This window comes from Microcebus murinus, chromosome 3 (assembly GCF_040939455.1).
Source record: "Microcebus murinus isolate Inina chromosome 3, M.murinus_Inina_mat1.0, whole genome shotgun sequence".
Taxonomy (NCBI): Eukaryota; Metazoa; Chordata; class Mammalia; order Primates; family Cheirogaleidae; genus Microcebus; species Microcebus murinus.
In genome coordinates, this window is record NC_134106.1 from 38813058 (window position 1) to 38950790 (window position 137733).

The 137733-nt window shown below is 41.0% G+C and overlaps 2 protein-coding genes and 3 non-coding genes across 5 annotated transcripts; 2 read left to right on the top strand and 3 right to left on the bottom strand.

Annotated features, from left to right (window-relative positions):
• The first annotated feature begins 25475 nt into the window (after positions 1-25475).
• EPCAM (epithelial cell adhesion molecule) lies at positions 25476-40525 on the top strand. The gene is made up of 9 exons (XM_012755675.2): positions 25476-25834; positions 29473-29580; positions 30171-30414; positions 31068-31133; positions 33932-33995; positions 34654-34755; positions 35885-36088; positions 38113-38157; positions 40089-40525. Exons 1-9 carry the CDS (start codon positions 25759-25761, stop codon positions 40128-40130), a joined length of 951 nt encoding a protein of 316 aa, XP_012611129.1. The 5' UTR covers positions 25476-25758; the 3' UTR covers positions 40131-40525.
• Positions 26412-26516, bottom strand: LOC142870272 (U6 spliceosomal RNA). Its single transcript, XR_012918704.1, has one exon. It is a non-coding gene; the product is annotated as a U6 spliceosomal RNA (small nuclear RNA).
• Positions 40526-45216: 4691 nt separating the features above from the next.
• On the bottom strand, positions 45217-45278 carry LOC142870341 (U7 small nuclear RNA). The gene has a single exon (XR_012918753.1). It is a non-coding gene; the product is annotated as a U7 small nuclear RNA (small nuclear RNA).
• Positions 45279-51954: 6676 nt separating this feature from the next.
• Positions 51955-112770, top strand: MSH2 (mutS homolog 2). Its single transcript, XM_012755599.2, has 16 exons — positions 51955-52251; positions 60696-60850; positions 65544-65822; positions 67050-67196; positions 69710-69859; positions 70611-70744; positions 81083-81282; positions 90306-90415; positions 96820-96943; positions 99851-100001; positions 101831-101928; positions 105206-105451; positions 106856-107060; positions 108560-108807; positions 110083-110258; positions 112324-112770. The coding sequence occupies exons 1-16, from the start codon at positions 52041-52043 to the stop codon at positions 112492-112494; spliced, it is 2805 nt and encodes a 934-aa protein (XP_012611053.2). The 5' UTR covers positions 51955-52040; the 3' UTR covers positions 112495-112770.
• On the bottom strand, positions 54948-55075 carry LOC142870381 (small nucleolar RNA SNORA11). The gene has a single exon (XR_012918787.1). It is a non-coding gene; the product is annotated as a small nucleolar RNA SNORA11 (small nucleolar RNA).
• Positions 112771-137733: the final 24963 nt, after the last annotated feature.

Here is a 137733-nt window from a genome sequence, read left to right on the forward strand (position 1 = left end):
ACTGAAGCCTTAAGTTCTTGGGTTTAAGTGATCTTCCTGCCTTAGACTCCTAAATGGCTAGAACTACAGATGCACAGCACCATGCCCAGCTAATTTTTTTTATTTTTTGTAGAGATGGGGTCTTGCTGTGTTTTCAAGGCTTGTCTTGAACTCCTGGCCCCCAGCATCTTCCTACCTCGGCCTCCTGAAGTGCTGGAATTACAAGCCTGAGCCACTGCACCCAGCCTAAGTTTTTTTTTTTTTTTTTAATAAGTAGAAGCAATACACTCTAAAATAACCATATAGGCCGGGCGCTGTGGCTCACGCCTGTAATCCTAGCTCTTGGGAGGCCGAGGCGGGCGGATTGCTCGAGGTCAGGAGTTCAAAACCAGCCTGAGCAAGAGCGAGACCCCGTCTCTACTGTAAATAGAAAGAAATTAATTGGCCAACTGATATATATATAAAAAATTAGCCGGGCATGGTGGCGCATGCCTGTAGTCCCAGCTACTCGGGGGGCTGAGGCAGAAGGATCACTCAAGCCCAGGAGTTTGAGGTTGCTGTGAGCTAGGCTGACGCCACGGCACTCACTCTAGCCTGGACAACAAAAGTGAGACTCTGTCTCAAAAAAAAAAAAAAAAAAAAAAAATAACCATATAGTGCCGGGCACAGTGGCTCACGCCTGTAATCCTAGCACTCTGTGAGGCCGAGGCTGGAGGATCGCTCAAGGTCAGGAGTTCAAAATCAGCCTGAGCAAGAGCGAGACCCTGTCTCTACTAAAAACAGAAAGAAATTAATTGGCCAACCAAATATATATACAAAAAATTAGCCGGGCATGGTGGTGCATGCCTGTAGTCCCAGCTACTCGGGAGGCTGAGGCATAAGGATTGCTTGAGCCCGGGAATGTGAGGTTGCTGTGAGCTAGACTGATGCCACGGCACTCTAGCCCAGGCAACAGAGTGAGACTGTGTCTCAAAAAAAAATAAAATAAATAAATAAATAAAATAAAATAAAGTAACCATATAAAGTATAGTATAGTAAATACCCAAACAAGTAACAGTCATTATTATCATTATCGAGTATTCTGTACTGTACATGCTATGCTTTTATACAATTGGCAGCACAGTAGATTTGTTTACAACAGCATCACCACAAACAGGTGACCAATGCCCTGAGCTACATCATTACAATGGCTATGAGGATATCAGGTGATAGAAATTTTTCAGCTCCTTCACAGTTTTATGGGAACACTGACATATGCGTGGTTGAGTGAAACGTCCTTATGCAGCACTTGATTGCATTACCCATAAGAACCTTCATTCATTCATTTATTCATGTATCAGATATTTATTCGGTGTATATGTAAATGATGCATGTGTTAATGCTGTAGATATAATGGGTGACAAAGACCTAGTCCTTCCTTCACAGAGTTCATAGTCTGCTGTGAGAAATGGATATTAATCAGGCCGGGCGCGTTGGCTCACGCCTGTAATCCTAGCACTCTGGGAGGCCGAGATGGGCGGATTGCTCAAGGTCAGGAGTTTGAGACCAGCCTGAGCAAGAGCGAGACCCCGTCTCTACTATAAATAGAAATTAATTGGCCAACTAATATATATAGAAAAAATTAGCCAGGCATGGTGGCACATGCCTATAGTCCCAGCTACTTGGGAGGCTGAGGCAGCAGGATTGCTTGAGCCCAGGAGTTTGAGGTTGCTGTGAGCTAGGCTGACGCCATGGCACTCTTGTCCAGGCAACAGAGTGAGACTTTGTCTCAAAAAAATAAAAAATAAAGGTTGAGTCAGTATTAATTAGACAAACCAAGGGGCAGAACATATCAGGCAGGGGCTGGAGCAAGAACAAAGAGCCTGCAGGAGTTGGGAGGGGTGAGGGAGAGCCCAGCATGCTGGCCCCCAGAGGGACTGGGGTGTTGGGGGCCTCATGAGGCTGGAGTGGGGGGAGGAGCCACACCACACAGGGCCCTGGAGGGTTAGGAATCGGGGCTTTCATCCTGAGAGCAATGGGAAGCCACTAGAGTGGGAACAGGGTAAGCAGACTTGTGTTTTGAGAAGCTCCTTTGGTTGTTGGGTAAAGAATGTGTTGGAGAGGGGTCCGTGACAGATGGAGAAAGGGGCCTCGCTGAGACCGGGATCAGTTGTTGGATGCCCTGACTAAATGTATCTTTATCTCATACCATTCATTCCCATACACCTTCATCCTTTTCTCTGCCTTTCCTTGGTGGTCTTAAAATACTGTTTCTATCCCCAACATAGCATTTATTTTAGTGTTTCATTAGCATGAGCACTTCTTAATGAGATCATATAGGAGGCAGAATTTGGCTATCTGCTTAAGCCTTGAGCCAGAGCTTAAGACTGCTTACAATACTGAACAAAAGCTTTGAAAATGATTAACACGCAGCTTCAGTAGAAGGTAGCTCTGCTTTCTTTAACAGGAGGTGGCACCCATGGGAGCAGGGGGCAGCTGGCCCCAGTCAAAACCAACATCTTACTGCTGAGATGAAGCCAAAAGTGGACCACTCATAGACCTTTTGCCTCATTGTAATGCTAAAAATCATTCCCAAGGATGGAGACTTAACATGCTAACGAGAAATTGATGTATGAAGAAGCATGATCGCCGGATTGACAGCTGCCAGCAAAACTGCCTCTACGTGCTATGATTTCAATGCTAGAGTCAAACTGTCTCCCTCTACCTTTTAGAAATCCCCAGCCCTTTATTTGGAGAGCCAGTAGGGTTGCTCCTAACCAGCGCTGTCTTCCTTTTATTTGGGCAAAATCACATACCCGCATCCCCACCCCTGCCCCCTATAAAGCTTTTTTGTTTAATATATATAATTTTTTTTGAGACAGAGTCTCGCTTTGCTGCCCAGGCTAGAGTGAGTACGGTGGCGTCAGCCTAGCTCACAGCAACCTCAAACTCCTGGGCTCAAGCAATCCTTCTGCCTCAGCCTCCTGAGTAGCTGGGACTACAGGCATGTGCCACCATGCCTGGCTAATATTTTTTCTCTATATATTAGTTGGCCAATTAATTTCTTTCTATTTATAGTAGAGATGGGGTCTCGCTCTTGGCTGGTTTTGAACTCCTGACCTTGAGCAATCCTCCCGCCTCGGCCTCCCAGAGTGCTAGGATTACAGGCGTGAGCCACCGCGCCCAGTCCCCCCCATAAAGGTTTGCCTGCATAAATTCCTTTTTCAGCCAATTTCTATTGACTTGTGTAATGAGAACCATGAGGTCGGTAATAGCGATGACTGTGTCTCCTTCACTTCTCTCCATTCCTCACCGCCCCGAAGTTTTTAGCCTAATATTTCATACATAGTAGGTTCTCAAAGTATTTGTAGAACTGAAGTGTGTCTTTCTCCAGTTTCACTCCAAGGTCAGGGAAAGGCTGTACTCAGTGTCTTCGCCTCTTTATCTCCTGTTCATCCCCACGGAGTCTCCCTGCCCCAACACTCCTCTGAAACTGCTCTCAGTGAGATCACCACAGCCTCCCGGTGCCCGAACACAATGGACAATCTCACTTCTTGCCTCAGCTTAAACTCTGTCTCATTAGTTTCTTTTAACTGTTCCTTCCTTTTCAAAAACTTCCCTGTCCTAGTTTCTGCAATCTCACTCTCTTCAGGTACTTGAACTCTCTATTTCTTCTCAATATTTTTTAAGAGTTCTAATTCCTCTACCTGTCCCTCAATTATTGGTGTCCCAAGAAATCCAGTCGCAGCTTCCTTTTCTTCTCTTCCTGGGTAATTATTAATAATTCATATACACCATCAACTATGAGCTTAGATACTGATGACTCTGATATCTATCCATTTATCCATCCTAAAACTTCCTTCTTGGCTCCAGATACGTGTTTTCAACAGTGTATTAAAAGTCTGTACCTAGATGTACCACAAGCAGCTCAGACTCAAATATGAACCGACTGTCACCCTCATATCCACCGCCAATACTGCTCCCTCCCCAGCTCTGTAATGGTGCAACCATTTACCCTGTCACCAAATCCAGAACACTGGAGTCACCCTTAATTGCTTTCCTGTTCCAGCCTCCTACACCTGTTGACTCTCTCTCAAACGCCCCTTGGGTTTGCACTCTCTTCTCCAACACCACCTTCCCACCAACGTCCGGGCTCAGGCCCTTGCTGTCTCTTTCCTTTGGCACAGTCCCCTGACCTCAGTCTTCTGCCTCCTCTGAGCAGTCATCTTTATCACCGCCAAACGGGTATTTCCACACACCTGACCACATCCCTCCTGGGATTTGTCATCACTTAGATAACATCCCCACTCCCTTATCACCCATCATCCCCAGATGTACTCTATAATCTAGCCATCTTCAGCTATTTTTAGCTTCCCAAACTCATTACACAGTTTACCCATCTTTCGACCTCTGCATAAGCTGCTCCCTCTGTCCAAACGCCCTTTCCCTGCTTATTGGCTTGACAAATTCGTGTGCATCCTCAGGACACTTTGAGCGTCCCCTCCTTGTACAGTCTTCTCTCGCCTTCTCTGTGCCCTTGTAGCACCTTGACATTTCCGTACCACTTATCTTCTACTTCCTTAGTCCTGCACTGTGAAGTCCTCCAGCAGAGTGACCTGTCTTATCCATCTCATCCATTATCCATCTCTTAGCACTGTAGCTAATCCAATGAACATTGATTGGAAAGGCAGATAATTAAATGAAAAGAAAGCCTCTTTAGTCAAGAAATTTACTATTGGATAAATACAATTAATCTATAAATAAAAATGGAAAGGGAATGTAGAGTATGGTATGTATGAGTGAATGCAAGGTAATAGAATGCCAATAGGCTGAGACCAGAACTTACTGATAAGACAAGATTTCTATTGAAATCTCATTGATTTTTAAAATCAATTTTTATAAGCTTTTACATGAAAATCTTTGTCATATTTATAGACAAGTGTTTTTTCCCAGTTTTTTGTTTGTCTTGTAATTATGGTTGGTGTCCGTTTGTTTGTTTGAGACAGGATCTCACTCTATCACCTAGGCTGGATGTGCAGTGGCCCAATATGGCCCACTGCAGCCTCAAACTCTTGAGCTTAAGCAATTCTCCTGCCTTAGCCTCCCGAGTAGCTAGGACTACAGGCATGCAGCACCATTCCTGGCTAATTTTTTTATTTTTTGTAGAGATGGGGATCTGGCTATGTTGCCCAGGCTGGTCTCGAATGTCTGGCCTCAAGCAATCCTCTTGCCTTGGCCTCCCAAAGTGCTGGGATTACACGTATCATGTTATTTTTGATTCATAGAAGGTTTACATTTTCATATAGCCACATCTATCAGCCTTTTTTTCTTCCATTACTTTCATGCTTAGAAAGAGATTTCCCATCCAGAAAGTAAATAACTATTTGCTGAATTTTTCTTCTAGAATTTTTTTTTTTTTTTTTAGTTTTTTGCCAACAGAAAAGCTGATCTTCTAGATTTTTGAATGATTTTATTGTTTGCAGTCATTATTCAATCCATATGGATTTAATCTCAGGGTATAGCATGAGATCAGCATTTTAAATTAATGTACTTAAAAATAATCCATTTCTTGGCTGGGCGGCGGTGGCTCATGCCTGTAATCCTAGCACTCTGGGAGGTCGAGGCAGATGGATCATTTGAGCTCAGGAGTTTGAGACCAGCCTGAGCAAGAGCGAGACCCCCCGTCTCTACTAAAAAAATAGAAAGAAATTAGGTGGACAACTAAAAATATATAGAAAAAAATAGCTGGGCATGGTGGCACATGCCTGTAGTCCCAGCTACTCGGGAGGCTGAGGCAGGAGGATTGCTTGAGCCCAGGAGTTTGAGGTTGCTGTGAGCTAGGCTGACACCATGGCACTCTAGCCTGGGCAATAGAATGAGACTCTGTCTCAAAAAAAAAAAAAAAAATCCATTTCTCCAATGCCATAGAATGAATAAATGATCTATTTCCAATAGAATGAAGGTACCTATAAAGGTGAGCACCCAATTACAAACTCCTTTTAGAATCAATCAGAAATTATTAAGTGGCAGAGTTTATCTGATATAGAAGTAGACATTTCTTCAGCTTTTGACTACCAAGACACAAACTTTCATAAAAGCATTAAATGAGTTAATACACATTAGCTATTATTTCACAAATTACTGAAATGTTGCAGTTTAATGCCTAAATTATTTATAAGTTGCTACAAATGAACTTGCATGGGAAATTAAAATATACTAATAGTGGTGCTTAATTGTTAGACAAAGTGGTCTCTCAGCTGAGATGCTTACTCATTGCTCTGCCATACATGCTTTCAAGTAATAATCATTCTCTTTGGTGTTTGGGAAAAGATCAGTATCCAGCCTGAACTTTGGAGCCCTGAAAAAAAGGCGATTAATTTTACCTGAAAGGCACTCTGGAGATTAGTTTATGGACTCCCCTGACCCCAGGGGCTCCCACGGTGCCCTCATGACAGGTTTGGACACCATGCTGCCTCTCTCTTTTGCAAAGCTCAGGGCTGTACCTGGCACTGTTGCCTGGTATTAATATGTAGCTATATCTTTTGTAAATTCACGGTTTGTGCCTGATTCCTCCTAGCTGTGCTAGAGGCTTCTCAACAACAGGACCTATATCTTTTAGTTCCTGGATGCCATCAGCACTTAGTACAAAGTTGCACACATAAATTTAAGTAATTTAAGTGCTTAGTAAATAAGTTACAAATTGATCCCATGCCAGCTCTGTGCTTCAGTGAGTGATTAGAAAGGTCCTACAAGGCCCTGCTGCTTCAAACACACTCCTCAAAGACATGTTTCTGCACCTAGATTCCCACCATCGCCTGTTTTTTAAGATAAAACATCATCTCCAGAAGGCCTGTATTAAAACCTAAAATAGGCTGGGCGTGGTTGCTCACACCTGTAATGCTAGCACTCTGGGAGGCTGAGGCGGGAGGATCACTCAAGGTGAGAAGTTCGAAAGCAGCCTGAGCAAGAATGAGACCCCGTCTCTACTATAAATAGAAAGAAATTAATTGGACAACTAAAAATACATACAAAAAATTAGCCAGGCATGGTGGCACATGCCTGTAGTCCCAGCTACTCGGGACGCTGAGGCAGGAGGATCAATTTAGCCCAGGAGTCTGAGGTTGCTGTGAGCTAGCCTAACGCCACAGCGCTCTAGCCCGGGCAACAGAGTAAGACTCCGTCTCAAAACAAAAAAACAAACAAAAAAAAACCTAAAATAACCTGAGAGGTATAACTCACTAGCACATTATCTGTCTGACAGTTTCCTACAGACAGTTTGGGCCTAGGATTGTGTCCAGGGAAAGAGCTAGAGAACCCGAGACCCCACTTTGGGAATGCCAATGATGGGGAGCCCTCCATGAATGCTGTGAGCAGATGAGTCCACTGGATTGGGCACCCTGAGTCAGGGCAGGGGAACCCTAACTTGGCTGAAGGGCATCTTAACACAACCAGAGTCCAGGTAGCACAGAGCCCTCACCAACCAGCCCAGCACTGTTGAGTATAAACTAAGCATTAGAGTGAATTCTCATCTGAACTTGGCAGACAGGCTGAGCACCGTGGCTCATGCCTGTAATCCTAGCACTATGGAAGGCCAAGGAGGGAGGATCAATTGAGCTTAGGAGTTGGAAACCAATCATCTCTACTAAAAATAGAACAATTAGCCAGGTGCAGTGGCGCACACCTATAGTCCCAGGTACTTGGGAGGCTGAGGCAGGAGGATGGCTTGAGCCCAGGAGTTTGAGGTTGCAGTAAGCTATGATTATGCCATTGCACTCTAGCCGGGGCAACAGAGTAAGACTCTGTCTCCAAAAAATAAAAAAATAAATGAGCAAATCGCCGGGAGTGGTGGCTCATGCTTGTAATCCTAGCACTCTGGGAGGCCGAGGCAGGCGGATTGCTCAAGGTCAGGAGTTCAAAACCAGTCTGAGCAAGAGCGAGACCCCGTCTCTACTATAAATAGAAAGAAATTAATTGGCCAACTAAAAATATATAGAACAAATGAGCTGGGCATGGTGGCGCATGCCTGTAGTCCCAGCTACTCGGGAGGCTGAGGCAGTAGGATTGCTTGAGCCCAGGAGTTTGAGGTTGCTGTGAGCTAGGCTGACGCCATGGCACTCACTCTAGCCTGGCCAACAAAGTGAGACTCTGTCTCAAAAAAACAAAATAAAACAAAAAAACAAACAAATAAATAAAGTAAACTTGGCAGACAAATGACTGATCCGAGGCTACACTCAAAAAGCTGAATGGCGACTAAGCTACTGCTCTCCACTGACTGCTCTATTTTGAGAAACACCTGCTGATCTCAATTGATCTTGCTCCAATTGCAATGAGAACCAAAGCAGAGGAGCAGAGAACGCAAGTTGTCCTCTGGAATTGCAGTGGTGCATCCCTTGACCCACAGCCAGTAGAGCTTCTGAATTCTCAGTGACCTTCTGTACACAAACGCACCTGTGCATGTGCATTACATGGTGAGGGCTTCTGTGTACATAATCTCAGCATGTTTTGTTGGGGTATTTTTTGAGACAGAGTTTCACTCTCTTGCTAGGGCTAGGGTGCTGTTGCATCAGCCTAGCTCACAGCAGCCTCAAACTCCTGAGCTCACGGGATCCTCCTGCCTCGGCCTCCCAGAGTGCTAGGATTACAGGCGTGAGCCACAGTGACTGGCCACTCAGCATGTTTTTTATAAACTGCTTGGTAGGGCGGTGGGCGGTATTCAGAAGTCAGCAGTATCCTCTGTCCCCCAGCAATCCCCAGCAGGAAGCAGACAGGGAAGGTTCCTGTGGTTACAAGGGCTTGGCTGGTTTATTACTTTCATTCTAATGGGCGTTTTTATGGCATGGAAGCAAAGTACGTAATACTTTATAGCCATTGAGATAGTAAGTCTGACACCCATTTCAAAGAGCAAAAGCCTTCTGCAAAGACGAGCACCTAACTACAAGGTCCTTTTGGAATCAATTGTAAGTTATTAAGTGCCAGAGCATATCTGATACACACATAAACATTTCTCTAAGTTTTCCCTACCGAGACATAAACTTTAGGGTTGATAGCACCGAGGCTATGTGGTGTGGTGAAAGGGTGTAGGTTTTAGAGTCCCACAGACCTAGGATCAAGCCTAATGGCCACTATTCATCAACAATCTGATCTTGGACATTATTTAACTTTGGTTAACCAGTTTTCTCTTTTCCAAAATGGAAATAAGTGATACCTAGTTCACAGTCTTTGGGAAGATTAAATGAGGTAATACTAAAGAAAGCATATAGAAGCAAAGTGCCATGTCCTCCACATCAAGATGGCTTGCTGACCCTTCACCACTCTGAGATATTCTTTTATCTGTAGCATTTAGACCCACATACTAATTTTCCTGGACTGTCTTTTTTTTTTTTTTTTTTTTGAGATAGAGTCTTGCTTTATTGCCCAGGCTAGAGTGAGTGCTGTGGCATCAGCCTAGCTCACAGCAACCTCAATCTCCTGAGCTCAAGCAATCCTCCTGCCTCAGCCTCCCGAGTAGCTGGGACTACAGGCATGTGCCACCGTTCCCGGCTAATTTTTTCTATATGTATTGGTTGGCCAATTAATTTCTTTCTCTTTATAGTAGAGACGGGGTCTTGCTCTAGCTCAGGCTGGTTTCGAACTCCTGACCTCAAGCAATTCTCCCGCCTCAGCATACCAGAGTGCCAGGATTACAGGCGTGAGCCACCGCGCCTGGCCTTTGGACTGTCTTTTTGACCAAAGAGGAGATGGAAATTCGGTTCTTTTTTTTTTTTTTTTGAGCCAGTCTCACTTTGTTGCCCAGGCTAGAGTGCTGTGGCTTCAGCCTAGCTCACAGCAACCTCAAACTCCTGGGCTCAAGCAATCCTACTGCCTCAGCCTCTGGAGTAGCTGGGACTACAGGCATGTGCCACCATGCCCAGCTAATTTTTTCTATATATTTTTAGTTAGCCAATTCATTTCTTTCTATTTTTAGTAGGGATGGGGTTTTGCTCTTGTTCAGGCTGGTTTTGAACTTCTGACCTTGAGCGATCCTCCTGCCTCGGCCTCCCAAAGTGCTAGGATTACAGGTGTGAGCCACTGCGCACAGACGGAAATTTGGTTCTTAACAGTGCTCTAACTCTGAAAGAGATTCAACTTAGCACCCATTAGCTGCTGTATTCCAGCAAGTTCTGTGAGTTGCTGACCATGGAGGGGAAGGGAGGAGGGTGTCGGGGGAGGGCAGGGGGATGCTAACTGTAGATTTGATTTCTACAGGACTTTATATCATCATCATCACTGCCACTATTTTAGCCAGCTGCTAGCTCACCTAGTAAATCCTGCATGGGAATGGGAATGTGGTCACTACGTTATCTGTCCACAAGACTTCCCTACAGACTCCTGAAGTTCCCCTTCTTTTCTGCAAACAGGAAACCAACAAAGAGACATGACAAATCCTCCCTCCCCCAACAATCTATCCACATTCTTGGTTTCCTTCTTCTTTCACTTCCTTCTACTAAGTCCCTGCCATCCTTCTCTCTCTTACTCACCCTGTCCTCAATGACTTCTGATCCTTGGTGCTGTAGGACGGGGACAACCAGGACTCCCAGCAACGTTATCAAGCTGAGTACACACTGAGTCAGTTTTGTGTACAGTGATGATGTGTGTTGTGTGTGCCTCAGCCGGACTATGATACTCGATAACTCCCTCATCCTGAGTAGGAGTACAAATGAAATTAAGTTTGTCACATTTAGTTCATTCTTTTTTTTTTTTTTCTTTGAGACAGAGTCTCACTCTGTCACCCTGGCCAGAGTGCAGTGGTGTCATCATAGCTCACTGCAACCTCCAACTCCTGGGCTGAAGCAATCCTCTGGCCTCAGCCTCCCAAGTAGCTGTGGTGCACAGAAAGACAACAGGTAATTTTTCTTTTTCCTTTTTGAGACAGAGTCTCACTCTGTTGTCCAGGCTAGAGTGCCATGGCATCAGCCTAGCTCACAGCAACCTCAAACTCTTGGGCTCAAGCAATCCTTCTGCTTCAGCCTCCCAAGTAGCTGGGACTACAGGCATGCACCACCATGCCCAGCTCATTTTTTCTATATATTTTTAGTTGTCCAGCATATTTTTTTCTATTTTTAGTAGACACAGGGTCTTGCTCTTGCTCAGGCTGCTCTTGAACTCCTGACCTTGAGCGATCCTCCCACCTCAGCCTCCAAGAGTGCTAGGATTATAGACGTGAGCCACCACGCCCAGCCTAATTTTTCTATTTTCAGTAGAGATGGGATCTCACTCTTGCTCAGACTAGTTTCTCATTTAGTTCATTCTCATCACAAACCTTGATTTTCTAGGGACATCTCAGGAGTTGGGACATATAGATCATTCTAGAAAGGAGAGTAATCCAAGTGTATATCTTTCCCTTTTTGTTTCCTTATCATGCCTTGCAAACTGCCAGTGCATTGGTTCTCAACCAGCTCCATGAAAACTCAGAGAGACAGCCTTTTTTGACCCAGTCTGGGAGGAAAGTTCCTCATAATTGTTTCTATGTATTTGGTTGCTTCAGAGGGGACATTAAACATGAGCACCACCATGTCTAATAAAAAGCCCTCAGGTTTCATTCGGGCTGTAGCAGGCATCTAAATGACCCATCATAAAGACCCAACCCCTCTCTGATCCTGATAAGGCAAAGGTTAATGACCATCTCTGTTTGCCACTCTGTATTTCCTTCTATATAAGCCAGAATAGGATATCTGGAACCAATTGTTTCCTCTATGAGCTGGCCATAAGGACACTGTATTCTTTTTTCAGTGTTGAATGGTTAAGTCTTACACAAAGTAGATACCTACTAAATACTTATTAATGATCACGACTCAACCAATCAGGTTGTCATGAAGCTAAGACCAGTCACCTCGGCCGGGTGTGGTGGCTCACGCCTGTAATCCTAGCACTTTGGGAGGCCAAGGCAGGCGGATCACTCAAAGTCAGGAGTTTGAAACCAGCCTGAGCAACAGCGAGACCCCGTCTCTACAAAAAATAGAAAGAAAATTAATTGGCAAACTAAAAATATATAGAAAAAATTTGCCGGGGCATAGTGGCGCATGCCTGTAGTCCCAGCTACTCGGGAGGCTGAGACAGGAGGATCACTTGAGTCCAGGAGTTCAAGACCAGCCTGAGCAACAGAGCAAGACCCTGTCTCTACAAAAAATAGAAAAATTAGCTGAATGTGGTGGCACATACCTATAGTCCCAGGTACTCAGGAGGCTAAGGCTGGGGGATTGATTGCTTGAGTCCAGGAGTTTGAGGTTGCTGTGAGCTACGATGATGCCACTGCACTCTAGCCCAGGTGACAGAGCAAGACCTTGTCAAAGAAAAGAAAAGGGAAGGGAAAGGGAAAGGGAAAAGAAAAGAAAGGGAAAGGGAAAAGAAAAGAAAGGGAAAGGGAAAGGGAAAGGGAAAAGAAAAGAAAAAGAAAATTGTTGGCCGGGCGAGGTGGCTCATGCCTGTAATCCTAGCTCTCTGGGAGGCCAAGGAGGGCGGATTGCTCAAGGTCAGGAGTTTGAGACCAGCCTTAGCAAGAGTAAGACCCCGTCTCTACTATAAATAGAAAGAAATTAATTGGCCAACTTATATATATAGAAAAAATTAGCCGGGCATGGTGGTGCATGCCTGTAGTCCCAGTTACTCAGGAAACTGAGGCAGTAGGATTGCTTGAGCCCAGGAGATTGAAGTTGCTGTGAGCTAGGCTGATGCCACAGCACTCACTCTAGCCTGAGCAACAAAGTGAGACTCTATCTCAAAAAAAAGAAAAGAAAATTGTCTTCATAGCCCCATCCTCTTCTTTGAACATTCCTTTTACCTCCTGGCAGTAAATGAACCCTGATTTCCCTGAGGACCCCATCTCCTCAGAAGCCCTCGCAGGTAGAGTTGTTTTTACCTGACATCTCAGTCACCTCAGGGCCAGGAGGTGTAGTTGTTTCCTACCTACCATTTCCTAACTTTCTTTTCTTTCTTCCTTCAGACACCCAGCTTCTCTGAAGCCCCTGCCACCATCTCTTATCCTTCCAGCTTACTTACTCACGAACTCCCATTGTCATTGACAACCATTTCTCTTTCCTCTCTGTTTTTTTTCTTTTTCTTTTTTTTGAAACAGAGTCTTGCTTTGTTGCCCAGGCTAGAGTGAGTGCTGTGGCCTCAGCCTAGCTCACAGCAACCTCAATCTCCTGGGCTCAAGCAATCCTACTGCCTCAGCCTGGGTAGCTACTGCCCGAGTAGCTGGGACTACAGGCATGAGCTACCATGCCCGGCTAATTTTTTCTATATATATTAGTTGGCCACTTAATCTCTTTCTATTTGTAGTAGTGACGGGGTCTTGCTCTTGCTCAGGCTAGTTTTGAACTCCTGACCTTGAGTAATCCACCTGCCTCTGCCTCCCAGAGTGCTAGGATTACAGGCGTGAGCCACCATGCCCAGCCTCTCTCTCCTCTCTGGTCTTCACTTCTAAACCCTGGTTAGGTTCCGGGGCCCAGCATTCTCATCCCACTTTTGCAAATGCCATCTACAGCCATCTTATCCTTCTCTCTTCTACCATACTGACATGAAATATCCCATTCTGATTGAACTCAATGACCTACTCTATCCAAGCCTGCACCCAAGCAGCTGGGCACTGCTGGAGAAAATCACACAAGGCAGATGACTGATTACAGTCCAGCCTCAAATGGCCACTCTACACCGCCTGGCATCACATCACGTTTCCCAGGAAAGTTCACTTTCCTCCTCTAAAATGACTCTTTCTCACTTTTCCCTTTTTTTTTCTAAAAAACTCCCATAGCACAAAGCTTTAAAGGGAAATAAAATGTCTATATAGCCTAAAATTATCTCCCCAGAACATTTATTACAACTCCAATGGTTTTAACATATATCAATAAATTCTTTAATATGCTTCCCTTCATGGTGTGGCTCTTAATTTCTCTCCCATTGGGCTAAATGACTCACTTCTACTTCTAGAGTAAGAAAAGGCAAAAGTAGAAACTTAATAGAGGAAGTATCTGGCAGACACCACCTTATCCAAGTGATCAAGGTTGACATAACCCGTAATAAACCATACTGATACCATGTACTCCCCAACAGGATTTGGTGAAAAGGGCTTACTGCCTCTGTGGCATTCTTCTCCAAATCCCATAACCTCAGTCTACTCGTGAGAAAACATTAGACAAACTCTGGTTGAGGGACATTTTACAAAACACCTGACCAGTACTCTTCAAAAGTGTCAAGGTCAGAATAGAGGAAAAGACTGAGAAACTCTCCTAGATTAGAGGAGACTAAGGAATATAATGACTAAATTCGATGTGGGATCCTGGATTGGATCCTGCAATAGTGACAGGACAGTAATGGGAAAAACTGGGAAATTCCAGACAAAGTCTATGGCTTAGTAATACCATACCAATGTTAATTTCTTACTCTTGATAAAGGTATCACAGTTACGTAAAATATCATTAATAACATTAGGGGTAACTGGGTAAAGGCCATATGGAAACTTTCTGTCCTATATTTGCAACTCCTCTATAGATAGAAAATTATTTCATGCCAGGTGCGGTGGCTCAGCCTGTAATCCTAGCACTCTGGGAGGCCAAGGTGGGCAGATTGCTCAAGGTCAGGAGTTTGAAACCAGCTGGAGCAAGAGTGAGACTCCATATCTACTAAAAATAGAAAGAAATTAATTGGCCAACTAAAAATATACAGAAAAAAATTTAGCTGGGCATGGTGGCGCATGCCTGTAGTCCCAGCTACTCAGGAGGCTGAGGCAGAAGGATTGCTTGAGCCCAGGAGTTTGAGGTTGCTATGAGCGAGGCTGACGCCACAGCACTCTAGTCGGGGCAACAAAAGTGAGACTCTGTCTCCAAAAGAAAAAAAAAAAGAAAATTATTTCAGAATAAAAATTAAAAATAATAACTTCTGTGTCTCCTTGTCCCCATACCCTGCTCTCAGCTGGTGACCTCACTTCCTGTGTTGTTTATGAAAGTGTCGGAGCAGAACTCTTCCATTCTCCCACGCCAGGTTAGCTCATGCAGCTGCCACTGCCTCTACCCTGCCCTCACAATAGCAGATCGCCTGCTCCTCTCAAGGCCCGGCCCCTCCAGTAGTGCTCTGGGTCTCCTCCCTCACCTCTCTCCCTTCCTCGAGGATGCCCCTCCTTCAGTTAGTCCTGTTTTTCCCATGTCGCCCATCTTCTTTCTTGCCAGGCTCATTTTCATCATCAACATGCTATATTATCTTCAAATGAGCAAGACCCGCCCTTGAGCCCTCTTGTTTCTCACTTTACTACCCCTTTTCCCCTTCCCCCCTTGCAAAGAATTTTGGAAGAGTTTTCTGCATTTGTTCTCCCTATTCCTTGATTGCCATTTTCTCTCAGTTTCTCTCCATGCTGGCCACCATTCCACTGAAATAACAAATCCAGTGGACTGTTCTGTGCCACCATCCTTGACTTCACAGCAGCATTCAGCACTGTTGACCCTTAACTGTATTTTGAAACCCCTATTTCTCTTGGCTTCAGGGGTATTTTGAAAACCCCTTTCCCGTGTCACTGGCCCCTGCTCCTGCAGCTCCTTTCCTGCCGCCTCCTCTTCTACCAAACCCTTGAATCAGGGAGCCAGGGCACCCTCCTAAACTGTTCTTTTCTCTGTCCACACCCTCTCCCTCATTACTTCATACCTTCCCTTAGCTCTAAAATGCCACCTATGTGCAGATGACTCCCATAGGGACTGGGACTTGCATATGCCACACTCTACTTGACATCTCTGTGTGGATGATCAAACTTTCCCCTGAGTCCCTTCCACCTGCAGTCCTCCCCATCTCAGCGAATGGCACTATTGTCCCTCCAAAGCTGCTCAAGCTGAAAACCTAGAAGTCATCTTTGATTCTTCCCTTCCCCTCATATCCCTACAGTAGAATTAGCAAATCGTATCTGCTCTCACTCCAAAAATATAACTTTTAGATATTTTTTTTTTTTTTTATATTTTTTTGGACGAGGTTCTGGGGCCCCAAGAGCAGGGGCCCTGGAAGTCGCCCTACTTTTAGTTATTGATACTTCTTTCCATTTTCACAGACACTATCCTTGCCCAAATTGACATAATACTTCACCTGGATGACTACAATTGTTTCTTTTTCTTTTTTTTTTTTTTTGAGACAGAGTCTCACTCTGTTGCCCTGGCTAGAGTGCTGTGGCATCAGCCTAGCTCACAGCAACCTCACACTTCTGGACTTAAGCAATCCTCCTGCCTTAGCCTCCCAAATAGCTGGGACTATAGGCATGTGCCACCATGCTCGGCTAATTTTTTCTATTTTTGGTAGAGATGGGGGTCTCACTCTTGCTCAGGCTGGTCTTGAACTCCTGAACTCAAATGATTCACCTGCCTCGGCCTCCCAGAGTGCTAGGATTATAGGCGTGAGCCACTGTGTTCGGCCTACAGTAGTTTCTTAATTCATCTCCATTCTCACATTCACAATCCATTCTCTACAAAGTACTCAGAAGTGCTCTTTTTACAACATAAAACATGCCTGTCCTCTACTCTCTCTCTGTATCAGAATAACCTTCAAACTCCTTACCATTCCTTATGGCTTAGCAGGAGATCACTCCTGCCCTCAAACTTCTCTCTTAATTACCCACTTCCAGCCCCATTGACCTCCTTCCCATTCTCCCAGCACACCTTACCTATCTTATCAATAGCAATATGAGGCATTAGGTCAAATGCATTCCAGAAATCAAGGTATGCTATTATTTAAGGCAGCTCTCAATCAAAAGTGGTACTGCCTTCCCAGAGGGCTGGAAATGAGTGGAGGCTTTTTTGGGTTGTCAAAATGACTGAGGGGATTGAGTGGCTGAAGACTAATCTCCTTGAAATGTTAGGAAGAACATCCTATCTAAAATTCAATAGTCCTCCATGTAGAGACATCTTGTCTAAGGCATTCTTGTGTCCACAAAAAAGAATTGTGCAAGAATGTTCATGGTAACTTTATTCATAATAGCTCCAAACAGGAAACTTCTCAGTATCCACCAATAGGAGAATGAATAAGTGAACTATGATATTATTCATAGAAAACACTGACTGCTCAGTAATAAAAGAGAACAAATTATCAATAAATATTAACATGATGAATCTCAAAAACATTATGCTGAGCAAAAGAAGCTTTAAATGAAAAATTATTAATACATAGGTATAATTCCATTTATATGAAAGTGGTAGCAGGACCAGCTATATAATTTCTGGCGCTCAGTACAAAATGAAAATGTGAGCTCCCTTGTTAAAATATCCTTAAGAACTTCAAAATGGTGACAAAAGAGCATTAAACCAAGTGTGGTCTCCTTTTAAGCATGGGATCCTATGTTACTACATTGGCTGCATGCCCATGAAGCTGGCTTTGAGTTCTAGCATAGGCAAACCAATTTATAGTAAAAAAAAAAATATATATATATACATATATATGTATATATGTATATATATACATATACACATATACATATATGTGTATATGTATATATGTATATATATATGTGTATATATATATATATAGTTGCATCTGGAAGGGGCAAGAATAATTGGGAAGGAGGCCGGGTGCGGTGGCTCATGCCTGTAATCCTAGCACTCTGGGAGGCTGAGGCGGGCAGATTGCTCAAGGTCAGGAGTTCAAAACCAGCCTGAGCAAGAGCAAGACCCCATCTCTACTATAAACAGAAAGAAATTAATTGGCCAACTAATATATATAGAAAAAATTAGCCAGGCATGGTGGCGCATGCCTGCAGTCCCAGCTACTCAAGAGGCTGAGGCAGTAGGATTGCTTGAGCCCAGGAGTTTGAGGTTGCTGTGAGCTAGGCTGATGCCACGGCACTCACTCTAACCTGGGCAACAAAGTGAGACTCTGTCTCTAAATAAATAAATAAAAATAAAATAAAATAGAAGCCGGGTGCAGTGGCTCACTCCTGTAATCCTAGCACTCTGGGAGGCTGAGGCGGGCGGATTGCTCAAGGTCAGGAGTTCAAAACCAGCCTGAGCAAGAGTAAGACCCCATCTCTACTATAAACAGAAAGAAATTAATTGGCCAACTAATATATATAGAAAAAATTAGCCAGGCATTGTGGCACATGCCTGCAGTCCCAGCTACTCAAGAGGCTGAGGCAGTAGGATTGCTTGAGCCCAGGAGTTTGAGGTTGCTGTGAGCTAGGCTGACGCCACAGCACTCACTCTAGCCTGGGCAACAAAGCGAGACTCTGTCTCAAAAAAAAAAAAGAATGACTGGGAAGGGAAAAATGGAACCTTCTAGAAATGATGGTTATGCTTACCTTGATAAGAGTCTGGATCACAGGAGAATACCTTTGTCAAACTCATTTAATGTTACACTTAAAAGTTTTTCTGGCCGGGCGCGGTGGCTCACGCCTGTAATCCTAGCTCTTGGGAGGCCGAGGCCGGTGGATTGCTCAAGGTCAGGAGTTCAAAACCAGCTCTGAGCAAGAGCGAGACCCCGTCTCTACTATAAATAGAAAGAAATTAATTGGCCAACTGATATATATATAAAAAATTAGCCGGGCATGGTGGCGCATACCTGTAGTCCCAGCTACTCGGGAGGCTGAGGCAGAAGGATGATCGCTCAAGCCCAGGAGTTTGAGGTTGCTGTGAGCTAGGCTGACGCCATGGCACTCACTCTAGCCTGGACAACAAAGCGAGACTCTGTCTAAAAAAAAAAAAAAAGTTTTTCTTTTTTGTATTTGTTAATGGTTTATCTTTTTTTTCTTTTCTTTTCTTTTTTTTTTTGAGACAGAGTCTCGCTTTGTTGCCCAGGCTAGAGTGAGTGCCTTGACGTCAGCCTAGCTCACAGCAACCTCAAACTCCTGGGCTCAAGCAATCCTTCTGCCTCAGCCTCCCAAGTAGCTGGGACTACAAGCATGTGCCACCATGCCTGGCTAATTTTTTCTATACATATTAGTTGACCAATTAATTGTTTTCTATTTATAATAGAGACAAGGTCTCACTCTTACTCAGGCTGGTTTCAAACTCCTGACCTTGAGCAATCCACCTGCCTGGGCCTCCCAGAGTGCTACAATTACAGGTGTGAGCCACTGCGCCCGGCCGTTAATGGTTTATTTATCAAGAGAAACTTATTCCTCAGTCCACATATCCATAGCTCAGGAACACAGGTCAGTGACAAACTTCCATGTAAATCAACCCAAAGAAATTATTTTATTTTCCAAAATCACTTTGCATTCTGAAAGATACCAGCCTTCCTCATCTCCTCAAAATCTTTCATAAAATCATAATTTCTGTAGAAATCTGCATATGCCTTCTTTCTTGGTTCAGCCACAGCAAACTTATACAAAGCTGCAACTCCCAGGGATATGAAGAATGCTCCAACAATATGAATCCGCAGACGCCTGGTCAGGAGGCCACGCATCTGAGGTTTCGCCAAAGTGCTGGAAGCCATGATAGTTACTGTCCTTGATGAGTATGCTCACCTCAACACGTCCTTCCTGGCTGATGGAGAAAGGAACTGCCAAGCTTTTCTTTATGTTGTATAAGTTTTACCTCAAAAGAAAAGAAAAAGACTCCAAGCAAACATTGATTTCTAATTAAGGATAGACATGCTCAAGTATTTGGGGAGAAGTGTACTGAAGTCTGCAACTGAGTTTTTTTTGTTTTTATTGAGACAGAGTCTCACACTGTTGCCTGGGCTAGAGTGCTATGGTGTTAGCCTAGCTCACAGCAACCTCAAACTTGTGGGCTCAAGTGATCCTCCTGCCTCAGCCTCCTGAGTAGCTGGGAATACAGGCATGGGCCACCATGTCTGGCTAATTTTTGTCTCTATATATTTTTAGTTGGCCAACTAATTTCTTTCTATTTTTTTAGTAGAGACGGGGTCTTGCTCTTGCTCAGGCTGGTTTCCAACTCCTGACCTTGAGCGATCCACCCACCTTGGCCTCCCAGAGTGCTAGGATTACAGGCGTGAGCCACTGCGCCTGGCCTGCAACTGACTTTTAAATCCATCAAAATAATAAGACAGATGAAAAGACACGTGACAAAGCAAGTAGAGCAAAACATTAATGGCGTAATCAAGGAATGGACACACAGTTTTTACTGTAAAACTTTTTCAACTTTTCTTTTTCTTTTCTTTTAGAGACAGGGTCTTGCTGTTACCCAGGCTGGAGTGCAATGGCCTAATCCTAGCTCACTACAGCCTTGAACTCCCAAGCTCAAGCAAGCCTTCTGCCTCAGCCTCCCGAGTAGCTGAGATTACAGATGCAAGCAAGCCACTCTGCTGGTTTTATTCCTCCTATCTGTTACTTTGTACCCATTGACCAATCTTTCCCCTTCCTACCTCCCCTACCCCTCTCTAGCCTCTGCTAACCACTATTCTACTCTCAACTTATATGAGACCAACTTGTTTAGATCCCACATGAGTGAGATCATGTGATATTAGTCCTTCTCTGCTTAGCTTATTTCACTTAACATAATGCCCTCTAGGTTTATCCATGTTGTCACAAACAATAGGATTTCATTCTTTTTATGGCTGAATAGTATTCCATGTATATATATGCCAAATCTTTTTTAATCCACTCATGTGTTGATAGACACTAAAATTGATTCCATATCTTGGATATAGTGAATAGTGCCACAATAAACACAGGAGGGCAGATGTCTGTTTGACATATTGATTCCATTTCCTTTGGATATACACCCAGTAGTGGGATTGTGGTATCATATGGTAGTTTCATTTTTACTTTTTTTTTGAGACAGAGTCTCACTCTCTGCCCGGGGTAGACTGCTGGGGCGTCAGCCTAGCTCACAGCAACCTCAAACTCCTGGGCTTGGGCAATCCTTCTGCCTCAGTCTCCTGAGTAGCTGGGACTACAGGCATGCACCACCATGCTCATTTTTTCTATATATTTTTAGTTGGCCAATTAATTTCTTTCTATTTATAGTAGAGACAGGGCCTTGCTCTTGCTCAGGCTGGTTTCAAACTCCTGACCTTGAGCGATCCTCATGCCTCGGCCTCCCAGAGTGCTAGGATTACATGCGTGAGCCACCACACCAGGCCCATTTTTACTTTTTTGAGGAGCCTCCATACTGTTGTCCATAATGGCTCTACTAATTTACATTCCCACCAATAGTGTATTAGAAGGAGTTCCCCTTTCACTGGACAAGGCGGTACCAGCCTATAGTCCTAGCTAGTCAGGAGGTTGAGGCAGTAGGATTTCTTAAAAAAAAAAAATCAATGTAATCTGCCTTATAAATAGACTAAAGAAAAACCATATTATCTCAGTAGAGGTAGAACAAGCATTTGACAAAATTTAACTACTTGTGACAAAAACTCTTAGCATACTAGAAATAGAAAAAACTTTTCAATTTGATAAAGGGCAATCCATAATAAAATCTGCAGCTAACATAATACTAGTAAACAATTGAATGTTTTCTCCCTAAATACAGAAACAAGGTAATGATGTCCATTCTCATTTTTTCTACTTAATATTATATTGAGATCCTAACAATGAAATAAGATTTAAAATAAAAAAGTAAAACTGCTTCAAATGACATTATTGTCTCCAGATGACATGATTGTATACTTATTAGATTCTCAGAAATAAACAAAAAAGGAATAATAAATTGAAAAATGAAGTTATGATAATAACCTCAAAAGACATAAAATGCTTAAGATTCTTAAGGTTAAATTTAACAAAATATGTGTAAGAGGTTTACACTGAAAACCACAAGACATTTTGAGAAAACCAAAGAGAGAGCTAAATAAATGCAGAGAAAACATGAGCATGGATTAGAAGATCCAACACTGTTACAGTCTCAATTTTCCCTTAATTGCTCTATAGATTCAATGTGATCCCAATCAAAATCCAAGCAAGCTTTTTTTTTGTAGAAACTGACAAGCCAATTTTAAAATTTATATGTAAATAGGCCGGGCGCGGTGGCTCACGCCTGTAATCCTAGCTCTCTGGGAGGCCGAGGCGGGCGGATTGCTCGAGGTCAGGAGTTCGAAACCAGCCTGAGCAAGAGCGAGACCCGTCTCTACTATAAATAGAAAGAAATTAATTGGCCAACTAATATATACAAAAAATTAGCCGGGCATGGTGGCACATGCCTGTAGTCCCAGCTACTTGGGAGGCTGAGGCAGGAGGATCCCTTGAGCCCAGGAGTTTGAGGTTGCTGTGAGCTAGGCTGACGCCACGGCACTCACTCTAGCCTGGGCAACAAAGCGAGACTCTGTCTCAAAAAAAAAAAAAAAAAAAAAAAAATTTATATGTAAATAAAAATAAAATTTATATAAAAATATGAAGGACCAAAAATAGCCAAAACAGATTTGAAAAGAACCATAAAGTTAAAGGACCTCTACCATTTGATTCCAAGACTATGGGAATCAAGACGTAGTACTAGAACAAGGATAGAGACACAGATCAAGGAAGCAGGAAAGTTCAAGAGACCCCACACACATGACTAACTGATGCTTGATAGGAGGCAAGGTCATTCAGTGGAGAAAGAGTTTTCACCATACAGCACTGGAACAACTAGCCAGACATATGGTGGGGAGAGGACCTCTAAAAATCTTAACTCTTACATCACACACAAAAATTAACTTGAAATCATAGACCTAAGCTTAAAAGCTAAAACTATAAAAGTTCTAGAAGAAACAGTGGGAACGAAGCCAACAAGATGATTTCCACATGAGCAATGATTGGGGGGGGGAATGGCCATTCTAAGAGAGAAATAATTGCCTGCTATAGTAGGAAAGGAATAGGTACTATATGAAATTGGTGGGGGAAAAAGCGGAAGAAATTGGTTGCCTCTGGGAGAACACGAATTAGGATGAGGAAGGGAGCGCCTGTTTCTTTCTTTTCCTTTCTTTTTTTTTTTTTTTTTTCCAGACAGAGTCTCTGTTGCTAGGGCTAGAATGCAGTGGTGTCTTTATAGCACACTGCAGCCTCCAACTCCTGGGCTCAAGCAATCCTCCTGCCTCAGCTTTCCAAGTAGCTGGGACTACAGGCACACTCCCAACATACCCCACTAATTTTTATTTATTTATTTTGTAGAGAGGGGCCTCACTATTGCCTAGGCTGATCCTGAACTCCTGGCCTCAAGGCCTCAAGCGATCCTCCCCCCTCCTAGGATTAGTGCTAGGATTAGTGCTAGGATTATAGGCATGAGCTACCATGCCCTTAAATTACTTTTTTTTTTTTTTTTTAATTATTTTTTTTTATTTTGGCACATTATGGGGGTACAGATTTTAAGGTTTCAATAAATGCCCATTTCCCCCCCTCCCCCCAAAAGTCTGAGTCTCCATCATGACCATCCCCCAGATGGTGCTTAAATTACTTTTGTTTTCTACTCATGTATTATTCATGAAATAACAAAAACTTTAAGAACTGGTAGCCTCATTATAATAAATGTTTACATATTACATACTCTTTTAACCATCTGTAAGAATAAAATTCATCCCATTTGAAGGTTTCATTAAATTCTATAAATTATATACATGTGCGCACACACCCCTTTTCAAATCTATGTGAAAAAACTATAGGATATTGACCAAACAATTTTCTTATATAGCACTCTTAATTTTTCTTCTTAAGTAACATGATACTTTCCCCCCAACATATGTGTTGTTGTTTTTGATTTAGAGGTATCCCTTAACATTCATGAGAAAGGTCACAATCAACACCCCTACTTTCCTTTTCCATCCACACTTTGGCTTTTGATGTTGACTTTTTAATTGGGTTCTAAGTTGATGGACTTCAAGAGTTTGGTTAAAAAGTTTAGCTATTGTTTTAAATTTTGTCATGTTTCTTTCTTAAATACTATATGTCAAACTGATTGTATGTCAATACTATACAAATTAAAAAGCAATTCTAAAAAATTGAGAATGATTGTAGAAATATATTTGGGTATAAATCTTATAAAACAATAATAAATGTTCTTAAATACGACACTACAGAAGATTCACAAAGCATAAAATGAGAGTAATTTTGAGTAGTGAATGACAAAATGAGAAGGTGTTAAGAGCTATAAAAATAAACAATACCTTGGAAATACATTCAGATTCTATGAGTCAGAGATTAGTGTGGTATTTTGTCATCTATTTAATAATTATGTTTACTCAATTGACTTCATTGCAATGAACAATAAACAGCTGTCAAGTTATAAGATGTGGTTCTCCTGATTAAGTAACAGATTTACACCTGGCAAAGGAACATTTTGCCAATAAAGTCACGATAGCCAGTTAGATTATTCTTGGGAAAAGTATGTGTAGTTTGGGGGCGGGCAGTGTTCAACTTCCTGAAAACATCCAAAATGCAGCAGACAATAACAATCTGGTTGATAACTTGTTCCTGATTTGTTGGTACTATTCTTTCCACTTAAAAACAAATTGTTCAACAGACCACAAAGCTCCAAAACTAGGTCTAGCAACTCGGATTTATTAATATGTTAAAAACACTGGCAGGATTTCCTTAAGATGTCAAAATCTAATAATTAAATAGCTTACTTAATGCACCAAATAAAATTCAAATTGTAGAGATACTTATACCAATGTGACTATTTACATTAATCAACTTGCCTACACTTCAACAGGAAAGTACAACACGCTTAAATTATTATTCAACATAAGCATATTCTTTGACTTGACATACTTGTAAAAATTAATCAAATCTAGTTGAGTCTTGAAATTGCTTTTCACATTTCCTCTTTTGAATTCTTACACTCATAATTTCTTAAGCAGATAAAAAGCCTCTTTTAAATAGGTTATAATATTACACCTAACAAAAATAGCATTAAAAACACACAAAAGTTATTAAAAGCTTTAAGTCAATACAATGTTAAGGCTAATAATAGTGTGTTGTGATTTGAATTTATTTGCACTGAAATAAATTATTGTCCTTTGTTTTACTTCCCTGAATTTTCTTTTCGAAGGACTCATCAACATTGTTCTCTAATATTAGTCAAAACCAAAATTATCTAGGCTCCCAGCATTTGGCTCTATGGAAACACATTTTCCTACGTCTTTTAGTGCTAAAAACACTTATAAAAAGGGAAAACAATTATTGATCGTAATTATAAAGAAACACGAATTGGTCGTCCTCGGAGAGCCAGGGAGATTTCTTCTTTCTTCTTTTTTTTTCCTAGTCTCAAGAGAGTACAATTAGACTGCCAAGTAAAGCTCAAAGGTCGTCTGTTTTAACGTGCTTCGGACGGCTGTCCGCTTCTCTCCGTGCTGCATTTTGGCTTCCCTGTTCTTCTTCAGTCCCCGCACCCTCTTCCCCAGGCCCCATTCTTCAAGGCTAGAGAGCAGCGCTCTTCATGTAAAGTCTCAGTAGAGTACCACTAACATCCTCGCGGCCACCAAGGGGACCAGCGGCCGCCACAGAGAGGAAGCACCTGGGGCGTCACGGGGCGGGGCGAGCGCGGACGCACACCTGGGGAGGTGGCTGCGCCCCAACAGCCAAGCTGGGGGAGGGGAGGGGAGGCTACTCCGCCCCCCGCCCTCGGGCGGTGACTCACCGCGCGCTCCGGCCCGCCGAGGTGAGCAGCCTGGAGAAGTGGCCGAGAGGCGGGGTTGCCAGGTCGGGCACTCCGTGCTCCGCCCTGCCGCGCACCCAGAGCGCGCAGTCCTTCGGGGAGCTCGCACCTTAAATCGGGTCCGGACACCGCTGCGCCTCTGTCCTCCCGACGCCAACTCGCGCGCCTCAGGCCTCGCGCCGCCCGGCCGGCCCGCGGGCTCCCCGCGCCGCACGCCCTCCACGCGCCCTCCCGCGAGTCCCGGCCGCCCAGCGCCCCTCTTCTCGGCGCGCGCAGCATGGCGCCCCCCCAGGTCCTTGCGTTCGGGCTCCTGCTCGCGGCGGCGACGGTGACTGTGGCCGCGGCTCAGCAAGGTGAGGTGCGGGCTTGGAGCGCAGTCTTTGAGTTTGGCTGGACGGGGGTGGCAGTCCTCGACGCCCGGGACGGGGATAACGAGGAGGGGACCGAGAGGCTGTGCTTTCCCGCCGGGGGACCGTTGGCGCGGGCTGAGCCCGGGCTAGGCCCTCCGCGCGGAGGCGGCGGCGGGAAGGCGCTCGCTCGCCCCGGCTGGAGGGAGCAGCCTCACTTTTCAGCTTTGTGCGCCTCTCTAGGGCAGTGGCCCGGGGCGGGGCCGGCGGGGAACTGAGCGGCCTCGTCCCGAGATCCTGCGGCCACAGAACCGAGGCCTCACGCCCGGGCGTGCCCACCTCCTCTGGCTGGACGAACTTGGGGTTACAGACCAGCCCGGGCCGGTGGTGGAGTCTCTGCGACGGCGACCAGCCGTCCCTCCCCTACTCGGGTCACCTGCGGCGGGCCCCGGATGTGGACCTCGGGCTGGGACAGGTGGCTGTGGGCAGGCGGCCATGGCCGCTACGCACCTGGGCGCGGGAGACGAGCCTCCCGGGCCTTGACTACAGGGCGTGTGGATGTTTTCCCTTTTCTTTTTTTTTTTTTTATATGGAACGCTTCACGAATTTGCGTGTCATCCTTGCGCAGGGGCCATGCTAATCTTCTCTGTATCGTTCCAATTTTAGTATATGTGCTGCCGAAGCGAGCTGTTTTCCCTTTTCTAAGAATCATATGAGTAATGCCTTACAAGTTTATTGTAGGGAGGCGGAAATAACAATAACCGTAAAGAGTAAAGAACCTGTAATCCCACCACTTCGGGAGTCCCACAGTTAAAAACTGAGTATTTTTTTATTTTAGACATGCTCTTAACATTACCTTAAACCTAAACATGTAGTTTTATATCTTGATCTTTTTCCTATATAAGATCCAGAGTTTTCCATTTCCTTTGGTCTTTTTTTTTTTTTTTTTTTTTTTTTTTTTTTTTTTGAGACAGAGTCTCACTTTGTTGCCCAGGCTAGAGTGAGTGCCGTGGCGTCAGCCTAGCTCACAGCAACCTCAATCTCCGGGACTCAGCGATCCTACTGCCTCAGCCTCCCGAGTAGCTGGGACTACAGGCATGCGCCACCATGCCCAGCTAATTTTTTTTTCTCTATATATTAGTTGGCCAACTAATTTCTTTCTATTTTTTAATTTTTTTTTATTTATTTATTTTTTTTGAGACAGAGTCTCACTTTGTTGCCCAGGCTAGAGTGAGTGCCATGGCGTCAGCCTGGCTCACAGCAACCTCAATCTCCGGGACTCAGCGATCCTACTGCCTCAGCCTCCCGAGTAGCTGGGACTACAGGCATGCGCCACCATGCCCAGCTAATTTTTTGTATATATATTTTTAGTTGGTCAATTAATTTATTTCTATTTTTGGTAGAGACGGGGTCTCGCTCAGGCTGGTTTCAAACTCCTGACCTTGAGCAATCCGCCCGCCTTGGCCTCCCAAAGTGCTAGGATTACAGGCGTCAGCCACCACGCCCAGCGATTTCTTTCTATTTTTAGTTAGAGACGGGTCTCGCTCTTGCTCAGGCTGGTTTTGAACTCCTGACTTGGAGCAATCCGCCCACCTCGGCCTCCCAGAGTGCTAGGATTACAGGCGTGAGCCACTTCGCCCAGCCTCCTTTAGTCTTTAAAAATCCGATTTAGCCTGGTGTGGTCACTCCAGTCTCCCAGCACCTCAGGAGGCCAAGATGGGAGGATCAGGAGCTTGAGACCAGCCTAGGCAATACAGGAGACCCCGTCTATTATAAAAAATAATAATAAAAAAATTAGCCATGGATGGTGCGTGCCTGAGGCCCTAGCTACTCTGGAGGCTGAGCTACAAAGATAGCTTGAACTTAGGAATTCCAGGTTACAGTGAACTATAATTGGGCCACTGCACTCCAGCCTGGGCAACAGAGCAAGACCCTGTCTCTAAAAAATTAAAAAAATAAAAAAAAAACCCCTAATTTAAATGGTGACTGAACAACATTGTACAAATGCCAGACAAGTAGTTTGATTCCACTTTTTCTTTCTTTTTTTTCCCCCAAGACACAGAGTCTTGCTCTGTTGCCTGGGCTAGAGTGCCGTGGCATCAGCCTAACTCACGGCAACCTCAAACTCCTGGGCTCAAGCAATCCTCCTGCCTCAGCTTCTGGAGTACTTGGGACAATAGGTGCACACCACCATGCCCAGCTAATTGTTTCTATTTTTAATTGCTCAGCTACTTTTTTTTCTATTTTTAGTAGAGATGGGAGTCTCACTCTTGCTCAGGTTGGTCTGGAACCCCTGACCTCAAGCTATACTTCCTCCTTGGCCTCCCAGAGTGCTAGGATCACAGGCGTGAGCTACTGTGCCTGGCCTCGTTTTTATTATTCTGGAATAAACATCTTGGCTGCTATCTCTTGATTTATTTATAAGATGTTGCCTAGAAGTGAAGTGACAATTGGCCAAAGCTCTCTCGAAAGGCTTTTATACTTTCACCAACTGGGTGGCCTAAATTCAACAACTACACTTTGAAAATAATGCAGTTTAATCAACTTGTGATTTTTCTAGCTTCAGTTTGGGACTTAGTACTTAATATTAAATTACTTTAAAATGGTAATAGTTGCTGTATGCATATGCTCAGAAAGTCTGTATCTGACTGGTCTGTTTTAAATTTCACATCCTTTGGGGATGAAAAATGTGTTTTGTACAAGTACAGTATAGTGCTGCATAAGATTTTAACTCCTTGAGGATAGCTGCCATACTTCTTCCTTTTGTGACCCCAATATTGTGTTTAGTGCTGGACAGATTTAAGCGGGTATATATCGATTATAACAGACACTGGGAAAAATTAAAGTTAACTTAGGATACTTGGGATATGAAGGACCCATATAAAAATGATTTGTCATGCTAGTTTTTGTTTTCAATGATTGTGCTCTCTTAACTAGACAAAAGGAATTAGATGGCTTGCCAATTTGAAGTTAAAGTCGACTTTAACTTCATTTGAGTTAAAAAATAAAAGTCAAGGATAAAACTATTAAACTGACATCAGTACCCAGCATAGGTTGCTTAGTATCACTTTCAAAATCAGGTACCAGGATTTGATTTAGTTAGGAAACCCACATACAAGGATGCCCCAAAATTCTATTGAAAGTATAATTTTTCCAAGATATAAAGTGGTCTAGAAATTGAATATGTTCCTTTTAAACCCAAAAGTAAGTATCCCGTATTTAAGAAAATGAGGTGCAGAGGAAGAGAAGGTGAGAATTCACAAATCCTAGAATTGTAGTTTTTTGTTTTGTTTTTTTTTTTTGGAAAAGAAGTGACTTATAGGCAGGGATGTTTCTAGCAGGACAGGAGGAAGGAAAGAGCGGAGACTGGGAGTATCACAAAGGCAAAGCTGGATGGCTGAGTCCTTGTTTAAAAAAATTGAAACACGAATGCATGCAGATTAGATTATGTGTATGTATGCAAACTATTTAGCAAGTGCCATTTAGGAAGCACTGAAATTATAGCTTGAAAGTAAAACATTCAGGACTACTTTAAGGCTTTTTGTCTCTGTAACTTGGGTATTATTGTCAGAACATAATTCACCTGGGATATCACAGTTGCTAGTTGGATCTACATTTTAAAGTGAATTTTTTTCATTTTCTAGAATGTGTCTGTGAAAACTACAAGCTGTCCACAGACTGCTCTTTGAACACATATGGTCAGTGCCAGTGTACTTCAATTGGTACACAAAATACTGTCCTTTGCTCAAAACGTAAGTAAAATATCCTTATTACCTTTAAGCTTTATTTTGACTTAATACTTCTTTAATTGATGTGCCTTGAATTGGGAAGAGTTTTATTGGCTCAAATCTGGATGCTGTTACTTTGTTGAAATTATCTCACATCTGAAGCTTTTATCCTTAGAAAGAAACTGTGTGAATATGAAAGTTTGAAATAATCTTTGGCCCTAGGAGTTTGGAGTTAAATTTAAAAACTTTTTTCTGGCCGGGTGCAGTGGCTCATACCTGTAATCCTAGCACTCTGGGAGGCCGAGGCAGGCGGATCCTTTGAGCTCAGAAATTCGAGACCAGCCTGAGCAAGAGTGAGACCCCGTCTCTACCAAAAATAGAAAAAATTAGCCGAGCATGGTGGCACATGCCTGTAGTCCCAGCTACTCGGGAGGCTGAGGCAGAAGGACTGCTTGAGCCCAGGAGTTTGAGGTTGCTGTGAGCTAGGCTGACGCCATGGCACTCTAGCCCGAGCAACAGAGTGAGACTCTGTCTCCAAAAAGAAAAAAAATTTTCTTCCCCTGTAAGCATGAAGCCAGTTATTTTTTTCGTTTGACATTAAGCTTTCTTTTCAGTGGCTTCCAAATGTTTGGTGATGAAGGCAGAAATGACTGGCTCAAAGATTGGTGGGAGAAGAGTGAAACCTGAAGGGGCTCTGCAGAACAACGACGGGCTTTATGACCCCGACTGCGATGAACAGGGGCTCTTTAAAGCCAAGCAGTGCAATGGCACTGCCACTTGCTGGTGTGTGAACACTGCTGGGGTCAGAAGAACTGACAAGGACACTGAAATAACCTGCTCCGAACGAGTGAGGACCTAGTGAGTGGGACTGCCTATGTTACTTGTTTTCATGCGTTTCAGATTCATTTAATTAAACTTATTTTTGAAGATATAATATGATTCCATGGGTTAGAATTCAAAAGATAGGAAAAGGTATAATTTATGTGAATAATTTAGTCTATATTTATATTTTTGCTCATTTAATGTGTTTTAAAAGTGAGATATACTTGTCTTAGGGATTATTTAGTCAAAAGGAACAGAAACCCACTAAAGTTAGCTTAAGCAGAAAATACTAAATTGGAAGGGATTAGAAACTGTAAAGGTGTCAGGACCAAAGGCAGTACTTTCTCCATTTACATCTTCTGAAGCCTCATCATCAATTTTCTGTTTCTCAGAGTCTTTTTTTTTCTGTTTTTTCACTTGAACAGGGAACCAACACAGCCAGCTCAGCCTTGACTTCTGTCGTGGCCAGATAGCCAAAGAACAGAGGGTCAATATTAGAAAGGGGTTCCCTCCTGGATGGGTTCTTTATGAAGGATGTATGAGGGGAGAAATTATGGGTCTATCTACTGCCCAAATCCTTTTTCTATTAGCTCTATTGTAATTCCACTTGAGAATTTTAGTATTAGCTTATGAGGAAAGTAGTATAAAAGACTTGTTATAGTCAGTTGACACTGTTTTTTACTTTATAGCTGGATTATCATTGAACTAAAACACAAAGCAAGAGAAAAACCTTATGATGTTCAAAGTTTGCAGAGGTAAGTGCAATTAAATACATCCTATTATTCTTGCACAATTGGTGCTCAAATCTTCCATCCTACACCATTAGAAAAACCAAGTCTAAATTCTTTTTTATATTTCTGTAAAACAAAGTTAATTGAAATAGAATTGCAAGAATAGTACAAAGATTCCTGTAGTACCCTTCGCTTAGATTCACCAATTAACATTTTGCCACACTTTCTTTTTATGTGTGTATGTGTAGATGCATATGTGTGTGTACTTTTCTATGCATGTATAAACCACTTGAGAGCAAACTGTAAATGTCCTATCCTATTGCCCGTAATTACTTTAGTGTATCGTTTCCTATGATCAAAAGGCATTCTGGTTTTGTTTTGTTTTTTTTGAGACAGAGTCTCGCTTTGTTGCCCATGCTAGAGTGAGTGTGAGTGGCGTCAGCCTAGCTCACAGCAACCTCAAACTCCTGGGCTCAAGCAATCCTTCTGCCTCAGCGTCCTGAGTAGCTGGGACTACAGGCATGCGCCACCATGCCCGGCTAATTTTTTCCATATATATTAGTTGGCCAATTAATTTCTTCCTATTTATAGTAGAAACGGGGTCTCGCTCTTGCTCAGGCTGGTTTTGAACTCCTGACCTTGAGCAATCTGCCTGCCTCGGCCTCCCAGAGTGCTAGGATACAGGCGTGAGCCACTGCACCTGGCCAAAAGGCATTCTCTTAAATAAACCACTATACAATGATCAAATTCAGGAAATTTAATGTTATACCACATTATGCCAGTTTTCCCAATGTTGTTCCTTGTAGTAATTTTCTCATCTTTGATCCAGAACCCAGTCCAAGATCATGTATTACATTTAGTTGTCATGACTCTTTAGTATCTTTTAATATGGAACAGTTTCTTGGCTCTTTTGGTCTTTCATGACATGATATTTTTGAAGAACATGGGCAAGTTGTTTTATATTAAGTCCCTCAAATTTGGGTTTGTCTGACATTTCCTTTGCTTTTTGGAGACAGTCTTACTCTGTTGCCCTGGGCCTGGGTATAGTGCAGTGGTGTCATAGTAGCCCACTAAAACCTCAGACTCCTGGGCTGAAGTGATCCTCCTGCCTTAGCCTTCCAAGTGGCTGGGGCTATATACACCCCACGATGCCCAGCTGATTTTTCTATTTTTAGTAGAGATGAGGTCTCACTCTTGCTCAGGCTGGTCTCAAACTCCTGAGCTCAAGCAGTTCTCCTGCCTTGGCCTGCCAGAGTGCTAGGATTACAGGCATGAGCCACCGTGCCTGGCCTGACATTTCCTCTTAACTGAAAACAGGTTATGCATTTTTGGTAGGAAAACTGCTTAAGTGATCTTGTGTCCTTCACAGTACATTGCATCAGAAGGTGCATGATGTTGGTTTATCCGTTTACTAGTAATGTTAACTTTTTTTTTTTTTTTTGAGACAGAGTCTCACTCTATTGCCCCGGCTAGAGTGCTGTGGCATCAGCCTAGCTCCCAGCAACCTCAAATTCCTGGCTCAAGCGATCCTCCTGCCTGAGCCTCCCGAGTAGCTGGGACTACAGGCATGTGCCACCATGCCTGGCTAATTTTTTCTATATATACTTTAGTTGTCCAGCTCATTTCTTTTTTTTTTTTTTTTTTTTTGAGACAGAGTCTTGCTTTGTTGTCCAGGCTAGAGTGAGTGCCGTGGCGTCAGCCTAGCTCACAGCAACCTCAAACTCCTGGGCTCAAGCAATCCTTCTGTCTCAGCCTCCCAAGTAGCTGGGACTACAGGCATGAGCCACCATGCCCGGCTAATTTTTTCTATATATATTAGTTGGCCAATTAGTTTCTTTCTATTTATAGTAGAGACGGGGTCTCGCTCTTGCTCAGGCTGGTTTCGAACTCCTGACCTCGAGCAATCCGCCCGCCTCTGCTTCCCAGAGAGCTAGGATTACAGGCGTGAGCCACCGCGCCCGGCCAGCTCATTTCTTTTTATGTTGTTTTTTAGTAGAGATGGAGTCTTGCTCTTGCTCAGGCCGGTCTCTTACTTCTGAGCTCAAACAATCCACCAGCCTTGGCCTCCCAGATTGCTAGGATTACAGGCGTAAGCTGGCCTGTTTACTAGTAATGTTAACTTTGATTAAAGTGGTATCCACCAGGTTTTTCCATTGTAAAATTACCATTTTCCCCTTTGTAGTTAATAAATAATCTGTAGGTAGATACTTGGATACTGTATAAATGTTCTTTTTCTAATTAAACTGACGCTCAGCAGTTTATCAATAATATCAATGGACAATTCTAGCCTGAATCATTTATTATTATGACCGTTGGAACATGGCATAAAAATTTCAACTTTAGTTAATGACAATTGTAGACCTTGGGCTATCTGCTTAGTTAAAAAGTAGTGCTTCTGGCCGGGCGTGGTGACTCACGCCTGTAATCCTAGCACTCTGGGAGGCCGAGGCGGGCAGATTGCTCAAGGTCAGGAGTTCAAAACCAGCCTGAGCAAGATGAGACCCTGTCTCTACTATAAATAGAAAAAAAAAAAAGAAAGAAATTAATTGGCCAACTAAAATATATATAGAAAAAATTAGCCAGGCATAGTGGTGCATGCCTGTAGTCCTAGCTACTCAGGAGGCTGAAGCAGCAGGATTGCTTGAGCCTAGGAGTTTGAGGTTGCTGTGAGCTAGGCTGACGCCATGGCACTCACTCTAGCCTGGGCAACATAGCAAGACTCTGTCTCAAAAAAAAAAAAAAAAAAGTTAAATAAAAAGTAGTGCTTCTTACTGTTGTATGGTACAAACATTTTTTAAATACAGATTTTTAATTATTTGCAGTGCCCTTCAGGAGACAATCACAACTCGTTATCAGCTGGATCCAAAATATATCACAAATATTCTGGTATGATTTTCTAATAAATGAGCTTTAGCAGAAAGTTGGTAGAACAGCATGGTTTTGGTATAAAGGATAGCCAGTGATTTTAATAGTGGTTAAATGCATTTGAGTAACAGTTTTAAGTCCTGGGTACTTAATGCGAATTTCCTGTGGTGATAGTTCTTCCATAGCCTTTAGAAAACCCCATTTTACCCTTAAAGAAAATGTAGTATCTCTTAGTATTCCTAAGATATGTGAATCTTCTTACCCTGAAGAATAGCCTCTTTCTCTGATTGCTTTTGGCACATATGTACTTTAGGATATTACTTTAGTTCCCCATCTTCTTTGGTTTGAGGAACAAGTCCTTACCTAGTTAGCCCTATCCTTAACTCTTTCAACTCTGCTATAAAAAAAAAAAGAGTGAATAGTGTAATGGAACTCTTTAAAGATAGTATGAATTTATTCTTATATTTTTCTAGATTAAAATTAATGTCATTTTAGAAGGAAGATACCTTTTTGTTCTCTAAAAAGGACATGGTAAATGCATATTGCATTTCGGATTGCATTTCTTTAGTATTTTAGTTTTACGTTAATTGTACACTGAATATTCTGATTATTGAATGATATTTTTGTATGATTTTGATTATATTAATACCAGTTTGTATTTTTTAATTTTTTCCCCCAGTATGAGAATAATGTTATCACTATTGATCTGACACAAAATTCTTCTCAGAAAAGTCAGAATGATGTGGACATAGCTGATGTGGCTTATTATTTTGAAAAAGATGTGAGTATAATCTTCCTTGTTTTATTCTTGTATTCAGAAATGTAATGTCTATCATGCCTCAATGTATTCAAGATCTTTCATCAGGCCAGGTGTGGTGGCTCATGCCTATAATCCTAGTACTCTGGGAGGCCAAGGTGGGAGGATCGCTTGAGCTCAGGAGTTCAAGACCAGCCTGAGCAAGAATGAGACCCTATCTCTACTAAAAATAGAAAAATTAGCCAGGTGTCATGGTGTATACCTGTGGTCCCAGCTACGTGGAAGGCTGAGGCAGAAGGATTGCTTGAGCCCAGGAGTTTGAGGTTGCTGTGAGCTAAGCTGATGCCACCACATACTAATCAGGGCAATGGAGTGAGACTCTGTCTCAAAAAAAAAGAGATCTTTAGTCAACTTTTTCTGCACTAATGGATCAACCATGTCTCTGAGTGGTTCTTCTGCAGTTCATTTCATTCTCCCTGTCATTTACATGTTCCTGTCTTATTTGTATATTTATGCCTCTTACCAAATTGTTCTGCCTAGAATATCTTCACTCTTTCTTGTAATTCTTACTTATTATCTCCTTAGTTGTTAGTTTGTGCATTTATCCTCCCCTGTATTAATTTACATAAATATTTTGTGCAAGAGTCTGTGTACAAAAAAATATAATGTAACTGGTATGATTAAAATATTTTCCTTAAATATTTTAGAGAAATATTTATATTTTCAGGGATCATTTCTACAGTTTGTTACTAGAGAAGTTTCTCTGAATATGTAGAGCAAAATGATAAAAAATTTTGTTAAATTTTAACATTTTATCGTGAAGTATTTTCTGATAAAATCTGAGATGAACTTCAAAATAATCTGGGCCAGGGTTTGGGAGTGGAAGGAAGAATAGATAAAGTAAGATTGTCCATGTGGGAATATTGTTGAGTGTGGGTAACAGGTTCATTGTATTACTCTTTCTGCTTTTGTGTGTGTTTGAAAGTTCCTTATAATAAAGTTTTTTCAAAGTTTCAATTGAGCAGATTGTTACCACTATAACCATAAAGATTCTTGGCAGCAGGTTTTATGGTGTACAATTGGTGTGTAATTATATGAAGCCATAGTTGGCTTTCTTAAACATCTTTAATTGCTTTTTTCCTTTTCAATATAGCTAAAAGGTGAATCCTTGATGCATTCTTCTAAGAAAATGGACTTAAGAGTAAATGGGGAGCAACTGGAGCTGGATCCTGGTCAAACTTTAATTTACTATGTTGATGAAAAAGCACCAGAATTTTCAATGCAGGGTCTAAAAGCCGGTGTTATTGCTGTCATTGTGGTTGTGACAATAGCAATTATTGCTGGAATTGTTGTGCTGGTGAGTACAGAACAAGTCAAATTTCATTTAAGGGTGTTTTCTTTGAAGAAAAGGTTAATAATATGGAAAAGTTACATCCAGGTTCTGGACATTTTAATGAAACAAAATCTTCATTTTTTGTAGTTCTCTGTAGTGAATTATTCTATTGCATTCCTGGTCCTTTTTACAAAGCATTCACTTTATGAACACAAATGGATACTAACCCAAAAAAAGCTGGCAGCTGAGCACCTCACATGCCAGCTATGTTGCCAACAAGCAGCAAATGTCCTTTAGTTCTAACTGCAAACAGGTCAACACACTTGCTGGGATTAATGCAAAACACCTGAGATCCCAAACCACTCAATAAGCTGGAACACCAGAACACAAAATTAAAGTTAGCATAGAAAAGAGTTAAAAATGATAAATATGAAGCAACAATTCTAAGTAAAGATTAGCAAATTGAATAATTGAATTCAGCAGTGTTTCCGCAGAATGTATCATCTGAAGAAGTAGGGTTTATTTTAGGAATGTAAGTATACTTCAGTGTTAGGAAATCTTAACAACACAACAGAATTCAGAAAGATTTGAGGGTATGTGGGAACTTACATTTTCAGTTCAGTGGAATTACCATACTTGGCTATACATCTGGAAGAAAACAAAAGTGGAATTCCTATTTATCCTACCAGGGCTGGCCATATTACCCAACTGCATGTGAATGGCATGTCGAGAGCACAGCAATGTAGAAAGAGTTGGGCAGTGCACCTCTGTTTAAACACAAATTCCAGATGGATTGTAGTTTAAAATGTAAAAAAATAAGACAAGTCTCAAGAAAAATTAGGAAATGTTTGGCCTTGTGACAAGGGAATCCATGGAAGGCGAGAGATCCCTGAAGAAAAAAATATATGTATTTGACTTGATTAAAATTAAACATTTTATATGGCAAAGATACTATAAAGTAAAAAATACCAATGGTAGACTGGGGGAAAATATTAATGATGTCTAAAACAAGAATGGATATTATCCATAATAACAGAATTCTTACAAATTGATGAAATCTAAAGTAAGAATTACAATAGATATATAGGAGTAATATCTATCGGGTGTCGGGAGGGTGGGGGGGAGGAGAGGATGTGTATATACAACCACAACGAGTAAGATGTGCAACATTTGGGGGATTGACATGCTTGAAGCTCTTACTCGAGGGGGGAGTGGGGCATGGGCAATATATGTAACCTTAACACATGTACCCCCATAATATGCTAAAATAAAAAATAAAAAAAATTACAACAGGTATAGATAGATGATTTATAGAAGAGGAATTTCAGATGGCAAATAAACATGAAAGATTAATCACAGAAATCTCATTGTCCTGTAGAAATGAAAGCGCAAGTACAAAAAAAACCACATTCACAATTATGCAGTTTTGCTTATAAGGGTGAATCTGGGAAAAAAACCTGAGTGTATCAGTGGGAGAGTACATTGTGATATATCTATGATATGGAATAATGAGAATCAGTTCAATCTATATCTTTGGTTTTGGAATGGTTCCTGTGATGTTGATATCACAGGCTCTGTAAAGAGAGAAATGATATTGCAGGATCCCACTTTTAGACTGTTAAACTTATATGCATGTGTTTATGTATGTTTCTATTAGTATGGAAAAAGATGTAGAAGAATGCACACCAAACTTAAATTTCATTAAAGATTATTCATTGTTTTAGTTTTATTGTTTCTTAAATTAAAATTTTACTAAATGTTTATGGATTTTTAAATTAAGTATGTTTAGGAATTGTGTCCATTAAAAGCATATTCGTTGGCTGGGTTTGGTGGCTCACGCCTGTAATCCTAGCACTCTGGGAGGCTGAGGCAGTAGGACTGCTTGAGCCCAGGAGTTTGAGGTTGCAGTGAGGCACAATGATGCTACTGTACTCTACCCAGGGCATAGAGTGAGACTCTGTCTCAAAAGAAAAACAGCATATATGTCAATTTAGACCAACTGTTTTGAATATCAGTCCTAAAATAGCAATCATTTTTCTTCCATTTAGGTCATTTCCAGAAAGAAGAGAATGGCAAAGTATCAGAAGGCTGAGGTAAACGGATTACTTAAGTAATCAAAAGGCTTTGTTGAATCTCTTACTCCTAATAATCACCATACCTTCCTAGACTCTGATGGATCTCAGTTATACTGGAGTCTATACTGTAGGGTCTTAAGGACAGTCTTAGAATGCACTTTTACCTAAATTTTCTTAACATGAGTTCCATGGCAGACCACCTAATATTGAATTTGGCTTCATAGAAGAGTAGAATGGAAAGCCTATGATTTTTATTTTACAATGTGTTAACATTCAGTGGAATCTTTTGGAGCTGAGGTCCCAAACCCCAGGCCTCAGACTGGTACTGGTTGGTGGTATGTTAGGGACTGGGCCACAGAGCCCTCCCCTCTGCACTCCATGGGAAAATTGTCTTCCATGAAACCAGTCCCTGGTGCTGAGAAGGTTGAGGACCACTGTTTTAGAGGCATACTCCAGTGAGTTCGCATTAGAGAAACTTAGTGTTGGCTCACACCTGTAATCCTAGCACTCTGGGAGACCGACGCCGGCGGATTGCTCGAAGTCAGGAGTTCGAAACCAGCCTGAGCAAGAGCGAGACCCCGTCTCTACTATAAATAGAAAGAAATTAATTGGCCAACTGATATATATTGAAAAAAAAACTAGCCGGGCATGGTGGCACATGCCTGTAGTCCCAGCTACTCGGGAGGCTGAGGCAGGAGGATTGCTAAGTCCAGGAGATTGAGGTTGCTATGAGCTAGGCTGATGCCACGGCACTTACTCTAACCTGGGCAACAAAGTGAGACTCTGTCTCAAAAAAAATAGAAAATAAATAAATAAATAAATAAATAAATATAAAATAAAATAGAGAAACTCAGTGTTACTAATGATCTGATTTATTGTCTCTATGCCAGTGAAATAATAATTTTAAATGAACTTAATTTGTCATAATAAATCTGTTGCATACTAACTAGTCACCTATACTAGTGTGAAATCAAAGTGTCAGATTTTTAGTATGCCTCCTCTCTTGGAATTAGATTGGAACATACTTGTCCTTGAATCCTATCAATAACGTTTTTTGTATACTCACCAGTTTTTTATATCTGTATATTTATATGTGCTACTTACTAGTATTTTAGCAAATAACAAAAACAGAAATGTAAAAGAATATTGAAAAAATCTAATAGAACCAGAAAGTTCTAGCATTTTCTTCCCAATCCATAATAACCATCTGGTTTACCTGGTTTGGTGACCATAGGTCTAGGGGACCATCTCTGAATTGAATTGTAACAGACAAGCAGAATGACAATGTAGTGTTGTGGTTAAGAGTATTACAGACCTGGAGTTGACCACTTACTAGCTGGACAAGTTATGTAACTTCTTTAAGCCTTTATATTTCCTCATCTACAAAATGAGGATAATAGTACAGACCTGTTGCAAAGATTTAATATAATCTTTGTAAAGATTAACATTAATCTATATAAAGTGTTGGTCCCATCGTTGCCATAGCAAAACGTTTGTCAATAGTAGTAGGAGTAATTATCACTGTTGTCTCAGTTCTGCCTATAATTAATTATGTTATCTGGGATACTTCTTTCTGAACTTTGATTTCTTCACCTATAAAATGAAAGATTGATAAAAAAAAAATGAAATGATTCTTCCTAGCTATAAAAATAGTATAAATTTAATAAAAATATCATCAATTTTTGAAGATCTAGCATATTTGCTACTTTCCCCCGTCATTTTGGCCATCTTGTCTCTAAATAGCAACTTGGACACATTCAATGTGTGTTTCCTTGTAATACAGATGTCTTTTTTTTGTTTTAATTTAAATAAGTCTTCTAAATATGGGAGAGAATCATCTGGTTTTCCTCTCCAAATGTTTTGGGTTTTTTTTTAACTGTTTCCAGAATAAATAAAAGATTGGAAAATTACTTAAAAATTTTTTCCTGTGCTTTTTCTTTCTGTTTCAGATAAAGGAGATGGGTGAGATGCATCGAGAACTTAATGCATAACTACTGTACTTTGAAGATTAAACTACAAGAAGGGAAATTACCAAATGGACTCAGATTACAAATGTATGAATGTGGGACATGTTTTGTTAGTTAACATCATATATTTGCAATAGTGAAGTCTGTACTCAGAATATAAGCAGCATGAAATTGACTTTACCAATCTTAAAATTTGACCACAAGTGTCTTATGTATGTAGATGTAATAGAAAACCCAGAACTTAGACTGCATAGTTAAAATTATTTATGCATAACATTGAAGAGTATGCATTAGATATGCTTCCACAGTAGAATTTGAATGACTACTGTCTCATTTGTGATTGAAAGCTGCCTTTCTATTTGAGTCTTGTACATATAAACTTTTTTTATGAACTATGAAATAAAACATTTAAAACCAAATTTTATAACTTTGAATGACATTGAGTGAAATTTTAAATTTCATGGCATACACATAATAGGTTAAAATGCTTTGAATGCTAACTACAAATTAGAGTTTTCCGTGAGTACTTACAGTCATGTATATTTGATATAAAATGTAGGCTGGGTATAGTGGTTCCTGCCTGTAGTCCAAACAACGGGGGAGGCTGAGGCAGGAGGGTTACTTGAGCCCAGGAGTTTCAGGCTACAGTGAACTATGATCATGTCACTGCACTGCAGCATGGGTAACAGAAAGAGACCCAGTCTCTAAAATATATATAAACATATTTATATATAAAGTATATAACCCATAATATGGAACTTCTATACAGAAAAATCAATTTTATTCTGAGTGAATCCAAGATTCCATTTTAGACAAAAATTGGCATTTTGGGCCAGGTGCGGTGGCTCACGCCTGTAATCCTAGCACTCTGGGAGGCCAAGGCGGGCAGATTACTTGAGGTCAGGAGTTTGAAACCAGCCTGAGGAAGAGTGAGACCCTGTCTCTAATATAAATAGAAAGAAATTAATTGGCCAACTAATATATGTAGAAAAAATTAGCTGGGCATGGTGGTACATGGCTGTAGTCCCAGCACTCGGGAGGCTGAGGCAGAAAGATTGCTTGAGCCCAGGAATTTGAGGTTGCTGCTGATGCCACTATGGCATTCTAGCTTGGACAACAGAGTGAGACTCTTGTCTCCAAAAAAAAAAAAAAAAAAAAACCTAGCACTCTGGGAGGCCGAGGCGGGCGGATTGCTCAAGGTCAGGAGTTCAAAACCAACCTGAGCGAGACCCCGTCTCTACCATAAAAATAGAAAGAAATTAATTGGCCAACTAATATATATATATATAAAAATCAGCCGGGCATGGTGGCTTGTGCCTGTAGTCCCAGCTACTCGGGAGGCTGAGGCAGGAGGATCACTTGAGCCCAGGAGTTTGAGGTTGCTGTGAGCTAGGCTGACGCCACGGCACTCACTCTAGCCTAGGCAAGAAATCGAGACTCTGTCTCAAAAAAAAAAAAAAAAAAAAGAAGCAGCCACTTACTCCTTACCCCTAGGGCTGAGACAGCAACCAAAGAAGAGGCCTGCTTCATTCTTCCCAGCCCCTATCCTGGGCTGAGATCCAGACCTTGTGGGAGAAGGAACTGTGACTCATTGAATAGCAGAGAAGTTGCGGTGCCACAGTGACAGAACTTTTTGAAAATCTGAGTTGTGGAACTTGCTGGAAATCTCTCTAGGGTAGAAATCATCAAACTAATCAGGCTGGCCTGCTACCTGTTTTTATATAGTCCAGGGGTCAATGATGGTTTTTGGGTTTTTTTTTGTTTGTTTTGTTTTGTTTTTTGAGACAGAGTCTCGCTTTGTTGCCCAGGCTAGAGTGAGTGCTGTGGTGTCAGCCTAGCTCACAGCAACCTCAATCTCCTGGGCTCAAGCAATCCTACTGCCTCAGCCTCCTGAGTAGCTGGGACTATAGGCATGTGCCACCATGCCCGGCTAATTTGTTTTTTTTTCTATATATATTAGTTGGCCAATTAATTTCTTTCTATTTATAGTAGAGGCAGGGTCTCACTCTTGCTCAGGCTGGTTTTGAACTCCTGACCTCAAGCAATTCGCCCGCCTCAGTCTCCCAGAGTGCTAGGATTACAGGCGTCAGCCACCACGCCTGGCCAGGTATAACTTTTGATTCCCCAAGAGAACCTAACAACTAATAGCCTATTGTTCACCTAAGCCTTACTGATAAGAAACAGCCAATTGACATATTTTATATGTTATATGTGTATTCTTACAATAAAGAAAACTAGAGTGGCCAGGCACGGTGGCTCACGCCTGTAATCCTAGCATTCTGGGAGGCCGAGGCAGTTGGATCGCTTGAGGTCAGGAGTTCGAAACCAGCCCCCGTCTCTACTATAAATAGAAAGAAATTAATTGACCAACTAATATACGTAGAAAAAAATTAGCCAGGCATGGTGGCGCATGCCTGTAGTAGTCCCAGCTACTCGGGAGGCTGAGGCAGCAGGATTGCTTGAGCCCAGGAGTTTGAGGTTGCTGTGAGCTAGGCTGATAGCTAGCTCACTCTAGCCTGGGCAACAAAGCGAGACTCTGTCTCAAAAAAAAAAAAAAAAAGAAAACTAGAGAAAAAATGTTATTGAGAAAATCATAAGGAAGACAAAATATATTTACTATTCATTAAGTAGAAGTGGATTATCATAAAGGTCTTCATCCTCATCGTCTTCACATTGAGTAGGCTGAGGATAAGCAGAACCTTGAACAGTTGCTCTTGCTGTCTTAACGGGTGGCAAAGGTGAAAGAGGTGGAGGAGGTGGAAGGGGAAGCAGGAGAGGTACACTTGGTGTACTTTTATTGAAAAAAAAAATTCGTGTATAAATAGAGCCATGCAAGTCAAACCCGTGTTGTTCAAGGGTAGACTGTTAGTTTTAACAGACGCAATGGCCCACAAAGTCTAAAGTATTTACTCTCTGATCCTTAGTTTGCTGACTGACCCCTGCTCTCAAGTGCTGGGGCAAAGCTATTCAGGGGCAGTTGTCTCAGCAGACATCAAAGGCACTCTATGATATTGCCCATGGGGTTGGGGGGCAGGCACTCAGGGAAGCTCCTGGCAGGTGCAGCAGTGTGCTGGAGAAGCCTCCCATGCTGCAAGAGCCTAGTGATGGAGAAGGCTGGGTGCTGCAGGAGCCTACCAAACCAGCACACAAGAGCTAGGAAACTATACTTCTTGCAGTGCCTCTCAGCGCCCTCTGCTGACCAAGCTTCAGATCTATTTTTCCAGAGAAGGGGAAAAGGGTGAAACTTGAAACTAAGGCAATAAGTCAACAACTGGCACACTCTTCAACCTGTTGCCTTCCAGTCTCTGTCCTATCACTTCTGAAGCTACTCTTGCTGAGGTCAACACTGACTCTGTTGCTGATGAATCTGTCCCTCAGTGTTGAAGCATTTGATTTCCCTGAAGTCTATCACCATGATGACTTCCCCATTCCCTACACCAGTATGTTGCCTGTACATTCTCTTCTTTGGCTTCACTGGTATTAGTTTCTTCTGATTGTTTTCCTCTTCTACTGACTCTGCAATACTGATGTTTCCAGGATTTGTTCTTACTTCTATTTTTCCTCCCTTTTACTTCCTGGAGGATTTCATCCATTCCCTTGCCTTTGTTACCATCTGTGAACCTAGATGATAACAGAAGTGCTATCTCCATTTCTGTCCTTCATCCTGAGTTTTATACTAAATTGCCTGTTTCATGCAAGTAGCCTTTAATGATCTCTTCGTCTTCCCCAAACCTATTTCATCTCATGTATTCTCAGAGTCAGTTAATAGCATCTTCATGAACCAAGTCCCAAATTCCTCTCTCTCTCACCTCTGCCATTAATTTAATTGCCAGTTCCTGTGATTCTCCTCCAGAAATAATCCTCTATTCTGCTTTCTCTTACACACTTCCTGTGTTCTCTTTGCCACCAATCTATTCCCTCTCCAGCCCAAACCCCATATTGCTCCCAGAATTATTTGCCTAAAGTTGATCATAACACTTTATTTTAAATTTCAAAATATTAAGGGGCTACAAATGTTTTTGTTACATGGATAGCTCTTATAATGCTTTATCAGGGCTATTAGTGTGCCCATCACCCCAATAGTGTTCCTTGTACCTGTTAGGTAGGTTTTTACCCCTCTCCCCTCCTCCCTTCTTGATTTTCAATGACCTTTATATCTTTTTGTGCCCATTGATTAGCCCCATATCATCAGAGAGTATGAGGGGTGTTTGTTTTTCCATTCCTGAGATACTTCACTTAGGATAATGATCTCCATTCTCATTGCTGCAAAAGACATTATTTTATTCCTTTTTATGGCTGAGTAGTACTCCATGGTGTATATGAACCACATTTTCTTTCTTTATTTTGAGTCAGAGTCTTGCTTTGTTGCCCAGGCTAGGGTGAGTGCCATGGCGTCAGCCTAGCTCACAACAACCTCAAACTCCTGGACTCAAGCAATCCTCCTGCCTCAGCCTCCCGAGTAGCTGGGACTACTAAAGGCATGTGCCACCATGCCCAGCTATTTTTTTTCTATATATATTAGTTGGTCAATTAATTTCTTTCTATTTATAGTAGAGACGGGGTCTCTCTCTCTTGCTCAGGGTGGTTTCGAACTCCTGACTTCGAGCAATCCGCTCGCCTCAGCCTCCCAGAGTGCTAGGATTACAAGCATGAGCCACCACGCCCGGCCACATTTTCTTTTATCTACTCGTGAATTAATGGGCACTTAGGTTGGTTCCACATCTTTGCAACTGTGAATTGTACTGTGATAAACATTTGAGTGTAGGTGTCTTTTGATAAAATGATTTATTTTCCTTTGGATAGATAGCCAGCAGTGCGATTGCTAGATTGCTGGATCAAATGATAGATCTACATTTATTTCTTTGAGGAATCTCCAAACTGTTTTCCATAGAGGTTATACTAATTTGCAATCCCAACAAGAGTGTATAAACGTTCTTATCTCTCTGCATCCATGCTAGCATCTGTTGTTTGCTGCCTTTTTAGTAATGACCATTCTGATACGGGTAAGTTGATATCTTATTGTAGTTTTAATTTCCCTGATGATTAGTGATGTTAAGCATTTTTTCATATCTGTGTTAGCCATTGTCTATCTTCCTTTTGGGGGGCGGTGTGGGGTCTTCTGGTAAGGATGGGAAAACCTGCTAGACAAATTCTAAAAGGGCCGTAACACGCATTTGTCTATCTTCTTTTGAAAAACTTTTCATGTCTTTTGGCCACTTTTTGATGGGGTTGGTTTTTTTCTTGCTGATTTGTTTGAGTTATTTGTAGATTGATCATAACACTTTTATACAAAATAAAAGCTACCCCTTCCCTCTGCCAGAGGGACATATAAGGCCTTTCACAGTCTGGCCCTGTAGTGAGCACTTTTTCTCCTTTTGGCTGTCCAGCATCCTATCTCCTCTTTAATCTCAGAACTGTCTGTGTGTGTGGTGTTGATGAGAGCCAGTTCTCTGACCAACCTCTTTGGAAATTTAAGGGCAGAGATCCTCCCTTTGCTCTGAGCATCCGGGACACAGGCACCCCCACCTAGGACTTGGAATCTTGTGATGAAAAGAAGTAAGAATAGTTGAAAAAACACTCATGGCATTGGTGTTATGAGAGCAATGGCACTCATAGGAGCATTGCGAGGTTGGCATCTCAGCCTGTGGGGTCCTGTGCATCTATCTGTGGTCGCTCTGCTTGGTCTCCTTTGGCTTCTCCTTCCTCTCCACTCCCATTGCCAATAACCTGCTCTACAACTTCATCCGATGCCTGGATTAATGTAATTCCTGATTTCCTTGATACCAAATTCTCCCTACTCTCAATCACTTCTCAATGTCATTCCCAGACTAACTAAAATCTAGTCACAAACTACCTTATTTCCCACTATACTCCCAATATATCAAATTTTACTGCATTCAAGATTTTCCTTCCCGCCCCAAATGTTCCTGTCCCTCTGTCTTTTCACATGTTTGCTTGAGTTCTATCGTGTCTTTGCTTATGTTCTTTCTTATTCGTGAGAAACCCACTACTTGGCCAAGGCCCAGTGGAAGATCTACTTCTCTCACAAATCTTTTTTTTTTTTGAGACAGAGTCTCACTCTGTTGCCCATGCTCGAGTGCTGTGGCATCGCCTTGCTCATAGTAACCCCAAACTCCTGGGCTCAAGCAATCCTCCTGCCTCAGCCTCCCGAGTAGCTGGGACTATAGGCATGCACCACGTCCGGCTAATTTTTTCTGTATATTTTTAGTTGTCCAGCTAATTTCTTTCCAATTTTTAGTAGAGATGGGGTCTCGCTCTTGCTCAGGCTGGTCTTGAACTCCTGACCTCGAGCAATCCTCCCACCTCAGCCTCCCAGAGTGCTAGGATTACAGGCATGAGCCACTGTGCCCAGCCTCTTTTTTTTTTTTTTTTTTGAGACAGAATCTCACTCTGTTGCCCAGGCTAGAGTGCTGTGGCATCAGCCTAGCTCACAGCAACCTCAAACTCCTGGGCTCAAGCAAATGCCTCAGCCTCCCCAGTAGCTGGGACTACAGGCAGGTACCACCATGCTCAGCTACTTTTTTCTATATATTTTTTCTATATAGTTGGCCAATTGATTTCTTTCTATTTTTAGTAGAGACGGAGTCTCGCTCTTGCTCAGGCTGGTTTCGAACTCCTGACCTTGAGAGATCCTCCCACGTCGGACTCCCAGAGTGCTAGGATTACAGGCATGAGCCACTGCACCCAGCCTCTTTCACAAATCTTAACATTTCAACCTTAGCTCTATTTTCAGTACTCAAAGTATACATAATTTCACAATTCTTTCCCATCATCTTAAAACATGTTCCCCTTCTCTCACTAAAAATTCCAACTGACCCTGTCCTCACAAGCTACCATTCCCATTGCCATCTCTCTTTTCCTTTCTTATCAAACTTTTAAAAGGGAACTAGCACATTCTGCTTTCAGAACGAACTCTTTAACCCATAGAGCTTCTCTTCCCTATGTCAACTAATCAAAGAGCTTTCTCAAAAACCAAGGACTTCATCAGATTCTTTGTCCATTTTTATATTGGGTTCTTTATCTATTATTGAGATGTAAGATTTCTTTGTATATTCTGGATACAATCACTTATCAGATATAAGGTTTGCCACCCACTAGGACAGTGATAATAAAGAAGAAAGACAATAACAAGTGTTGGTGAACATGTGAAGTTGGAACCCTTGTGCACTGCTGGTGGGAATGTAAAATGTTGCAGTCATTTTGGAAAATAGCTTGGCATAGCATGTAAATCATATGGGTTGTAGCTGTGGTCCCCAACTCCCCGGCCAAGGACTAGTACTGGTCTGTGGCCTCTTAGGAACTGAGCTGCAAAGCAGGAGGTGGTTGGTGGGTAAGTGAATGATGGAAGCTTCATGTGTACTTACAGGTGTTCCCCATCGCTCACATCACCACTTGAGCTCTGCCTCCTGTCAGATCAACAGTGGCGTTAGATTCTCTTAGGAGCATGAGCCCTACTGTAAACTGCACATTTCAAGGGATCTAGGTTGTACACTCCTTATGAGAATCCAACACCTGATGATCTGAGGTGGAGCTGAGGCAGTGATGCAAGTGCTGGGGAGTGGCTGCAAATGTAATAAATGTAATGCTCTTGAATCATCCTGAAACCATCTCCCCCACACCCCTAGTCCCTAACCCCCAAATTTCCATGGAAAAATTATCTTCCATGAAACCAGTCCCTGGTGCCAAAAAGGTTGGGGACCACTGGGTTATAGTTTAGCATAAGGATTAAAGTTAAACATATTAAAAATATGAGCCAGCAATATCCTAGAGCCAGCTCTAGGTATATATCCAAGAGCAATAAAAACGTATGTCCACATATAAACTTGTATGCAAATATTCATAGCAGTATTATTCATAATGGCCCAAAAGTAGAAAACACCCAAATGTCCACCAAGTGATGAATGGATAAATAAAATGTAGTATAGCCATACAATGAAATATTATTTGATAATAAAAAGGAGTGAAGTACTGATACATGCTACATCAATGGAATTAAAAATATTATGGTAAATGAAAAGCCAGTCTCTAAAGACCCTATATTATACGATTCTGTTTATATGAAATGTCCAGAGGGAGCAAATGTATAAAGATAGATTTGCTAGATAGTGGTTGCCAGGGGCTGGGGGAGGGGAAATGGAGAGAGACTGTTAATGAGTATTTGGTTTCTTTTCAGAGTGACAAAATGTTCTAAAATTAGACTGTGGTGATGGTTACACAACTCTGTTAATATACTAAAAGCTATTGAGTTGTATACTTTAAATGGATGAATTATAAGGTGTGTGAATTATATCTCCATAAAGCTGTTTTTTTAAAGAATTTCTTCCATGAGGTGGAGTATACATATTTCAAAACATCACATTGTATACCATAAATATATACAAATTTTGTCAATTAAAAAAATTTCTCTCACTTATACGTGGGAGTTAAATAATGTGTATAAATGGAATAATGGACATTGGAGGCCGGACACAGCAGTTCACACCTGTAATCCCAGCATTTTGGAAGGTCAAGGTGAGAGGATCACTTGAGGCCAGGGGTTCAAAATCAGCCTCAGCTTGAGCAACACAGCGAGACCCCCATCTCTACAAAAAGCAGAAACATTAGCCAGGCATAGTGGGTATGTTCCTATAGGCCCAGCTACTTCGGAGGCTGAGGCTGGTGGATTCCTTGATCCAAGGAGGTTGCACTGCACTCCAGCCTAGGGGACAGAGTAAGACCCTGTCTTAAAAAAATACATTGCCACACAGCAGACCAATGTGATAGATACCTCCACTGAGTGTGGCTGCCACTCTGCATGGACTTGGGGATATAGACACCCTGGAATCACCATTGTTGATTCCAGGTTGTTGTTGAAATTTTATATTCTATACTTGGTTTTTCAATTTAGCATAATGGCTTTTTAAAAACATGAGTTGAAGCTCTAGTTTTATAGATCTTTTACAGCGTACAGTATTTTACATAACTGAGCTGTATTAAAAGCTTGTTCATTAAAAAAAACACATTGGAGATTTGGAAGGGTAGGAGGGTGGGAGGTGGGGGATGGATGAGAAATTACTTAATGGGTAGAATGTACACTATTTGGGTGACAATACATCTAAGAGCCGAGAATTCATCAATATGTATATATTGACGTAACATATCTATGAAACATATTGATGTAATATATCTATGTAACACAACTGCACTCGTATCCCTTAAATTTATACAAATAAAAAAAAATTTTCTTTTTTTTTTTTGAGACAGAGTCTCGCTTTGTTGCCCAGGCTAGAGTGAGTGACATGGCGTCAGCCTAGCTCACAGCAACCTCAAACTCCTGGCTCAAGCAATCCTCCTGCCTCAGCCTCCCAAGTAGCTGGGACTACAGGCATGTGCCACCATGCCCGGCTAATTTTTTGTATATATATTAGTTGGCCAATTAATTTCTTTCTATTTATAGTAGAGCCGGGGGTCTCGCTCTTGCTCAGGCTGGTTTCGAACTCCTGACCTCAAGCAATCCGCCCGCCTCAGCCTCCCAGAGAGCTAGGATTACAGGAGTGAGCCACTGCGCCCGGCCTAAAAAAAAAAAATTTCTTATCTAGAGATGGTGGCATGTTGCTTAGTCCCAGCTACTTGGGAGGGAAGTGGAGGTGGATGGATCACTTCAGTCCATGAATTCAAGACCAACCTGGGTGACAGTGAGACCCCTCCTTTTTTTTTAAATTCAGGTTTGAAACACATTTGCTTTCTCAGTACACAGCCTTGCTCCAGATTCTGTATACATACAGATGGTTACAGGTACGGAATCTGGAGCAAGACTGAATTCTATCACTTATTAGCTCTGTGATCCTGAGCAAGTTACTTCACATCTCCAAGTTTCCATTTTTTTGTTGTAAAATAAAAATCATAATAGTACCTAACACCTAGAGTTGAGGGGATTAAAATAATAAGCACATGTAAAAATTTAAAAAACGCCCAACAATCAGTAATTGCTGATGAATGTTAGCCAATATTATTAACTATAAATAAACATATACACACTCATCCCTGTCCTTTCCAGATGTTTAGTAAGAGAGATAGGTAAATAGATATATCCCTAAAACAATGTGTCAAGTATCGTAATAGAGATATGAATGAGGTGGGACCTCAGCCAATAATGCAACTAATTACAGCTGGGGAGACTGGGCAGGCTTTTCTGAGGAGATCTTTGAGCTGAGGACTGAAGAATGTCAAGGAATTTGCAACACAAAGGTTGGGGGAGGGCCATTCGAGAGCAGAGGGTCAAATTTGTGTTGAAGCCATCCGTGGAAAGGTTAAGTTCATGGTCCCAGATCTTAGCCAAGGGGAGAGAAGAGAGAGTGTTACCAAACTGCAGGAGATGTTGCTGGAAAGGTAGTCTGCAGTTAGATGATCCAAACTTTCTCCACTGCTCAAAGACATTTGAATTTTAACCTATAGGCCAGTGATTTCTAAATTGAGCTGATTGTGAGGAATACCCAGGGAGCTTACAAAAAAGATTCCCAGGCTCAACCTCCAGAAATTATGACCCGTTATATGTGGATGAGGCCAATGAATATGCTTGAACCCTACCCCTCCCAGGGTGATTCTGCTGCTGAATTATGTTTGGGGGCCACTTTTCCCCTGGGTGAAACGTGAGTCAAACAGGATTGTGCAATACCCTCCCTCCCTCCCCCCCTCCTCTTTTCTTTCTTCCTTCCTTCCTTCCTTCTTTCTTTCTTTCTTTCTTTCTTGAGACAGAGTCTCACTTTGTTGCCCAGGCTAGAGTGAGTGCTGTGGCGTCAGCCTAGCTCACAGCAACCTCAATCTCCTGGGCTCAAGCGATCCTACTTTAGCCTCCCGAGTAGCTGGGACTACAGGCATGCGCCACCATGCCCGGCTAATTTTTTGTATATATATTTTTAGTTGGTCAATTAATGTCCTTCTATTTTTGGTAGAGACGGGGTCTCGCTTAGGCTGGTTTTGAACTCCTGACCTTGAGCGATCCGCCCACCTTGGCCTCCCCATAGTGCTAGGATTACAGGCATGAACCACAGCACCCACCCGGCCGCAATACCTTTTCTAAGGAAGTTAATCCAAGTCTTTGCTCAACATTTAAAAAAATTTCAATCCTCCCTGATCCATGTATGTATTTTTTTTTTTTACCTATTTGTCTTCCCATGCATCATTTCGTTTACTTAACGGAATCCTTTCATTAGAATATAAGCAGGAAAAAAAAAGAATATAAGCAGAACAAAAACAATGATTTTTCTCTATATTGGTGATCCTAAGAGCCAAGAAGAGTTATCTAGCCATAGCAGGCCATATAAATACATTTTGAATGAATGAATTAAATCAACGAGTGGACGAAACGAGAGTTTGGCTAGCAGGGAGCAGTAAGGAGAAAAAAACTGTAATCTTGTGTTTGCTTAAAGAAAAGGGAGGTACTGTTGAAGCCGGACACAAGTTTGAAAAAAATACTGGGAAGAGGAGGAAGGCTGGTTTTCCTTTGTTTTCAAGTTTCTTTCCGGTTTCACGCCCATGCTTCTGGGCAGGAAAGCTCAATACCTGCTGGGAACTTCTCACCTGGTCGCCGCCCACCTAGCCTTACACCCACTAGGGTGCCAAGCCGCGCATCCCCGAAAACCCGGAGAAGGAATCGTGGTTACAGATGCGCTTCAGCAGACCTGCGCACGACCTACGGGTAAGCATGCGCAGTGCACAGAGTCCCTGGCGTGCGCGGGAAGCTGGGCCAGCGTCCGTTTATGATTGGTTGCCGCGGCGGACTCCCACCCACCGACACGCAGTGCTGGATGCTGATTGGGTGTATCCGTAGAGGCCGGACGCCGTCTGCGGGGCGAGGGAGGGGAGGCGGGAAACAGCTTAGTGGGTGCGGGGTCGCTCGGCTCCCTCAGTCAGGCGGTGGAGCGAGGTTCTGAAATGGCGGTGCAGCCGAAGGAGACGCTGCAGCTGGAGAGCGCGGCCGAGGCCGGCTTCGTGCGCTTCTTCCAGGGCATGCCGGACAAGCCGACCACCACAGTGCGCCTCTTCGACCGGGGCGACTTCTACACCACGCACGGCGAGGACGCGCTGCTGGCGGCTCGGGAGGTGTTTAAGACCCAGGGCGTGATCAAGTACATGGGGCCGGCAGGTGAGGGCGGGCGTGCGCGGGCTCGGGAGGCACCTGGGTCCCGGGCGGCTGTGGCGCGGCTCCAGTCTTCCCCCAGAGAGGTGGGCGCGAGCCGCCTTTCCAGCGCGGGGGCGGGGACGTTGGCGGTGCCATGTGGGAAATCCGCTTTCCCCGGCCCTGCTTGGCCCAGGAGGGACGGAAAATCCGTGCCTCCCCAGGTGCCTAACTCTTAACTCTCACAGAGTTGTTTACGCCGTGCCTGGCGTTTTAATGTATTGTGTTGTTGCATTTTCCAGCAGTCGCGTAGGTCTCGCTTTGGCCTGTAGCTCCCATTACAAACACTGCCAAAAGCTTTTATCACAAACAGCAGCCAGGAGCGAGATTTAGAATAGAGGGAGGTTTGGGAGAATCTGCCATATCACCCACATAATTTTGTCCACACGACTTTATACCGCAGGTCGAGTTTAGGTCCTGTACTGGACCACTGTTGAGGGGGCAGTAAGGTAAAGTGGTCAGGCCCGTGGACTCTAGAGCCGAGCTGCCCGGATTCAAGTCCCTACTCCTCCACTTATTATCGTGTGACCTTTGGGCCAGTCACGGAAGCTGTCTGTGCTTCGTCTCAGCATTCAGTGCCCTCCATCATTCGGCCCCGTCTCCCCCTGCGTCGCACAGCACCATCTCTCCCTGGAAAGCTACAGACTTCTCACCCTGTGTGGACTAGATGTTCTAGATCATGTTGATCTCTATTCTCCCTGGTTTCTTTGCTTTTTCTTTCAGTTATAGTAATGGGAAGAACATTCTGGGGGAATAAAGAGTTGTGGGTTCTCATCCTGACGTTGCCACGTGCAAATGAGATATTACTGATAAGAGATGTTTCATTCATTAGATAGAAACATCGTCAGGATTATGGACACTAGATGAAAAGGCAATATCTCCACTTTTATAGAGCTCACTCTGTTGAAGAGCAAGACAGACATAATTACTACCAATATAATAAGAAAATCCCACCCAAGGGGATTCTCTGGGATGATGAGACAGTCTTGATCGTGGTGGTGGTCATGTGACTGCATGTGTTTGTCAAAATTCATAGAAATGCACACTAAAATGGTCAGATGTTACTGATGTAAATTATACCTCAATAAACTTGATTTAAAAAGTGAAAAAAATTAATTGGGCAGTACATTTATGATATGTAGACTTTTGTATTTATATCTTGTATGTCCATAAGAAGTTACCCGCAAATGCTCATATCCATTAATCAGGAGTTCCACATCTAGGAATTTATCCAAAGAAAATAATCAGATAAATGAACACATTCACATTCAGGAATGCTTATGTCATCATATTTTTCTCTTTTTCTTAGAGACAGGGTCTTTGTTGCCTAAGCTGGGGTGCAGTGGTGCCATCATTGCTCACTTGACACACTCCTAGGCTTAAGCACTACTCCCCAGTAGCTAGGACTACAGGCATGCACCACCACACCTGGCTAATTTTACAATTTTTTGTGGAGATGGGGGGGGGGTCTCACTATGTTGCCTAGGCTGATGATCTTGGACTCCTAGCTTCTTGGCCTACCAAAGTTCTGAGGAGTGAGCCACTGCGACTGGCCTTCATGTCATTATTTATCATAGAATTATTTACTTACAGTCTAAACAAACAGAAAGACCTAGGGATATGTGTGCTTCCATGTTCTTTGCAGCATTATTCATAATAGCCAAGATATGAAAACAACCTAAGTGTTCATCTATATATGAATGGATAAAGAAATACACAGTGGAATATTATTATTCATTGAAAAGGAGACCCTGCCATTCGTGACAACATGGATGAACCTAGAAGACATTATACTAAGTGAAATAAGCCAGATACAAAAAGAAAAATACTAGATGATCTAACTTACATGTGGAACCAAAAAAGAGTTGAATACACAGAAAGAGTAGAATGATGTTTACCACAGGTGGGGAGGAAGAGGAAATGGGAGATGTAGGTCAAAAACAAAGTTGCAGTTACGTAGGATGAATAATAAGTCTAGAGATGTAATGTACAGCATGAGGACTATAGTTAATATTGTATAGTGAAAATTTGCAAAGAGGGCAGATTTTAGGTGGTCTTACCACAAAAAATGTAATGGATATGTTAATTTTCTTGAGTATAGTAATCATTTTACTACGGATATATATATCAGGACTACCTTTCAAATACCTTAACTATATACAATTTTTAAAAAACAAAGGGCAGTAATTTCCTAAGTTATGGCACCAAACTTAAAATCCCTCAGTATCTGTTCCCACAGGAGACTGCCCATTTTTTTCTGTAACCTTCACTTTGGCTCCCATAGTCCTCATATTGTTTTGTTCTGTTTCCTTCCCTGCTCCCTTGACCCAAACAGTTGTTCCTTTCTTCCTATACTTTTCTACTGTCTACCTTCAGGTCCCATTTTATAGATAACAGTTTTCCCTATAATTTTTGGCCTCCTCACCTTCTGCTGTTACCTGAAACCCACCTCTTTAGAGCTTTGCTACTCAATGTGGCACATGAACCAAAGCACTGGCATCACCTGAGTGTTAGGACTTTAGAAAGTCTGGAGGCCCCACTCCAGACGTGCTGAATCAGAATCTTTATTGATGGATATCCATAGGTGATTCATATACATGTCAGTATCTGAGGAGCCTTGAAGAATACACTGATTCCTTTTTTTTTTTTCCTCCTTCTTCTTCACATGTAGAGCATTTATTCATAGGGAGGCCACGAGTTTTATGTCCCTCATCACAATGACCCAGATTCCTGTTGGGTGTGTTGTAACCAGAGGAGCCATTCTTTAGGCCCCCTGCTCTGAGCACACCTCTCAGTGATCCCTGATAGAGGTTACACCACTTCCTTTTTTTTTCTTTTTTCTTTGTTTTTGAAACAGTCTCGCTTTGTTGCCCAGGCTAGAGTGAGTGCTGTGGTGTCAGCTTAGCTCACAGCAACCTCAAACTCCTGGGCTCAAGCAATCCTGCTGCCTCAGCCTCCTGAGCAGCTGGAACTACAGGCATGCGCCACCATGCCCGGCTAATTTTTTCTATATATATTAGTTGGCCAATTAATTTCTTTCTATTTATAGTAGAGACGGGGTCTCGTTCTTGCTCATGCTGGTTTTGAACTCCTGACCTGGAGCAATCCCTCCGCCTCGGCCTCCTAGAGTGCTAGGATTACAGGCGTGAGCCACTGCGTCTGGCAGAGGTTACACTTCTTGAAAATCTGGGACTTTGTTACCTTTCCCTACATTCTTTAGCAATCTTATCTCTGATTATGGAAAATATAAATTGTTAGAAGAGAACTCTGTCAATGTCCTGCCCTTAAACTTGTACTTTTTTTTTTTGAGACAGAGTCTTACTCTGTTGCCTGGGCTAGAGTGCTGTGGCGTCAGCCTAGCTCACAGCAATCTCAAACTCCTGGGCTCAGATGATCCTCCTGCCTTAGCCTTCCAAGTAGCTGGGACTAGAGGCATGTGCCACCATGCCAGGCCAATTTTTTCTATTTTTTAGTAGAGAGGGGGTCTTCTTGCTCAGGCTGATCTTGAACTCCTGAGCTCAAATAATCAGCCTCCCAGAGTGCTAGGATTACAGGCGTGAGCCACCGGGGCTGGCCAAACTTGTACTTTTAAAAAACATAAACATCTACTATATAAGTCACCTACTTAAAGTGTGTTACAGTGGTTTTTTAATATATTCACAGAGTTGAGCACCATTCACCACAGTAAATTTTAGAACATTTTCCTCCATTTTGGAGTGAAATCTGGAACATTTCACTCTAAAAAGAACCCTGTACCCATGATCAGTCACTCCCTTGTTTCTCCCAGTCCTAGACAGCCACTATTCTATTTTCTGTCTCTAGAATTGCTTATTCTGGGCATTTCATGTAAGTGGAATCATACATTATGTGGTCTTTTGTGACTTGGTTTCTTTCACAGTGTTTTCAAAGTTTATCCAAGTTGTCAGTTCTTCATTCCTTCTTATTGCCAAATAATATGCCATCATATGGATATCCTACATTTTGTTTATTCATTTTTCAGTTAATTTGGGTTGTTTCTTTTTCTTTTTTTTTTTTTTTTTTGAGACAGAGTCTCACTTTGTTGCCCAGGCTAGAGTGAGTGCCGTGGCGTCAGCCTGGCTCACAGCAACCTCAATCTCCGGGGCTCAGTGATCCTACTGCCTCAGCCTCCCGAGTAGCTGGGACTACAGGCATGCGCCACCATGCCCGGCTAATTTTTGGTATATATATATTTTAGTTGGTCAATTAATTTCTTTCTATTTTTGGTAGAGATGGTTTCTCGCTCAGGCTGGTTTCGAACTCCTGACCTTGAGCAATCTGCCCGCCTCGGCCTCCCAAAGTGCTAGGATTACAGGTGTGAGCCACCACGCCTGGCCTGGGTTGTTTCTTGAACCTATACTTTTCATTTGTACCTGTTGGGATAACCTGCTGTGCCAAAATGAGCCTTTGCCATGCTCTGGATGCCATCTCTTCTCAGAAATGGCTTTCTGTTTTCTTTTTCAAAAAGAAAGGTAGCTTTTGTCTCTTTTTGTGTCAGAGCTTGACTTAGAAGTCATCTTCTCTTGGAAGCTTTCCTTCATTCCCATGTTATGTTGCCTCTCTTAGGTGTTCTCTGTCCTAGGACCTTCTCCTTACCCTAGAGATAGCATTTACTCTTGCCTGCTTCTCTTAATGAACTGAAAGCTCTGGAGGGCAAGAATTATATTTTAACCAGTCTCTTCCTGAAAACCTCTAGCACCTGGCACAGATGAATGGAGGTGGGAGTTCTAAATTATTCTTGAACAAAAGAATCTTTTTATTTTTTTTTGAAACAGAGTCTCGCTTTGTTGCCCAGGCTAGAGTGAGTGCCGTGGTGTCAGCCTAGCTCACAGCAACCTCAAACTCCTGGGCTTAAGCAATCCTGCTGCCTCAGCGTCCCGAGTAGCTGGGACTACAGGCATGTGCCACCATGCTCAGCTAATTTTTTTCTGTATATATTAGTTGGCCAATTAATTTCTTTCTATTTATAGTAGAGACAGGGTCTCGCTGTTGCTCAGGCTGGTTTCAAACTCCTGACCTGGAGCAATCCGCCCGCCTCGGCCTCCCAGAGTGCTAGGATTATAGGCGTGAGCCACTGCACCTGGCCAAAGAATCTTGAGAGTATTTTTTCTGCCATACCTCAGGTAGAGGCTGGGTAGCTTCCTCTTCTGGTTCCCTGTTTCATACCAGGAGGTCAGCCCTACTTTCTAGCTAGTCTCACTTAAAGCATAATTAGCTGCACTTCAGGTGCTTGTCAGAAAGCCATGACTTAAAATGCACTGCCACCCCGTGCATTACAAAAACTCTTGAGTGAAATAGTGTCTTTGGAGGATAATCTTGAAGGCTGGGCAATCTATCTGTAGATTCATAATGGGGATAGGGAAATCCCTGGCTGAGGGTGGAGGGAAATCACCTCAGTTATCTCTTCACCTTAACACACTCATAAGAAATCCCCACAGGCCAGTTGTAGTGGCTCACTCTGGGAGGCCAAGGTGGGTGGATTGCTCAAGGTCAGGAGTTCAAAACCAGCCTGAGCAAGAACAAGACTCCGTCTCAACTAAAAATAGAAAGTAATTGGCCAACTAAAAATATATAGAAAAAATTAGCCATGCATGGTGGCACATGCCTGTAGTCCCAGCTACTTGGGAGGCTGAGGCAGGAGGATTGCTTGAGCCCAGGAGTTTGAGGTTGCTGTGAGCTAGGCTGATGCCATAGCACTCTAGCCCAGGCAACAGAGTGAGACTCTGTTCCTCCCCCGCCCTCCCCAAAAAAGAATAGTCTATAAGAAAATGTGGCTATGTTGAACTTATTTATTTACTTAATTTATTTTAGAGATAGGGTCTTTTTTTATTGCTGAACTTGAATTTCTTGAACTTCTGGGCTCAAGCTATCTTCCCTCTCAAGTAGCTGGTGGTGTTGAAACCTCAGGGAATTTTGGCTTAGGTCCAGTTGCTCATTGCACAAAGATCCAATTATTGAGACAATGCAGATTGCCAAGGAAGAAAGGAATTTTTAATATGACAAATCTTATTGGGAGAACAGGAGAAGCTGCCTCAAATCTGTCTCTGACTAATGAAGATCCTGGACTTTTCAAGGAGACGCCATGTGCCTAGGGGCGGGTCAAAGGGGATGATGAGTCCCGTGGCAAGTTTGCCCTGGAGCCTTCAGAGTCTCAACTCCTTTGTCCTGCAGAAAATCCATCATTTCTGGGAAACAACTCAGAAAGGAAAGGTCTAGTAGTTAAGGGAGAGGATTATCAAAAACATAGAGTGGTCATTGAATTTGTTCATGGAGCCAGTTACACTGGGAATACAGATTGTATCTGTACACAACTTGTGTTGAATTTACTGAGCTGAAAACTGGTGGGAGTTTTTTTGAGACTGAGCATATATATCTGTCTGAGCATAAATATTCCTGTAGTTCAGCAGTGGATTGGAGCTGAATAGCTGCTCCCTCTGACTCAGTGAATCAAGAGTCCTCCTATGCCCTAATTTGCTTCCCTTATTTTGTCACAGTGCCCACTATTTTATATGATCTCTGTTGGACCCATTTGTCATCTGTCAGCTCTTATTATTCTTATCTGTGGCCTCTTTTGTTCATTTGTTACCTACCTGGCCTCTGTAGATACTTGACTTTGCCAGTGCTGGATTAGATCATAAGAAATATTCTAGTAGGGACTAACCTAGAGATGCAAGATTTGAGCTAGTTTCAGGGTGTCTGTTGACATAGGATTCCTGTCTGTTACTCGGCACTTGTCCATTAGGCCGAATAACAAGGATGAGCGGTTTGAGGAGAAAGGTAAGAGAGTTTACTTTGCTGGCACAGGAGGAAAAATGGCAGACCTCCTCATCTCAAAATCCCAAATTTACTGGACATTCATGGAAATACAGCGCTTTTAAAGAATGGGTTCTCAGTTTAAGACAATTCCAGTTGATAACTCTGATCATCCTATCTGCTGAAGACAATCTTGTGACCTCCATTCCTGATCTTCCTTTTACCCTTTCAGGCTAGGCCATCTTCTGTTGCTAAATGTCCCCTAGGGAAGCAGAAGAGCCCCCATTTGAGAACCAGGGATCTAAGATAAAGACCAGAAAATTTTAAAACTCTTTGTTGACTGGGCAGAGGAAATAGATTTACTCATACTTTATATATTGCAGTGTTTTGTTGCTGTTGTTGGAGACAAACGGTCTTGCTCTGTCACCCAGGCCAGAGTGTGGCGGCTCCATCAGAGCTCACTTCAGCTTCAAACTTCTGTCCTTAAGCAATCCTCCTGCCTCAGCCTCCAGAGTAGCTAGAACTACAGGTGCACAACACCATGCCCAGCTAATTGTTTCTTTTTGGGGGAGGGTGTAGAGATGGGGTCTCCCTGTGTTGCTCAGGGAACTCTCAAGCTCCCGGGCTCAAGTGATTCTCCCACCTCAGCCTCCCAAAGTCCTTGGATTATAGGCCTGACTCTCCACACCTGGCCTGAATGGTGGTGTTAATTGGCAAAACCAACCAAGAGGATAGTCTGGCAATATTTAAGAAAGTCACACATATCCTTTGATAAAATCTAGTTTAGATACTCACATTCAGTGAAGGAAGCATGTACAAGGTTATTCACGCAGCATTATGATAATTGCAAAAGACTATAAAAACCTATATATCCATCAGTAAGAGACTAATTAAATTATACAACGTCCTTCTAGTCATTTGAGATGTTTGTAGCTATAAACAGAAAGAAATGCATTATATACTGATGAAACATTTTTTGAAATATATTAAAGTTTAAAAGAAAACATGGTACAAGACAGTATTTATAGTGTGCAAAACTATGTAAAAGAGGAAAACATAATGCTGTATATTTGCTCATGTTTGTGTAGACAATGTTTAGAAATATGTTCTACAAACCGATAAATTAGATTGGTGAACTGATGTGTAGGGGATAGTGGTGAAAGGGAGACTTCACTGTGCCGCTTTGAATCTTTGAGTTTTGAACTATATGAATATATTATGTAGAACATTTTGCAGTGGTTGACTAATTGATTTTCATGGACCTTTTGAAAAATTAATTCTATTTTATATAAATACTATATAGTTTTTAAATAAAACATTCAAACTTGTGAAAAATTATAGAAAAGGACAAGTAAGGTTACTTATATATGTATTTACCCATTATTTTATCTTTATATCATCTTCAAAAGTTCAGCTTTTCGATGTACAGGCTCGATAGAAGTAGAGGGGCTATGTTGATTCGATATTTTATGCCTCACCTACCATAGTCTCTGGACATAATAGGTGCTTGATAAACAATTTATTGAATGAATAAATTACTGAGAACTTTATAGGGAGTTCTTGGGGAAGCATTGTGTTAGGTGCTTGAACACTTATTACCTCAAATTTGTAACATGTACTTGTAATTTTTTTTTTTTAAGGAGCAAAGAATCTGCAGAGTGTTGTGCTTAGTAAAATGAATTTTGAGTCTTTTGTAAAAGATCTCCTTCTGGTTCGTCAGTATAGAGTTGAAGTTTATAAGAATAGAGCTGGAAATAAGGCATCCAAGGAGAATGATTGGTATTTGGCATTTAAGGTAATTATATTTTTAAAAAATTTACATTTAAGAGTAGAAAAAAATAAAAATGTGAAGGATTCAACTGTGCTTTAATAATTTAAGCAGGCTATGATAGAAAATGCTTTGAGAAACTTTAACAATTAAGTATGTGGCTTTTAAAAAGTTAACAGTTTAATAGCAATTTAGAAATTCAGTGGATCCTCATTATAAGGTAAATTTGAATACGCTGAGCCTTGTCAATATTCCTAAAAGAATGTTAGGTAATAACCTGGACATAAAGTTGAATACCAGCATTAAGCAAGTGTTTGATTTTAATATTTTTTAAGTACATCAAGCAGATCTATATTATCCCAGATATCTCATTAATACACATTTGTGATATGTTTGTATCTTTGTATGTAACTTTGTTTTCCATTACATTGTAAATTTAAGTAAGTTTAGAACATCATTAATGGTGATCATATTTCTTTTCTTTTTTTTTTTTTTTTTTTTTTTTTTTTTTTTTTGAGACAGAGTCTCACTCTGTTGCCCAGGCTAGAGTGAGTGCCGTGGCGTCAGCCTAGCTCACAGCAACCTCAAACTCCTGGGCTCAAGCAATCCTCCTGCCTCAGCCTCCCGAGTAGCTGGGACTACAGGCATGCGCCACCATGCCCGGCTAATTTTTTTCTATATATATATTAGTTGGCCAATTAATTTGTTTCTATTTATAGTAGAGACGGGGTCTCGCTCTTGCTCAGGCTGGTTTTGAACTCCTGACCTCGAGCAATCCGCCCGCCTTGGCCTCCCAGAGTGCTAGGATTACAGGCGTGAGCCACCACGCCCGGCCGGTGATCATATTTCTTGGTGTGCCTAGGAAGGCATGCTGACATACATGCTTCTAATGCCTTTAAGGAGATAGTAGTGGTATTGATTTTTGTTTTATTTAATGGCTGTCTTTTTTTTTTTTCCTTCTTAGTCTATAAGGTTATGTGTTTGTTTTTTTTGCATACATAATACATGTGTAGACTATGTTCTTAAGAAATACTGGAATAGGCCAGGCATGGTGGCTCACGCCTGTAATGCTAGCACTCTGGGAGGCCGAGGCGGGAGGATCACTCAAGGTCAGGAGTTTGAAACTAGCTTGAGCAAGAGCAAAACCCAGTCTCTACTAAAAGTTGAAAGAAATTAATTGGCCAACTGAAAATATGTAGAAAAAATTAGCCGGGCATGGTGGAGTGTGCCTGTAATCCCAGCTACTCAGGAGGCTGAGGCAGAAGGATTGCTTGAGCCTAGGAGTTTGAGGTTGCTGTGAGCGATGCTGATGCCGCGGCACTGTAGCCAGGGCAACAGAGTGAAACTCTGTCTCAGAAAAAATAGTGGAATAAATTAATGGTTAAAATGTTGGGGAAGTGAGATTTCTTCTCCAAAGGGAATGTGAGGGGGACAATGCTCTGGGCTTGTAGTAAGGTTTCGTTTCTTCTCTGTTTGTAATCCATGACCTTGGCAAATTCCCCAACCTTCTTCTGTATCTGTTTCTCATAAACGGTAAAATTATAAGGTTTTTAAAGATGCCTTTTGGCTTTAAAGTCCTATGAGTTTTTTATTATGAGGTTTAATATAAATTTAAACATTTGATGTTGGAGCTGTGTCAGATACAGTATTCTTCAATCCTCATTCCATATTCCCTCTCCCCCCAATTCCCTTGTAAATATATATATTTACTGTAGATTATATCTGGGAGAATTTAGCATCCTACATTACAGTTTCCAGGTTTGTTTTGTTTTGTTTGTTTTTTTGAGGCAGAGTCTCACTCTGTTGTCCCGGCTAGAGTGCCATGGTGTCAGCTTAGCTCACAGCAACCTCAAACTCCTGGGCTCAAGCAGTCCTTCTGCCTCAGCCTCCTGAGTAGCTGGGACTACAGGCATGCGCCACCATGCCTGGCTAATTTTTTCTATGTATTTTTAGTTGGCCAATTAATTTCTTTCTATTTTTAGTAGAGATGGAGTCTTGCTCTTGCTTAGGCTGATTTTGAACTCCTGACCTTGAGTGATCCTACCGCCTCAGCCCCCAAGAATGCTAGGATTACAGGCCTGAGCCACCACACCCGGCCGAGTTTCCAGTTTTAATTGTTACTGTACTGGGAAAAATCGGCCTGACAGTTTTAGCCTATGTCTTGAAAGATTTTAATGGAAAGTTAAGGGTACCACAAAGGGATGTTTACTATCTTGTTCTTCACAGAATTGAATAAGTAACAACAACAAAAATAAGGAATCACAGGTTCAAATAGTTACCGTGATTATCAGCTGATCACACATCTCACTTCCTTAAGTCATATCAGAATTCTTCAGGATGATTTTTTTTTTTTTACTCCCACCCTTTAGGTCAGGGGAAAAAATTTTTAAGATATGTATCTTTACCAGGTTAAAAAGATGGTACCTTCATCCTGACATTTTAAGGAGTCCAGATCTGTAAACCGATAAAATTGATTTGTCTTTACTTTTATTAACTTATTGATTATATTGGAAAAGATTAGTGATATTGGAAGGAGTTGATCTCTATGATTGATTTCTTTTTTTTTTTTTTTTTTTTTTTTTGAGACAGAGTCTCACTTTGTTGTCCAGGCTAGAGTGAGTGCCGTGGCGTCAGCCTAGCTCACAGCAACCTCAAACTCCTGGGCTCCAGTGATCCTTCTGCCTCAGCCTCCCGAGTAGCTGGGACTACAGGCATGCGCCACTATGCCCGGCTAATTTTTTATATATATATCAGTTGGCCAATTAATTTCTTTCTATTTATAGTAGAGACGGGGTCTCGCTCTTGCTCAGGCTGGTTTTGAACTCCTGACCTTGAGCAATCCGCCCGCCTCGGCCTCCCAAGAGCTAGGATTACAGGCGTGAGCCACAGCGCCCGGCCTATGATTGATTTCTTTTTCATGTTCTCAATAGTATGTTCAGAGCAGGAAAGAACCTGAGATAGAACCTCCTTCAGACATTACTAGCCTTATCCTTTTCAAGGATCCCCAAGAACCTAATTTTATTAGCTGCTGGTTCACTTTTGAGTGATTTTTTTAAAGGTGTATTTTATAACTTATACATGTAAATCCAAAGCATATATGTGAAAAACAGCGTTTATGTTTGAATTTCAGATACGACTATTTTCCTTTTTTTTTTTTTTTTTTTTTTGAGACAGATTCTCATTCTGTAACCTGGGCTAGAGTGCAGTGGCATCATCATAGCTCACTGCAGCCTCAAACTGCTGGGCTCAATTATCCCTCTGCCTCAGCCTTCTGTGTAGCTAGGACTACAGGTGCATACCACCAAGCCCAGCTAATTTTTTAAAAAAATGTTTGTAGAGATAGGGCCTTGCTGTGTTGCCTGGGCTGTTCTTGAACTCTTGGCCTCAAGTGATCCTCCCGCCTATACCTCCCAAAGTGCTGGGGTTACAGATGTGAGCCACCATGCCTGGCCTCCATTTCATTTTTGATTTAGATTTTAATCAATAGTCCGTAGTTTTAAGGGATTCATGAAAAGATAAATGATTATCATGATTATGATGCTAAAGACATTCAAAGATGTCTACAGGTTGCTTAAATAGGGTGTTACTTTGCTCATTTGAAGAACTGTTCATTTTCTGTGACTGTCTCGTGTAAAACCACGGTCTATCAATTGCCACAGAAATACATGATGTTAACAGCAACCTATCAGCTTCTAATTGGGTTAAAGTATATATAGTGTTACCCATTGACTTGACAAAAGTTTAGTCAAAAGCAAAGAAACTTGGCCATTTAGTTAGCTTGTGCAGTCTTAAAGAGATTTTTAACCTTTCTGGAATATAGCTTGATTATCCCTTTTCTGAAATGCTTGAGACCAGAGTGTTTAGGATTTTTTTTTATTTTTATTTTGGGATATTTGCATATGCATAATGAAATATCTTGGGATAGCACTCAGATTTAAACACAAAATTCATTTGTTTCATGTACACCGTATACACATAGCCTGAAGGTAATTTTATACAGTATTTTAAACAATTTGGTGCATGAAATAAAGTTGGTGGTAAGTACTTATGTGTCGAATTTTCTACTTGTGACACCCTATTGGCACGTAAAAAGTTTCAGATTTTGGACCATTTTGGAATTTTATTTTATTTATTTATTTATTTTTTTTTCTCTCAAGAAACTGAAATCTAAACATTTTGGAATTTTAAATTAGAGATGCTCAACCTGTATTGAAAATAGGTCAGGGACCTTTTATTTGGAAATCACTGATCCAGAACAATCTCTGCATTTTACAGATAACTATATTGATTTATAGAAGTGATGTTTCCAGTTCAGTATTTAAGCTAATGATACCATTCTCCTACATGATATAGTTACTCAGTGAGAATACTGATATGAGCAACCATTAGGTAGTTTGAGAATATAGAAATTTAAGCATAACACTAACAAGATTACCAGTTTGAGTACCTTAATGATTACGTGTATAATAAGCACAGTTGCCAGATTTCAAATTGAAAATCACTTTTGATATAATTATTTTTAGATGTGCCCAAGTGTTCTGAAAATAATTGGAAACAAAGGGAGAATGCTTAATAGAAAATTTAATAATTAGAATATATGGTTATAAGCAATTTTTTTGGTAAGAAAACTTTAATGAAATTCATCAAGATTGGGTAATCCTTGTTTGCTAGTAAAATTTTAAAGTATGTTCAGTTTCTTAAAATTATTTATTTTTTTTAGGCTTCTCCTGGCAATCTGTCTCAGTTTGAAGACATTCTCTTTGGTAACAATGATATGTCAGCTTCCATTGGTGTCGTGGGTATTAAAATGTCCACAGTTGATGGCCAGAGACAGGTTGGAGTTGGGTATGTGGATTCCATACAGAGGAAGCTAGGACTGTGTGAGTTCCCTGACAATGATCAGTTCTCCAATCTTGAGGCTCTCCTGATTCAGATTGGACCAAAAGAATGTGTTTTACCAGGAGGAGAGACTGCTGGAGACATGGGCAAACTGAGGCAGGTAAGGGAATCAAGTCTAGTGATAGAGAATCTAAGCCTAGGAAAGGCTCTTTAATTAACGTGATACTCTTTTTATTTAAGGAAAAAAATTAATTAAAAAGCCAAATTTTTGTATATAATTAAAATGTTTTATTTTGAAGAATAAAATAATGATGTTTCTCTTTGATGGAAACTTTGTACCTTTAATTATACGTCAGAACAAGCTGTTTGTTGTGGACTTATTTTACCTCAGATATTTTCTCTTCACTCCTTTACTTTCTCCCTCCCTCTTTTCCTCCCTGTCTTACTTTGTTTCAAAAGAATAATTACTATAGAATATATTATTGTATTTAACATGTCAAACAAATTAGATTTGTCAAATAAGATGCAGTTCTTTAGGATTTTTATTGATAGTTTGAGTGGAACTTTACCATCTTATTTTACTGATTGTATAGATGTATAGTTTATGTAGTTTATTATTTAGATATTTCTGAAGGGAAATTGTATCCCCCAAGGATTCTTTTCTTTTTGTGGGCCTCAAATACCATAAGCACTGCTGTCCAAATCTATGATGGTCATTTTTAGCATAGGTAGTATATAAGCAACTTTCCACAAGTAATATTCTATTATGACTTTTTTTTTTTTTTTTTTGAGACAGAGTCTCACTTTGTTACCCAGGCTAGAGTGAGTGCCGTGAAGTCAGCCTAGCTTACAGCAACCTCAAACTCCTGGGCTCGAGCAATCCTGCTGCCTCAGCCTCCTGAGTAGCTAGGACTACAGGCATGTTCCACCATGCCTGGCTAATGTTTTCTATATATATTAGTTGGCCAGTTAATTTCTTTCTATTTTTAGTAGAGACGGGGTCTCACTCTTGTTCAGGTTGGTTTTGAAATCCTGACCGCGAGCAATCCACCTGCCTTGGCCTCCCAGAGTGCTAGGATTACAGGTGTGAGCCACCTCACCTGGCCTTATTATGACTTTTTACTGTTAACTATTTTTGAAAGCTTTATGTGAACATAATTTTATATTTTGATGAAGATAAAGTTTATAGATTTAAAATGTATGTTAATACATGTATGTTACCAATGTCTTACACGTTGTATAAACAATGTCTTGCACGTTGTATAAAAAATGTGGGTTAATAATCTGTTAAGCTCTTGTCACTTTATATTTGTCAGTGTTAAAATTTTCTTTATTGCTTTTCTTATTCCTTTTCTCATAGCAGTTTAAACTATTTCTTGTAAAATAGGTTATTCAGAGAGGAGGAATTCTGATCACAGAAAGAAAAAAAGCTGACTTTTCCACAAAAGACATTTATCAGGACCTCAACCGGTTGTTGAAAGGTAAAAAGGGAGAACAGGTGAATAGTACTGTCTTGCCTGAAATGGAGAATCAGGTATGTAGATTATTTTTTTTATTCTTTTTTTAAATTTTAAAAATTTATAAGCTTTACAACAACTCTTAATGGGTATAAACATGAATTTATTCTTGATAATAGTGACTTCTTAGAAGGTTACTTCTGTCACATTTATCTCAAAAGCTAAACTGTGGATCAATGATACTAAGCTTATTTTATGTATGATGAAGCTTTTTAAAAAAAGCTCAAGGAAATAACTAGAAAAATTTAAATATAACCTTAAATATAATCTCATTATATTTACACTACACATATTCCTGGGGTGTGGAGGGGTTAATAGTTTCCCATGAGAGGACCTGACTTCTGGCACTTAAGTAGGTGAGATAGAATAGTGACTGGAGGGGAAAAAAACCTGTTTCCTAGTTATTATGTGGCAGCTATGGGGTCTTTAATAAATTACTTCACCTTTCTGAGAGGCAGTTTTATTATCTGTTAAAATCAATCTACAGATACCTGCCTTAAAGGATTGTTATGGAAATTAGTAGGTAATAAAGGTGAAAATATGTATATATAGCACATAGTAATGCCATAATAAATATTACATCTAAACAGTTTGGCTCAGAAATTGGCATGGTTGTGTATGTTCAGTGGTAGAAATGAGTATGCACACAATATAACTTTTATGAGATTTTTCATTGGTTGAAGTTTATTTTACTGGTCAAATTTTAGAGGTGGGAATGGCTTGAGAAATGTATTGTTATGGTAAAATGTTGGGCAAACTCTTATCTGGATATTTGTGGATCATGAACAAGTAAAATGAAAAATCTGTTTTTTATTTAAATAAGACAGAACAGACTTTATAACTGCTTATAATTTTAGAGTACATTTAAAACTGGAATGAGAAACTTATGACTGTAATGATTTTGAAGTGATTGTTTATCAAGTAGTAGTTTGAACCTTATAAGCTAATTTTATCTGTTTATATTTTACTATGTATGGTGAGACAATCAAAAACCAATATGGATGAGTAATAATCCTAGTAGTAGAGAAACTTATTCCCATTTTGAAAATATGAGGAAGCTTTTAGAGCTACCAAAACATTTTTTTCTCTGCCTCCTGGTGTCATAGCAGGAGATTTTTGCTTATATGTTTATTAGAGTTTATCAAAGGATAATAGATTGCTATGTTATCAAATGGGAAAAATAGACACACTTGTTAGGGTGGAAAGCCTAGTAGGTGCTCATGGTGTGGGTGGAGAAAGATTTCTCATATGGAAATTAAGATCTAAAAGTAAAATTTATTTTATCTTCTTAAAGGAGAGGGGAAAGGATAGAGCAAGAAGATGGGCATGGCATCCCAAAGCAAGAGAAAGGTGATGGGAGCAGCTGATTTTAAGGGGGATGAAGATAACAAAAGCAACAGCAGGATATCAAAGTCCAAGACTTGGTTTCCTACATTTCCTTGAAGAAGGGATTATCAAAGGAGATGTGACTTTGTCCTTGAGATATGGTTGAAGCTTGGAGTTTGTTCTCTTGCTTTTTACTCAGGAACTCTGTAAAAGTAGATTCTCAAAAAATAATTTTGAAAGAGAGAGATTTACATCTCTTTTCTGTCCATTAAGCTCTTTTCAGAAGTTGTGCAAAACAGAACTGCAGGGGTTGCTGTTAGTGATAGAACTCATAGGACTGATCTTTAACTGTTACTGGGGAAATTGTAGGATTAGATATTTTCCTGTTATTTTTGCAAGGCCGCCTTTACATATTCACAATGAATACTACCAAGTATTAGTATATTGACAATGACAAAGTAGAATTTGTCATTGAGTTATCAGTATAATGTATTGTATTTTATGCTGTAGTAGTAATATAGGCAGAAAGAATATAGATAAATTGAATTTATTTTGTTTAAATACACATATGGGAAAGTGCATATACCATAAGTATATGACTGAATTTTCATAAATTGAGTATACCCACATAACTAGCATCCATTAAACAGAATATTAGTTGGAGCCTAGAAGCCCCTCTCATGCTTCCTCATATTTGTTACTGCAACCAGGGGTAATCTATGATCGCCTTGTTCTCACTTCTGACAATGTAGGTGAGTTTTGCCTATTTTTATAGTTTATATAAGTGGAATTACATAGCATATACTCTCTTATCTAGTTTCCTTCATTCAGTATGATGTTTGTAAGATTTATCCATATTCTTGAGTAGTTGTGGTTTGTTTGTGCTCGTATTTATTGTTGTGTAATAGTCTATAGTGTGAACATGTCAGAATGTATCCATTTTATTCTTGGTGGGCATTTGGGTAATTTCCATTTTTGGCTGTTATAAAATCATGCGGCTATTACAGGTAATTTTCACTTCCTAAAAATCATTTTCTAATCAAGAGATTTATTTGAATTTTGATTTTCTTGGTATGGATTGGGAAGGAACACCAAGGAAAATGATAGAATTCAGAATTTATTTTTATTTTGTGTTTTTTTTAAATCTCTAGAATTAGTCGTCCTTGCGATATAGGGATCTTTTATTTTAAATTCTTAATTTTAGGTTGCGGTTTCATCATTGTCTGCAGTAATCAAGTTTTTAGAACTCTTATTAGATGATTCAAATTTTGGACAGTTTGAACTGACTACTTTTGACTTCAGCCAGTACATGAGATTGGATATGGCAGCCGTCAAAGCCCTTAACCTTTTCCAGGTAAAAAAAAAAAAAAAATACATGGTGACAAAATGAATCATTAAAAAATGTTTTCTTTGGGCCAGGTGCGGTGGCTCATGCCTGTAATCCTAGCACTCTGGGAGGCTGAGGTGGGCAGATTGCTCAAAGTCAGGAGTTTGAAACCAGCCTGAGCAAGATCGAGACCCTGTCTCTACTAAAAATAGAAAGAACATTAATTGGCCAACTAAAATATATAGAAAAAAGTGGCGCATGCCTGTAATCCCAGCTACTTTTTTTTGAGACATAGTCTTGCTCTGTTGCCCTGGCTAGAGTGCTATGATGTCAGCCTAGCTCACAGCAACCTCAAACTCCTGGGCTCAACAATCCTCCTGCCTCGGCCTCTAAAGTAGCCAGGACTATGAGTATGTGCCACCATGCCTGGCTCTTGAATTGCTATATTTTATTTTTCTAATTTTGAGCTATATATACAGTATTTATGCTGACTTTATGAATAATTTTGTATATTAACAGCAGTTCTTTAAAATTACAGTCTAAGATGTTTTATATATAAAACTGCAGTAATTATAAAGTGGGGGGAAATATTCAGCCTAAAATATAGATTAACAGGTTGAAAAGTTGGTTTGGTACTTTTTTTGAAATTTCTCATTAATTAATATTTAAAGACTATTATGTGTTCTTGTTCCCAAAATTATTTAATTACTTCCCATGGCATAGTAAGGTTTTCATTAATGAGTGTGCCATTCTTTCTATTTTATTTTTTATTCACTAGGGTTCTGTTGAAGATACCAGTGGCTCTCAGTCTTTGGCTGCATTGCTGAACAAATGCAAAACCCCTCAAGGACAAAGACTAGTTAACCAGTGGATTAAGCAGCCTCTCATGGATAAGAACAGAATAGAAGAGAGGTATATTATTAGTGTATACTTTTGTCAGCTTTAAGTAAATTGCAGTTATTCCATATGATTATACTGCTACTTATTCTTTCCTTTTTTTTTTTTTTTTCTTTTTAATAGAGACAGGATCTTGCTCAGATTGGTCCTGAACTCCTGAGCTCAAGCTATCCTCCCACCTTGGCTTCCCAGAGTGTTAGGATTATGGGAGTGAGCCACCTCACCCAGCCTTATACTAGTTATTCTTTTTTTTTTTTTTTTTTTTTTTTTTTGAGACAGAGTCTCACTTTGTTGTCCAGGCTAGAGTGAGTGCCGTGGCGTCAGCCTAGCTCACAGCAACCTCAAACTCCTGGGCTTGAGTGATCCTTCTGCCTCAGCCCCCCGAGTAGCTGGGACTACAGGCATGCGCCACCATGCCCGGCTAATTTTTTATATATATATCAGTTGGCCAATTAATTTCTTTCTATTTATAGTAGAGACGGGGTCTCGCTCTTGCTCAGGCTGGTTTTGAACTCCTGACCTCGAGCAATCCGCCCGCCTCAGCCTCCCAAGAGCTAGGATTACAGGCGTGAGCCACAGCGCCCGGCCTGTATACTAGTTATTCTAATATGCAATTTAGCACCTGTATTTTTGGCATTTAACTGCACAGAGAGCTACATGGTAATAGAGTAGTAGTGACATAGATTTATTTAAATAATTTATTTTTTTAATTTTTTTTTTTTAAGTAAAATTTTTTTAGAGAGGTGGTATGGTAGAGTATAGACTTGGGACCCCAGGGTACCTTGGTTCATGTTGTGTGTAATCTTGGGCAAATTATTCAACCTCTCTGTCATAGTTTCTTCACTTTTAATCTTCACTTTTAAAATGACAATAATTCGTCTACTTCATAGGGTTGTTACGAGGATTAGATGATTTACTATGTTTAGAATACTTTGCACTCCAGCCTGAGCAACAGAGTGAGAACTTGTCTCTTGAAAACAAACAAATAAACAACTTTGAACAGGATCTGGCACACGGGAAGCACTTCATTGTTCTAGAAAGAATTTAAGGTGACCTAAACATATTTTAGATAATCTCTAAAACTGAGGAAATTAAAAGTTACATAATTTTGCTATCCTAATATGAGTAGTGATGGGAAATATTTTATTTTTAGATAAGAATTTTAGGGCTGGCATGGTGGCTCATGCCTATAATCCTAGCACTCTGAGAGTCTGAGGTGGAAGGATTGGTTGAGGCCAGGAGTTCAAGACTAGCCTGAGCAAGAACCGAGACCCCGTTTCTACTAAAAATAGAAAAAGTTAGCAGAGTGTGGTGGTGTACTAGTCCCAGCTACTTGGGAGGCTGAGGCAGGAGGATGGCTTGAGCCCAAGAGTTTGAGGTTGCTGTGAGCTAGACTGATGCCACAGCACTCTAGCCTGAGTGACAGAGCAAGACTCTGTCTCAAAAAAATAAAATAAAATAAATGTTTGAGGTGATGGATATCCCAGTGACCCTAATTTGATCATTATGCATTGTACACATGTATCAAAATGACACATGTACAACAAAAATATGTACAACTATGGGATATCAGTAAAAAAATTTGAAGGATTGGATACTTTGAAAGTAGTTAAGGCAATTTATAATTGTTAATTTTATTTAATTGTGAACTAAATAATTATATGTGTCAAAATGCAAAAAGAACAGAAGGATATATAGCAATAAGTCTTCTACCCTTGCCGCCCAACTCCCAGGACTCTTTCCTCAGGGTGTGTGCTTCCACAGCTCCAGGGGCATGTTTCTTTTTTTTATTTTTTTTTCTCTTCCAAAACATGTATACCTCCACACAGGGGCACATTTCTTATTGTATTCTATGTGAATTGCCACCACCTGCCCTGGGAACAACAAAGTGTTATCAGTTTCTTGAGTATCCTTCCAAGGAAAGTCTGTGCTTAAACAAGCAAAAAATATATCTTTTCTCCCTCCTCTTTTAACTTTTTTTAAAAAAGGAAATGATAATTTAAATAACTCAAGCTATAAGTCATTGGTTATATTTTTCACTTTTGGCTTATGGGAAGAGAGGAAGTGCCATTGGTCCCCTTCTTATTTAACAAGGAGCTTGCATATATTTAGACCCTTCATAAACCTAAGATGTCTTTTATTACCAGAGTAACAAATTATCTAGCTTTCAAAATCATACTTTTTAAGAGGGGAAAGACCGTACTTTCATGAGACATAGCAATAATTTCCAAAATTTGGTGGTCTGACAAGACTTATTTATTAGAAATAACATTTGTGAGGATGGCTTTATGAGTCAGAATATTATGTGCTCATTATTCCACCTGCAGCATGAGAGAAATGCTCTTTTTATCTTGATGAGAATTTTTTTTTTACCAGCAAATAGGAAGGTCCGTAGTTTTCAAGGTCAAGTATTGAAAATCCACACAGTAGGAAGAGTTATTTCTTATACAGGCTTTGTTTGGACAGTCTCTTTATCACCACCTCAACTCTGCCTGTGGTCGTACCTTGTGCTTCTTAGTTTAAGATTTCCTGGGGGTTCTCAGGGCAAATCTGTTATCTCCCTCTCTAAGCATTTAAGGATTGATCTTCCTTTGGGGTTACACATAAAATCAAGTTTTTCTGTTTCTTACTGTCATTGTTTTGGGGTGATTTTCCAGAAGAGAAGATATTGGAAATCTTTATTCCACCCTCTCACACTCTAAGTAAGGAGTTAATTTTAAAGTATATGGTTGTAGGGTCAATTTCATTAAAGAAAGCAAAGATTTCTTCTATTTTTATTACAGCAGACATAGGGACAAATGTGACTAGAGTTTTGTGCATGTGTCTTGTCAAGGACTGTAGCCAGTGATGGATTCAAGAATAATGATGAAAATGGAATTACTTTTAAATTATTGTGAAGAGATTAGAAGGAGGAGAGGATGATAATACTGGTTTCTACTGTGTGCCTGGTCATTTGCTAAGCACCTCATATTCATCAGCTATAATGTAGTAGAGACTGGCTTTAATGCCAATCCTGACTGACTGTAGACCTCATGCTCTTTTTTTTTTTTTTTTTTTTTATGGGCACTTGTCTTTGAAAGACCTCTTGCTCTTAATCATTGTGCTTTATTGCTTCTAGCAATGATATTTAATTTGAACCCAATTGGATTTTTTTTTTTTTTTTTTTTTTGAGACAGAGTCTCACTTTGTTGCCCAAGCTAGAGTGAGTGCCATGGCATTAGCCTAGCTCAGAGCAACCTCAAACTCCTGGGCTCAAGCAATCCTTCTGCCTCAGCCTCCCAAGTAGCTGGGACTACAGGCATGTGCCACCATGCCCAGCTAATATTTTCTATATATATTAGTTGGCCAATTAGTTTCTTTATAGTAGAGATGGGGTCTCAGTCTTACTCAGGCTAGTTTTGAACTCCAGACCTTGAGCAATCCACCCACCTCGGCCTCTCAGAGTGCTAGGATTACAGGTGTGAGCCACAGTGCCTGGCCCCAATTGGATTTTATTATCAGAAATGAAATGTGTAGGCTGGTCCGAAGGTAGTGAGTTATCTCACGTGATTGTTCACAGTCAGTTACAGATTGAACTCCTTGTTCTACTACTTTCCCCCCTCCTCACTACTGCACTTGACTAGTCTTAAAAAAAAAAAAAAAAGAAATGAAACGTGTTATTTTGGTCTTCATTTAAAATATATCGATGAATCACTTTATTGTAATGTTCGTCTTCCCATTCACTAAAACCTACTTGAAATTATGAGAATATGTTATTATCTTCTAGGAGTGAGTTTCTAGAGATAGCTTCTTTTTTTTGAGACGAGAGTGTCACTTTGTTGCCCAGGCTAGAGTGAGTGCCTTGACGTCAGCCTAGCTCACAGCAACCTCAAACTCCTGGGCTCAAGCAGTCCTTCTGCCTCAGCCTCCCAAGTAGCTGGGACTACAGGCATGCGCCACCATGCCTAGCTAATTTTTTCTATATATTTTTAGTTGGTCAATTAATTTCTTTCTATTTTTTAGTAGAGACGGGGGTCTCGCTCTTGCTCAGGTTGGTTTCAAGCTCCTGAACTCAAATGATCCGCCTGCCTCGGTCTCCCAGAGTGCTAGGATTACAGGCGTGAGCCACCACGCCCAGCCTTGAATTTATTTTTATTGTCTTCTAGTTTAAAATTGAATATTTCTCTTTACATAAAATACAATTAATGTAGCCATCTTAATTAGAAATGTCTTTAAGTAAAAGTATGGCTCCTATAAATTTAGAAGTGGTGGTGATACTTGTGTGAGAGTATATCATACCCCTAGAGTCCCTAAACTTGTATTTTCATTTTGGCCTTAGAATATTTGTGCAAGAATATCTCTAGTGAGGCCATACTATTTGGAAATAGAGCCATCTGGAAATCATATAGTGAGTTCAGTTTCTTTAAAATAGTCAAGCATTGCTTGAACTTCTGAGGAAGACAGAGAAAGCCTTCCACTCCATTACTTCCACCACTGTTTTTTCCTCTTCTGAGTCAAGTTCAGTGGAGACCCTTTTATTCTGGTGTCTGGGCTGATCTGACAGCCACTCTTTAGTTTCATGTGCCTTCCTAGACAGCCTGCATTACAAAGGCAACTGTTTATCCAGCTTTCTTGGGTACCATGGAGGTTCTTACCCCATTGGCCCTTTATCATATTGGCCTCTTCCTCAGCTTTCTTTCTCAATTAAAAGTTATTGCAGCTGTCCCAGCACATGCCTGTAGTCTTAGCTACTGGGGAAGCTGGGGCAGGAGGATCACTAGAGCCCAGCTTGGGCAAAATAGCAAGACCTTCATCTACAAAAGAAAAAAGTTGCTGGAGAAAGTCACACAATGCTACTTAAGCCCATTGTACTTTAATGCTAGCTTAGCTTTCATTGATGCTGGCTCTTTTATTGCATAACTCATTATGGTGACTAACCCCAAATTTTTTACTTTCCCTGAAAGCCTTCAGCTACCTCCTGCCTCTAAGCAGATGATTTCTTCCTTAGTCATTGTGCCCTCAAAATGTATCAGTATTTCAGTCTTTTATTCTCTGGCTCTTTCTCAGAAGAAGAATTAACAATCTTCCTTTCCAAAGCCAACTTTTCCATTTTAACTGTGGTTATAATATTTTCCTATTCCACTTCAGTTTTCTTCCAGTGCATCCTTAACTTTTCTCCCTTCAAGTCTCTGCTGTTGCCTCCATTCCCGCCCCCACAAATATTCTCCCTCAAATTCCATCTCTATAAATACCAACTATTCAGACTATATGTAAATGAAATACCGCAAATTGAAGTTTCCCAGTTCCCATAGAAACTTCCTCTGGCCCAGCACTGTATCTGTACTTTAATGTATCAAATGAGTGGTTCTGACTGCATTAACCCATGTGAAAAACAGATAAAGGGAATCAAAAACTTGGCTGGAGGCCGGGCGCGGTGGCTCACGCCTGTAATCCTAGCTCTCTGGGAGGCCGAGGCGGGCGGATTGCTCGAGGTCGGGAGTTCGAAACCAGCCTGAGCAAGAGCGAGACCCCGTCTCTACTATAAATAGAAAGAAACTAATTGGCCAACTAATATATATAGAAAAAATTAGCCGGGCATGGTGGCTCATGCCTGTAGTCCCAGCTACTTGGGAGGCTGAGACAGAAGGATCGCTTGAGCCCAGGAGTTTGAGGTTGCTGTGAGCTAGGCTGACGCCACGGCACTCACTCTAGCCTAGGCAACAAAGCGAGACTCTGTCTCAAAAAAAAAAAAAAAAAACTTGGCTGGGCGTGGTGGCTCACGCCTGTAATCCTAGCACTCTGGGAGGCCAAGGCGGGTGGATTGTTCAAGGTCAGGAGTTCGAAACCAGCCTGAGCAAGAATGAGACCCATCTCTACTATAAATAGAAATAAATTAATTGGCCAATTAATATATATAGAAGAAGGTAGCCGGGCATGGTGTCACATTGCTGTAGTCCCAGCTACTCTGGAGGCTGAAGCAGTAGGATTGCTTGAGCCCAGGAGTTTGAAGCAGTAGGATTACTGTGAGCTAGGCAGGCGCCACGGCACTCTAGCCAGGGTAACAGAGTTAAACTCTGTCTCAGAAAAACAAAACAAAAAAACCTTGTAGTTGCAGTTCTTTTTTTTTTTTTTTTTTGAGACAGAGTCTCGCTTTGTTGTCCAGGCTAGAGTGAGTGCCGTGGTGTCAGCCTAGCTCACAACAACCTCAAACTCCTTCTGCCTCAGCCTCCCGAGTAGCTGGGACTACAGGCATGCGCCACCATGCCCGGCTAATTTTTTATATATATATCAGTTAGCCAATTAATTTCTTTCTATTTTTATAGTAGAGACGGGGTCTCGCTCTTGCTCAGGCTGGTTTTAAACTCCTGACCTTGAGCAATCCGCCCGCCTCGGCCTCCCAGTAGTTGCAGTTCTTTAGGTACTATGTTTGCTCTCAGCGTTATACAAATGGTGTTATAAATCCCAGTCAACTCTTCTTAAATATAATGAGTGCTCAGAAATTCTAGTTTTAAAGGATAGGTTGTTGATTTTAAAATACCAAAAAATTTATGATTAACTGATTCCCAGTTATCTTGAATGCCGTCAATTTGCAAATTAATATTGTATCCAATTGTGTACTTCTGAGTAATTTTATTGCAAGATTGATAGGTATACTATGTTATGCCAACAGTAACTTTGTTACTTCTAAAATTGTGATTCAAAAGTGGCATTGTCATGGAAACAGCAGAGTAGTCTTTCTTTCTCTTTTTTTTGCTTCTTTGAGCTAGAAACATACACTGACACTGTAATTATTTCTGAAATAGTATAGTGAATAGACTTGTGAAACTAGCAATTTATTAGGCTTTTAATGATATCTGGATGAAAGACTGGGGGGGGGATGTGTATATTGCTTTGTGCTATTTTTTAGAAGCTGTTTCATTTCTTTGCTGTTTTACTTCTTTCTTTTTCTTTTTTTGAGACAGACTCTCGGTTTGTTGCCCAGGCTAGAGTGAGTGCCGTGGCCTCAGCCTAACTCACAGCAACCTCAAACTCCTGGGCTCAAGCAATCCTACTGCCTCAGCCTCCCAAGTAGCTGGGACTATAGGCATGCACCACCATGCCCGGTTAATTTTTTCTATATATATTAGTTGGCCAAATAATTTCTTTCTATTTATAGTAGAGACGGGTCTCATTCTTGCTCAGGCTGGTTTCGAACTCCTGACCTCGAGCAATCCGCCCGCCTTGGCCTCCCAGAGTGCTAGGATTACAGGCGTGAGCCACTGCGCCCAGCTTTTACTTCTTTCTTAATGCTCTTATTGGAACTTTATAAGTAGAAATTCTGAAATAACTTAAAGTTCATTTTTTTAGTTAATTTTTGGGAAATTACTCAATGTAAGATTGACATCGTATTCCTTTGACTATCCAGTTATTATTTGGTTTTAAATTTGAGGACTTAAGGAGAGAATCCTGATGGTTGTTTCTGAATTTCTGAAATTGTTAGAAAATGAAGTTTGATATACTATATATGAAATCCTTTTTTTTTTTTTTTTTTTTTTTGAGACAGAGTCTCACTCTGTTGCACAGGCTAGAGTGCCGTGGTGTCAGCCTAGTTCACAGCAACCTCAAACTCCTGGGCTCAAGCAATCCTGCTGCCTCAGCCTCCCGAGTAGCTGGGACTACAGGCATGAGCCACCATGCCCGGCTAATTTATATATATATATATATATATATATATATATATATATATATATATATATATATATATATTAGTTTGCCAATTAATTTGTTTCTATTTATAGTAGAGACGGGGTCTTGCTCTTGCTCAGGCTGGTTTCGAACTCCTGACCTCGAGCAATCTGCTCACCTCGGCCTCCCAGAGTGCTAGGATTACAGGTGTGAGCCACTGCGCCCGGCCATGAAATCCATTTTTGAGAGAATTTGTCCATGGATAAGGAAGAATAGTTCAAGATAAAGATTTGTTCTGGATAAAGCATTTGAATCATTTTGAAGTGGTTTCAGTGTCTTTTAAACCAGTTAAAATAAACTAGAGGTATCTGTTCATGGGAGTTTGAGAAATAAGACCAAAAGGAAAAAGATTATATCTATATCTTATGTATAGAGTTTACTTTTCTTACTCTACAGCACTTATCAGTAGTAGTACATCTCTCTACCTTATTGGTTGTTTAGAAACCCCCATCAGTTTTCTTATTTATCAGGTTTGCTTAATTCTTGACTTTCCTTTGTAAGATTTGAAAGGGATATAAAGAGGCATATGTTGCTGCTTGAGAGAAAGTTGTTTTAGCATTTGTCAGCAAACTGAGAATTTATAAAAGTACAACAAACGGGTGCCTTTGGTTCCTCACTTATGGTTTCTTATCATTGCTATATCTCAGAACTTGTTTAACTTGTTTATTAATTTTAAAGTACTACACAGTCATTGTTTTAAAAAGTCAAATGAGAAAATAAATGCCTGTATTTTACTACTCTCCACTTCTAGTTCTACTCCATGGTGGTAATCACTTAGTTTAGTTTGTGTCCTTACCCATCCAGGATATCCCCCCCCCATATATGCAGATACATATACATATTTTATGTATATATAATTTCCTTCTCCATGCCCACTCCCCCCCCCACTCACAGAGGTTGCAATGAGCTATGATGCTACTGTACTCTAGCCAGGGTGACAGAGTGAGACTCTATCTTTCAAACAACCCATAAAACAACTTAAAAATAATATGGGATCATATTACCAATACAATTTGCATTTTTCCTTCCTTCAGTATTTATTGTTTTTCTTCCATTTCACCATATATTTTATTTTATTAATTTATTTATTGAGATAGAGTCTTGCTCTGTTGCCGGGGCTAGAGTGCTATGTTGTTAGCCAAGCTAGCTCACAGCAACCTCAAACTCCTGGGCTTAAGCGATCCTTCTGCCTCAGCCTCCCGAGTAGCTGGGACTACAGGCATGCACCACCATGCCTGGCTAATTTTTTTTATATATATATATATATTAGTTGGCCAATTAATTTCTTTCTATTTATAGTAGAGACAGGGTCTTGCTCTTCCTCAGGCTGGTTTTGAACCCCTGACCTCGAGCAATCCACCTGCCTCGGCCTCCCAAAGTGCTAGGATTACAGGTGTGAGCCACTGTGGCTGGCCCTGTTTTGTGAGACCTATTTTTTTTTTTTTTTTTTGAGACAGAGTCTCGCTTTTTTGTCCAGGCTAGAGTGAGTGCTGTGGCGTCAGCCTCGCTCACAGCAACCTCAGACTCCTGGGCTCAAGCAATCCTGCTGCCTCAGCCTCCCGAGTGGCTGGGACTACAGACATGTGCCACCATGCCCGACTAATTTTATATCCATATTAGTTGGCCAATTAATTTCTTTCTATTTATAGTAGAGACGGGGTCTCGCTCTTGCTCAGGCTGGTTTCGAACTCCTGACCTCGAGCAATCCGCCCGCCTTGGCCTCCCAGAGTGCTAGGATTACAGGCGTGACCCACCGCGCCCAGCCCATGAGACCTATTTTAATTATGTATCTATACATACATGTACAGCATCATAATGTAAAGACATAGTTCTTGTGACTTACAGCAAAAAAAAAAAAAAGAAAATGAAAGCCACCGATTTCCAGTAAATTGCAAAAGCAGTCTGAGCTACATGTTCTATAGTTCTTGAAACAAGCTGAGATTTGATTTATTGACTTTGGGAAGCAATAAAATTATTGTTTTTTAATTAATGTTTTTGGCTTTGTACTATTAAGAGGTAATTTTAGAAGATATTGTGAAAATTTATAAGACCTTCTGATAGACTATTGGATTTGGCAACATTCTTGAATTGTAATTCTATTTCATTAAACATCACTGTTTACATGTGCAATAATGTGTCAATAGCAACAATGTCTCAGTAATGCAATTTTTCTAGTTAAGAAATGTCAATTTGATGCAAGTCAAGACTGGGTATATTTTACTGTCTTATGACACAACTAAACATTAATTTGATGCTTAGCTAATCAGGAAATGCTTTCCTCACAGTTTTAGGGGAGCTTTCCATTTCTAAAACGGGGGTCCCCAACCTATGGTGAATTGTATAATTATTTCATTATGTGTTACAATGTAATAATAATAGAAATGAAGTGCACAATAAATGTAATGCACTTGATTCATCCCTACACCATCCCCCCTCCCTCCCTGGTCCATGGAAAAATTGTCTTCCATGAAAACAATCCCCAGTGCCAAAAAGGTTAGGGGCCACAGCTCTAAAAGAAGCTTAACATTTCAAAAGATTAAATCTTCTGACATGAAATTTTGAGTTCATTTGGTTGAGCCTTATGTGCCTAATTGACAGATTTTAATTTTATACTAAGATTTAAGATTAATTCTAGTTAATTTGTTTCAGATTAAATTTAGTGGAAGCTTTTATAGAAGATGCAGAGTTGAGGCAGAGTTTACAAGAAGATTTACTTCGTCGCTTCCCAGATCTTAACCGACTTGCTAAGAAATTTCAAAGACAAGCAGCAAACTTACAAGATTGTTACCGACTCTATCAGGGTATAAATCAACTCCCTAATGTTATACAGGCTCTGGAAAAATATGAAGGTAACAGATGATTTTGTTTTTTTATTTCCTTCACTCTTACAATTTATGCTTGGCAAATGTGCTGTTCTTATAAGGTTGGTGGTAGTGATTCGCTCTTGTTACACATTAAGTTTTCTAATAACAGGTTTGTGTTGACCTGTGGCTTCATGCAGAAGGCATGAGACATCTTAGAATTTTTGCTTTTTAGAAATGAATGTTAGCATTACTGGGTTTATTATTAAGGCCTGTTGCATGAACAGAGGCAGTTAAGTGATTTGATGGATGAAGAAGACTCATAGGACCCAAAATGGCAGTGTTTACACATCTCAGTTTGAAAAGGATATAGTCTGGTAGCAGCAGTAAAGTTAGGATATGCATCACAGTCAAAGGCTGTCTTAGCAAGTTGTCTAGAGAGGTCAGATACAGGTTCTAATCGTCCTTTCTTTTGTAAAGTTCATTGTGGGATGTGACCGTTCTCAGATCAGGATGTGTACACAGGACACTGTGGAACCAGGGAACCCCAAACAGAGTCTTGGCTGGGCTTTTTATATTTTCCTGGTCAAGTGGGCATGTTCCTGTTTGGTAGTTAGTGTCTACAGCAGAGTCCTCTGGGGTGGGGAGAGGAGTGTGCTCACTGAGAGCACACAAATCATCAATCACAATAAACAATGTCAACAAGGTTGGACAAACCACCCTGAATGTCTTCATACTCATGATTACAGAACACCACCATGAAATCAGTATGTTTCATGCCTTGATCAGGAGCCATTGCCATGCACGAATTTTAACAAAACAGCACAGACTAATTAATATTAGAACTGTTAGATTAACCCTCACAGCACACCTATGAGAGAAAGTTAAGACAGAAGGTCTTGGTCTTGTCTAACAGCTGAAGTTACCAGAATAAAGTGAGCAAAGTCACATTTAGTTGATTAACACACAATAAGGTGGATAAAAATCAACTTGTGATAAACATGGTTTTTTTTTTTGAGACAGAGTCTCGCTTTGTTGCCCAAGCTAGAGTGAGTGCCGTGGCGTCAGCCTAGCTCACAGCAACCTCAAACTCCTGGGCTCAAGCGATCCTACTTCCTCAGCCTCCCAAGTAGCTGGGACTACAGGCATGCGCCACTATGCCCGGCTGATTTTTTTCTATATATATTTAGTTGGCCAATTAATTTCTTTCTATTTATAGTAGAGACAGGGTCTTGCTCTTGCTCAGGCTGGTTTCGAACTCCTGACCTAGAGCAATCCGCCCCCCTCAGCCTCCCAGAATGCTAGGATTACAGGGGTGAGCCACCGCACCCAGCCGATAAACATAGTTTTTAACTTTAATTGAACATGTTTCTACAACAATTTTAGTAATGATAATGTTATCTCTAATACAAAAAGCATTTTATTTATTTATTTTTTTGAGACAGAGTCTCACTGTGTTGTCTAGGTTAGACTACGGTGGCATCAGCCTAGCTCACAGCAACCTCAAACCCCTGGGCTCAAGCAATCCTTCTGCTTCACCCTCCCAGGTAGCTGGGACTACAGGCATGCGCCACCATGTCCGGCTAATTTTTTCTATATATTTTTAGTTGTCCAGCTAATTTCTTTCTATTTTTAGTAAAGAGGGGGGTCTCGCTCTTGCTCAGGCTGGTTTTGAACTGACCTTGAGTGATCCTCCTGCTTTGGCCTCCCAGAGTGCTAGGATTACAGGCATGAGCCACTGTGCCCAGCCCCAAAAGCATTTTAAATGTCACTTAAAAATCCCAATCCCTCTGGGAGGCCCGAGGCAGGTGGATTGCTCAAGGTCAGGAGTTCTAGACTAGCCTGAGCAAGAGTAAGACCACATCTCTAGTAAAAATAGAAGGAAAATTAATTGGCCAACTAAAAGTATATAGAAAAAATTAGCTGGGCCTGGTGGCGCATGCCTGTAGTCCCAGCTACTTGGGAGGCCGAGGCAGAAGGATTGCTTGAACCCAGGAGTTTGAGGTTGCTGTGAGTTAGGCTGATGCCACGGCACTCACTCTAGCCCGGGCAACAGAGCAAGATTCTGTCTCAAGAAAAAAAAAAAAAAGAAAAATCACCATTCCTTAGAACTATTAAAATACACTTTTCTATAGTATGAGAAGACACTGTTCTTCTTTTGTAGACAGACTTAAATTCAACTTTGTGATAACAAGTTACAAAATAAGTATAGATTTAAAATTTATGGTAATCTTTTCTCTTATTTGTCTAGTGTAAAAGGTAGCTAAATGCTTATCATCTCAAAGTACCTGTGTTATAAAAAGTATTCCCCTTGTATCCAAGGCTCCTCTTTAGACTGATAAGACTTAGAGCCCTGGCTCTTTCCACCAAAGCAGAAATAGATTGCAGAAATGCATCTTTAAATTTTCTTGTCCCCACACTACTTTAGTGTGACTTAGGTAGCCATTTATCCTCCTTATGCCTCAGTTTCCCAGCCCATAAATGAATATCTTCCATCGCTATGCTTTTCTGCTTCCATATCCTCTGGTCTTGTCCAGTAGGACCAGCTGGAAACCCAAAGTGATTGACCAGTATTAGGGATGGGATCAGAGTATAATTGTGGAGATAGGCTCTTTAAACAATTTAGTCTCACCATTTACATCAGCCATTTTGATCCTTTTCTCCTCACACATCTCTTCTCTCATATAGTAAATAAATATCCTTTTATTTTCCTGAGAAAGTACTGGCCTTGAGTTTGGAGCTCCCTTAATTTCCTTTCACCATGTTCTTACTCCCTCCTTTTTACTCTTTATTTCCCACTTTCCTTTAATCTCTCTATTGGCTTTTTACCACCAAGTATTTAAAAATGCTCACATGTATCTTATTAAAATAAAAAGGGGGAACCTTGTCCTTGGGTCCTTAGTTAATACCATTTATATCTATCTGTCGCTCTTTCCATTCCTAGCCAAATTTCTAAAAGCCTACATTTCCCAATAAGTATAGATTTAAAATTTATGATAATCTTTTCTCTTATTTGTCTAGTATAAAAGGTAGCTAAGTGCTTATCTTCTCAAAGTACCTGTATTATAAAAAGTATTCCCTTTGTATCCAAGTCTCCTCTTTAGACTGATATGACTTAGAGCCCTGGCATTTATTTCCACCAAAGCAGAAATACAGAAAATGGGTCTGGTATATTCACTCGTCTAGTTTCCAGCCCTGACCACAGAACTGAAGTAACATTTGCTAGGTGACTCATTTTTTGCTAAATTTAGTGAATGCAGTAGAGCCCCTGTCTTCCTAGTGAGGCTTCACTGATGAATTTGACAATCTTAGGCTGGGCATGGTGGCTCACACCTGTAATCCTGGCACTCTGGGAGGCTGAGGTGGGGGAGGATCACTTGAAATCAGGAGTTTGAGACCAGCCTGAGCAAGAGTGAGACCCCATCTCTACTAAAAATAGAAAAACATAGCCGGACGTGGTGTGGTAGCGTGCACCTGTAGTCCCAATTACTCAGGAGGCTGAGGCTGGAGGATCGCTTGAGCCCAGGAATTTGAGGTTGCTCTGAGCTAGGCTGATGCCACAGCACTCTAGCCTGGACAACAGAGCAAAACTCTGTCTCAAAAAATATTTACAATCTTGATCATCCTGAAACCACTCCTCTAGGATTTTGTTAAACATTTTTGTGTTCCTGGTTTTCATTTTATTATATGGTTATTCCTCTTTATCCTTGTTTTTTTTGCCTTTTCCTTACTAGTGAGTGTTTCCCTCACTCGTTCAAGTTCTGTTTTTGGCTCCCTTCTCACTTAATACAAGGAACTTTAAAGCTGAAATTCTTGAATGAGTTCTTGGAGTCTTACTGAAATTTCATGCAAAATTTTGTGTGTATGTGTGTGTTTTCTGGAGAGAGGACCTGTAAATTTCATCAAATATTCAAAAGCATATTTTAACACTCTCCCTCCTTATTCCCCCACAAAGGTAAGAAGTACTGCTCTGTACACATATTCCTTCGATGATCTTTCTCACTCTCTGGCATAATTATGGAAGCTAGGAATTGGGGATGGGGCTGGTTTGGGCTTCCTTCCTCAGCCTCCCTGTGTATGCATGGTCTGAAATACTTGATGAGAGTTTTGCAACAAGTCAGTAATTTCTTACTTTTATGGTGTTACACTTAAGTTATAGACCTGTGAGAGATCATAACATTATCTAAATCAAATGCTTCACAGTATAGGTTTGGTAACTGTTATCCAGGTAAGATATTTGAAATCACGTGGCCTGGAAAGTATTAGAGGGGAAGACTGTTGTCCCAGGTGTTGTGGTGCTATGAGCTGTGTTTCTTTGTATTATACAAAGTATTTGAGACTCTGGTTGTACCTTGGTCATTGGAAACCTAAAGGATCTCTGAGTATTTTTTTTTTTTCCAAAAACAACAGAATGACATTTTGCAAACCTCAGTATAGCTCTGTAGCATATTTATTTCAAGGAGAAAATCTAAAGCGGGACTTATTTGTAAAGAAAATAGACCAAATGCACGATCTTTAAAAACAAATTAGTGACTTTAACAGTTTGTTTATTAACAGAGTCTCACTGTGATGTCTGAGCTAGAGTATAGTAGCATCATCATAGTTCACTGCAATCTCAAAATCCTGAGCTTAAGTGATCCTCCTGCCTCAGCCTCCTGAGTAGCTAGGATTACAGGCATGAACCACTATGCTCAGATAATATTTAAATTTTTTTTGTAGAGATGGGGTCTTGCTATCACCCAGGCTGGTCTAGAACTCTGGCCTAAAGTGATCTTTCCACCTGGAGCTCCCAAAGTGTTAGGATTACAGGCACGAATCACCATGCCTGGCAAATATTTTAAATATTGGTAGAAATTGAGTACGCTCTGTTACCATCTTGTGGATTTTTTTTTTCTTTTTTTCTTTTTTTTTTTTTTTTTGAGATAGTCTCGCTCTGTTGCCTGGTCTATGGCATCAGGCCACCTCACAGCAACCTCAAACCCCTGGGCTGAAGCGATCCTCCTGCCCCAGCCTCCGAATAGCTGGGACAACATGCCTGGCTAATTTTTTTCTATTTTTAGTTGTTGGATTAATTTATTTCTATTTTTATTGTCTGGCTAATTTCTTTCTGTATTTAGTAGAGATGGGGTCTTCCTCTTGCTGAGGCTGACCTCAAGCCATCCCAGAGTGCTAGGATTACAGGTGTGAGCCACCACACCTTTTTTTTTTTGGTTTTTGATTAAGCTTAATGCTATCTCAATGTCATTTCTGAAAAAAACTGGAAAATAAAGTGAATTGAGAGACCAGTAGGTGGCAGCAATAGTACAGAAAGTAAATTTGCATTCAGTGATAAAAGATTGCTTGCTTGCTTTCTGTCTGTCTGTCTTTCCTTCCTTCCTTTCATTCTTTTCTTTTCTTTCTCTTTTGACAGGCTTTGCTCTGTTACCCAGGCTGGAGTAGACTGTAGTGGTCTTAAACAATCCTCTTGCCTTGGGCTCCCAAGTGGCTAGGACTACAGGTGTTTTCCAGTACACCTGGCTAATTTTTCTTACTTTTTGTGGAGAAGGGGGTCTCATTATGTTTCCCAGGCTGGTCCTGAACTCCTGGCCTCACGTGATCCTCCGGTCTCAGCCTCCCAAAATGCTGGAATTACCATGCATGACCCACCACACCCAGCCAAGAAATATATTTTCATTGTGACTTCAAGCATACCACACACATACTATATATACGAAAACTGAATCACATAATAAATTGTATGAAACTGAAGCAGTGTATAAAACTGAAACAACAAACAATACTCTTATGTATGTTGACATTTTCTGTTTTATTACAAAGGTGAATCTTTGGATCTTGCTTTTAAAAGTCATTTCTTGAAGACAAATAGTTATCAGTTGTCTACTTTGTGCCAAACATTGTTCCAGGACGTACAAGGGTAGAGATGACAGATAAGGTTCCTGTTTTGTGGAGGTTCTGTAATCGTGGAAGGGGGACACAGATAATAAGGAAATAAATGAACAAAGATTTCAAATAGAGTAATAAGTACAATAAAGAAAACATTGATGTGATACAGTGATTTGGCAGGGGCCCAGGAGGCAGTAGATCTGGAGACCCTAAAAAAGGAAGGCTTCTTTAAGGAATTTCTGTTTCTTTTGTTTGTTTTTGAGACAGAGTCTCACTCTGTTGCCTGGGCTAGAGTGCTGTGGTGTCAGCCTAGCTCATAACAACCTCAAATTCCTAGGCTCAGGCGATCCTCCTGCCTCAGCCTACTGAGGAGCTGGGACTACTAGCATGTACCACCATGCCTGGCTAATTTTTTCTATGTATATTTTTAGTTGTCCAACTAATTTCTTTCTGTTTTTTTTAGTGGAGATGGGGTCTCGCTCTTGCTCAGGCTGGTCTCCTGACCTTGAGCGATCCACCCGCCTCAGCCTCCCAGAGTGGTAGGATTACAGGTGTGAGCCACCACGCCCAGCCAGGAATATCTGTTTAAGGTGAGACTTGAACCATGAGAAGGAACCAGCTGTTAATATCTTGGTGGTGAGGGCAGGGAAGTTAGTGAGGTCTGGCATTGCAGGTACCTAAAGCTGGCATGGGCTTGTTGAAGGAGTGAAGGAAAGCTAGAGTGGTCAAGTGTAGAGGTAGAGAATTAGGGCAAGGTTGGTAGGAGTTGAGGCTAGAGAGGCTAGAGGCTTGTCTGACATTTTAAACCTTTTGGTGCCATGGGCCCTTTTGGCTTCTAATGAAACCCATGAATCCCTTCTTCACATAGTGTTTTCAAATGCATAAAATAAAACACATAGAGTTACAAAGGAAACCAGTTTCTATTGAAATATACTTACCAAAATATAAAACAAATTCTTGATATAGCTATATGTCCTTTTTGTTAATACATTTAAAAAAATCTGACAGAATTTTGTAGTAAGAATGAGCTTAAATGATACTTCAGAGTATCTCCAGAAACTATAATATGATATAAAATATAGCTGATATTTTGTTTGGTAACAAAGACACAGGTACTGGTAATATTAATATTACTATGGTTTATTGTCTATGTTAATGATAGAAGGAAATGCTAACTTTCACTTGGAGGTTAGAGAAAATAAAGATGGAATTTACTTTTCTATGTTTCTGTAGTACTCTGAATTTTAAAGGGATACTTGGGTTAAGACCCCAGGATAGCTTGTGTAGGGCATTCTAGGCTGTGGTAACTAGTACAGAATGTAGTTGTTCAAAACCCCGTTGGAAATTGGCAACTGAGGTTCAGTTATAAGTTACAAGTAGGGGAAGGAATTCAAGATGCTAGTGAAAGTTTGCAGGATAAGGGAGCAGGTGAGCTAAGAGGGGGTTTGTAGACTCCAAGAAGAGCTGCAGGAAAGTGGACCTGTGTGTCTGAGAGGCCAGAGGAGATGTTAAGAGTGACATAGGTTCTGAAGTTTACATAGGTATATTCTGTAATAATATTATGTGTGTATTCTTGGAAAGCTTTCTTTAAAGTTGTGCTAGAAAAATAATAAAGCTTATGGAAAAAATAGGGTTGGTGCAGACTTTACATGAAAAATTTGAAACCATTACTAACAAAAACATTAACAAACTTTAATAAAATCAGTGGCCTCCATTGCATTTGCATCCAGCACCAGCTTCAGGCAACTCTTCGCAGCCTTACAGTAAGGACCTCTTGTTTCCTCCACTGTAGGTCATTGAGGGGCATTTGCTCCTAATGGAGGTCAGTTTCATCAAAATTAAAAATCTAAAAGCAGAGCATAGAATTTAGTTGATTTTTTTTTAAACGCTGGTAAGTGTTTTTGCACTCCAGCCTTCCCACATATCTTAAAGTAGTGGAAAGTGTAGTGACCATTAAGCCAACTACTCCAAAGTCTTCATTGCTAAAGCTTACTCTTGTATCAGAACTTGCCTTTGACCCCTTCAAAACATTAATAGGCTGGAAAAAATTCATGAACCAACACCACCTCTGCATTTTACTGCCATAATTCCTTTATTTACCAATACCACATAAGCAGACTTGGAATAAAGAACCAGTCATTGTAGCACAACAGACATTATGTGGGCTAAGTGTTGTTTATAATAGTCTGTCTAAATGATATTTCACACATATGTACTATTTTCTAAATCTGTTTAGATGCTTTTGTGATTAATAAAATATGAACTCTTAAAACAATTTTGGTGACCTCGTAGTAGTTTTTCATCATTTTCTCACTAGCTACTAAAATGTCTGGGAAAGTTTGGGAACTATTGCTTTGAAGTGAAATGCAGCATGCTAGAGATCACTTGCAGAATTCTAGGGGAATTTATTGAAGAGCAGGAAAAAATTCCTTGCATTATACCAATAGTAATGGAGTGACTGTTGAACTTCTGTTAAGTGTAAAGGACTGTGTATTAAGTGTTATATATAATTATTTATTCATCTTCTAGGTAGCTACTATTATTATTCCATTGTACAAGAAAAGGGAACTCAGAGTAACATGCTCCAGATAGCAGAGACAGTAGGTAGTAGAGCTGGGATTAACACCCAGATCTCTCTACTACTGCTTTTTTATGCTATATACTCTGTTGCTTTACTTATTCCTTCTTATGTAATTCCCCAGCATTTACTCTTAAATAGCATCAAGCTAAGTTCCATTGTGTAAAAACTTGGCTTGATTTAACCTCAGTTAATTTGAACACTCTGTTGTTAATGGAAATTAGAAATATAAAGTAAGCTAGAAGTCTTATTTAATGGCTTTGACTTTGGGTTATTAAATCAACAAGAAATAAAATTCATTTAATTGTAATGAATGTCAGGTTCCTGCATCTCTAGTACTCAATTGTCAGGGAGATTACAGACAAGCAGGGGAGGCAGTGTATTGTTAGTAGGAAGCTTTGAGTGCTGGATCACCTTCCTTTCTATAAAATAAGAGTATTAAACACATTAGAATTAAAACACCTGAGTAAATAGTAACTTTGGAGACCTGATGTACTATTTGTACCATTTGGATCAAATGATGCTCAGCTCAGTCAAATTTTATAATCAGTAGTCATGTATTTTTAAAAATGAGAACTTTTTATTTATTTTCCTTACTGCTTTCTTTTAGGAAAACACCAGACATTATTATTGGCAGTTTTTGTGACTCCTCTTATTGATCTTCGTTCTGATTTCTCCAAGTTTCAGGAAATGATAGAAACAACCTTAGATATGGACCAGGTATGTAATACACTTTTGAATTCAAGCAGCAGAATATTTTTGAAAAGCAAAGACACATTAGAAAAGTTTGCAGATTTCTCTTTTTAGTATGTACTTGTTGCCCTTTTATAGACATTGGATGTAAGATTGACAGGAAAAGGATTTTTTTTAAAAAAAAAATTGCTTCAATGGATGAAAATGAAGATGAAGATTAACAGAGGAAATGAATACTGGGCATAACTGGCCTGGTTAAAGAAAATCTCATAAATAATTTCATAAATGCAATTAGGTGTTTTGTTTTTTTTTTTCCTTTTTGAGACAGAATCTCGCTTTGTTGCCCAGGCTAGAGTGAGTGCCTTGACGTCAGCCTAGCTCACAGCAACCTCAAACTCCTGGGCTCAAGCAATCCTACTGCCTCAGCTTCTTGTAGAGGCATGTGCCACCATGCCCAGCTAATTTTTTCTATATCTATTAGTTGGCCAATTAATTTCTTTCTATTTATAGTAGAGACGGGTCTCGCTCTTGCTCAGGCTGGTTTGCAATTAGGTTTTGTTTTATTTCCAAGAGAGAAGGAAAATTATAGTCACTACGGTAGGGAAGGAGAAGGTAGGGATAAATATAGGACATGAGAAAACTCTTTTATTTCCTGTGTAGAGAAGTTCTTTGGGAGAGGAGGTTAGAGGATGTGTGTGTCTCCTAAATTGTTGTCCAATATAACTAAAAAGTTAACCTTGATAACTAAATACTGTTTGCTTCCAAATTTCTTGTTAATTGAGAACATTTAGGGTTTAATTTAAATAACCCATATCCTCAAGTCTTTAACAGTTTTGAGCTGTAATTTGTATACAAATATAAAGTGGAAATAGTTCCTGGAATAATTGAAAATATGCTTATATGAAAATACAAAAGCTGAATTTATGGAATGGTAAAGTTTTGTTTTGTATCTGTTAAAAATTTGTTTATATGAATAAGCTTAATATGATGAGGCCATTGAATATAGTGTTTTTAAATTGTGACCCAATATTTTGAAATTTATCTGAATTTTCTGTTAAAATGATTATGCAGGGAATATGTGTTTGTATTATTCATATTAAGGTAACAGCATAGTTTGCTAATTGTTAGATTCTTTGCATTCTTCTCAATACCTGTGAGTTTGAGTCAATATTTGCCCTATGTGATGTTGATTTGTTTTTACTGGGTCATTAACTCAGACTTAAAGAAGTTAAATCTCATTTGCTATGTGCTGTCTGTATTTTAAAACTACATAAGTGTGTGTATGTATGTGTATTTTATGTCGTTGATAAGGGCAGTCTTTTCCATTTTCTTACAGGTTAAACAACCAAAAAACTCATATTAATATTGTTATCTCTTATTTAGGAAAACTTACATTTTGGCTGTTTCGTCCATAATATGCTGTTATTGAAATGATTTTAGGTGCTTTTTAGATATGGAACTTTTTAGGTCTACAATGTTATAAGTGTGCCCATCACCCACATAGTGTGCATGATACCCATTAGGTGTGAATTTACCCAACCCCTCTTCACCCTCATTTAAAAAAAATATATTTAACTCATGAAAGTCAAAATCCTATCATAATCTTCTCACTTATCCCCCCAAATACTAGGACCTTAGGACACCATAATTCAGATTATATTTCTTCATTATTGTTTAGTATTCTAGTTCTATCTTTTTCAGTCCTCAGATTTTCATTGTGCAAGTTTCAGTGTTAAGTTTACATTTGTCCATATGCTTACTAGTTTCTTTGCTATTCAGTCCTTCTTCCTGGTTATTCTTTTTAGAAGTTCCTTTATTGGAGGTCTGTTTATTACCCTTGTTCTTGAAGGACACTGTATCTAGGTGTACAATTCTAGGTTGACAATTATTTTTCCTTAGTACCCATAGGATTGTATTGTGGTGTCCTTTGGCTTGCATTGTTATTGATGTTTAGAAGTCTTGGTGCCAGATAGCAATTCCTTTTACTTCTGTGTCCAAAGGTAGATTTCTTTTTAGTTTTCATATTTGGGTTGATTGTGCTTTCTCAATTAGAGAATTCATGTTTTTGATCAATTCTGGAAAATTACCAATCATCATCTCTTTGAATATTATGTTCCTTTCTTGTTTCCTAAAACTATGCTATGATTGGACATATGTTAGACTTTTTCTGCCATGTGTCTCTGTGCTGCTCTCTTTGTGATTACTTCAGATGCTCTAATTCGTTGGGCATCTCTTTAGCGCTAGTATGTTACTAGACCAAGTCATAGGGGTTTTTTGTTTTGTTTTGTTTTGTTTTTTCCCCAAAGACTATGGTTTTCATTTATAAAAGTTATTTGGCCCTTTTAAAACTCTGCCTACTCTGTTTGGAGTTTGTTTTTTTTTTTTAAGTGGTATCTTGTTTTTTGCTCACGTGTCCCATTCTCCTTTATGGTTCTTTAAATGTTTTAAATATACTTAACATTCCATATCTGAAATTTCTTGGGTTTTAATCTCTGCTCCTTGTTTCTGTTGAGTTTTTTTTTCCTTTGTTTCTTTTTTTTTTTTTGACTCTTGGTGGCTTGTTTCCTTATCTGTTTTATATGTTTAGATTATGCATTCTTGTTTAGCTGGGTTCTTTGCAAATCATACAGACAAATCACACATCCTCCCTTGGATAAAATTTGCTTTTGCCAGATACCCCACAGTGTAAGTAGCCTAGGAATACTTTTAAGTTTATTTCCCAGCCTGGAGCTTTCCAGATTTATTAGGGTGAAGATAGCTACTAAAAAAGAAGCCAACAATAAATGACTGTGGCTTAAACAAGAATAGAGGTTTAATTTTCATCATAAATAGTCTGGGCATAAAAGCACAGGGCTGGCATCTCCACTGTTATCTAGGACATGGCTTCTACCTGTTGCTCTACTACCCCTACATATTGCCTTCATCTTCAAAGCCCAGGATGACTTGCCACCTTATTTCATTCCAGCCATTGGGAAAGAACAAAAGGGGGAGAGGAAGATACATTCTGGAAATGGTATATTTCATTTCTATTGACCAGAATTTATTCATATGCACATACCTAGCTGCAATGGAAGCTGGAAAGTATATTCTTTGTTCTGAGTAGTTATATGCCCTAAAAATGATCAGTTCTATCACTGTAGAAGAGAGGAGATAATAGAAACAGCCAACAACCAGCAGCCTCTTTGACTGCCAGCACAAATAGTAGGCATTTGAAATCTAAGCCCCTGTAAGGCAGGTTTTCAGTCACAAACTGTCAGAGGGGAGATTCTGCCCCCATTTTCCCTTCCCTAGGGACCCAAGCTGATAGTGATAGATTTCCCTATTGTTGCCATTTATCATTTATCGTGAGGTGGGTTTTAGAAATGTTCCACCTAGCTGTATGCTGAGGATCTCCACTTTGCAGAGACTGAGAGCTCTAGTTTCTACAACTCGGCTATATGTTTATTTGGAAACATGGCTTATAATATTTTATCTAGTATTTTTAAGGTAGGGGAGCTTTTAAAAAATTATTATTTAAAGATAGCTAGTGTCTTCCATATTTGTACCTCCTTTTGTATAGCCTTATGTGATGGCTGTGTGTTTCTGGTGCCTAGGTAGGGGATGCTGTTGAAAAAGAAACTAGGTTAGGAGATATAGTAGAGGTCAGATGTTGTGTTTGTTAGAATACCTCAGTGCTAGGTAAGAATACCTAATTGGGTGGTATATTTATTATCCTAGATTGTTTGGGGGAAGTGATATATTGCTGAAGATGCCCAGTTTGGTAAGTGTCCCTTACAGGTGTCCTCAAATTACTGCCCGTGGGCCACATGCGGCCCCGGCATTTATCCAGCCCGCCCCGCTGGGTGTTCTTGCTGCTGCCGCCTTAGCAGCCAACTCGTCCCAGGCCCACAATGTGCATGTGTGGAATGTGCTCCACACTCTCCAACGGCCCTCTAACGGTCTGATGGACAGTGAACTGGTACCCTGTTTAAAAAGTTTGAGGGCCCCTGCGGCTTAGAATATTTATTTTAGTAAGTTAGAGCCTACTTGTTCACTAGTCCCTGTCCATCTTAGGTCTACCCAGCAGCCCTTTCAAAACAGTATTCCCCTATCTGAAGATGGAGAATGTAAGAAAATTCAATTTTCTTTTCTCCAGATTTGGGATTATTAGTATTAGTGAGAATTCTCAGTGATTTTTCTTTTTTTACTTTTTTTTTTTTTTTTGAGTTCTGGAAGGTGTGTGTATCGGGTGAGGATAGGAACTTAGCCTTGCTCTGCTTACCTCTCTCAGATTCATTGGAAGAGTTAAGTTCTGTAGCATAGTTTCAATCCACCATTGATTGTAGCATTATTTTTGACCTGAATTATCATAAATCTTGGTTCTTATTTCTAGATAATCTTCATTATCTGTTCAAATTACTGTAGCATATTCTATTCTATGGATGTACCACTGTGCAAGTATTGTAATGTTTTATTATTTTAAGTTTTGCTGTAACAGATAAATCTGCAGAGATTTTATTCAATTCTGTGTTACTGTGCTTCTCTTGTGTTATTTCCTTAGATTGAATTCCTAGGAGAATTGTTATGTCAGAATATAACAAATACCACTGAGTCTCATTGCCTATTTCTTTCTTCATTTTTAAAGGTTATACCAATTTAGATTATCACATAAATGAATCAGTATACTAATTTCACTGTAGCCTTACTAGTATTTGGTGGTGGTTTCTTTTTCTTAAAAATAAAAGGCTGTAGAATAATCTCAAAGTTGTTTAAATATTCATATCTTTTATTATTATAGCATTTTCCCAAGGATTAGTTTACTGCTTATTTTCTCATCTGTGAGTTGTAGGTGCTTATACTTGCCCATTTTATGGCCTTGATGTTTTTCATATATATGCAAACAAGTGCCTTTATAAAAGAAAATTATTAAGCTTCATATCTTTATATTTTGTGAAGCTATTTTTACAAATCTTTCATCTTTTAAAAATTACATTTAATTTAAATTTTAATATTATATTAAATCTCTTGGTTTTAAATTGAGAAAATTATTTGATAAATATTTTATTCTCTTTTTTTTGCTAGCTTTCTATAATTTGCTAGCTTTCTATAATTTTTTTTTTTTTTTGAGACAAGAGTCTCATTCTGTTACCCAGGCTAGAGTGCCGTGACATCAACTTAGCTCACAGCACTCTCAAACTCCTAGGCTCAAGCAATCCTTCTGCCTCAGCCTCCCAAGTAGCTGGGACTACAGGTATGGGCCACCATGCCCAGCTAATTTTTCATATATATTTTTTAAGTTGTCTAGCTAATTTCTTTCTATTTTTAGTAGAGAAGGGGGTCTTGCTCTTGCTCAGGCTGGTCTCGAACTCCTGACCTTGAGCGATCTTCCTGCCTCAGACTCCCAGAGTGCTAGGATTACAGGCGTGAGCCACCACGCCCGGCCTCTATAATTTTCCTTATTCCTTCTGTAGTTCACTTTTGGTATGTGAAGGTGTACTCTAAATGGATAGTAATCAGGAGCATTTTCTTTCTTTTTTTTTTGGTAGAGACAGGATCTTGCTGTGTTGCCCAGGTTGTTCTCGAACTCCTGGCCTCAAGCAATCCTCCTGCCTCAGCCTTCCTAGGAGCGATGATCTCAACCTTATTTATTGCAATTTTATTTTATCATCTTGTTTTAAAAAATTGATTCTCTTATATTAAGCTTTTATATATACTTGTCTATTTAATGGTTTTTAATGCCTAGTACAGGTAGATTTTATTTTTTTAAACATGTTCTTACATAGTTTTGTTTAAATTTTTGTTGTTTTGTTTCAGAAAGGATTTCTACTGAACAGTCACTAGGAATGAATAGCTCTTAATATGTTTGATTTAATTTTCTGTTTTCATAGTTTGCCTCTTCCCTTATCAATTCTTTTAAATCTTCTGATGGGCAGTCATCTTTCTTTATAAAGGCCCTATTTTACAAGACTTTGTTTCTGAATATTTTATGTATATTTTTGCTATTGTAAATGAAATCTGTTTTTCATTATGGTCTCTTGCTGTTTATTACTGGTAAGAATTTAATGAAACAGGTCACTTAAAAGTATGCTTTTGAATGATGAGATTTTGATGAATTTTTGTTTTGAAGAAATAACAATTCTATAGTTTTTTTAAAGCTAACTTTTAGATTCCTAAGATGGATCCTTGGTTTTGGCAAAACCACACATTCTGTTATAGGTTTTGAACATTGAACTTTCTTTAGTAATAATGTTTAGAGCTCTAAGGTCCTAATGTCAGAACTTTATATCTCTTAATGAATAGAAACTTAATAGTTGTGACCGAATAACTTAACTGATAGCAAATCATTGAACTTAAAGCATTAGTGAGATTTAAATAAGTAGAAGAAAATATTTGCTTCATGATTTACATCTTTACCTGTCATTTATACAATTTAGCTACTCTTCTGTTTGTAGGTGGAAAACCATGAATTCCTTGTTAAACCTTCATTTGATCCTAATCTGAGTGAATTAAGAGAAATAATGAATGATTTGGAAAAGAAGATGCAGTCAACATTAATAAGTGCTGCCAGAGATCTTGGTAAGAATGGATGATTGGAGATTAGAATTATTCTTTTGTCTACACAATATCCACACTGGTGCCAGAATTATTTTATTAATTTCCCATCCCAAAGATGCCACATTTTTGCCAAACAGAAATTACCCAGTAGGCCCTTGCATGATGTCATTTAAATAAAACTTTTTTTTTTTTTTGGAGACAGTCTCGCTTTGTTGCCCAGGCTAGAGTGAGTGCCGTGGCTTCAGCCTAGCTCACATCAACCTCAAACTCCTGGGCTCAGGCGATCCTCCTGCCTCAGCCTCCCGAGTAGCTGGGACTACAGGCATGTGCCACCATGCCCGGCTAATTTTTCTATATATATTAGTTGGCCAATTAGTTTCTTTCTATTTATAGTAGAGACGGGGTCTCGTTCTTGCTCAGGCTGGTTTCGAACTCCTGACCTCGAGCAATCCGCCTGTCTCGGCCTCCCAGAGTGCTAGGATTACAGGCGTGAGCCACAGCGCCCGGCCAATAAAACCTATTTTAAATATCATCTCCACTGTAAACCTGATTCTCCTAGGAATAGTTCATTGATTCCATTTGGGGCTTTCTAACCACTTCATTAATATCAACATTTTTTAAAATGTCTGTCTTTCATACTAGGCTATTAATTCCCTAAGGATTCACACTTTTATTCTAGATTTCTAAACAACTTTTGCTTTAACACTTTTTAAACATGTTTGTTGAATGAATAAATGAATTCTAGAATGTTAGAACTAGAAAACCCTTTGGAGCAGTAATATTTAATCTTCTAGATAATCTGATTAAAGTTATAGATCTCTTCCCAGAAATATGCCCATACCTACATATATTAATACAAAAAATTTGTTGATAGTTCCATGGAGAATCCAAATATGGACTAGATCCCAGATTAAGAACCTTTACCTTACAGCTATTAAAGTCCACCTTCCTCATTTCATAGCTAAGTTATTATATATTTTCTTAATGTTTTAAAAGTACTAACATTTCTGTCTTTTCACCATATGTTAATTTGGTTGGCTAGAAATTTTTCCACTGATACTTGTTTTATGAAGAAAGAACAGTATTAATACTTCATAGTATACGTTAATTATTGCCTATTCTTGGTCTATTTTATTGAATGCTAATGAGAAAATTAATAGTAAACATCTATTTTTATAGTTCAAATTAAGTTGAATTTCATTTTAGAGTTAAATAGGTTTTTTTAATAAAAGAATTATGTCAAAAGCAACATAAATGGCACTCAAATTGGGAAGGAAACACTGTAGAAAGCATTATGCTGGGAATTGGGAAACATGAGTTCTACTTTCAATTAAGAAACTTTCTGAAGCTTTTTACAAGTTTCTGGTTTTCAGCATATTCTTTTGTAAAATTAACAGGTTGGATTCAGTGCTTGGTTTCTTAGACCTACATGTCATCAGAAATACCTTTACACTTTGAGAATATGAGCCTCATTTTAGAATTGTGATTTTCAGGATATCCTAAGTTAAATAAATATAGTATTCTATGAATACTGTTGTCTTTTATGTTTGACAATGGTGCTATTGTTAACATTGCACTAAAACACATATATGAGTAGCAAACTGCATCCTGTACTGGTGAAAATGGTCCTTTGGCCAGGTACATAATCCCAGCACTTTGGGAGGCAAAGGTGAGGGAATTGCTTGAGGCCAGAAATTCAAGACCAGCCTGAGGAACATAGCAAGACCCCGTTCTTTAAAAAAAAAAAAAAAAAAAAAAGGAGGAGGAGAAGAAAAAGAAAGACATGATTCTTTGTCTTGAAACTTTGATCACTAATCAATTATCGTCTTTCATTCTGGAACTACCCTGTCCCTCTGAATGTTTTAAGAGAGCCTGTTGTTCAAATTAGTCTTATTTGATTTTCTGCATGGGTCTCAACTGTCCCTTTGGTCAAGTGAGATCTGTCTTTATGTTAGTGTATGTTATGTTATGTTTTATGTTATATTGGAGACAGAGTCTCACTCTGTTGCCCTGGCTAGAGTGCAGTGGCGCCATCATAGCTCACTGCAACCTCAAATTCATGGGGTCAAGCGTAGAGACGGGGGTCTCATTCTTGTTCAGGCTGGCCTCGAACTCCTGAGCTCAAGCGATCCTCTGCCTCGGACTCCCAAAGTGCTAGGCTTACAGGTGTGAGCCACCCATGCCTGGCCAAGATCTATCTCGAGCTGTTTGCTGCTACTAATATTTGATAGCCATGTTTCAGCAAATAAATTTGTAGATACTATCTCTCTCTTCTGATTTGTGGTCTAAAGATCACATTAATGAATGAAATTGTGAAGAGAGGACATAATTTATAAAAACTCAAAAATCTTAGTTATATAAAAGTCTAACTTATCAATCAGATTGTTTGCTTTGTGACTTTTCCAATACTTAACAGAAGATATATATACTCATTTTCCTAGAGTTTCGTTGTCTGAGTCTCAAGTTTTTGTTTGAAATTGTATTTGTCACTTTAATTAATTATACACTATGTTATTAGTGTCAAAGAAGTGCTTTGGTTAAGAAAAGAATCCTCATGCATAACTCCTAGAGGGTTGGGCTGGCCATAACCCATCCTCATGTACCCACAATATCTGGGAAAGTATATATTGCTCAGTGCTGGTGCCCTGTAGCCTTGCATGAGTTTACCCAGAAAGCAGCTTCCATATTAGAAGTTGACATTCAAAAGGGAGTTTAAGGATTTTATTGCTATCCTTAATTCATGTAGTTTTCAAGTGAAGTAGCGTTTGAATCTTTTCCAGTTAGATAATACTAATCATTTTTGTAATATAGTATCATGTTATAAAAGTATGCTTTCTACTGTCTAGATTTAATACTTTTAAAGAGTTACACTGTAAAATGGCTGTAGGTATTTATGGCATACTTTTTCTTTTTTTCCTGATTATGAAGGCTTGGAGCCTGGCAAACAGATTAAACTGGATTCCAGTGCGCAGTTTGGATATTATTTTCGTGTAACCTGTAAGGAAGAAAAAGTCCTTCGTAACAATAAAAACTTTAGTACAGTAGATATCCAGAAGAATGGTGTTAAATTTACCAACAGGTTTGCAAGTCTATGTTGTATTTTTAACCCTTCAGTTGTAATACTTCTCTGATGTAATGTGAATGTTCTATGATAAGGAAGTTTTACCTTGTTGTTCATTAATGTGGCAAGGTGGAAGGCATTTATCCTTTCTCTTTCTGTACTGTTTTAGAACCTGTGACCTTCCCTACTCCCACCCATCCTGAATATTCCCAGAACTTTACAGGCAGCTTTTATATATATGATCCTCTTTTATCCATTTGTTTAACACGTATTTTGGGTGTCTGTTACATGCAGACATTATTCTAGTTGCTCAGCCACCCAAGAAAATAGTCTGTTTAGTTTGTTCCTCATAACAACTTTCTTCTTTCTTTTTTTTTTTCTGAGACAGAGTCTCACTTTGTTACCCAGGCTATAGTGAGTGCCGTGCATCAGCCTAGCTCACAGCAACCTCAATCTCCTGAGCTCAAGCAATCCTGCTGCCTCAGCCTCCCAAGTAGCTGGGAGGCTGAGGAGTAGCTGGCACAGCCTTCCATGTGCCACCATGCCTGGCTAATTTTTTCTATATATTTTTAGTTGGCCAATTAATTTCTTTCCATTTATAGTAGAGACGGGGTCTTGCACTTGCTCAGGCTGGTTTCGAACTCCTGACTTTGAGCGATCCACCTGCCTCGGCCTCCCAGAGTGCTAGGATTACAGGCGTGAGCCACTGTACCCTGCCCCTGTTCCTCATAACAACTTTCTGAAGTAAATAAGACAGGTATATTTTTCTCATTTTACAGATGGAGAAGCTGAGACTTAAATTCCTGTGAGTTAGATGGCTAGTATTGGTGAATGCTCAAACCTAGATGTTTTGTTGTCATATCTAGTTGTGTTGTTTTCCAGCACACTGTATCTCTCCTGGTTCAAGAAATGTACATATTTTAGCTTAGATAAGACAACTTTGGGGTTTCTAATCATCTTCAAAACATCTATGGGTGTATATAAGAGATTGGACCAAATGGCCACATGCTTCCAAAAGTGAAAAATTCACTTACAGATTATGACCTGCACCTCTGCTTTTATGTCTCGCAGCTCATCCCTTTAAAAAATGGTTTTCACTTTTATGTCTTTGCCTCTTGCTTTATGTCTTCTACTTGTACAATTCTTTCTAGTATTCTAGTATTCTTTCATAGTATTCTTTTTGTGTTGCTGCTGTCCCGTGTACTGTTCTTGAGCTATCCATGTCTATCATGCTATTGACTAATTTCAAGTTCACAGTTACTGCCTTGGTGAACTGATTTCCTCCCACTTCTAATAATTACTTCTCCCTCTCCTTTCTCTCTGTCTCATCTTTTTGTTCTTAATTTCATTACCTTCTTTGATGTCAGTGAATATTTTTTCCTCACTTTATTCTCATCTGCCTTCAGTATTTTTATATTTCAAACTGTAATTCATTTTCTCTTCAAATATTATTTTTTCTTATTTTGAAAACTTTCAATATCAAAAGATAATTACGAACAGTAATGAGAAATACCGTGTGTGTCTGTGTGTGTGTTTTAAAGGGGTGAAGGCCTCCATTCTAAATTAGGATTCCATTTAAATATTTTATAAAAGGGCACAGATCAAAATTTTGCTCAAGGGAATAATTGTTATAGCAAGAGTTGTGCCAATGTTCCATTCCAAACATCATTAAAGAACATTAATAAACTGAATTCCAGCCAAATTTACCCCTGATGAGTTGCCCATTTTCTACTTATGTTACCATTTTATTGTTTCAGTGCTTCATAGGATAGATATTCTGGATATGTACACATTACTTCTAGTAGATGTTTTAATATTTTTAATAATGCCATTATCTTGATTTACAGTAAATTGACTTCTTTCAATGAAGAATATACCAAAAATAAAACCGAGTATGAAGAAGCCCAGGATGCCATTGTTAAAGAAATTGTCAATATTTCTTCAGGTAAATTTTTTTTTTTTTTTTTGAGACAGAATCTCGCTTTGTTGCCCAGGCTAGAGTGAGTGCCGTGGTGTCAGCCTAGCTCACAGCAACCTCACACTCCTGGGCTCAAGCCATCCTCCTGCCTCAGCCTCCCAAGTAGCTGGGACTACAGGCATGCGCCACCATGCCCGGCTAATTTTTTTCTATATATATTAGTGGGCCAATTAATTTCTTTCTATTTATAGTAGAGACGGGGTCTCGCTCTTGCTCAGGCTGGTTTTGAACTCCTGACCTTGAGCAATCCGCCCGCCTCGGCCTCCCAGAGTGCTAGGATTACAGGCGTGAGCCACCACACCCGGCCTAATAGAACCAATACATGAAATGTTCTGAATATGACCTGGTTTTTGGTAATAGAAAAATCATCAGGATATTTGAAGAGTGTTTTGTGGGTTTTTTTTGTTTTTTAAACCCATCACACACTTTGACTATTTAATATGTTAGGCTCCCTATAAAATAAGGCATGCTGTATTATGGTAGGAAATGTCACTGGAAATTACTCTTGTACATAAAATGGCAAGATAGTGCAGGCCAAGGATTGGGAATACCCTAAAAAACATAAAATGTGCAAAAAAGCTTAAAACTTACTATAGTAACAAGGAAAAGAAACAGTAAGGGCTGCAAGGCACTAATGTCTTGGATTATATACAGGTTCATGCTCTAGATTATGGAAATAAATACTACTGAAAAGCAAACATAAATTACACGTGAGGCAAGTGCTTTTGAATTCTGTGCACTGTTTTGTAGATTTTTAGAGTTCATTCTAGTGGCATTGTTTGAGATGATTTTCTTGTAAATAAAGATGCACTGTATAGACTTGGTACTATGTTATTGTTCCTAGAATGAAATGAATGTATGTTTAGTACAAGGTAGGTGGTAACATATTAAGTTGGCAGACTTTGCCTACCATAGTGCAAATGTTGACTGTAACCTTTATTGTACACACTAAATATACCATAACCAAGTAATCAAAGTTAGCATCACTGATCATGGGACAAATGACATTATGTACTTCCTGATATGTTACAGAGGAAAAGATACAATATCACTTATGTAGTATTCTTTTTTTTTTTTTTTTTTTTTTTTTTGAGACAGAGTCTCACTCTGTTGCCTGGGCTAGAGTGCTGTGGTGTCAGCCTAGCTCACAACAACCTCAAACTCCTGGGCTTAAGCAATCCTGCTGACTCAGCCTCCCAAGTAGCTGGGACTACAGGCACGTGCCATATATATTAGTTGGCCAATTAATTACTTTCTATTTATAGTAGAGACGGGGTCTCATTCTTGCTCAGGCTGGTTTTGAACTCCTGACCGCGAGCAATCCGCCTGCCTCGGCCTCCCAGAGTGCTAGGATTATAGGCGTGAACCACCGCGCCCAGCTTATGTAGTATTCTTAACAAAAATATTTAACCTGATTATATGCAAGAGGGGAAAAATTCAATAAATTTAGACTGTGGGACATTCTTCTTCTTCTTTTTTTTTTTTTTTTTTTTTTTTTGGCGACAGAGTCTCACTCTGTTGCCCTGGCTAGAGTGCCATGGCATCATCCTAGCTCATAGCAGCCTCAAACTCCTGGGCTCAAGGAATCTTACTGCCTCAGCCTCCCGAATAGCTGGGACTACAGGCATGTGCCACCATGCCTGGCTAATTTTTTCTACATATTTTTTAGTTGGCCAGTTAATTTATTTCTATTTTTAGTAGAGATGGGATCTCGCTCTTGCTCAGGCTGGTCTCGAACTCCTGACCTTGAGTGATCCACCCGCCTCTGCCTCCCAGAGTGCTAGGATTACAGGCGTGAGCCACTGCGCCCGGCCAGCAAATTTTTAATGTATGCAACAGCTTTTAGTTTTAATACTCAAGCACAGTAAAATCTTGAAAATATTTTAAGTGACAATTAGAGATCTAAATTTATGCTGAAATCCTCTGCATGTGATACTGATGAAAAAAATAAAGCTCAACAAGCAGTCTTACTGTCAATTTGTACATGCACAGGCCTTGATGGTCACATTACAGCTTGCTATCTGGTGTTTGCATGTTTCTTATGATTTTGAGGTGCCTTTCTGGTTTCAGATTCTTCTTAAAATTTTTTTTTTAATTTTAAAATATTATGGGGGTACAAAGGTTTTGTTACATGGATAGCTTTTATAATGCCTAGGTCAGGGTTATAAGTGTGCTCATCACCCAAATAGTGTTCATTGTACCTGTTGGGTGGATTTTTACCGCCACCTACCTCCCCGTTGCTCCTTCTTGATTTCCAGTGACTTTTACTTCTGTGTCATATGTGCTCATTGATGAGTTTCAAATTATTAGAGAGTACATAGGGTGTTGGTTTTTCTATTTATGAGATGCTTTACTTAGGATAATGGTCTCCAGTTCCATCCAGATTGTTGCAAAAGACATTAATTCATTTCTTTTTATGGCTGAATATTACTCTATGGTGTGTATATATGTATATACACACATACACATACCACATTTTGTCAGATTCTTAAAATGTAGGAAAAGGACATGTCTTAAAAATTGAGTGTGTGCCTTGGATGTTACTGCACTCTGCTTCTCTTCTCTTAATCAATATATTACAAAAGCGTCTCCTTGTTAGTTTTCTTTTTGAAAGCTCCACCTGATCTCTTTTCTTTTTTTGAGACAGAGTCTCACTTTGTTGCCCAGGCTACAGTGAGTGCCATGGCGTCAGCCTAGTTCACAGCAACCTCAAACTCTTGGGCTCAAACGATCCTACTGCCTCAGCCCTCCGAGTAGCTGGGCCTACAGGCATGCGCCATCACACCCGGCTAATTTTTTCTATATATATTAGTTGGCCAATTAATTTCTTTCTATTTATAGTAGAGACTGGGTCTTGCTCTTGCTCAGGCTGATTTCGAACTGACCACGAGCAATCCACCCACCTCGGCCTCCCAGAGTGCTAGGATTACAGGCATGAGCCACCTCGCCCAGCCTCCACCTGATGTCTTTATCACCAGCTGTATAGTTTTATATTTTATTGGTAAAGAAAGGCATCACACTCTAATTTTGAAATCTGTTCCCAGTGGGGAAGGATGCAGCAACACATTTTAACCCCATGTTGAGTTTTAGGTATTCCTTTCAAGTTTTGTTACAGCTAACTTTTGTTAATTTAAAAAAAATATAATTAGGAAGTTGGTTTTGAATTCCTTAATGGGGTAATTAACTCTACATCTCTATTATTCCATATTCCTATGTACATTTTCTGTTTTTTATTTTTATAAAGGGTATGTAGAACCAATGCAAACACTCAATGATGTGTTAGCACAGCTAGATGCTGTTGTCAGCTTTGCCCATGCGTCAAATGGAGCACCTGTGCCGTATGTACGACCAGTCATTTTGGAGAAAGGACAAGGAAGAATTATATTGAAAGCATCCAGACATGCTTGTGTTGAAGTTCAAGATGAAGTTGCATTTATTCCTAATGATGTATACTTTGAAAAAGATAAGCAGATGTTCCACATCATTACTGGTAAAGAACTTACTTTATGGACTTTGGGGGGGGGAGTGTAACATTTTCCCTTTTTTTGTGGGAGTAGAAGTATATTTAAAATTGACCAAGAAAATCCCAGTCCTTGACATTAGAAAAAACATGTTTTTTAACACTTAGTAATATATTCACATTTGGATTAGAGGGAAGATTTGGAAGGTGGGATAATAAGCTTATGAGAGAATATTGTAATCACAGAAACTTATGTTGCAGGAGTTCAGAGTGTTTAAAAATGAACATCCCTTTACCTTCAAAGCTTTCCTTTGAGCCAGTCATTTCAATACTACAGTCGTTGAAAGTCAGGCAGTATTGGCTACTGAAGGATCTCATCTTAGAGTAGGAATTATTTTAAGATATGGCATTATATTCATATGAAACTCAAAAAATTAGCCTTGCATATGGACTAATGTAGCATGTCTCAGCTGAGGTGTTTTGAGAGATTTTTAACCAGATTCTAGAAAACAAAAAGAAATGGAATTCTTGGGCCACTATGTTGGGGAAAGTCAGTGATTGTATTTTGTTTCCCCAAATGGGTTTCCAAGTTGTTCATATAATCTAACCCCAACAAATAAATTGCACATTTACCAAAAGAAAAGGGTCATGTCCTGGGGCTTTAGTTCGGGGTTGAAAGTGATTTGAAGAATTTGACCATACCGGTCCATTCAATAGTAACCCCATTTACTAATGAGTAACAGTGTTGAGTTGATCAATTTGGCTTATACTGCTTTTCCAGAAGTCATTAAATTATCCTATAGGTAGCCCTGTGAGCCATGGGAAAATGTGTGTGTGCTTTCTAGGCCATAGTCAGATTATAGATAAAGTATATTTTTCATTGTTGTTGAAAGGCCCAGTATTGATTTGTCTGAAGACATAATTAATAGAATTACTTTTTTTTTTATTTTTATTTTTTTTTGAGACAGAGTCTCACTCCGTTGCCTGGGCTAGAGTGCCGTGGCATCAGCCTAGCTCACAGCAACCTCAAACTCTTGGGCTCAAGCAATCCTTCTGCCTCAGCCTCCTGAGTAGCTGGTACTACAGGCATCCCCACCATGCCCAGCTAATTTTTTCTATATATTTTTAGTTGTCCAGCTAATTTCTTTCTATTTTTTTTTTAGTAGAAATGGGGGTCTCACTCTTGCTCATGGTGTTCTTGAACTCCAGAGTGCTAGGATTACAGGCGTGAGCCACTGTGTGTGGCCAGTGGAATTACTTTTAAGGGCAGCAGTTTTGTTCACATTTTGGGCAGCCTGTGGTTTTGCTTCCAGTGTGCCATGTCGTTGTGACCTAGGTGAAACATCATCGATGTCCAGTTTAGGACTAACAATCCATTTATTAGTAGCAGAAAGAAATTAAAAATCTTGCTTTTTGATATAATTTGTTTTATAGGCCCCAATATGGGAGGCAAATCAACATATATTCGCCAAACTGGGGTGATAGTACTCATGGCCCAAATTGGGTGTTTTGTGCCCTGTGAGTCAGCAGAAGTGTCAATTGTGGACTGCATCTTGGCACGGGTAGGAGCTGGTGACAGTCAATTGAAAGGAGTCTCTACATTCATGGCTGAAATGTTGGAAACTGCTTCTATCCTTAGGTAGGTACATGTCCCAGTTCTCTGAAAATGGAAATATGTGTCTGTGTCCTGTGAGAAATACATTTGCAGATTTATCTGTAAGACATTTGAGAACAATTATTTTAATCATTTTCCTGTGAACTTTATGCACTTTATATTTTCTTAAAAGGGTGATTGGAGATAGTTGTAGAAAACTCTGATTTTTAAAGTTGTCTCTTTAAGGTATCCGGTAGTAGCCCACCTTGTAAATCTCCTCCACTACCATGCTTTCGCTTGCATTGTTCACACTATCTGGAATGGTCCTTCTTGCCCTTTACCCAAGTTCTGTCCAATCCTTCAGTCCCTAATGACAAGAATTCTAGTTCTCTTACGATTTTTCTCTGAACACCTACTCTTTGACATACCTGTAACTTATTCATTCTTTATTTTAGAGGTTACTGAAATGTTCTGTCTTAATTTCACTTTTTAGGAGCTTCCTTGAACACAGGGAAGTTCTGTTTTAATTTTTGAGAGGTTCCGTTGTTGTGAGGAATTATAAAAGCAGTACAAGTGTTCTGTATAGTAATTAAGCAACAGGTTGTATTTACAACTTGTAAGATTAAAGAAACAAGCAAAAAATGTCAGGTGGCAATTCACAGAAAAAGAAACAACCAGTGAGCACATGAAATACTATCAAATTCTCTAATTAAAAACAAGTTTCTTTCCTTACACTTGGTTAAAACTGAGAAGAGAAATGGTAATATCTGGTATTGGTAGGGCTGTGGAAGGCACACAGTTTGCATGACCACCAGCAGAGTATGTGATTGTCCATGTCATCACACTCTGGGCCCATCTTCATTTGGCTTTATTTTTTAAAAATCTTAGCTGATTTGATTGGGAGGAAATGAACAGTAGCTCTTTTTTTTTTTTAAGACAGAGTCTTACTTTGTTGCCCAGGCTAGAGTGAGTGCTGTGGCGTCAGCCTAGCTCACGGCAGCCTAGCTCACAGCAACCTCAAACTCCTGGGCTCAAGCAATCCTTCTGCCTCAGCCTCCTGAGTAGGTGGGACTACAGGCATGCGCCACCATGCCTGGCTGATTTTTTCTATATATATTAGTTGGCCAATTAATTTCTTTCTATTTATAGTAGAGATGGGGTCTTGCTCTTGCTCAGGCTGGTTTCAAACTCCTGACATCGAGCAATCCACCTGCCTTGGCCTCCCAGAGTGCTAGGATTACTGGCGTGAGCCACCGCGCCCGGCCCAACAGTAGCTTCTTTATTTGGAATTTCTTTGATTACTACTAGTGTTATTAGTAACTTAAAAAAATTTATTTGCCATTTGTTTTCTATCCATTGTTTATATTCATGCCAATTTTTTCTGTTGAAGTACTGGTGGTTTTTATTGACTTTGTTGTTTATATATTAAGATAATTAATCTCTTATGTGTGTGGCATATCTTTCCCAATGTATTTTCTTAATTTTGTTATTTGCACTTCCACATTTTAATGTCATGGAATATTTTCATGTAATTATGTGCTCAGGTCTGCAACCAAAGATTCATTAATAATCATAGATGAATTGGGAAGAGGAACTTCTACCTACGATGGATTTGGGTTAGCGTGGGCTATATCTGATTACATTGCAACAAAGATTGGTGCTTTCTGCATGTTTGCAACCCATTTTCATGAACTTACTGCCTTGGCCAATCAGATACCCACTGTTAATAATCTACATGTTACAGCATTAACCACTGAAGAGACCTTAACTATGCTTTATCAGGTGAAGAAAGGTGAGTATATATCATTGGTGTACTATACATTCAGAATGTGACAGTGGGAAACTTAACTACCCTTGAAATCATTAGGAATTGCCTATTTCTTCTAAGTTAGTATGAATAGTTGATGTTTTTATAGGACACACCTTAATTTATAGTCTGGTACATTATCTATATTTCTGTGTCTCATATGTAGGACCACTCATTCTAAAGCAATCACAGAAAGAATAGTACTCTTAAACATCACCATGGAGGGGTTTTCTACTACCTCCCATGGAATTACGTTCTTTTGTCAAATTAGATACTAGTTAATATCAATGTGCTTTGAAGTTCGAAGTCTCTACCTGTTAATCTTCAATAAAATCATTATTGTAATTATTGTATGTGTATAAGGGTGTATTATAGAAACAAATTCATTTTAAGCTGAGGTTTTCCAGAAATCCTAAAATTGTTAGTAGTTATTACATAGAGAATGACTAATCTGTTAGTATTTCATCCTTTCAGAAAAGTTTGTCATTTGTGGGTCTGGCACCCAATCAAATTACTGAATTGGTGAGATTAACAAACTGTTATAATTTTGCAATCATCACTTGTATTTAAATGCTTGGAAAGAATGTCTCAACTCAATTTAACTATTCCTGCAAGTGGGGCTGAACATAAGCTACCTAGTCTATAAATTTTACTAGTGATTTGGGTCAAAAATTCCATTGTCATATGCTTACAGTAGTTCAGAATCAGAATAAGATTATGTGAGAATGGTAAGTAATTTTTGTAAGAAAAGTATTGTAAATTCTGAAATACATTTAGATGATTTTCCTGAGTTGCCTGCCATCTTTAGAAAGTGACAGATCCAGAGGATAGACCATTCACTCATAATAAATTAGTATGTTTTGAATTAAATGCTACTCTTAATTAGTGGTACTTTTATATGTATTTCTTTTTGTTGGTGCTTTAGTTTCTCCCTCGTGAAATGAGAAAACCTTGGATATTGGGTTAATTTTTCTTCCAATTAAGATATTTGTGTAGGCCTTTGAGGATTATGTGTCAAGCTTTTCCTCTGCTATTTTAATTTTTCTTAACTGCATTTGTCAAGGATAAAATATAATCACTTTTCATTGGAGGCTTGATTAAAATGCTTTTGTCTAAGTTACTCTGAAACATTTGGCTAATGTATTTGAAATAATCCAGAATTAAGTTTCCTAATGACAAGGTGAGAAGGATAAATTTCATTTGTATAAATTGCTGTCTCTTCTCACCAAGTCTCCTATACTCCTCCCAAATTTCTTGTAGGTGTCTGTGATCAAAGTTTTGGGATTCATGTTGCAGAGCTTGCTAATTTCCCTAGACATGTAATAGAGTGTGCCAAACAAAAAGCCCTGGAACTTGAGGAGTTTCAGAATATTGGAGTATCCCAAGGATATGATGAATTGGAACCAGCAGCAAAGAAGTGCTATCTGGAAAGAGAGGTTTGTCAGTTTGTTTTTGTAGTTATTTATTGTTACGTAAACCAGGTCATCAAGATGAGGGTCTCTCCCCCCCCCCCCCCCCCCCGTGTGATTCTATTGTGTACTCTTTTTGATCATTCATTATTGGCCTTCACTTATATTTCTTTCCATGATAAAGAATACATGTTTCATTTTGATTTCTGTACTATATACATCTGCATGATCAAAAGATACCATTTTGAGTACCAGATTTAAAAGCAAGAATAAAGGAATACTAATCTAGGTTTAAAATTAGTCATTCAAAAGAGTTGTAGACATCTGTCTTTGGTTACTTCATGAATATATCTAGTCCTATTAAATTACATGTTTACTTAGGTAAGATAATGACAAAGAAATAAAAAAACGTGAATCGGCCGGGCATGGTGGCTCACGCCTGTAATCCTAGCACTCTGGGAGGCAGAGGCGGGCAGATTGCTTGAGGTCAGGAGTTCGAAGACAGCCTGAGCAAGAGCAAGACCCCATCTCTACTATAAATAGAAAATTAATTGGCCGACTAATATATATAGAAAAAATTAGCCGGGCATGGTGGCGCATGCCTGTAGTCCCAGCCACTTGGGAGGCTGAGGCAAGAGGATTGCTTGAGCCCAGGAGTTTGAGGTTGCTGTGAGCGAGGCTGACGCCACAGCACTCACTCTAGCCTGGACAACAAAGCAAGACTTTGCCTCAAAAAAAAACAAACCATAATTTTTGTCCTCTCGTTGGTTAGAATGTAGTTAGGGAGATAAAAATGAATGTGACATACAGAATAAAGTGGTATATGACTTATGTTTATTCAAAAAAGCTGTCTGTGGACAAGATATGTCAATTCTCTTGGGAGAGGTGGATCTTATGTTTGGCTTTCTCAATCAATGGGTCAAATTTGGATGTTTACACAGAAAGGCACAAACCGGTGCCCAATGTGTTTTTTTTTAAAGAATGAAAGGCTTACTAGTTCTCTTCAATAATGAAAATAAAAGATCTTAATTCACTGCCTAGTCCTGGCAACGTTTACTATGATACACATTATGACAACGTTTTACTTGTCATGTTTTTAGCTTTTACCAGTGAATTTTTTGTTGTTGTTATTTGAAGGATAGAAAGTTGCTACAATAGAAAGTTATCTACAATAATAGATAATATGTATGGGTTTTGAGTTTAAAGCCTATAATTTTATCTGTTGTACTGATACAAGAGGAGAAATATATTATTATCTATTAATAATTTTAGGTATGGAAGGTTACCATCTTAAATATGAAATGGTTTTTGTATTAGCCGTCCCCCCTTTTGTTCCTAAAGGCAGTCAAATTTAGCAGTGGGGGGTTGTATGCCAATTTTAGTGACACTAATGTTAATAATAAGTTCTGATAACCCACTACCATCACACCAGCCTGTATTAGCTCTTTAATGTATCAAAATCATAGCTCTCAGTGATCTGGGATTAGGCAGGCTCTTTTATGTAATTCCTGGTTTCCAGTTAGAAGAGAAATCATGTATGTTTGATAATATTACTTATTTATTTTGAGCCCTGTGAGATGGTATTATACCCATTTTATGGATGAGGAATGTAGGTTAAGGAATGTGCCCAAGGGTCACATAGCAAGTAATAATAATAATGACTGTGCTCTTTGGAATAGCAATAATTGGACAGTAAAATAAAAAGGAAGCATTCTGTGTGTGTGTGTGTGTTGAATTTTCAGTGACTATTTATGCCTTGCAGTATTCTTTGTAAACCTTGATTCTTTTTTTCTTGGAGGATTAATTTATATGTCAACTGTAAAAGTGGAGGGATTTGGGAACCACTAAAATTTTAGTTCCTTTGTCATTAGCAACTGAATAGATTTATTCAAGTCCTTTTATGACTTACTGTGAAGAAATATGGTCAACTTAAGGTTTTGTTGTATGTTCTAGACAGTGTACGCTTATAAAAAATGAAGTTTTCAAAATATTGGGTGGTGTATTTACATGGACATGAAACAATTCATTGCTATTAATGTGACTTTGAGAAAAGATATTTTAATAACTAATGGGACATTCATGTGTTTTTCAGCAAGGCGAAAAAATTATTCAGGAGTTTCTATTGAAGGTGAAACAAGTGCCTTTTACTGAAATGTCGGAAGAAAACATCACTGTAAAGTTAAAACAGCTGAAAGCTGAGGTGATAGCAAAGAATAATAGTTTTGTAAATGAAATCATTTCACGAATAAAGGTTACTACTTGAGAAAATCCCACCAATGGAATGAAGATAATATTGATAAGCTATTGTCTGTAATACTTTTATATTGTTTTATAGTAACCCCTTTTCCATAGTGTTAACTGTCAATGCCCATGGGATATCAACTTAATAAAATATTTAGTACTACTTTGCTCTGAATACATTTTCAAAGATCTTTATTTTGAAAAATGACAGCTATAACTGAGGACTGTTTAAATGGACTTGGGCAATAATAAGCAGTATGCTGAATTTTATAAATAAAATGTAGTTTGTGGAATTTGAGATGCATCGTATTTCTTTGCAGCGTGACTTCTATACATCTTTGTTCCTATCTTATAAAAATAAAGGATCTTACAAAGCCAGGGGTCACTGGAGATCATTGCGAGTATCCTCAGAATGTCCATCTGTTGACAGGAGCCAGGTTGGCTGCATATGCATTAGCCAAGGAACTTATAAATTCAGAGTCCTCGTGTGGGCCCGTGTCCCCTCTGCCAGTGTCTCATGAGACTTAGACATCTGGATTTTAACAAAACATCTCAGAGTGGAAACCCTGATTTAGTCTACTACTATCTTACAAGAAAGAGATGAAGGAATTAGATCCTGCGCAATGTGAAGAGAAAAGGAGAGGCTTTTCAATAAATGCAATTCGATGGGGGTGTTTTCATATAGGAACAAATGAAATTAGGCTCCTACATCTTATATAAAAATCAACTTCAGTGAATTTTAGACCAAATGTATAAGGCACAATTATCAGGCTTTTGGTGTTTTATAGTCCTATAGAAGATAATAGAGGAAAAGTTTTTTTTTTTTTTTTTTTTTTTTTTGAGACAGAGTCTCGCTTTGTTGCCCAGGCTAGAGTGAGTGCCGTGGCGTCAACCTAGCTCACAGCAACCTCAAACTCCTGGGCTCCAGTGATCCTTCTGCCTCAGCCTCCCGAGTAGCTGGGACTACAGGCATGCGTCACCATGCCCGGCTAATTTTTTATATATATATCAGTTGGCCAATTAATTTCTTTCTATTTATAGTAGAGACGGGGTCTCGCTCTTGCTCAGGCTGGTTTTGAACTCCTGACCTTGAGCAATCCGCCCGCCTCGGCCTCCCAAGAGCTAGGATTACAGGCGTGAGCCACAGCGCCCGGCCAAGGAAAAGATTTTTATGTCCTTGGCTTTGGGAAAAACTTCTTAAGTCACAAAAAACACCATTCATAAAGTTTGACATATTTAGCTATCTATTGAAATTAAGAACTTCTTTTCATTAAAAGCCACTACAAAGTGAAAAGACATGATCCATAAAGGAAGAACATACTGGTGGTACCACATAAAATATCAAAGAGCTGGGTGTGGTGGTGCATGCCTGTAGTATCAGCTGCTTGGGGAGACTGAGGGAGGAGGATCATTTGAGCCCAGAAGTTCAAGTCCAGCCTAAGCAACATGGCCATATTGCATTTCTTTAAAAAGAAAAAATAAAGGCCAGGTGCGGTGGCTCACTCCTGTGATCCTAGCACTTCGGGAGGCCAAAGCGGGCGAATTGCTTGAGGTGAGGAGCTCAAAACCAGCTTGAGCAAGAGTGAGATCTTGTCTCTACAAAAAAAAAATAGAAATTAATTGGCCATTGGGTATGAGCTGAGGGGATTGGGGTTTGAAAGTTAAAGGGTACAGTGTTTCTTTGTGAGATGGAAGTTCTATAATTGGTAGTAGTTGTACATACCTGTGAATTTACTAAAAATCATTGAATTGTACACAGATGAACAAATCAGATGGTATGGGAATTAATAAAGCTGTTTTAAAAATAAAGTTCAGATCATTCACTCAAGGAAATCTTACCATCAGTGCTATCAGTCAATCAATAAGGAAATCTAAGTGGTCCATGCACATGAAGGTCTTCAATCACCAGTGAGAAAAATGAAAACCATGCCAGGCTATCCGCTACTTAGCCTCCTGCCACACTGACAAGCATTTCAAGGGTGGCAATGACAACTGTTGGTGAGTATGTGGAACAACACTGTTGGTGGTAAGATTATGTAATGAAGTTGAAAATATGCATACAACCCAGCAGCTCTACCCTAGGTGCATACTCTAGAGATGCTTGTGCACATTGTGCTGCAATATGTATACAAGAATGTTCATAATATCCAAGATCAAGATGCCAGCAGGAAAGAAAATGGAAAAAAAAATGTTCATAATATCCCCAAACTGGAACAACCCAGCAGTGAAAATAAACTCCAGCTACACAAAATAACATAAATTGAATCTTGAAACACTAAAAGAATTGAGACAAAAAGAATACACAGTTTTTCCCACTCATATGAAGTTTAACAACATGATATTGGCCAGGTGCAATGGCTCACACCTGTAATCCCAGCACTTTGGGAGGTTGAGGCAGAAGAATCTGTGAGCCCCAGGAGTTTGAGGTTGCAGTTAGCTAAGATGATGCTACCGCACTCCAGCCCAGGCAACAGAGTGAGACCATGTCTCAGAGACAAAGCCTATGAAGTTTGGGGATGCAGTCATGGGGGTGGCAACTATGAAAAATGAGAAAGTTTTCGGCCTTAGTATCATCTTTCTAGAAACCTCCGCACCATAGGAGTCAAATGGAAGAAGTAAATGTGTAGGTTGAAGTGCAAAAGAAGAAAGATGAGGCAGAGGTCCAATTAAACCTTGCCTTGTGCACATGTGAAGGCCACAAGAGCAGAAACATGGAATGCCAGAGTCTGGGGATACTGGCACAACTTGTTGGACTGCATGCTACTATCTAGAGTTTGCCACCCTGTGGATCTAGAACTTCATTGCCATCAGATGGCCAAGACCACCTCTAAGAGACCCGTCTTGGTTATACCAAAACAGTCCCTATTTGTCCTTTGCCCTGGACCTGACATTCTGGACTAGTTCTGTTCCCAGTTGTGGCCAAGTGTAACAAGTATACAAAAAATCATATCTTCTGCTGTTTCCACTGAATAGTAATAAAAAAAACACAAAGTGATTATGTAAGTCAGGAGAGTGGTTGTCTTTGCCTAGGGACATGGGGTGCTTATGGGAAAGGGGCAAATAAGGGTCTTTGAAAGGGCACAGCATTGTGTTTTTTGACCTGAGTGGTTTTGCAGGTGTTTGCTTTATAGTTACTGCAATTTTGTTTTATACACTTAAAATTTGGTATGAGAACAAATTGAAATTTAAGATCAATGATTCCTTTAAAATACTCATTTAGCCACGTTCTGTGAGTTCCATCAGTTTTTCTTTTCTAGATACCAAAAGCTTAGGAAGAAGGCAAACTTAGAAAGATTTTAAATGTGGCAATCTTTATTGGTTTACAAAATCATTTAATCACTTATAAGTGGAAAACTTTTACAGAAATCAAAAACCAATTTTTAAATTCCAGTGAAATATTTCATCCCTTAGCTGTAGAAGAGTCTTTTTAAGATTGCTGCACAATAGCATGTTTAACATGGAAATCAGCTTTTAGTTGGTTTTAGTTGTTAGGGCTACAAGAAATAGGGGGGCGGGGAGGGGAAACTGTTGATTTCAAGAAAACGTGTAATCTACCAACCTCTGATAAATCAAGCTGCTTTCATTTCTCTAAAAGAGACTTGGTGTTTAGTTCTAAGATGTTTTTGAAAATGAAAAAACATAATAGATCTGCTTAGGATGTTTCAGACTTAATCTGTGCTTACTACATGAATATGCTAATGAAACAACCAGGCCTTCAATTAGAGTCTCCTTCCTGTTAAAATGGTGGATGTAAAACAAGATATAAACTAATTTCTGACCTGTCAAAGGTTTTTCTCAAAATTATAATTGTAATGCGATTTGTTTTTTCTTCCCCACTCAAACATACATTTGGGTAATACCAAAGTAAAGCCGAATATATATTATCCAAGATTTAAAACTCAACCATACTGTTGCTATGAAATTTGTTGACCACATAACCATGTTTCTGAAAAAAATACATGCTTTTTTATTTTTTTTTAATTAGCACTAAGAAGCCAAGATGCAATTGTTTTTGCAATTAATTTGATTTTTTTTTCTGAAAATACTGTTTTGGGGTTAAACATTGTAACAAAACAGGTATAAGAAAAATGTTTTAAGGTAGATATATTTAAGATTTTGTGTCATGCTCTGTCAACTGAGCTAGCCCGGTGACTAGGGTAGATATATTTAAAGAATAACTTTTTCCCTTTAAAATCTCAATGTTCCACATACTAAGCACATCCTGTTAGACTTCTTGAGTATTAAATACATCTTCTATCCTTGGTCTTTCTGCATTTAGCTTTTTTTGGGAAGTATGTTTTTACCCACAGCATATGGTATGAGCTGCTGATTCAGTATTGAGTGGCTCTTTAAGCTTGTTAGTTATATTCTGTTGATTAAAATGTTGTGCAGAATAGTCAGGAAAAACCAGTCCCTGATCTGAAATAAATTAAACAATGTTAATTAGCTTATGGGGAAGAACAAATGAGTAAAGAGAAATTTCATATACAAAAGAAATCTCTGTTATTACCTTCCTGGACCCGGTGCGTTTGGGTTAAGGAGTTAGGGTATGGCTGGGGAAGATGATGAAAATGTCCAGAATGATACACATATTTTTAGACTAAAACTGGAAATGCAGCCCAACTTAAAATACTGGTCTTCTGCCTGATGTCCCCTCTCCACACCCGCTTCACTTCACTCTCCTTGATAGATAGAGCCACTGCTTTCTCCTATTGTTCTGCTGCAGAGCTTACCTCTTTTTAGATGTCTGTGAAGGTTCTGGCGCAGTGCTAGGATGTCGCAGAGGAAGTAATCCCTTGTGGACGTCTTGTTGCTGGTAGGAATCAGTGCCTGCTGCTCTCTCTGAGGAGGGCAGTGGGAAGCCTTTGCCTTTCATGTGACACAGCAGTTTCCCCACCTCCCTGAAGAACTGTGTTGCGTGGTGTCAGACAACATGCAGAACATGAGCAAATTCAACGTATGTCCGCATATGTTTGCTTTGGTGTGTGGTTTGTCCAAACCAAAGTGCCCACACGCATCTCTCATTCAGCCACGGAGGCAGTTCAGCAGTGGCGTGAACCATATGGAGGTGGCAGGTGTTGGGCAGCCTTGCGTGGACTACCCCGGTCTTATTTCAGGATTTGGTGAGTAGAAGATCACACTGTTGTTGCCTCAGGTTCACCTCAAAGAGCGAAAGAGAAATTAGAAACTCCCTGAAATGGTTAAATTTAGAAGCAAGAAAAAATTCCGTCAGAGGACAGTTTCTTACTAGTTCTAACAAAAGAACAACGGCAGTGCATTCCTTGGTGTTCAGAATCAACCAGTAAGCAAAACCATAGCAAGTAACAGACAATCACACTATTACGGTTGTGTTTATGTCCTGGAATTTTGTTGACAGTTATAATTAGCAGTCAGATAAATTTTATGAGTAATCTTGGATGGAGATAGCTTAAAGCTAAATTAAGTATAATTAAATCTAAGACAATGCAACTTTTCAGTTCAGCCACTGAGCTCCAATTTTAATATGCATTGTCCATCTAGCAAGATGTATTTTTTCCAACTTTTTCTTATATAATGATTAAGACTTAATATTGTCAATTCTAATATGTTTTATTGCTAAACATTGTCTGGCTCAGCCTAATCAATCACAAAAATGACTTTTCACATTGAATCCTTAACATTATAATGTGGATTAACAATTTGGCAACATTAAATATTTGGTGAGTATCTATAAAGTACAAAGTTACTGTGCTGGGCTACTTCTCTTTTTTTTTTTTTTTTTTTTTTTTTTTTGAGACAGAGTCTCCCTTTGTTGCCCAGGCTAGAGTGAGTGCCATGGCGTCAGCCTAGCTCACAGCAACCTCAAACTCCTGGGCTCGAGCAATCCTTCTGCCTCAGCCTCCCGAGTAGCTGGGACTACAGGCATGCGCCACCATGCCCGGCTAATTTTTTATATATATATCAATTGGCCAATTAATTTCTTTCTATTTATAGTAGAGACGGGGTCTCGCTCTTGCTCAGGCTGGTTTTGAACTCCTGACCTTGAGCAATCCACCCGCCTCGGCCTCCCAAGAGCTAGGATTACAGGCGTGAGCCACAGCGCCCGGCCTGGGCTACTTCTCTTAAACAATACTTTAAAGGCAGGTACTTTTATCATCTACATTTTTCAGATGAGGAAACCTAGGTACAGAAAGAAGTTGAATAACTTGGCCAGGTCACATGGCTGGTAAGTGGCAGAGCTGGGATTTGAACCCTAGCTCTGTCTCCAGAATCCATGCTTTTTTGTTTTTCTGTTTAGAAGCTTAAAATATAGTTAGGAATCTGAGGTGTACACGTGATAATCTAATCTTTCTAAATATTACTAAGTTATTAAATGTCAAAACAAGTGACATAGGCACGGTAACAGGAATTAAGAAAAATAGAGTGTGGTAGAGATGTGAAGTATTTCTGATTCTGTCCTGGCAGCTGGCCCTCCTGTGGAAGGCTTCTCTCCTGCCTGCCCCAGACAGAGGCATCCACCTGGGCTCTGCTGCCCACCTGGCTCGCTGCTACCCACACTGCTCTCCTGGGGCTTGTTCGCACTAAGGAAAGTGAGCAGCCAGGAAGCTGCATCCTTTCAGAAGTTCACCAAATGCTGACATCAAACCAAGTGACTGCATTGTGCCCTGTTTGGGTGAAAGATTATGTTAAATGAAAAGAGAGATGATCAGCCAGAAGCATGGAAAATGGGGAGTTAGAATAAAATGTCAGTGTTTGGAGCAAGACACTGAATGACATCTAGTGCCCTCAGATCTTCTGATCACTTGGAGGCTATGTATGTTCCGTTGTGAGCCAGGAATGCTTTATTCAGCTTCTAGGGAATAACCCTAGAGATTCTCTTTATTACCCTGCTCTTAATATGTGCTTATGGAGTAAACTTCAGATGCCTAAGGCCTACAGGTCTGGATGTGCTGTTGAGTTAAAGTGAGTGGCAATGTGGTATGTTAGGAAGAGTTGGGTTCTAGTCCTTGCTTTGCCACCTAGCCATGTGACATTAAGCTGGTCACTATTCCTCTTTGAGTTTTTTCCCCCTCTTCTGTAACTTATGGGATTTGAATTATTAGAGATCTCAAATGTCACACCTTCAGGGCCAGGCAGATGCAGGATACAGAGAATACTGGGCTTAAGGCGAACACCCCAACTAAAAAGCAAAAATTAAAAACATCACTGGCCAACCAAATGTGTCTTTAGGTCTTAATTTGGCCAAGAACCACTCGTTTGTGCTCTAATATTCCTCCATGAAAATATGAAATGATTTTTTCATACATACTAAAAAAAGGCTCAAGCTCCTGTCGCAGTTAGTCTATGTCGGCATCCACATAGGCACCCCAAGGTACTGTCCACCTTCTTTGCTTCTTCTTTAAGTGCCATGTTAATAATCTAGCTCTTAATTCTCTAGAAAGCAATAGAGCATTTTGCTGCTTTATTTTTATTGTTAGCTGTGATCTTATCAGCCCAAATATGTTGGGACTTAGAAATATTCATCAATGATGCTTTTCCTTAAAACCCTTTTGGTGACCACTTCACTAGGATCAGACATGGAGAAAAAAGACCCAGTGAACTTCAAGCAGGTGGAATGGGGGAGGAGCCACGGAACAATCCCTGCTTGCCTGAGAAAGAAAAGGGGAAGTGATTGGATCGAAGCAAGCTTCCAATCCTTTTTCAGCACAACGAGTGTAAGTCTAGGTTTGGGGGAGAACCCATCTTTATGGGAGTGAGGAAGCACAATAGTCTGTATCCTTCAGAATTGGCATGACTCAAGTAACTTTCAAGATTGAATAATAGTAGCTCTAAGTGAATCTAGAGATCGGCCAGCGGGAGGAAGGTAGAAAGCAAGAAATGGAGTGAGTGGCCCTGCTGGGTTTGAGTGACTGGGAGGAGAGGGGCTGAATTAACAATAACTACAAAAACCCACAAAGCAATGGGGAAGATTGGGGGATTATTAACTCTAGGAATATCAAACTTTTTTTTTAAAAGAGTGTCGTGGTAGTACTGCCCATCTCAATTGTGAATTTTATTCATTTAATCATAATAATTTAAATACCAATGATTTAAGAAAAATGATAACTATATTGGGAAGGGGGAAGAGTATAAGAGTAAATCTCTTTCTGTAAAATAATGTCTAAAATTGGAAAATAAATAGTGGCATGAGCATGTTATTTAAAAATACAGAGGCAAGTGTTAGAGGAGTCTGCTAAAAGAGCTAAAAGTAGATACCTCTGGGATAGCAAGCCAGGCATTGAGAAGGGAGCTCCCATTTTTCATTATAAGCCTCATGATAATGTTTCTTGCTTTTATAAAAATCAACATTATATTGAAATGAACACAGAAAAAGAAAACTGTCTAAAAGTATACTTATGTAGTAATGATATTCACTTTGCACCTTGACGCCTTAAGAAAAATCAAACACACACAATGTCATACTCTTACCCCAAATAAATCACATTATAATGTAAGTTCTTTCTCTTGGGAAGAATCAAAACTGATAGGAAAAAATCTGTCCATTTTAAATCAAGAAATTATTAATATCTATTAACACAAAGTATCTTCAAGCACCCTTAAAATTGTGACTAAAGGAGTCCACCTGCTCAAGGCTTCTTGGGTGTGGCTCCAGGTCATGGTCCTCAAGTTTGGCTCAGAATAAACCTCTTTAAATTATTAAAAAAGAAATTGTGACTAAAGAGAGTTTTCTGTTTTAAAAAAAAATAACACCTAGGTCTGGGGAGGAGGAATGTGGAAATAGAGAGTGACTATTAATGGGTACAAGGTTTCTTTGTGGGGATGATAAAAATTTAGATGATAAAATCTAAAATTAGATTATGGTAATAATTGCAAAACTGTGAATATACTAAAAACCACTGAATTGTACACTTTAAATGGGCAAGCCATTATAGCATGTAAATTATATCTCAATAAAGCTGTTAAAAAATAGTAGCTTAAATAAGATGTAATAATAGCCAATTCTCAATAATCTATAAAATAGATACTATTATCTCTTTTTACAAATGAAGAAACTGGGGCATAGAGAAGCTAAGTGATTAGCCTAAGATCATCAGGTATAAATAGATTAGGATAAAAGTTATTTTTCTTTCATGAAAAAGAAATCAGAGGGCAGGAGGAGGGGGTGGGCAGTCCAGGGCTGATAAGGTGGCACCATGAGCACCAGGGACCCTGGATCCTTTGAGCTTGTTCCTCCACTGCGCCGCTTTTCCTCTCAAGGCACCTCATGGCCTAGGACTGCTCAGGCAGCAACAAATGCATCCACACTGTAGGCAGCAGGAAGAAGGAGAGCGTAAGAATTCTCTTCCTACCTTTAAAGAAACACAGAAGCTGTACACAATACTTCCACTTGCATCTTTCTTGGGAGAACTGAGTCACATATTTGCACTGTCAGAACCTGGGAAATGGAGTCTTTGCTTACGAAACTCATTTTGAGGCTAGGCATGGTGGCTCATGCCTGTAATCTGAGCACTGTGAGAGGCCAATGCGGGAGGATTGCTTGAGCTCAGGAGTTCTAGATCAGCCTGGGTAAGAGGGAGAACCCATCTCTACCAAAAATAGAAAAAATTAGCCAGGCATGGTGGCATGCACCTGTAGTCCCACCTACTTGGGAGGCTGACACAGGAGAATTGGTTGAGCCTGGGAGTTTGAGGTTGCAGTGACTCAGTGACCTATGATGATGCCACTTGCTTTCTACCCAGGTTGACAAAGTGAGACCCTGTCAAAAAAAAAAATTCCCCCAAAAACCTCATTTTGAAAGGCACATTTTACAGGCCGGGCGCGATGGCTCACGCCTATAATTCTAGCACTCTGGGAGACCAAGGTGGGTGGATTGCTCAAGGTCAGGAGTTCGAAACCAGTCTGAACAAGAGCGAGACCCCATCTCTACTATAAATAGAAAGAAATTAATTGGCCAACTGATATATATAGAAAAAAATTAGCCTGGCATGGTGGCGCATGCCTGTAGTCCCAGCTACTGGGGAGGCTGAGGCAGGAGGATTGCTTGAACCCAGGAGTTTGAGGTTGCTGTGAGCTAGGCTGACGCCATGGCACTCACTCTAGCCTGGGCAACAAAGTGAGACTCTGTCTCAAAAAAAAAGAAAAAAGAAAGAAAAGCACATTTTACAAACGGCAAGGGATTTCTATTTTGGTGCTTATTAAATGCTTTGAGATGATGACGTTTCCTCTTCTGCCCACCATCTTCACAGCCTCACCTAGTTTTTTAGTATTTATTTCCTCTCAATAAATGGCCGGTCTCTGATCTCTGGTCTCTGGTCTTCTTTCTTTTTCTCTCATAATAACTTCTTTGGGGCCGGGCGCTGTGGCTCACGCCTGTAATCCTAGCTCTTGGGAGGCCGAGGCGGGCGGATTGCTCAAGGTCAGGAGTTCGAAACCAGCCTGAGCAAGAGCGAGACCCCGTCTCTACTATAAACAGAAAGAAACTAATTGGCCAACTGATATATATATATATATATATATATAAAAAAATTAGCCGGGCATAGTGGCGCATGCCTGTAGTCCCAGCTACTCGGGAGGCTGAGGCAGAAGGATCACTCGAGCCCAGGAGTTTGAGGTTGCTGTGAGCTAGGCTGACGCCACGGCACTCACTCTAGCCTGGACAACAAAGTGAGACTCTGTCTCAAAAAAAAAAAAAAAAAAATAACTTCTTTGGACCCACTCTATATTATAATTGCCGTTTCTACTGAATCCAGCTAAACTCAAAACTCAGTACCTTGTTCGAAGTTATAAGCACAGTGCTAGGCATGGAGTAGGCTCTCGGGAAACCCTTGTGCACAGGGTGTGGGCTCCTTGGGGGCCACGGAGTATTTACACCTTGAGCAGGGAGTCTGGTGTGTCTGAATGTGCATACTTTTCCTTCTGGGCCTTGATGAAGGGTAGTGTAACACTCCAGCGTCCTTGGCAAGGCTGGGACTAAAGTCCCTGCACAGAACGGACTGGTCAAGCCTCCGACCCACAGGCACTTCCCTGTGCTTCTCAGTCAAACACTGGCTTCCAGGCAGAGTCTCATCGCACAGGGTCATTAAGTAAAATAGAAATGGATAATAAATTTTTATGTGTTTGGAAATTGTTTCTCTCCTCCCCTCTTCTTGGGGTTGATTAACTTAGCTGGAAATAATGAACTTGAACTGATTTTTTGAGCACTGATCTAAGTGATAATTACTGAGTTGGTACCTTGCTTATGAGACTTGGACAACCTAATACCTGTTAAGAGAATCCTTTTCTCTCGCCCACTCTCTCACCAGTTTTTCCCTTGGTGTGAGAACTGACAAGCCGGAACTTAAATGAGCCAGAGGGAAGAACAGTTTCCTTTTTCTAGGAGTTGTGTCGTATTTCCAAAGGGTAGCACTGTCAGTACTTTACTCCCTTCCAGAAGAAATTGTGCCTCAAGGACACCTCACTGAGAGCAAGTCCAGGGAAAGAATGGCCAGTTGAGGACTTGCACAGGTATTCACTGGCCACATTTCTTCCCTCCTAGAATCTTGCTGACAGAGGCCCCGGGGTCATCTCATGGGGCTTTTCGGGCCATTACTGTTTTCTCCTGGCCTTTCTCAGTAGACATTTATGACTCTTAATGACATTCTCTCTCAGTCCTGCTTGGAACCAAGCTATATCTGTCTCTTAGTCCACCTGTATGAAGGAGACTCCTCTTTGTCCTCAACTGGCTTCTCATGGGTTTCAAAGGCAGCCTTTCCTTTGTGTCTCTCAGGGGTTAGTGAGCAACTCCATCTGCATGGTTTGGGATACTTGGTAAGCCTATAGGGGCATCACAGTCTCCCCTGGAGATAGTCCCATGGTGACTCCTGCCTGGGTGACAGTCCAGAGAGGGCACCATTCCCTGGGAGTCCTGGAGACTTGGCCATTCTTTGGCTTTAAGACATTCTCTTATACATCCCACCTGGGCCCTGGAAGCCCAATAGCTAAGTAAGAAAAGGCCCAAGTCCCAAGCCCCTTGGCCTGAAGCTGAGTTGCTTCCACTCTACATGTAGCTTTTACCCTCCCTGGCCCTCTCCCTTCCCTGGCCCCATATTCTCCCCCAGTGGTCTAAGCAGCCTGAGGGCTGAGTTCACCGATAGCACCCTCACCACTTTAAATATGCTGACATCAGTTCTTCCTGGCCTACTACTCACCCACATGCAATTTGATCTTCCAATTATACCTCTGTCCAGCTGCTTCCTGATCTTTGGCTCTGCTTGGCCTTATCCCCACTTCTCCTGGTTTAGCCCTTTCCCCGCCTGCCTTTGGCCCCAGCTTCAGCCACCCTAGCACCATCTCCTGCACAGCTGAGGCTCCAGCTATGCAGGGGCCCCTTCCCCAAGAGGCCTTCATTTCATGTGCTGGTGGCAGTCCTTGGATGATCAGAGCTGTGATGGGCTTCAAACCACCATATCAAGTTCAAACCCTTGATTTAGATGTGAGGAAACCCAGGACCCAAGGCCACACAGGTGGTATGAAGTGGCACTGCAAGAACAGAGGTGTCTGGAGCAGGCTGGACCGGTGACCACTACTAAACCTTCCACAAACTCTAATCTGCTTTGACAGTGAGACATCTCCTCTTGTTTGTTCACCACCCCCTCCCAATCTTTCCTGTTAGGGCCCCTCTGTGCAGTTCTGAAGGGGCCATTGTCCTGGCCACAGAGATGAGCCAGTGACCCAAGCTGCACTGTCAGAGTTTATGTTTAGATTCTGGGAACAAGAAGCTCTCCTCCCTCCCTGATTGTTAAACTTGGATGTTGCTGGAACTGTTTGTGGGCATACCCCACCTCTGTTTATCTGCCCACGTCCCACCACCCATCCTAGGGGGCCTGTCAGCAGCAGGAAAGAGTTAGGTCAACATACAGAGAGAGGAGAGCGTTCTGTGTTGGTGGCTGTTGGTGGGGGAAAGGTGCAAGATCCAGCAAAAGTAAGCTGACCACACTGTTGGAGTCCCTGGAGTTTCTAAGGCCAGCTTCACCTCTGGGTTTCACCAGGTCTTCCAATTACCTTTTGATTTAAGCTGCTCTCTTGCCCTCTGACACCAACTGGGTATCCAACAATTCAATCCACTTTTGACACTTAACTATCCAGAGTTAGCCCAAACCCCGTAGGTTGAGGGCTGAGTCCCACAAGACGTCCCCCACTGCAGACGTCAGCTGCAAATGGGGTGTCCACGCTACCCACATTTCTGCCTGGCTGACTGCAGATTTGGGATTCTCACGAGCCCTCCTCAGGTTGGATAATTCCCTAGAACAACCCATACAGCTCTGGAAAATGCTTTATTTGCCATTACCAGTTTATTATTATATAAAGGTTAAAACTCAGCAACAGCCAAACGGGAGAGATGCACAGGGCATGGGGTGGGCTGGAGCCGTCTTGGAGTGTGTCATCCTCCCAGCACCTTGGTGTGCTCACCAACCTGTAAGCTCCCTGAACCCCATCCTTTAGGGATCTTTTTGGAGGTTCCATTAAGTAGGCCCAACTGATTAAATCATTGGCCATGGTGATTGGAATTGATCTCCAGCTCTCCTCCCCAGAGGAAGTGTGGGATATTGGCAACCATTTTCTCCTTTGACCAAAACTTTAGTGAGGCTCCTCTGAGTCCTTTCTGACCAGGCCCGACCTTGAGCTTCCCTCTTTGTACTTGTAGACTTGAGCAAGAATTCTGCCCAGTCAGTTTAGCAATGGTCCCCATCCTTGGCATCTGACTGCTCTTGGCATCCCCCAGCCAGCCTTAACCAGAATTCCATTGCCTCCATCTAGCAGGAATTCCCCTTGCCCCTGATGTTTCCTCTTAGTGATTTTCCATTCACTGACCTCCATCCTGCTCCTTGGCTATAAATCCCTACTTGCCACGCTGTAATTAGAGTCGAGTCCGATAGCTCTTCCCCCTTGCCAGACCCTGTTGTGGTACTGTAGTCACTGTACCTACTGCCAGGGCACCCCTGTGTAGTCTGCTTACTGCCTTTAACAGTCCCCCATCCAAAGAAGTGAAGGGGTGACTCAGAGAAACAGCTCACGTCTGCACACTTCCTTACAGGAGACTTGCGAGGATTCCAGGAGAGAAGGCACGAGAAAAGCTGAGTGCAGTGTCTGGCTCCTAGCAAGCCCTCCATCAACGAACGCAGCTGCTGCCATGATGAGGATGGTCATGGTGGCGAGCAGGGACGCAGTGTGCCCTGTGCCTTGCACGGGGGCAGCCAGCGTGTGGCTGAGCGGGGCTACACGCCAGCCTCCACTTCACTGCATGCCTGGGTGCACACGGTCTGTCTGCTCAGAGGGGTGCCTTGTTCTACTTCACAAAAAGGCACTGCAGGAGCTAGCAATGGCCCTGGGAAGAGGATAATCTCTTTGTGCTAAGGCATTAGCTTGCCAAAGGCCGGAGTTGGGGAAATAATTTTAAAGTCTTGTAAGGGAATGCTGAATTTGAGCATGAATTTGTAGCTGGTAGTGTATTGAATTGAGGAAGGGTTTTGAAAAATAATTTTCTAGGAGCCAGAAGCTGCTGAGCCTGGATTGTTTTCTCGGTGGGAATCAGCCCAAGGCATCGAGAAGATGGGCACCTAACAGTATTCTGTTGCTGCTAGCTTGGGGGTCCAGGCAGACGCTATGCCTCCTGCACTTGGCACGGGGAACTCTGCTGAGTGTGGACAGCAAACGTCTCAGAGCAGGGAGCTAAAATCTATTGAGCACTTAGTTTGTGCTGCACTCTGCATGGATAACCTCATTTCACCTGCACACAACCTGTAATGCTCTCAGACAAGGGCATGGAAGCTCAGAAAAGGAAAATTATTTGCCCAAGTTCGCTGAGCCAGTGGAAGGAAGGAGGACTGGCTTCCCGCTGTGCCTTCTCACTCCTGGGAGTGGTTTGCAGAGAGAGCACTGTCACAGTCACTGTCACTCCGGCATTAAAAATGAGCCCTTTATGCAGGCAAGGCGGTGATTTCCCCACTCTGGAGTTTAAGAGAGCTGCAGGGGCTTGCCCAAACTCACACCTACCACACCAAACAACTCAACTGGCAGCCTAGTCTCAGCAACAGCTTTGCAGGAATCTTGCGAGTCATATTCCTCCTGCAGGGGAGAGTGGCGGCCTGTGGAGAGTCCTGAGAGTCTTTCTTTCAGCATGTGGCTGGGTCCTTGTTTCTCATGTGACAACAAAATGTAAGAGATTTTTCTCTTTCATCAGCTGCAAACTATGCTGCTTACCAAGCACTTTCACTGGGAGATATTCACCCCCAACCTCCCCATTCTTCCTGGGGTTGACTTGAAATGTGGCAAGACTCAGGAGCAGGGAGAGGCCTTGGAGGGGGTGGAGGTGGGCTGCTGACTCGCCTGCACGCTGCTGTGTAGGGAGTGTCTGGCCCAAGGAGTCCATCTCTAATGTATCCATCATCTCCTTATTTAGCTCATTTTGTGGGCCTCAAAATCCCTCATGGAAGGTCCAATTAAAATCTTGGAAGAAACCTGGGCTTGCGGATTGTCCTCAGAGGAGCAGCTTAGAGCTAATGCAGTAAAATGAAAGGCAAGAAAGTCATTGCCCAGGTGAGGCTAATTAGAATTTGAGGCATCTTCCTTGTGCAAAAGGAACAAAATGTCCTGGTGGTCTTCACTGGGGAATGAGAAATGTTTTATCAAATAAAACATCCTGGGAATTGCCTTCAACTGAAGCTTAAAGAGGGGCCTGGGAGTGTTTAATCTCTCAACACTTCCTCTGTACCTCTCTAATGACACTTTTCACTTCTTGCCAAGTTATTTATATCATGGTTTTCATATATAATTTTTGCTTCTAGATTATATGTTCCCATACCTACTACTGTGGACAACTTGCAGCAGTTTGTGCATAGTAGGTAGTCAATAGATGATATAAATATATGGATGGATGGATGGACGGACAAGTGAATGGATGGATGAAGGGATGAATGGAGGGACTGATGGACAAATGGATAGAGGGATGGATGAGTGGAGGTATAGATGGATGAGTTGATGGACGAATGGATGAATGGATGATGGATGGATGGATGAGGAGATAATGGATGGATAGATGAGTGGATGGATGGACAAGTGGATGGATAAATGGATGGAGGGATGGATTGATGGATGGCACCTGGTAGTCAAGTTTGCACAAGAAAAGTAGGACCTGCGGATTGATGAGGGGAGGAAGGAAGGGGAACTGATACTCATTGAATGTCTGTGCTAGCTACTGTGTCTGGCACTTTATAGCCATTTCAGTTAATCCTCACACCAATGCAATAAGATAGGTTGTTTGTTTTTCCATTTCAAAATATTGAAACTGATTCTTAGAGAGGTTAAGAAATTTGCTTAATGGGACCCTCATCTAAAGTCATTCTGAATGGAAAAACTCACCACACTCTGAAAGTCAACCCAGCACCAAGTAAACACCAAAACATGGATCTTTACCATGTTGTTTCCCAGAAGACTGACTCAGAGAGCATGTGGAGGCTGAATCAAAGTGGGCTGGGTGGCATGGCTGTGCATCTGCATGGGTGCTGAGGGAGGGGCTGGCTGCCCAAGGCCTGAGTGACTCTGGTTTCAGGCTCAGAAGCCCCTTCCTCTCCTGGTGGGAGAGGAGTTGCGGCCAAACCCTCAGCAGAGCTGTCCTAAAACGCTGTGTAAAGGACAGGTGGGACCGGCGCGGTGGCTCACGCCTGTAATCCTAGCAGTCTGGGAGGCCGAGGTGGGTGGATTGCTCAAGGTCAGGAGTTCGAGACCAGCCTGAGCATAAGTGAGACCCCATCTCTATTAAAAATAGAAATAAATTAACTGGACAACTAAAAATATATAGAAAAAATTAGGCATGGTGGCGCATGCCTGTAGTCCCAGCTACTCGGGAGGCTGAGGCAGGAGGATCGCTTGAGCCCAGGAGTTTGAGGTTGCTGTGAACTAGGCTGACACCACAGCACTCTAGCCTGGGCAACAGAGTGAGACTCTGTCCCAAACAAAAAGAGACTTGAGCTGTGAGGATAGATTGAGCAGGGAGGGCGAGGTGCCTACTTTCATCTGTCTCTCTGGGCAAAAAAAAAAAAAAAAAAAAAAAGGACAGGTAGGGCCTAGGCCCAAGCCAGCTGGCCCTGTCTACTGTGGCCGTTCTCCCCTCTCTTGCCTCCCCACTGGCTACAGATGACACCAGAGCCTTGTCTAGGAGACTTGTGGAGTGAGGCACCCATTGGCAGGCTCCACCCTCATAGAAGAAGTCACCTTAACTGCTCTGTCCTCTTGGGGGCCGGGCTTCTGACAAACCACTACGGTGCTTAGCCTTTGTGTCCTGCTGCCCAGCTCTCCAGGTGCCAGTGAGACCTGCTAGTTCTGCCTTTAGCCTGGTCATCAACAGCCCTCCACAGGGCTCTGTCACCAGTCATCTGCACTGTAGTGTAAGTGCAAACCACAGTGTCTCCTTCCTTCCCAGTTACTTATACTTCAAGTCATACTATGGAGAATAAACGTCAGCCAGCACAAAAACCCGGTAATCCTCTTCATTTGTATTTGTACAGCTTTCAGTAGCTGACATTATTTTTTTCACATATGTTGTCTCTTGGGGATGGATTAGTATAACCCTGTTTTACTTGCATTCCTGGGAGAGACTCATAGGCTTACAGGCTCTGGCAGGCCCAGATAGTGCTGGCCTGTGTTAGTCCAAGGACCCTCAGGGGTTCCTTATGGGCTTTGGAGTGGGTGCTTGGATCCTGGAACACATCCCCAAGGTTGGGGACAGAGTTTGCCCTTTGTCATCCACCAGGGGTTGGCAAGGTGGAGAAGAAACTTCCCGTGAGGTTGCGAAGACTTGAGGCACTTGCGTCAGACCTGGAATTCTGTGGGGAGAGACACTTCTGGGTATGACACAAGATAGAGCCATGCGTGTACCATCGGACCTAGCTGGTCCCTGCGTCCTTGAGTGAGAGGGCTTCAGGGAAAGGAGACAGGCCCCTTCCAGGATGCTAGTAGGGGCAGTAATGTTGGTGGGGACAGAGCTGACAACAGGCTGTGTGGCGGTGGTGAGAGGGGCACATTAAGGCCTTTCCTGCTAGACACAGAGACTTAGGAAGGAGAAGGGGTGGCCACAGTGAGGCTCCTATGGGTACAATGAAGTCACCACAGAGAACACATTGGCTGCTTGGGCCCCTCTGTGAGGAAGGTGGCTGGGTCTTTTGGTCTGGAATCTTTGGTGCTCACTCTGCTGGGAGGGGCATGGAGCCCAATCAGCTGTGGCTTCCACTGCTCTTGTTTGGTGACTGGCCTCAGTTGGCATGACCTGGGGTGGCAGAGGCTGCCTACCAGTGAAGAACCAGGCCCAGGTGCACGTGTGTGCTGTAAGGACTAGCTCAGCAGACTTGGGGTGCTCACACCCTGCAAGTTCGGAAGAAGGGACTGGCCCCTGACCTGCTCCTGGGAAATACCTCCAAGTGCTTGGAATACTCTGCCTGATAGGACTATCTTTGGACAACTGAGAACTTGAGCCATGCTCGATAGTGTATGCTATCAATGTGATTTAAGGTAAACACCTGCCTATGTTCCCTTGAGGTCCTGGCCACACTGTATCAGTTTGACCTCTGGAGGGACTGAAGAATGAGAAGCTGAAGTCAGTTACATATGTGCTCCAGGAAGCTTCCCCTGCTGGCAATGCAGATTGTTCAACTTGTAATTTTCAACTTTACGATGGGTTTATCAGGACATGACCCCATCATAAGTCGAGGAGAACATGGGCTCTGTGCATTGTGACATCATAGCTGGTAGAATTAAGCCCTAGGAGAAGATGACTAGAAGCTTGCACCTGGTTCCTCCTGGATTCTGCTCTCTGCCCTTTTCCTTTGCTGACTTTAGTCTTTAGCCTTTCACTGTAATGAGCCATCGCCATGGGTACAGCTTTTCTGAGTTCTGTGAGTCCTTCTAGTGAGTCATTGAATCTCAGGGTGGTCTTGGGGACGCCCACCCCCAAAATGGTGCCTGGACTCGAACCTCATGTTTGTTTCCAAGGCCCCACAGCAGGCTGTCTTACCAATTTTCAGCACCAAGAAGTTGGTGTGGGAGTGTCATGTTGTTTTGTTTTGTAAGTGAAGAAAGGGAGATATGAAATGGGGGAGAGATGCCCTGAAATCTCACCACACAGGCAGCCAATGATTTGCCAGGGGGTTGCCCTTTAATGCCTCCTGGGTATAAGCCTTTGAGTCAGGTAATGTGCTGGTCACTTTGTCCTCAGCTGGCCATGAGTAAGCACTGGTTGTGGCCTTCCTGACACAGGCACTGAAAAAGATGAGGTGGGGGTTGAAGATGGAGATGTGTGAAGCAAAGAGATTTAATTCTTAAAAATTGTGCTACTTTCATGATTTATCTCTTTTTATCCTCATAAGTCTTGATGAAATATGTACTAACATTTTAAACTCCACATTATAGGTGAGAAAAGCAATCCTCAACAAGGCTATGACTTGCCCAAGTAAATGGTAAAGTGAAGACTTGGCTCTTGTTCCTGCAGAGATTCTGAGCTCCCAAGGGAAGGAATACACAGTTAGGAACCAGGATGAGAACAACTACAGAGCATCAAAGGAAAATGTGTGTATCAGTCAGGAGAGGCAAGGTTAAGCTGCAGTAACAAACAATCCCCAAATCTCAGTGGCTTAGAAACATAGAAGTTTATTTCTTCTTCATACAAATATACTGTGGCTCTGGTGACTCTCCAGGCAACTTTCTGTGGGACCCTCCAGGTGAGCTTGGATCACTGAAATGAGTAGTGGAGAGGACGTGTTAGAAGAGAAGGTGCCCATAAACAGCAGGAGTGTGGCAACCTCTTTGGGTTTGGGGTCAAGGCAACTTTTTCCATGGCTATGGCTTGGTATGGTAGAAAAAGTCAAGGCTCTCTGCCAGTGGTCCCAGCAGATCTGCTTCTAGTCCAGGTGTTTCCCACATAAAAAGCCTCCCTGGTGTGCAGTGGATGAACTAGAACAGGGAATGAAATGCCAGTGGTGCTCGGCTCCCTCCTTCTGTGGCCAGCTGCTTAAGGGGGCAATGGGAGCTGGTGGAAAATTCTTCTGGAATTTCTCCAGCAGGAGTGAAGCAAGTAAGTCCCATCAGAAGCAGCAAGCATGAGCCACGCAGACGTGGTACAGAGAAGAGCAGGGCAGCTCCCCGCCTGTCGGGCTGCAGGAGGAGCGAGGCAGTGGGGGGCTGACTGCCTTCAGGGAAAGGCATCACAGAGGACCACAGCGTCCAGAAGAAGGCTGGACCCTGGACTTCTGGGGCCAGAAAGCTTGATTCCACTCCGAGTGCTTTTGCATCACTCCCATTAACTTGTTGTTCAGGACTAAAAAAAAGTCAAACTAAGAACTTTTTCTGTTTTTATTATTTTGATTTTTAGCCAATGAAAAGGAAAATCCCTTATTAGGGAGGGTAGGGGAGAGGATAGTGGGCTGGGGAGGGCCAGACATTCCATGTTCCTGGGACAGAGGCTCTCTCTGCTTTCTAGCCAGTAGAAATCTCCCTCTTGCCCTCTTGTCCCACGCTCTGGGTGCTAGAAGAGAATCAAGAGCAATTGGAACACAGAAGAAGGAGACAGATTGAGAGACTCTTGGGAATCTTGGGGTGCTTGGTTAATAGTATTAGAAGTTGGGCTGGCAGAGACTCTGTCATTAAGTCATGCAAACATTAAGTCAACACTGGAGACTGAGCATTTGTTAGAAACTTAATGGAGGATGGCTGAAAATTTGCTTTTTAAGGGAAAGGTGTTGGTGGGGTTCCATCTCCATCTGCAAGGAGCCAAGGCTTTTCCCTCCCTCTGCTCTATCAGAACCTGGTCTCAGGAGAAGCTATACTGTGAGTCATTTACACTTTAATGTGAATATGTCATTGTACCTTCTCTCCTGGAGGTGTCTGTATTCCAAGACTGAACTTCTCTTTTCTTTTCTTTTTTTGAGACACAGTTTCACTCTGTTGCCTGGGCTAGAGTGCCATGGCGTCAGCCTAGCTAACAGCAACCTCAAACTCCTGGGCTCAGGCGATCCTTCTGCCTCAGCCTCCCGAGTAGCTGGGACTACAGGCATGTGCCACCATGCCTGGCTAATTTTTTCTATATATTTTTAGCTGGCCAATTAATTTCTTTCTATTTTTTTAGTAGAGATGAGGTCTTGCTCTTGCTTAGGCTGGTCTCGAACTCCTGACCTTGAGCGATCCTCCCGCCTTGGCTAGGGCGTCCCAGAGTGCTAGGATTACAGGTGTGAGCCACTGCTGAACCAAGACTGAACTTTCCTGTGAAAGTTGCTCTCACTGTGAAAGGCATTTCAGCCCTCAAGGATTGAAAAAGGCGATGATTTTGGAAAAAGGGACAGTGTTAGTTCAAATTTTTTCAGTTGCAAGTAAACCTAACTCAACCAAAGGGTGGAGTTACTGGTTTGCACTGGTGGGAAGAAAGTGGAGGAAGCTCCCAGAGTTGGAGGAAGAGCTGCAGGTGCCCAGCCAGGGGCCTGCCTCTGCCTCCCTTGGCACAGTGGGAAGATGCTCCCGGTGGTGGGGACAACAGCTGACTGACAGCTGCAGCAGGGAGCATCTGGTAGATGGCACTCAGCATCTCCTCCACCCTCCTTCTAAAGGTCTGTCATATACTGCAGAGGCTAGAAGACTGAAAACTACATTTCCCAGGCTCTCTTGTAACTACTAAACTGGAGGAGATCTAGATTCTGCAAATTAGATGCACTTGAGCAAGATTTGAAAGGCAGATTAGAGGAGGAGCCCATGCTTCGGCTGTTTTTTGCTAGCAAGTGGGGGTGTCTGTTTTTCTGGACTGGCTTCTTTATCATGGTGGCATCTGAAAAGGGCTGCCTCCTGATCAGAGGAGAAACAGCAATCCCCTAAGTGACCTGGTTCTGTGAGTGCATCTCTCCTGATAGTTACGCCCAGAGCTCAACCTAGAGTCTCTCCAGCCTTCCCAGTGATGGTGGGAGGGGCATTTAATAGTTAAGGTTCGGAAGAAAATAAAGCCCATTAGAGAACATTGAGCACTGAGTGAAAGAGTTTATTGCCAAACAGGAAACTTGATTCAGGACAGGGCCTTGGAAGGCTATTCAGGATGAGGTTTGGGAAGGAGAAATGGGATAGGTCTTTTAAAACCAGAAGTGCGCAAATTTTCTGTCCCATAGCAGGAAAGCAAAATCTCTGGGTGATGCTGACTGGCTACCAGCGTTTCGGCTATGCAGGCAGTAGCTGGCTGGAGGCGGGCTGCTGTGTGCACACGGTACCGGGCTCAGGACTGCGGCGTCCAGGTGTAGCTCCTGAGCACATAAGACCCTGCCTGGGGACAGTGGCATCCAGTGCCCTGTGACATACCCGAGTTGGGATTATGTCCCCCAGCTGGGTCATCAGTGCAAGGCAGGTGGCCAGGGTCAGAGTGGCGATAAATCTTTTTCTCCTTAAACACTGGCGATAAATCTTTTTCTCCTTAAACAAGCTAGACTGGATTCACCTGCATTAACCTGACTCTGCTGATGCACCCAGGCCTAATTTATAAACCAAGACAAGAAAGGGCTACTCCACCGTCTCTAATTCATGGAAAGCCAGGAAGCTTCTCTCCTGGCCTGGGGCATGTGCCCTCTGTTGGACCGATGGCTGTGTCTTTGCAGATTATTAATCCAGCCTCAGTGGGGACAGGCGGCAGGGGCTGTAGATAGTCTCATGCCACAGCCACCCCATCCCCTCTGCCTTGCTATCCTCTTATATGGAGGACTGAAAGCAAAACGCTCCATCCCCAGCCTTCCTCATAGGTGGCAACGACCATGTGACATCCTTCTGGTCAGAGAGATGCCAACTGAGAGTCCTAGGGAGGCCTAGGAAAAGGCTTGTCAGGAGAGAACATTTTTGGCCTTCTCCCTTACTTCTTGCTGCTAGTAACGTGGATGTGAGCCGTGGAGGTGTAGCTGCCATCTGGCACCTGAGGTGACAAGCCAACATGGAAAGGATGGCAGAGCGGGAAGGAGGAGGAGCCTCACTGTCAGTGCACCAGCCCCAGACCACCTGTGCCAGAGCTCTGGTTACAGTAAAGAAAAAACCCTGATTTCTATTCCTTTAAGCTACCCTTTGTTGCGTTTTCCCTTACTTACAGGTGAATGCTTTTCTGGCTGATACAGGAGGGACCCTGAGATTGACAGGCCCACTAGACCACACCGATGGCTGGAGCTTTCCAGGAGGACAGGTATAGTGTTCCCAGAAGAAGGTGACAGGAGAGCACCCTGGACGCGCAAAGCCAAGGCTCCAGGATCTGCTCCGGGGACTCTGGGCACCCCTAGGCTCTCACTGCAGGGTTGTGATCCAAGCCAGGAATGTGAACAACTCAGCAGAACGCAGCGGGTCTGTGATCTGGCTTGGAGAAAAAGGACTTTAAGAACCTGCCTCAGGGCAATGTTAGGTGGAGGAGCAGGGAGGATGGGGTATAGGAGGAAGAGGTCTTTTACCACTGGTATCAACTGCCTGCTGAGGTTTTGATAAACAAAGGATGTGGCTTATTCTTTGCCATGTTGAGGATAGGAAAGGAAGGAAGGGCCGGAGAAGTAGAGCTGGGTGAAGCACAGAGCAACCCAGTGCTCAGTGCGGGGCTTGAATCTGAAGTAGCCTGTCTAGGACTTTCTGAGCCCAGGGGCTACCTGGCCATGCGGCTGCAATCTTCCTGCTTCTATGGTCACCTACCGATACGTCCTAGCTCCTAGACTGTAGAGGACTGGATTCCTGTCTCCTTGACTCTGTACCCTCCATGGGGCCTAGCACAGAGCGTGCACACAGTAGGTTCTCATATATGTTTGTTGTGGACTGGACAGAGCTGTGGGCTAGCAGGAAGGATGTCTGGCTTCTGCTGTGTGAGCTCCTTGCTGGGCCCCGTTGACCTACGTCTGCAGAGTCAAGCAAGTGATCCATTCTTTGTTCCCTGTCTGCTGGAGCATTGCACGGTGACTGAGTTAAAGCGAGCAGCGTCATGGAGTTTTGCTTTGTGTCTTAATTACAGCAATTCATGGGACTAGGCTTTTAATATAAATATTTGTATACCTGTGCATGCATATATATATTTGGACCAATGCCCTCATATGTGCACATACACGTATCCCAAAGAAATCTATCTCTAACCCTAACATCTGTGGTGCCCGTGGCGGGGGGGGGGGGGGCTCCCATTTTACAGAGAGATGCCCGCAGAACATGGATGTCACCCACACTGGTGTAAAGTCATGTAATCAAATGCTTTCGCCCTGGGGGTGGGAGAGGGATGGGTGCCCCATGGTGAATGGCAGGTTAGGGGTTTCCATAGTGGATAGGGAAGAAGAGCTGTCCAATATGGTGGCCATATGCCACATGCAGTGATTGAGCACTTGAAATGTGGCTAGTGCAACAAAAGAGCTGAAAATTTAATTTAAATTCATTTAAATTTAAATAGCTGTGTGTGGCTAGTGGCTATCTATTGGATTGTGAGACTCTAGAAAACAGCACTTGTTCTTGGGGAAGCAGAAACAAATGAAAACAAGGATCTGGTGCTCACGAAGGTTCTCGCAGGGTGGAGTGTGTGCGTTGAAGCTGCAGGAAGCAGGAAGCTGGGCAGTCCTCAGCAGAGGACATTTCCTTCCATCCTGCATCCAGATGGCTGGTCCTGCTCCTCCCAGTCCTTGGAGGAGGAAGAATTGAAACAACTTATCCGAGCTGGGTCAGGCGCTTGGCAGATGTTTGCTGAGTGTGGTTCTGGATGGAAATCCCCAGGGAACTCTTACATTTTCTCCTCTCGTCCCTTCCCCTTTGGAACCTCAGAGCGGGGAAGCCAAATGGCCAGCCCTTCATTTTGCTGGTGAGGAAAAGGAAACTCATGAGGGGAAGAGATCTGCTTGCAGCTCACTTCTGCAGGACAGATATGAATCTCACAACCAGGTGTCTGTTGCCTTTTGGTTAAGCTTTTCTTTAGTGACCCTATAAGCCTACCTTCTGTGAACATTTCCCTTGAAATGAAGTAGGAAGCTGTCAAAAATGGAATAGGAGGGGCTGGGAATGTAACTTTCTTAACCCAGACTCCAGTTTTTACAGTCAAGAAAGCACCTGGGAGCTTCACGATGGTCCAGGTGTCCTCATGGGTGATGTGCCATTATACACCTGCCTCTGAACTCTGCTGTGCATTGCAGAGGCTAGAGGTGTGCAAACTACACTTCCCAGGATTCCTTTCTGGCTTCCTTCCAAATGGGTTTGCCAATGGGGGTTCTTGTTCCGGGAACAGGAGGAGGGAGGA

Coding starts and splice junctions, on each gene's coding strand:
- EPCAM (XM_012755675.2), top strand. CDS start 25,759: ATGGCGCCCCCCCAGGTCCTTGCGTTCGGGCTCCTGCTCGCGGCGGCG. Junction 30,415..31,067: donor TCCGAACGAGTGAGGACCTA/GTGAGTGGGACT, acceptor TTTACTTTATAG/CTGGATTATCATTGAACTAA. Junction 31,134..33,931: donor GATGTTCAAAGTTTGCAGAG/GTAAGTGCAATT, acceptor AATTATTTGCAG/TGCCCTTCAGGAGACAATCA.
- MSH2 (XM_012755599.2), top strand. CDS start 52,041: ATGGCGGTGCAGCCGAAGGAGACGCTGCAGCTGGAGAGCGCGGCCGAG. Junction 65,823..67,049: donor ACATGGGCAAACTGAGGCAG/GTAAGGGAATCA, acceptor CTTGTAAAATAG/GTTATTCAGAGAGGAGGAAT. Junction 67,197..69,709: donor TGCCTGAAATGGAGAATCAG/GTATGTAGATTA, acceptor TCTTAATTTTAG/GTTGCGGTTTCATCATTGTC.